Source organism: Sinohyriopsis cumingii, chromosome 13 (assembly GCF_028554795.1).
Source record: "Sinohyriopsis cumingii isolate HCF-2022 chromosome 13, ASM2855479v2, whole genome shotgun sequence".
NCBI classification, from domain to species: domain Eukaryota; kingdom Metazoa; phylum Mollusca; class Bivalvia; order Unionida; family Unionidae; genus Sinohyriopsis; species Sinohyriopsis cumingii.
In genome coordinates this window covers 15,704,331-15,848,509 of record NC_142973.1, presented here as the reverse complement: position 1 = coordinate 15,848,509, position 144,179 = coordinate 15,704,331, and the positions used below count along the sequence as shown (strand labels likewise).

At 36.5% G+C, this 144,179-nt stretch overlaps 1 protein-coding gene across 7 annotated transcripts; it reads right to left on the bottom strand.

The window, feature by feature from the left end:
- Nucleotides 1-37,649: 37,649 nt before the first annotated feature.
- On the bottom strand, nucleotides 37,650-104,695 carry LOC149784983 (protein YIPF3-like). 7 transcript variants are annotated; one of them, XM_089978653.1, is made up of 13 exons: nucleotides 104,608-104,646; nucleotides 102,495-102,762; nucleotides 98,682-98,769; nucleotides 93,292-93,386; nucleotides 81,199-81,305; nucleotides 73,458-73,503; nucleotides 71,332-71,428; nucleotides 70,756-70,883; nucleotides 61,816-61,938; nucleotides 56,162-56,285; nucleotides 53,263-53,394; nucleotides 47,354-47,525; nucleotides 37,650-40,351 (listed from the first exon to the last, which is right to left on the bottom strand). In XM_089978653.1, exons 2-12 carry the CDS (start codon nucleotides 102,495-102,497, stop codon nucleotides 47,365-47,367), a joined length of 1,104 nt encoding a protein of 367 aa, XP_089834779.1. In that variant the 5' UTR covers nucleotides 102,498-102,762; nucleotides 104,608-104,646; the 3' UTR covers nucleotides 37,650-40,351; nucleotides 47,354-47,364. The 7 variants fall into 7 exon arrangements, with proteins under 7 accessions (XP_089834779.1, XP_089834778.1, XP_089834780.1 ...); XM_089978652.1 differs by lacking the exon at nucleotides 102,495-102,762 and having other exon boundaries at nucleotides 104,608-104,695; XM_089978654.1 differs by lacking the exon at nucleotides 102,495-102,762 and having other exon boundaries at nucleotides 104,577-104,643.
- Between the last annotated feature and the right edge of the window lie 39,484 nt (nucleotides 104,696-144,179).

Here is a 144,179-nt window from a genome sequence, read left to right as displayed (position 1 = left end):
ACGTGTACAGGACAGGCCCTGCGTCTTGGCACGAGTGGTGAAACAAGTGGGTACGAAATCGCAAATACTCGGGCGTCGTAGGTTTCAAATCGACGAGTAAATAGGCGTGTGGAGTTTGAGTGGCATCGTCGTACGCCTGAGTCAGCCAAGGCGTTCCTAACTGTTGGGCTAAGACTTGCACTTGCGATTTATCTCGAGGGCTTTTAAACAAGACCACGTAATGCGCATTGAGACTGATGGTGCGATGGGCTTTACTTTGTTGAAACAAATTTTGGGTGATGTAAACGACACTGGTATTACTTTGATGCCCTTTGCGCGTGAACCACAGTTTAATTTCTTCTTCGTCTTCTCCTAACATGTCGTCAAAAATGACCAAATGGGTTTGACGGGAGTCAGAGACGATGCCGTCGTCTTCTTTAGGAATGACTTCCACAAACACGATGGAATCGCCTTGACTTTCTCGCAAGAGGCTGTACGCCGATTTCCACTCTTTGTAACACCACACGATTCGTTGAGGGAGTCGATCGATCAAATGATGTTTATGTTCGATCAAACGTTTGACGAATTCGGTTTTGCCTGAACCGCTAGGTCCAGCAATGAGCATGTTAAAGGGATGGCGAAGATACAAAGCCTCCCAACTGGCACGATCTAAGTGTTCGTCGATGACTTTGACAGTAGAGGAAGAGGGAGCAGAGCCAGCAGAGGTAGCCATAGTGTGAGAAATGTCACTTGTGTCACGAAAACAAACAAGACAAGATTTTATATACTTTTTTTCAGAACACGTTTATTGAATGTTTTTTTTCAAACATGAATACGAAAGACAAAAATACATAAAAGCCAAAGGCTTAAGTACAAGAATAAAAGGCACATGATAACCATGAACGTGGAATAAAAACAAGTGTCTGTACAACAACCACATGTTTTGGGTAAAGTTCTAACCAGTTCTATAGTAGGGGGTAAGGTCACACAAGTGTCCTCCCGAAAGGGTCTTTCAGGCCTGTCCACGACAGTCCTGTCCTGGGTGACGGGATCTTCTGGCACCGTCACTAACACAGGTTGAAAAGTAACTTTTTTCCTTGAATAACTCTCGTGCATACTGGTCTACCTCTTGTGTCCAAGCCTCAAAACCCTGGTCTCGGTGATGTCCAACATTTGACTCCTAACCAATCTGGTTTCTTCTTCGTCAACGACATGGTAAGTTACTTCAATGAACAATGAACTATCGATCTTGCCTAGGGTTCCTTTTTATATACAGACCAATACCGACGTGACCGTACGGCAACGTAAAGTGATTGGGAAGTCGCACTCGCTTCTGGTATACAATTTGATAGACTTTTTCCAAGGGTCGACTGACGATGTGGTGAGTGGGTAAACGTACAATCTTGTTCGGTTGATAGGTGGTCACTTTAAAGTTTCCATCCTCTCCGGATTGCAAGGCTTCTTTCAATACCCCAAAGTTGACCACTCGACTGGTACGATAATTCAGAGTCAGTCCTTTCACTTTGCACGTCGTGTGCACTTCTCCTTGTTTGTCCCGGTATTCGTAGCCGTAATTTTTGGGGCCGCCACTGACGAAACTTAGAATCTTGTCGTCGGGATGCTCGTCTGTCCAGGCTCCTAAACGGTCTCCTTCGATGTCAGGGTGCTGTTGACTCGGGTGATGGATGTAAATGCAACTGTCCGTGTCAAAGTACAGGACGCGTTCTTCTAACAGTTCTAAAGCTTCGTACAATTTTAAGCGAGCATGAGCTGTCACGTAAGCCGCAATGATGACATTTCCAAAAGGGTCGTCTTGTACAAAGTCCAGATCTTCTTCGTAATTGACCAAGATCAAATCCTCTCGAACGACGTCCACGTGTTTCATGTATTTGGTTTTGTCGTGAATCATCTGGAAGTAGCGGGAAGATTGTGTCAAATATTCCGTCTTGGGTAAACACGGTCGTTGTGCCATTTTACCCCACAAGCAATTTAACATCACTTTGGCAAACGATCGCCTGCCTTCGTTTTTTTCGATGTGGTCTAAAGAGATGCCTTCTTGTTCGTAGTATTTCTCTTTGAATTTTTTTTGGTCTTCGGGAGTGTGACACCAGGAAGGATAGCCACTGGCTTCTTGTTTCAGTTTCAAAAAGGCATCCACGTAGTCGGCGAAAATGCCTTTCTGAGTAGGGTCACCCTTGTGGTACTGTTGTGTCTTGGGAAAGTGGCAAATTTCGTACACTTCTAACAGTTGGTATCCCATGTCCAGAGCTTTGAACAATTCTATGCTGACCCAGGTTCCCGTCAAGGTCCGTTCTTCCTGGGTGTGCTGACAAGGCTGATCTTGGTTGCACGTTTCGGCACAAGTACGGCACAATGGAAACATCAGTTTGCCTTCACAATGGTGAGGTAAGACGGGATGGTATAGGTTCGTGGGAGGCAAAACTTTACACTTGATCAAGCCTTCGTATTGTCGAATGTTTTTCAGGTCGATGTGTTCCGTTAACAATTGCAGGTGCCCTACAGGAAAGCGACAATATTTGCACACGTAGGGATACAGCGAACACACGTCCAAGTATTTGATTTCTTCTCCTTTCTCTTCGTCGGCTTGGTACAGCAAACAGGTGGCATTGGTCCTTCCTCCGTACAAACTATCCCTCGGGTTCAGCGGGTCCATGAACTGGTAACCTTCCACGAGGCGTTTAAACTCGGGATCGGTTTTCATACGGTGATCGTACTCGTGTTCCCACATTTCCACCACTTGGTATCCTTCCTGTTCTAACTTTAGGCGCCGTTGACAAGTGTCCTGGTACAAGTCTTCCATGGTTCGTTGCAAAAACTGATTTTTAGTGCCACGGTCAGGGTAACAGATGGGACATCCGTGAAATAAGCAACCGTTAAACTCGTACACGATCTTGGGGTTTTCTAAGTCCCAGCCATCGACCGAATACGTTCCGATGGTCTTTTCGCCCCCTCCGTTGCGGGCATGCTGAATCCACTTGTCTTCCTTGTCGCACAAGTAATGTAACCAACGTAGGGCTTTGACCGAGTATTGACGTTTGACAAAGTGGGTCGTTTGAGGACTGATGACAGCCACAGTGTTTTCAGGCATGAATCGTTGTCGATACACTAAGGAACACGCTTTGGCAATGGTGCAAGCTTCTTTCAAAGGATCGACCCCTCCGTGTTCCAGGAACAGTTCTCGAAATTTTCCACAGCAACGCCGTAAAATGTCCACGTCGGAACGACAATACTTTAACATTTCTTCCTGAAAGTCGAAAGGGTCCGAGGCGTGAGCTTGGTACCAAGCGTAGAAAGCTTCTCATTGTTCGGTACGCATGTTGTCGGGGTCGTAATAGTGAGCCTCAGGTAAATGGGGTAGAACGGCATGTTGATTGGCTTCCTTATTGAAAAAGTGAGGAAAGTACCCTTTAGCCATTTCTGTCATTCCAAACGTTTTAGGCATTCGACTCAAAGGCATGGCCAAGTAACTCATCGAATCTTTAAACTGCACTTGTCCCACTTGCATGAAAATGATTTTGGCTCCGTTCAAAGTCACTTTAGGACGCTCGGTGCCTTGTTCCGTATAGTATCTGAGAAGAAACTGTCCATCGTATCCGGAGAAATTGTGAGCCATCACTGTGGCATGACGATGACAATCTCCGTAACGTTCGATGTCCTCTTGGCTCCACGTCTTGTCGATGGGATCTAAGACCCATTGGGCAAAATCGGCTAACGTGTTCGGTCCTCGAAAGATTTTTTCACGCCCTCCAGGAATCTTGCTGCAGTGAGGGCAATGACTGAAGATAGGTTCTTGAACGCACTTCTCGTACGCTCGATGAGCCACGCAGAAATTAGGAATGTGAATGCCGGTCTCTTGCATGCATTCCAAATCGAAAAAGATGAAATTGCTTTTCTTCTTGTGACCGTCCTCTTTCTCTGGTGGGGGTTGGTATTTTTGCACGTAGCATTGGTGTTCCAAGTCGACGATGTGTTGACAAATGTGACATTTTTTCTTTCCTCGACATACGTGTGCCTTGGTACTGTTGGTACGTATGCCTTGTCTACACGTAGGGCACAATCTCATGAGTTGACAAGCACATTTCTTCTGTGAACCTTGTGTTTTCAAATGTTGTTGGTAACAGGTAGGGCTGACAAACGTGCACAGACAAGTCGAAGAAGGCACTGGTTCTTCGCTCAGACAGGGTGGAGAGGCCAAACATCCTGGGCATTTCCATCCACAATGCTTGTGTTGCTCTCGATTGTTATAACCATAATCACATTTCTCACAGTAATATCTGTATCCCAGGAATCCGGTGATAGTGGTAATGGTATCGAAATGGTCATCATGATAATAAACATGAATGTATTTTCCGTCCTTAAAGTCTTGGCCTCGAAACAACAGAGGTCCGCGCATTTCTTGAGGGTGCACTTTCAAGGTGTAGCGTGGAGCTAGGGCATCTTGCAATTTTTGCATCTCAGGAATGCCACAGGGTGAGTCTTTGGACAGACCAGCTTATTGCAACAGGAGTTCTGCTTCGTTTCATTGTTTGGCTCGGTCCGATTGTCGAATAGTTTTCCAGGCTCTTTTCCATTCTACCGTGTCGTTCTTGTTGGCATAGGTTCGTCCCACCACGATGGCTCGAGCTAAACACATCTGGTCTTGAGGGTTGTTAATTCGGACGAGACTTGTTTTGGTGTTGCGAAGGTCGTCCACCAATAACATCTTTTTGCGTCCAGTCCCTTGAGGAGGAGAGACGTGGGCCATTTTCAGTGTGGCTTTACCATCGGTGATGTCAAACTGGTCATTAGATTGTTGTACGTGTTGAATCTTGTCCATGACTTTGGAAGGGGTTAGTTCTGTGGGTCTGCTAAACTCGATCCAAACAGGGGATTTCAAACCGTCGTGATCTATGGATAGTGTCAAGTGATCGTCTTCTTTGGGTTGACATTGTCGCTTGAGTACGGTGAGCAAAGAATCCCACATCTCGGTGATAAACCCTTCTGCTTTCTCCAATGGTACGTCGGCCTTGAAATCTTTAAACTTCACTGTGTAGGTTTAAGACGTGGTTCTAAATTTTCTAGAGGAGCGCTTTTCCGTCTCTCGAATGGAATAGTACTTTTCAGGGTTGACTAAGGGTGGTGAACTTGGTTTAGAGGGTTCGGATTCTGGTTCACTCATGTCCTCTTCAAAATCACTGGCATGAATTTGTGCCAAGATTTCAGCCCTGGTACGAGGCGATAGATCACGTTTCTGCCTCTTACTTTCTTCTTCTTCTTTCTTCTCGAATGAATAGGATCGTTTCATCATGAGTGCAAAACGTCAAATGACTAAAGTTTAAACACCAACGACTAATTTATAGTCATGACAAACCAGCGTATATAAAAGGGTGTGTGTCTTGTCCTTTCACTATTCATTTCACTCTCAAACCGAGCACAACGATGGAAGAGACTACCCAGATGGAACGTTTCGTCAGAGCTTTGCGAGGGGTCATTAGAAAATTCTCTTCAGACCAGCCTACGGACTACTCTCCTTCCTTTCGAGATAAAAGTCAGGATACTTGCTATATCTGTCAGAAGAAAGGGCATTGGTCTTCAGAGTGTCCAGACCGTCAAAAAAAAAAAAAACAGGGGCTAAAAAAGACAAAAGTCAATATACCTGTTATTATTGTAAAGAAAAAGGACATTGGTCTCCAGATTGCCCAAAAAAGAAACAAGAGGAGTCAGAAGAATGGAAGGATTCTTCAGAAGAAGAGAGGGATTCTTCGGAAGAAGAGAGGGATTCTTCGAAAGAAGAGAGGGATTCTTCAGAGGAAGAAGAGGAAGAAAGAAGACAATTCTATTTACAAGAGGCAAAGAAACAGGAGAAGAAAAGAAGAAGGGAAGAAAATGAGGAAAAAACGGTGAAGAAATTCAAAAAACAGAGAGACTAAACAAGGAGAAAGAAGAAGTCAATGAACTTTTAATTAAAGTGTTCTGTTGTGAATTGTGAATTGGATTCTAACTATGGAGAAAAGAATACATTAATGATATAAGGTAAGTGTCTTTGAGTTTTGATTTTAAAATAAGAAGCTACACTCACGTACTCATACACAGACACGTACTATAAGGGTAAAATGGGTGGGGTTTATTTTTGAGTTATTGGCAAATTGAAATTGTATTTCTTTTCGAGAAATGTGGGTGGCCCTGAAAAGGGCCTTTTTTATTTATGGTGTAGGAGTGAGTTTAACCAATCAACTTTAACTGCCTTAAGCCTTTGCCACGGCCAAGGCCTACTTCTGATGATTGGGTTGAAATCACTAAGGGTGGTACGATAGGCTTAGTCACAGGGTTGGCGTGTTTAGCTCGGGAAGGTCGTATTCTCTTCGGTCGTGATAAAGAAGTCCGATACATTTGTTTCAGACTTCTTAACTCCGCTAAAATGTCCAACAGTACCGTAGCCGTTTGATTTTAACCCTCTTGTTTCTTTGCTGCTACTTCTTCTTGCTGTTGTTGCTGTTGTTTTTTTCTTACCTCTTCTTGTTGCTGTTGCTGTTGCTGTAGGAGAAAAGCTTGTTCCGCTTCCTTTTGTCGTTGCATAAATTTCTCCAATTCTTCTTTCTGTCTCTGTCTAAAATTCTCCACTTGCGGTAATGAAGAATGAGACGAAGGTTCCGGAACAAATTCTTGCGAGGTAAGAAAATCCACAAAATCCCAATGTACCTCTTCTGAAAGTAAGTCCGGGTTCCCTTGGGTGGTCTCCCCTGCTGGTGCACCCCAATGGATCGTTTTCTGAATTTCCGTCATGTTGAATCACTGTCGCATAGATTGACTGCACACAAGCGCTAGCGAATCTATATAGACCAACTGACGTCACAGACTAATCTCTTCGGATTGGATGCGGGCTGACTGAATTTTGTAACGCGTGTTTGGATTGGTGAATGAACTCAATCCGTTTCAATCCTACCTCTACCTATAAATAAGCGCAGTTCAGTGCATTGATTCACTTGTTCTCGTCGCTTCAAGATGTGGACCGATGTGCAATCTTCTACGCTTGTGTCTTCCATGATGTTCCGGACGGACATACCCATGTATGTCCGATCCAAATGGACCGTTGTCCACAGGACAAACACCAGTCTGTGGATACGTAGGATCTACGTAGAAAGACAATGATGCCTCAAAAGAGTTCTGATTTACGGTCCTACAGTGAAACGCTGCCTAAGGACAAGAAGAAGACTAATGCGGTGCCCTTTATGTTAATAGATACATTAACATAAACCCAAAGGCCCTTTTCAGGGCCAGCCATATTTCTCGAAAAGAGAATGACTTTATTCAATTGCCTACCCCTTTTTAAAATTTAAATTTAAATTTAAATTTTAAAAAAATTAAAAAAAAATCCCATATTCAATTCCCCTTGAGGCTAGAGTGGCCCAGGGTTTTTTCTCCATGTTCAATTCCCCTTGAGGCTAGAGTAGCCCAAGACTATTTCCCATGTTAAATTCCCCTTGAGGCTAGAGTGGCCCACGATTTTTCTCCATGTTAATTTTCCATTGAGGCTAGAGTGGCCCAGGGGTCTCTGTAATGCTAATTCCCATTGAGGCTAGGGTGGCCCCATTCACTACTCAGGAATTTGTTGATACAGCCTGAAAAGAACTCCTTAGTTGGAGTCCTCGTCGTTTTTGAATTACTCTGTGGCAGGAAAGTGCCAACAGTATTATAAGTGCTATCAGCAGTCGAGACCATGAAACAATTCGACTCTCGCCCACGTTCCTGTCGATATTCGTTCTAGATTAAATTAGCGACAAAGTTGGTTTTGATTACACGTTTCAGCATACGCACGGCATAAAAGTAGCATTGCTGTTCCGTGGCAATCGTGAGGTAAACTAGTTTGGTGTAAGATCGTCGGTGTTAACACTTTGATCCAACCCTCATATATAATTGACGAAGGTGTTTCACGTAAATGTGTTCTATCAACATTTCAGGGAGAATTCAGCATATTAGTATTCACACACTCAAAATACAATTAACCCATATCGATGTTTTTGATTTGTCCTCCTTGAGATTCGTCCACTTCGTACAGTGAGTGTTGGTTCGACCTCCAGACAAACTCACGTGCGGATTTAAAGGCTAAATGTTCACCACATCGTAATCTACGATGATGCTTTGAAATTCTGTATTGATATTAAAAAGTCGATTATACTCGTATTCTCACATGTTTATATCAATTGGTAACCTTGACATTCAAAACTCAGTCGTCGTTGACATGTTTGCTCAAACAGCTCTTTTCCATGGTGAATTCTGAGAAAGAACTTCTCAGGTCCCATTAAGGAAATCAGGTAGGGCATCCGCGCAATAAGCATCCTCGAAATTTGAAGACCATCTGCGGCGTTTCAAAATTGTACCCAACCACGGAAAGGCATCTATTTGTCTTTCCATCACCGTGTCTAGCATTTTGTATCCACTTGTCTTCAGTTTAACACAAGGAAAATAGTGGGGGCAGAGCTTTGGTTGAATATTTACGGCTAAAAGAGAGTTAAAATTGAGGTGGTGTGATATTTAGTTTGTTCTCGAGCATAAACTTTAGTTGGTACACTAATCCACACGCTTTGGCAATGATAGAAGCTTATTTCAAGGGATTGATACTTCCTCGTTCCAGAGTTTTTTGTCGAAATTTTCCACAACACTGTCGTAAAATATCACAATCTGATCAACAATATTTCAACATTTCTTCTCGGAAATCAAAAGTGTCTGACGAGTGAGTTTAGTATCAGGCGTCAGAAGCTTCTTACCGTTCAGTGTAGATATCGTCAGGGTCGTAGTAGCAAACTTCAAGCAAAAGCTGGAGCACAAAGCGTTCATAAACTTCGGTAAAGGTCTGGAAAAAAGACTTAGCCATTTGTGTAATTTCAAACGTTTTCAACATTTTGCTCACAGACCTAGCATAATAAATAACTCATGGAATCTTCAAACCATATGTTTCCCACTTTGATGGGAATGTGTTTGGCTCTGTCCATGAATGTTAGAAATTCAGCTTTGTTCTGAATTAACATTCCAAAAGGAACTGTCCGTCGTACAATTCCCGTAGCGCTGAATTTCCTCTTCGCTCAAAGTTTCGTCAATGGGGTTTCAAAGTGTCGTCAGTGGGGTTTCATAATGTCGTCCATGGGGTTTCATAGTGTCGTCAATGGGGTTTCATTGTGTCGTCAATGGGGTTTCATTGTGTCGTCAATGGGGTTTCATTGTGTCGTCAATGGGGTTTCATAGTGTCGTCAATTGGGTTTTAAAGTGTCGTCCATAGGGTTTCATAGTGTCGTCAATGGGGTTTCAAAATTGTTGTCAATGTTGTTTCAAAGTGTCGTCAATGTTGTTTCAAAGTGTCGTCAGCTGGGTTTTAAAGTGTCGTCAGTGGGGTTTCAAGTCGGCAAAATCTGCCAGAGCACTAGAACGTCTTTTACCGTCCTCCTGTAATCCTACTACAATTTGGACAGTGAAAGATTTTCTCTAATCCTCCTGTAATCTAACTACAATTTAGACAGTGAGAGATTTTTTTCTCGTTCTCCTGTAATCTTACTACAATTTTGACAGTGATAAAATAAAGGTTATTCTGCACACTTGTCTCAAGCACGATGAGCTACACAAACATTAGATTTGTGAATTTCAGTTCCTTGTGAACATTCGAAGTTAGTAAAAGATAAAATCAATTTGTTTCTTTTTCATCATGGTCGTTGTCGTCATAGTCGTGTCATCATCATCATCATGATCATCATCTTATTATTATTATTATTATTGCTTCTGCTGCTGATGTTGTACTGATTGTTATTTAATAATTCGTCGAGTTCAGTGTCACATCTTTGAACGTAACGTTGATGATTGAAGCCAACAACTTGATCTAAAAAAGACATCTTTTCTTTTCTGCACAAAGAGTGACTTTTGATTATTTGTTCAAACAAAAGCTCCACACGTGGAGCACACTTTAAATAATTCGCAATCAATTTTCTGTCATTGTTGTTTTGATTTTTCCATGCGATATTATATGTGACAACTTGGACTGAAAAATGCTCGGTTGCAAGTAGAGCAATGAATTCTATATTTTTAGTTAGAAACGCAAGGTCAGGAAACTAAACAACCTTGACACGTGTCTCCACACACAATGAATAAGTTGATTCATTTGACTAATAACTTGGTCACATTTCTCACAATAGTGTTCGTATCCAAGAAATCCTGTGCTGATTGTAATGGTATCGAAATAATCTAGGTTATAAAATAATGTAAACGTATTTTCCATTTGAGAAATCTGGTCCTTGAAAAACACGAGAGCTCCGGGAACAGCTTTAGGGTATACTTTGAACGTATAACGAATTACCGATACACCGTGAAGTTTTTGCATGTCAACAGGTCACACACGGATCCGTTCAAAGTATCTGCTTATTGAATAAGACTGCTTCTCTTGGATGCTACGTTCTGTCTTATATTCTGATTTATTTCCACGATCGCTTCCATTCCTCGTTATTGCTTTTCTCGGCATGAGTTCGACACACCACGATGAAACGGGCTAAACATATCTCATCTTGGTGCTTCTTGATTTTTACAATACTTTGTTTGGCACTGCGAAGTTTATCCACCATAAAAACTTTACGTCGTCCACCGCCTCTTAGACTGAAACGTGGGGGATGGGATGAGTGGCTTTTCCATTGGTCATGTAAAATTTATCGTTTGATTATTGGACGTGTTTAATTTTGTCGATAATATTAGAAGATGTTAATTCTGCCCGTATACTAAACTCGATCCAAACGGAGGCCTTTCGACTGTCTGATTGATAGAGATTCTCAAACGATTATCAGCTTTAGGTTGGCACTGTTTAATAATGATTCCCATAAATCTTTAATGAAACCCGTTGTTTTCACTCGTGAATTATGAGATTTGTCATCTTTATTTTTCACCATGTATTTGTCGTTTGAAATTTTCTGGAAGTTACTTTTTGGGTCTCTCTAATGGGAAATAATCTTCGGGACCTACCGAACGACTTTTTTTTTTTCTTGGCTGATCTTAGCTCTGTCTTGTAATGGTGGTAGATAATGTTGACGCAGGCTCATTCGTGTGCTCTTAAAACTCGCTAGCACGAACTTGCTGATACTTCATTTAAGGTATGATGTGACACCGAAAGTAATTATCATGTCTTTGGTTTTTTTTGGTTTCTTCTCAGCATGGTGTGATCGTTTCAAAATTGACTAGCGTCAGTATGTGAAGATTGAAGAGTCACAACAAATAGCACTTATCGATAGAGATGTACAGACAGTCATTCGAAAGTATACTTCTTACAAGACTTCTGTCTGCTCCAAGCGAACTGCAAGCCAAGATACATGCTATTTCTATCAAGAAAAAGGACGTTGGGGTCCAGAATACGTAAGTCAGCTTTACTCGGCATCTCCTCATCTCATAACCTACAACTAATGGGAGGCTTATAAACTAAGACCTAGTTTGAACTTCAGTAGTGGAAATATGTAACTTTAATCTAACCAACATAGAAAACCATAGTCGGGGCGCTAAATCCATTGCTAAGTTTTGTCCGCTGTTTGTTTAACAAGCAAGTTGAAACACCTTAAATGAAAGTAAGTGGAACTAAGCACTCTCCAGACAGCGAGATTGCAAAAAACAGGAACTAGCTATTTATTAATACTTGTTTTGTAATATTTAATTACCTGTATCAGTGGTTGATCGATCTGTTTGTACCCGTGAGTTATTTAAGCTGACAGCATCGGCATATATTTTTTATAACTGTACCTCACTACTGTAGTTATGGTTGGGTTAATGACTTGTATAATCATGTGTTATATATTTACATATAGCTTCCTTTTCAAGCACCTAGTGATTTGCGCGGCAATGTTTTTTCCGGCAATCATGACAATTTACCTGAGCTTTTGTTTTTAATTGTTTGAATTAGTCTTTTGTCGTTAGATACTGCCTGTACGACTCCTTTTTAGTTTGCACACTAATTGGTTATGTACTTGTAATTGTTGTTGGTTGTTTTAGGTTTAACGCCAAGCACCAGGGGGACTGAACAGACCAAAATATTCGGTCAAAATAAGGTTTATAACAAAGTTGGCCATCCACGGCCGGGGTGGGGTGGGGGTGGGTGAGCGTGTGAGGCTGAACAGGCCAAACATTCGAGATCTTATTTCGTGAAAAAAAAGTTTATAACAAAGTGTGTGTGTGTGTGTGTGTGTGTGTGTGTGTGTGTGTGCGCGGAGACAACTTTCCTATCGGGTTGCAAAAGTGTTCGCGAAAAAATGTCACAAAAAATTGGGGTGAATCAACGTCTTAACGATTTTAAAAAACAGAACTTCTCACTGTGGTAAGAAAAATATCCGCGGCGGTGACATGTGTTATAATTAAATCTTTGTTATAACAATAACAATGAGTGAATCTGCGCTAACTGTGAAATATCGTACAGCTAAACTAGCTCACAACGACTAGATGCAATTAAGAAATATCTCCCAATCCTTGATTCTGTCAAACAACAGCTACAACATCAGAAGGCCAAAAAGATTGTTAGAGCCACTGAAGCAACACAAAAAAACCTCTTGAGACATTACCTGCTGATATTGCTGGTCGTCATCGACCCGCTCGACCACCACTCCGGCAACCTCCTCAGACACAATCTGAAGTTCAACCACAAACTGATGTTCAACCACAATCTGAAGTTCAACCACAAACTGATGTTCAACCGCAGTCTGAAGTTCAACCACAACAAAACAATTCCTGCACGATTTGTAATACTATTATGTCATAGCAATATTCTCCTAATGACCCATAAGAATTTACTGTGGGCCATACACTTGTGAATGTGATGATAACCTGCCTTGAATGTAACAGACGTATGGGCGCTAGTGCCCTGATTTGCTAGCGAATCCATGCTGGGGGTAACTGTGTATCTTCAGGAATTACTTGTAATTGTTCACTGATAAATCCGCGTTGATGAGCCGTCGAATCTAATCTATAGATCGCAGACCTACCCGTAGATGTAATCACACTGCAAATTGTATGTGTTGTTACGCTCCAGATGGCATCAGTTGCTCTTTTTTATCACCTTCAACTTCACAGACTCATATAAATACCTGACCGTCACGTTACCGTGTAATGGTTTCTGTGAGGGAGAGTCGCTTGAATGTGCTTCTTCGCGATCTTATCGATGGGTTTCATAGAAATCCCACGCGTGACTTCGTTGTTTAATGCAGCTATTAAGCTTTTTAAAATTGCAACCCATTTTCGAGATCTCGTCGTTGTGGAATTTTCATGAGCATTACTGATATCCAAACAATCGCCTAGCATGTGTTCAATTATATTGCTCAATGATTTCCTGATCGGATGTCTTGCGGTGTGTCCATTTCTGATTTTGACATTATGTTGTTTCATCAGCGATGATACTGAACCAAGAAATTCTTTGCCGGGATCAGCCTGCAGCAGTCGTAGCCATCGTAAAGGTCCACGTTGATAAATTCGTTCAAACGCTGCTGAAACTTCATTTGCTGTTTTAGGTGATAATGGTTCCGCTTCTTTGCATCTACTCGCAACGTCGACAACCATCAAGGCGTATTTGTATGTGCGTCCTTGTCTTTCGCGTTTACGTGCTGAACCAGTTACAACAGTGTCATGTTGTAAAAAACAAAATATCTTCCAGATGAACTTCGTTGGGAATGCTTACATCCAACAGTCGGTACTGAATGGTTTTAGGTGGCGGCAGATAAATTTGCCATATTGCTTGTCTGGGCAACCAGTCCGCTGATACCTTACGCTTGACGCCTGCTGTATCAGCCAGTTTGCTAATCGCCGCTCTGCCTCGGCCGAGTCATACCAAAGACATACAAAAATGGTACTAACAGCTACCTCTCTTGGCGCTCAGCATTAAGAGGTTAGTGTTGGGAATGGTCGGCCCGGTGTCAGGATAATGTGACTGGGTGGGACATCGAGCCACATGTCTGCGGCATGATGCCCCTGTGCTAGACATCACTATAATTTGCCACACTGCAGACGTCGTAGCGATATGACTGAAAAATTGTTAAAAGCTACGTTAAAAATCCAAATCACACACACACACACACACACATCGCCGCTCTGTCCTTCCAGTATCGTCTTGGACTATAATAAATCTATTCCATTATTATAATTATCTGACAATTAATTCCCCGCCCCCACCGCTAGTTTACCACTCATCGTCGTTCTTATCAACCATTTGGCCAGTGACTCCTTTATATCTTTTTTATTTTTATAGACTTTAGCGTGTGAATCAACTTGACACTGGCAATATGTCGTTGTTGCAGATCTTGATTTTTACACGCATTCACTGGAAATTCACCAGGTCTTGGTTGATTTGTTTCGTCAACCTTAATATCAAGTCGGGTTCCAGGGCCACAATAATTATGTCCCGTAATTTGTTTCTCACCAGGATATTTACCCACAGAGTTCCTGGCCATTTTTCGAGTGTCGCGGCGATATCATCACCTACTGACGTCTCGCGAAATGCCACAAATTTGTGGGGGGGGGGGGGTGTTGTTTTGACGCACTTCAAGCACATACCTGTATGTACCCGTCGACGATTCTTTGTCGTTATTATTTTTAATAAACTGGTATCAGTGACATTTTTTTTTTACATCTAACACAATATAAACGTATCTACTTATCATATTTGTACAACATGAATATGAGTGACTATGCTCATCAACGCGAGAACAGGAGCCAGTCAAGCATCATCCGGCATTGCCAACTCTATCCGCACCATTATCAATGGCCCATCTGGGCCTGGTAAAACTCAGTTGTTACTTAACCTAATAATGAGATGGCTCAAGTTGGACAAACTTTATTTAGTGGCACCATCCATTGATGACAAACGATGCTATAACATTCTTAAGGAATTCAATGAAAACGCAAAAGATTTGGATAACAACAACGACGGTGATGGTGACGATGATGTCATCGAATTTATCACTGACATCGATGATACACCATCTGTCAAACAAACAAACAAAAAAACAGCCAGACTATTCTCACGAGATACACATAAAAACACAGACGTCATTTACGTCACGAAACGATACGTTCAGATCCCTAAAGTGGTCAGAGATGACTGTAATCTTTCGGTTGTCTTTATTGGCGTTGATTAAACATAAGATGCGAAATTTTCATTAGACTTGGTGTCCCGGTCACATAGACGTGATTAGGTTTAAAAATATATTTGCTAATGCTCAGAAAACCCAGATTAGATTATTACAATACATTTTTACACGACCCAGAACACGATATCGCATTGGTCTTGATAAAATCTTCGGTGCATCCTGTCACAACCGCGGATACTTTTCTTAACCCAGTGAGAAACTTCGGTTTTTAAAATCGTTAAAACGTCGATTCACCGCTAATATTTGGAACGACATTTTTCGCAAGCACTATCGCAACCCTACAGCGAAGTTGTCTCCGCATCCCCACCCCCCATTTTATTATAAGCTTTATGTTCACGAATAAAAGGTCTCGAATGTTTGGCCTGTTCAATCTCCTCCACCCCCACCCCCACCCCATCCTGCCCAACCGTCCGCCCCCTCCCCATGCCTTGTATGGCCAACTTTGTTATAAACTTTATTTTAACCGAATAGTTTGATCTCTTAAGCCCCCCCCCCCCCCCCGCTGCTAGCTATTTTCAGCACATGATAGGGTTATACATGGCGGCCAGTATATTTGGTGGAGGAAGAACCCGGAAAAATCCAGGGAGAATCACCAACTGCCTACCTACTACACCCTTCCTTCTGTCATCTTGCTAAATTTCCTCAAAGCTATGCCCATCTGTTTATTTCTGTTGTGCGGTCCCTATCCTAACAACAAAGAAGTGATAATTGCATAACTGATTAGAATGTTTCTGAATAGTTTTTCTTCTACTAAGTAGTTTATGCTTTTTGTGTAGTTGGCGTACTTTTGTTTGGAAAGGTGTATCAAAGAGATTGGCTTAAAGACGTCGATGGATTTTTTTCGGTTTCCGCAAAACTGGTTTCTTAGTTTATTCAGCTGCACGCCAATCGGGTTGTTTTCAGGACCACACAGTTCTAGTCCAAAGAGTGATTTCGTTGCTCAGAATGAAAACCTTATGTAAATATAAGAATTGATGAGGCAAATATTATGTTGTGTTTCTTGATTTATATTAGCAGGTTTCTTGTATGGGTGTCGACTTTTTGAATAGTCACAGGCCAAAGATCGTATTATGCTGAGCTATTTTGGAATTTTCTGACTAAATTTATGCGCTGGTAGTAGTGCCATAAATTATATTGTTAAATGGCGCACTAGTCAGATAATATGCTTCCAAACGCTGTTTAACTGTGGTATGACCACTCCTGAAGCTGCCTTATTAGGCTTCTTAGTTTTGGATCCGTCTGTGCAAATCCGGGTGCAGGTAGGTAAGTACTTAAATGTAGGTAAGTACTTGAACTCTGAGGAAGGACTGTACTTTTATTTCCTAGTTGTTTGATTGTACTTTTGGTTGGGACAGATCCGTGGTGGGCTTTGGAAATATTTTATTTTTTTATGGTTTATTTCTGGGATATCTAATTTGTTTGTTTGTTGTTGTTGTATTTTTGGGGATGGGGGTGGACGGTTTTTTTTATATGTCGGCCATGATCTTTCCGCTATGTATTTTTTATCGTTCACAATTTTTTTGCGGAAAGGTTTGTTGCACTTTATAATGACTTGTCATGTAAGGTGGTTTTCTCGATTTATTGCAATGCTTGTGAAATACTTAGCTACTTTTCCATATGCCTTTATGACAGTGCTGGGTTGCCTTGATATGACAAGGATTTACTCGTTAAAAATGCTTTTAAGTACTCCAGTGCATGCGTGAAGAGCTTTGCTGGATTATGTTCAGTTGTCGGAATACCGAGGCACTCGCTGATCCGAACACTTCACATCTGTAGTCAACTTTAGCCGTGATCAGTGCTCAATACAGAGTTAAAGCGTATTTCCAAACCTAACCCCAGTTAGTACCCTTATGATTACGAATCAGGGTGATATGTCGATTGCATCTGAGTTTTTTTCCCCCTATGCTAGTCCTTTAATGAAAATCGTAAGTAAGAAGACAGCTTGTTTTTCAAATTGTATTTGTATTCCATTTAGTAATAGCTTTTGTGGGTGGTGGGGTCTCACCCTTCTGTGCGGAAGACTGTCTCTATTGTTTTGTTTTTTTTTAGTTTGTTTTTTTTTTTTAAATGGTGATAGCTTAAAGCTCCATTTAGCGGCCCATTTCCCTATTTCATTGAAACCTTTATGTAGAGTTCCTATTATTCTCTGGTTCGTAGGGCTTCTAGTTTTCCACACGCCACGTGGATATCGTCCCCGAATTGGGATAGGTTTAGTTCGTTTGGATTAGGTTCCTACGTCGTTAATCATTATGTGAAGAAAAAGAAAATGTTATGCTAATGACACTTCCTTGTGGCGTTCCATTTTCCAATCTGTATTGATCGGACTAGTCTTTTCCGGTGCGGACCTGGATTTTCTCTCAGCTTAGCCTTCATATTTGTAGATTAGCCCTTTTGTCCATATGAGGCCGCATTCTTTCTGTAAGTCAAGGACTATAGCTGTTACATATCGTAATTTTGTTTCTCCTAAGGAAAGCCAGTCTGATTCCAATTTGATTAGTTGTCTATAGTGCAACGGTTGTTACGAAATCCGCGTCATGGTTTCACATTAAGCTCTGACATTCCGGAAAGTATTTTAACCTATTCTTTATCATGGTTTCTATTGGCTTATATGATGCTATGCCTTCGTGTTTCCTCCTTGGTTTGGGAATAGATATAAATACCTCTTTTTCCGTTTTTTTTTTTTTTTTGTACTGTTCCTGTGTCACAGACCTTGTTGATTAGGTCTAATATAACTGTAGTTAACTCATTAGGGAATGTGTTTATATATATATATATATATATATATATATATATATATATATATATATATATATATACTCTCAAGGGGATATACTGTTTATTTTTTTGCCTTGCTTTTTGTTTTGTAGTTATTACATTTTTTTTGGAGGCGGGGGTGGGGGGTTATTTGGCAGCTTAAGGCCGTGGTGTAGTCTTTTTTTTTTCTTTAATACTAAGGTAGTTAATTCCTTCAAAGTCTTTGTTATGTGTTTGTTTTAAAATTTGTCACTTAGGTTTGTGTCTCTACTCGTGCTGGAGAAAATCATGCATATGCTCTGGCTTTGAATTTGTTATTTCCAGGTATACTGAGAATGAACTAGTTGTTTATTTTCTTGACTTTGCCATACTTGTTTAATATTGTCCTTTTAGTTCTATTGTTGACCAGTAATTTCTCCAGGGTTTTTCTTACCTGCTGACAGTATATTTTGGCAGCATTTTCTTTTTCTATATAAGTTATGAAGTCCATGGCGTTGTTTGTTTTTAAATGGAGTCTATTTTGGGCCATTTTACCCTTAATTGCTGTTTTACATTCTTCGTTCCGTTGTTGGAATAATACTCAAGGGGGATTTAAATGCCAAATATAATGGATTTTCCAATTATTGGTGTTCACGTTACAATAGCCAATTGCTGACAAACTGTATTGATAAATAAAAGCTGAGTGCCCCTAAACAAAACAATCCTGATCAAAGGACTAAGTTACAATTTTGAGCCTTTTAGAGGACTATATTCTTGCTGGCAAAAGTTAGCATCAGTACGTAAATGACCGTGAGGTCTTTCAGGATATATGCTATGGGTCATATCATCGTGTATTGTACAACAACCTCTCTGTCCCAGGTGTTAGGTATGCCGATCCATTCTATAAAGCTTCCCCTTCATGGCACAAAGTTGACACAGGACGGCTTATATCCTACCACCTAGAGGCTGAAAAAAGATTAAACTAATTATTTAATATACGATATTCTATTAACTCCAAACGCCATGTTTAATTCCCATAGACTTCGCATGCTTCAAAAATAATGTTAAATACCATAACCTCCACAGTGGCACAAAGGTAATGTTAAATCCCACAATATACCCTTATGCTACTTCCTATGTTTATGGGATGAAACCTCCACAGTGGCACAAAAGTAATGTTAAATCCCACAATATACCCTTATGCTACTTCCTATGTTTATGGGATGAAACCTCCACAGTGGCACAAAGGTAATGTTAAATCCCATAATATACCCTTATGCTACTTCCTATGTTTATGGGATGAAACCTCTAGTGGGCTTCGGGGCGGGGGTCGTGGAATCTCTTGCACTCTATGTGTTTTTATGACGTCATTTTAACAATACAACTCTAAAGAAAACTTACGATCTAAAACGTTCTGGTTATTCGAGCTCTTTTTCGGGGGAGGGAAGGGTGACAGATACGCACGCATCCCACCACCAGACCCTGACGGAGGTGGTGTATGTACGTAGATGACACCCGTCCTCCCCCGAAAATCACAATAACGTGTGTGTGTGTGGGGGGGGACAAGGGTTGATTTTGAATTTGTATAACGTCCTTAAAATAAACCACATTGTATCCTAATACAATGACTGGACAACTTTATTTTGTGTAAAAGATTCTTCATGATACATATCAACGTACTTATCGTTCTTCCTAACTGGAATTGATATCAGGTGTCGCCTCATCAAGGAAATCACATAACGGGACAGGAACACCACCCTCTCAGAAAATGAAAGGATAACAAACTCGTCTTTTAGTTAATAATATGACAAGAGGTGTAAAATGAGGTTTTATTTACTACCCACCTGCATTGACTATTGTAGATGAAAAAAAGAGTCTGAAGCCAAACAATATTTCTGGACTATATTGCTTTCACTCTACATTTTATGCTAAATATGATGTCGTCAGAACGATATTGTCATTATTATTGACTTTATTTGTTTCAATTGAATGTATCCTTAAGACTATTCTTTGAAGTGTTTTCTTTTTTCGTGACAGAACTGGGACTAAAATCTATAGCTTTTTGACATAATGGAATTGGAGCTCGAGGTCTGATACTGTTTGTGATTGATTCATACAAGAAAACACACACACACACACAGATACACACACACACACACACACATACATACATATATATATATATATATATATATATATATATATATATATATATATATATATATATATATATATATATATATATATATATATATGTGTGTGTGTGTGTGTGTGTGTGTTTGTGTAAGAGACCGCCGTAAACCTGAGAGGCTTTGGCTTTCCACCAGACTCACTATTCATAAGCAAATCTATGAAGCCGCTAAGAAGAATGTCACAAATATAGTCCATGCAACGAAATCAGCCCACTATACTACTAAGATCATGGAAAGTTCCAGCTGCAAAGAGCTCTTCCAGATTCCTAACAAGCTAATGTCAAGGAACAAATCTACACCGCTTCCAAACTACCTTCTCTCCAGTCGACCTTCCGGACTTGTTTGCAAATTTCTTCCGTGACAACGTACAAACCATTAGAGGTAAGCTTGATACCACAATTTCAATTGACTCGTCGTCACCATACTGTTGGGATACATAATTTGAGCGGCAAACATTAGCAGCATTTGAACCTGTCTCTATGGATTTTGTATGTACAATCCTGATGAAGAGTGCACCAAAGTCATGTGAACTTGATCCAATTCCAACATCACTGCTGCTTGAGTGCTTAGATCCAGTATTGCCTTCACCAACTGATGTTATTAATACCTCTCTATCATCCGGGGAATTTCTATCATTTTTCAAAACTGCCATTGTAAAGCCTGTGCTGAAGAAACCAACACTAGACCATAACGATTTAAAGAACTACCGCCCAGTTTCTAATCTCCCATTCATATAAAAAATCTTACAAAAGGTTGTTCTATCCCAGCTTTTATCTCATCTAAATTCAAACAGTCTTTTTAGCAATGTACAGTCTGCATATCGCCCATGCCACAGTACTGAAACTACTGTTCTAAAAGTAGTTAATGACATTCTCTCTGCGTTGGATAGCGGAAAGATTACAGTTCTCACCCTTTTTGATTTGTCTGCAGCATTTGACACAATAGACCATGATATATTACTTCACCGTCTCCAGCATGTATTTGGCATTCATGATACAGCCTTATTGTGGTTCAAGTCCTACTTGGTCAACAGGACACAGATTGTATCTGCAAATGGAAAACACTCCAGCCCAGTTGATATATGTTGTGGTGTTCCACAGGGGTCTGTTCTTGGACCTGTTCTCTTAATTCTGTACACTCAGCCGCTCTCAAGTGTCATAGATCATCATCCAGTGTCTCACCAATTGTACGCTGATGACACCCAAATATACAAATCTAGCAACCCAACTGAAGTTGATGCTACCATCCAAGGTGTAGAGAGGTGCATTTCTGATGTGAAATCATGGATGACATGTAACAAGCTGCAGATGAATGATGATAAAACTGAGGCCATTCTGATCACAACACAAAGAATTTCTCATTCACATCCTTTACCTCAAACAATAAATATCAGCAACACCAACATTAAATTCACACAATCAGTACGAAACCTAGGTGTTACTCTGGACAGTACTCTCATATTGCACCAACATATCATGAACATATGCAAGGCTGCAATTCTTGAGCTGAGACGCATCAGCTCAATTCGCAAATATCTTTCAGTTGATACCACTAAAACAATTGTGTGTTCATTAGTACTTTCAAAACTGGATTATTGTAATTCAATTCTGTCTGATTCATCTCAATATCTGCTCCAGAAACTTCAGAAAGTTCAAAACGCAGCTACTCGGATCATACTTAGAGCACCACGATCAGAGCACACCTCCCCGCTGCTCTGCACCCTACACTGGCTATCTATTCGATCCAGAATCAAACACAAAATTTGTTCTCTGTGCCACGTTTCACTGTCGGACTCTAGTCCAACATACCTATCCGACCTCACCCATGTGTATACATCAGCAGGATACTTACGCCTTTCTTCTGCCAATCGTATACTCGTTATTCCAAGTATGAAAACAAAGTCATATGGACAGCGTTCTTTTGCATACCAGGGCCCAGCAACGTGGAATGAATTGCCCACTGAACTTAGACACAAAGACACAGTGATCCCATTCAAGAAGGCTCTTAAAACTCACTTGTTTCGACTGCAAGAACAAACTTAAAGACCTAATAATGTTTCCTACCTTAAATATTCTCAGCATGTTTTTAATTTTTTCTAATTTCATGGTGTTTGTTTTTGTAATCATTACATTATGTTTTTTATCTTATAGGTGTTGTATAATGTTGTAAAGCGCTTAGAGCTTCTAAAGATTAGGCGCTATACAAAGTCCTCATTATTATTATTATTATTATTATATGGCATCGATCACCACCAATGGGCATCACAAGCTGCTGACCGTGAAAGCTGGCGACCTATGTTCACCGGGCCACTGCCAGTTTTGAACACAACAGATGGACACGCTTGGAGGAAAAACGATGGCGAAGAAAAAACCGGGAACCATCGACAGCACCCAACACAAGCCAGACATTTTCCTGCAGCATCTGGATTGATGTGTATATCGCGTATTGGGCTCTTCAGCCACCAGCGCGCGTGCAATAGACGTGGACATCCCCCTTCCTAAAATCTTCGCAAGCGAAGTCAAGCCAGCACATATATTATAGTATTTCATATACAAATACAGTCAGTCATTAATACACGATACACCTGATATATTATTTTGCAACAGTCTACATCTGGAACGGTATAATTATTTATTCCGAATGTTTCAGGTCAGATGAGTGCTGCTTTGTCGTTGTGTTTTTTTTACCGTATTCAGATCATGAAGTATCAATTTGTTCCCTCGAAATGAGACTACATTATGAGAAGCAAAGTAACATGTTCATCTTACAATAACGGGGGAGGGAGGGGGGCAATAAACCACTTTCTTTACAACCCTACTAAGTAGGTACATACATGGTCTAATAAACTGCCATACTCTTGAAAGTGGATTCAAATAGATTATTGACTATAAAATGCCCACTCAGTTTATAAATCGCTGATTAGTTGTACAGCACACAGTGATACATAAATAGATCCATTATCTATTCCTTTTCGTTGATCAAAAGATAATGAATAATAACCCCTGGAAAAACTGTCAAACTCGCCTGATTTATTACAGACGATGATTTTTTTAGACCCTTTCTTACACACACACACACACACTTAATACATAGTATCAACATACAGACAAATAAAACGCACAGCTATAAAACTTAAAATATCTTTTATGATGTTAAAATCTTAGAGATCCATTAACACTACGATTTTGATTGTACACTAGTATGTTTTGATTGTACAGTATTATCTTTTGATTGTACAGTCATGGCCGGCGCTACCATATAGGCAAACTAGGCAGCCGCCTAGGGCGCTGATTTCAGTGGGCGCATTTTTTTAAAAACATTATTATTTATAAATTTTGAAATTAATGTTTTCCGGGGGGAGGGGGGGGGGCGCCAGAATCTATTGGGCGCCAGATAGTCTGGCCGAGTCTGGCGCCGGCCCTGTGTACAGTAGTATCTTCCCATACCTGTGTTTGTATGAAATACATGCAGTCATCTGGACATAACAAGTACCGATGAGGGAAATTCGCTGTCAGAGCGCAGTCTGGATCAGAATAAGAAGAATACATATATCACCTGATAAAGCTTACAATACATGTGGAGACGAATGCATTGCAACTATGAATAATGTCTAGATAATGCGAAATGGCAAAAGTAAAGTTTAAAGAGTGAACACACATCACATTTGGCTAATAACATGTTTGCATTTAAAAGGCAAAGATCAAGCTGCGTGAGTACTATACGCGAATGACAAAATTAATTGATTATTTATTTATTTATTTGGAGTAATGCACGTCAGAACTGCGTCACTGTACAAAGGTCTTACTTCTATCGTTCGAGATACCATTTGATTCTTCAACAAAACCCCTGTACGTGGCACGGGACCAAGGCAGATGTATGATTTAAGTTGATCTTGAGACACAGCTGTTCTTCCAGAGAGCTAAAATAAACTGCATCACGAGTTACTGAGGTCGTAACAGTCACACCTTGGTTTGTTATACGTCAATACTTCCGTTCGTGGATTCCATTATTTCAGGCTAATGAGACTTGCTCTAGCCACACACTATGATGTGAATAAGCGGACAAAAACTAGGTCAAGGGCTGTTGGTTCCACTTACCTGATTTGTTTGGATCTGTTTTTTATTATTATTTAGTAATTAGTTCGTTGTGCATATTTGGCATTTTCATGATGTAGTGCTATACAGGCATCATGTAATCATGTACGGCCACGATGCAATCATGATATCACAGCTGTATAGGCATGATGCAATCACGATATTACTGTTTGGTAGGGCTAGATTGAGGTTAGTGCTTAAATTACCTGCATGATCATTGATTCATAATTTGTCAGTTTTACATCCGTTCAACCTACGTGTTGGTATCAAAATCCATAATAACATATTTGCGTTCATCTGAAAGCGTACTACTACTATCTAAAGCAGCAAATAAGCAATGCGGAATCAAATTGTTCAGGAATTGTCTTAAATTATTCGTTGCTTTTGTATTTTAATATTTTTATTTTTTATTTTAAAAGAAGAGAAATTAACAGCCACAAATGAGATACCGCTCCGGTGGTCTAGTGGTTAGAGCGTCTGCCTCGGATGCGGGAGGTCGTGGGTTCGATCCCTGGCCGAGTCATACCAAAGACTTACAAAAATGGTACTAACAGCTGCCTCGCTTGGCGTTCAGCATTAAGAGGTTAGTGTTAGGACTGGTCGGCCTGGTGTCAGGATAATGTGACTGGGTGGGACATCATGCTACATGTCTGCGGTATGATGTCCCAGTGCTTGACATGACTATAAATTGCCACACTGCAGACGTCGTAGCGATATGACTGAAATATTGTTAAAGCTACGTTAAAAATCCAAAACACATCACATCACACGCCACACGTGAGGAGTGTAAGACTGCACTATGGGCACGGGAATTTATATTTATGACGTCTTCTTGACAATATGGCACTATAGGAACAAGGGGAAATTAATATTCAAATTGTCCGTAGGATTAACACTGTGCACTATTTTGAGCACATAGGGAATTTAACATTCTGAGCCACTCTAATATTTGAAACGTCCATAGGTTTATTGTGTGTTGGTATGTGGGGAAAGGGAAATTTAATGTTTGAAACGTCTATAGATTTAACACTGTTGGCAACTCTGGGCACAAAGGAAATTTAACAGTGTGTGCCACTCTGCGCACAAGGCGAATTTTTAAATCGTCAGCCAATCGGAGCATGAGGAGAATTTAAGATTATGCCGCCATCGTGGATTAAGTCAGGATAAAGTTCTATTGAAATTTCATGATATAAACATCCACAGTGTACTATGAGAAGGGGTCTCCTTGCCTAGCAAATCCAACAATTACATGAATTCTCCATGGTCACTTATTTTACCCTTATTTCCAAGAACTTCTCGACAGTAAGCATTGTCTATTTGATGTTCTCTAATAACGCGCTTAGACTGTCAATTATTTTCCCACTAATCATTGAATGAACACAAGATATCCCAGCTTCAAACCTGTATCATAACTTTACAATTACATGGCAACCTCACAACTGCATGGTTCCTCCTTGTTAGATTTCCGCAGCGTAGCGACAGTATTTAAATATTATAAAATACAAATCAAACTCCAAATACAGGGAATTATTTTTCTACTCTATCATGAGTCAGTCGAACCATGATTTTAAGCCTCATTTCACATGTATCCCTCCGCCATATTTACCTTCATAGCAATAATAAAAGGCGTCTCCAAATAATGGAACAATCCCTTTTAAATTCTTCTATTGTACAAATAATTCCAAGCTGTATAATCTATAACCCATCAATCATACACCAAAATAAAGGGAATTAAAAGATGTTTTAACATGACCTAAGAATTACAACGTCTGTTTTAAACAACCAGAATATCCAATGAGGAAAACCTGTTATATTCTTTAACTTTGAAAATCAAACCCGATGAAAAGTGTGAAAATATAGAGCGCAAGCTATATTATAATAGTTTGCGTACATGCGCTTAAAAATAAATGCAAAAAAAAAAAAAAATGAAAAACAAAAATATCCTCCCTAAAAGACCGAATTAAGCGGGAACTAACCAAAACCCGACTATTATAATCAAAATGATACATACTGACAGTAATACTACAATTACGAAACAGACACGGAGTTTAGCGGAGTCAAAAATACCCCAGAAAAACCAAACAAAAAATTTTAAACAAAATAGCCGATACTAAATATAATAATAAATTCAGAAAATGACAGAGAATATAGCAGAGATTATATAAAGTCCAGGCTGTTATATGAAAATATTGCCTGGACTAAATCTAATACTAAAATTACGAAACTGACACGGGCCTTAGCATAGATTGAAAAGAATGTGTGTGTGTGTGTGTGTGTGTGTGTGTGTGTGATTTGGATTTTTAACATAGCTTTAACAATTCTTCAGTCATATTGCTACGATGTCTGCAGTGTGAAAGTCCGGATTGTCTTATTAAATTTGATTGGACTGTAAACAGCACCAATTTTTTATGAAACTGACATAGAATTTAGTGCAGTCAAAAACAAATTCCAGAAAAGATTAAAAATTGTAGCAGAATTTTAAAACTATTCCAAAGTAATTTTTAAAAATCCCATGTAAATAAAAAAATATTTTTTAAACAAATTGTATAAAAAATTAAAACTTAAAATGAAAATGTTCAACAATTACTGTAGAATAATCAAATAGAAACATTTTAAAAATTGCAAATAAAAAATTTAGAAACATGATCCTTTAAATAACACATTTTTAAAATAAAAAAATTAGATTATTAACATCAGCATATTTAAAAATAACAAGAATATGTTTTATTTGAAAAAGGTGCAGTCAGCAACAAAACAGACTGAAAAAATATAAAACGGGGGTTGAGGAGAAGGGTACTAACAACTCATGCATATAAGCATGCCATTACACACATGCAAGAGTAAGCAGGATTCTCAACAGAGTTTTGGAATGAAGATGATCTGGGTTAATTCCTTATGACTAAAAGATGATAGTTGCAAGTTAGTATTTCCATTTGGAATGGAAGGAGTTTGCTTTCCAGCAGTCCTACACCACTCACAAACTAGTTTTAATGCACAATCTGATTTGGGGGTGTCGCCCCTTTTAGCCGAGCGTATTTTGTCTGGTTAGGCGTTAACTGCAGGAGAACTTCACAAGTACCGGTGGGTTTTTTTCTTCTTTTAAACCTAACACTTCTATTTAGACATTATGTAATTGCAAACCACAAGCAATATTTACTTACCACCGCAACTAAAGAGCTTAAAAACATGCAAAACTACGCATCTCCGAAAATGACGATCTGACAGCGGAAGTGCTTCAATAACATCTGCAATTTTGCGCTTTGCAAAAATACGTATTAATGCACATTATTATAAAGAATTGTGCTTATTTTAAAATTACTTTCAAGAGATTTATTTTAGTGACTGCATTCAGTTATGAAAATTACCAAACTTATGGGGTCACGTGTTTGGACCTAATTAGTTACTCTTAATATACAGACGTGACCTTAGAGTTGGTCGGCGTAGGGATAATATCCAAGACTGGATAGTAAAACGCCATACAACAAGAGTCGCGTATAACAAGATTTTTAAGATCGCGAATTTGGCGGCCACATTGGATGCCCGAGTAGCACAATTTATATTTAAACCGAATAAGATCATGGAATGCATGTGTGTGTGTGTGTGTGTAAAGAATCCCAACAATATAATGGAATGTATGTGTGCGTATGTAAAGGATTCCAACAAGATCATGGAATGTGTGTATGTAACCCTCCAAGTATGTTTAGATAAAGTAGCGATCACAAACATGTGCTAACGTACGTACAGACAACGGACCACAGACGATGGAGGACAGGTCAGGTGCTGTACAATGAAATCTAGGCAAACAACAGGCACTGCATGATCCCTGTACTAAAACAATGTGACAAATGAGTATTTATTCGCGTTGTATAAATTCTAGACAGCTGATAGGTTCTGAAAAGAATAACTGATTTGAAAAGAGTGACTGAACATCACAGCAAGAAAGTAAATTTCCAGTCAATTATGCTTCTCCATGAATGCTTACTCAATCACATTAACATATGGAAAAATAAGCACGCTACCTCTCCAATCCACCTTACCAAAACGACGAAAATCGTCTTTTCCGTCTATACAAAGAGTAGTAACTCTTACCCATTACCTATCCTTGCCACTAGATGTCGCTAGTTTAAAGCTGAGCGGTATTTCAACAAGGATGCTCGCAAGACAACGAAAGCATTTAACTATGTCCTTGGAGGCTGTGCTGACGTCAGATGAGTTAGTGGTCATCTGGGCAACTGCCACTGGATCCACCAAATTAAAATCTTGTCTTGGCGAAGCTAAATCTCTGTTGTAAAAACTCGAAACGGTTTACCGTACATGCCAGTCTCAGAACGAAATGCTGCACGAGGCTCGGAAGGATCGCCTTAATTTCCTACTGAAACCTTCATGGGGCGACTACGACTTTATGAGACTTCAGAGTATGCCAAGTGTATAACCCACTTCATCCACGATACTGGGGCTTGAGGTGTAATATTCTCTTTCCCGACATTCTCCAGGAGAAATATCCGTTTTCTAGTACCACGACGTTTCTCCGAGTGTTTCAAGTAACGCTCGAGGGCACATTCAGGATCTTGCATGATCGTTTCACTCAAAGTACCTATCTATCTGAGAGAGAGAGAGAGAGAGAGAGAGAGAGAGAATGCTGACCGTCTGATTCTACGATGTGTGTGATTTAGATTTTTAACGTATCTTTAACATTCTGTCATATCACAATGATGTCTGCAGAGTGGCAGTTTATAGTGATGTACTGGGGGCATCATCCCGCAGACATGCAGCATCATGTCCCACCCAGTCACGTTATCCTTACACCAGGCCGATCGGTCCTAACATTAACCTCTTAATGCTCAGCGCCAAGCGAGGTAGCTGTTAGTACCATTTTTATGTCTGGTATTAATCTGCCGGGGTTCGGACCCGCGACCTCCCGCATGATTCCACGATGACAGCAGCATATTCTTGGCTACAAATTTTGGTTGCATCATTAGGATCACAGAACCATCCGTTTTCAATTGGAGAGTTCACTTCCATTAAAAGGGTATGCATCATTAGAATCACAGAACCATCCGTTTTCAATTGGAGAGTTCACTTTCATTAAAAGGGTATGCATCATTAGGATCACAGAACCACCCGTTTTCAATTGGAGAGTTCACTTCCATTAAAAGGGTATGCATCATTAGGATCACAGAACCATCCGTTTTCAATTGGAGAGTTCACTTCCATTAAAAGGGTATGCATCATTAGGATCACAGAACCATCCGTTTTCAATTGGAGAGTTCACTTCCATTAAAAGGGTATGCATCATTAGGATCACAGAACCATCCGTTTTCAATTGGCGAGTTCACTTCCATTAAAAGGGTATGCATCATTAGGATCACAGAACCATCCGTTTTCAATTGGCGAGTTCACTTCCATTAAAAGGGTATGCATCATTAGGATCACAGAACCATCCGTTTTCAATTGGAGAGTTCACTTCCATTAAAAGGGTACGTAACTCACTCATCCTGTGTGCTGAAGTTAGCGCAATCACGAAACATATTTTGCTTCTGGAGGATTTTGTTCACATATGCCGCCGTCACTGTGAATGAAGTTAGCCGGAACATGGTATCGAAGCAGTTCATACTTTTTGTAAACGTCCAAGGATTGATGTTTCGTTTAATAGGGACTTGAAAGTGTAATGGTGCACATTTTGGTAGACATTTTTCGCAATAAACATTAAGCTAGCAGAGGCAGTTAGAGTGATGTGTTGCTATGCTTATGATTTCCGTAATTCATTACGTTGACTGCCAGGCATACTATTTACCCGATTGTTCGGCAAGCCTGAAAATCGCTAACTATGCTAAGTCAGCCATAGATGACGTCGCAACTATAACAGTGTAACAGTTTCAATGTTGCGTAAAAACATTTTTGTTAACGTTATAGAAAAATAATTGAAACTGCATTAGTCGGTAAATGTAACGGAAATCTACGCTGGACAGAAAGCAACTGTGTAACCATGCTGATCTGCGTTTATTTCTGCAAAACACTGTATCGAGAACTACTTAATACTAACTTCTTTGAATAGAGACACGTGCAATGGAGAACTACTTTTTACCAAATTCTATAAAAAGTGCCACGTGCAAAGAAACCAATGTAAGGGCTGAAAGAGAAAGCATACGCAATGCATGTTTCAATAACGAAATGAAAATGTTAGTGGAGTTTATTTTCTTCTGAAAACTGAATAAACCGATTTCGACAGAATCAAATAATCTTTATAAAACAATTCTGAAAACAATTTTTTAAAACTATATTTGATATAAATCTGTAACAAATGTTGCAATTACGCTAGTAAAAGGTCGTCTGTATTCTGCATGCAATTGCTGTGTACGATATGGAAGAATTATGAACATTTTCGTCAAATTTGCCATATCAGATAACTTTCATACAAGGAGAAACAGAACAACCCACCCATCTGATGTGCTGTCTGAAGTAGGCAATATTTCATCCGCTGAAATATCAATCATTCCGTATAAACCAACTAAACTTTAGTCTCTTGCTATTGGAACAGCAAGATGACCTCAAACCAAAACTGTTTAAATATCTCAAACAGGTACGATGACCAGAAACCAAAACTATTTAACTCTCTAAAAGAGTAAGATCTCTATTGAAGACCAGTGTCTCCAAGTTAGGAAACTTAAAACGTACGAAGAACATTGGGACTACATCACTTTTACTGGATCTCGTTACAAATGATCTTAAAACTATAGGTAAATGGATATATGGATTGGAGGGAGGGTGAGTCCTGAGATTAACATTATAGTACTTTGGTCCAGTCATACAATGTACGCTGACCATGATAGTTAGGATGGGGGTGGAGTGATAGATTCCGCCCCTCTCACATAGTTATTGCTAAGGTCGATGTCTTACTTTGTACGACTATTGGAACTCTTATCACTGTAACCATTTACTGATAGTCTTAACTTACTTTGTAAAGAGCACCTGAAGTTAGCTTAGCCTGTTAATAAACACAAAAATAGGTTTAAAAGGAAAGAAATTGGTTACGCAAGAGTCTGGACAATTATGAATCGGCGAAATCGCGTTGAGCTCAATCCGGTAAATCAAAAGCAACAAATCTGAGTTGATACAGATGGACGGTTTGTGGGTATGATGTCAATTGTTCATTAAAATGTGTACTGTTGATGCATACAAATCTATCAGAACACATCCGCGTACAGTTTAGACACTTGCTGGTATATGGTAAGAGTCGCCTGTAGCAACTAAATTGGCCACACGACTTAGGCTTGTTTTATTCCATGTGGTTTTACATGTCAAACATAGCATTTGCTCCAGAAACATTCAGTACGCATCAGCAAAGGGACCCTTCGATCGACGATAGCTCATGAGAGGCAAGAATGACCGGTGTCTAAAATGTACTATATTATTACGGACATATATTTGTCTGCATTCCTCGATTTTATGAATAGGAAATATCGGACCCGCAAATAGTTCATCTATATCAACACAGATTTTGGGGTTTTAGTTATCGGACTAAACGATTCAAATCCTAGAGTCATTTTATGTCCAAGAAACATGACATCCATTGAATTGGATATTGAGAATACGTGTGCCCATTTAGACGAAATATTAAGACCATGGTGCGGAATGCTCAAAACCTTAGACCACCTACAGTTGGTGGAATTACTTTTTTTAGGTTGACGCAGCTTTTTTATTGTTGATTTAGAATCCCCTGTTCTATAAATGGCTACGTATCAGCAGCCCTCAACAAGTATTCGCACGCTGAAATAAGACTATAAAACAGATCCAAAAAATATTTGTACCAAAACAAAAAATAATGGAATTTACTGTGTTATATGGCAACTGACAGCTGCTACCACGATAAATGCAGAAAAAACATACAAATTATTTATAGGAGCGGCCATGTTAACAGCCGCAAAAGTCGGAGAAGAATGGCTTAGAATTATCCTGATCGCATCTCTTGTTGGACAGACGGTTTGCAGTTTCTTAAAATTTTTAACAACCGCAGAAGAAGGAAGAATGGCCTCCTCTCTTCCTGGTCTAAGTCTGCCGAAACCTTGACCGTATAGGCCGAGAGGCGGAGGGTTTGGAGGGCATTTCGAAACCGGCAACACCCAGTAATTTTCTTCCATCGCTGCCTTCAAACTTAAGTCAGTTCTCTCCATCGACGGATTGAGTATGCTAGACGTTCAGGCTTATCCTCATACTCTCGCTCCATCTCAACTTCAACGGTAATTTATCTGGGTCCAGCTCAATTTCAATGTCCGTGTAAAACATGCCCGGTGGCACGGACGATGTATTTCCCTCGTCCCTGAATGTGTCACGGTATTACCTCCAAGAATACGCAGTGAAAACGGGGCTAGCCGGATCCGTAGGACGAATTCTATTACCGGTACGGACGGCTGGCTAGCTGGTTTACTGGTCAGTACTTGTGTTGAAAGTGTGGATGGTGGTACGGGCGGCTCTGGCACCTGCATTCGCATTTGTGATGAAACGGCCGGATCTACCAGTAAGATACTCATAAGTGTCCACATTCAACGGCCCCATCCACTTTTATGTGCTACGATTTCCCGACGTGACCGAACCACGGTCGCTAAGCACTAGGTACGAATGACCGGATGACTGTACGGGCAGGTTGGCAGCCGGGACTGCATTGTATGGTGTTACATTATGTTATAATGGATCATTAAATTCAGGTAAAAACAAGCCATGCACCCCGTCTTGCAGACCGGAAAGCTATGCTCAGACATGAGGGGCGACTTATGCCCACTAGAAATCGGAGGGAGGGGGGACCACTCCCTCATGCCGTCAAAATTTTCCACAGTGTGACACAGACGTATGGGCAAAAACTACCGAATTTACTGACTGAGTCATAGCCTCCTTCATCAGAATGCAAATCTGTAGCTCTAATAATGGCACAGAAGACCGAGATGAGGACACAGCTACAGTCTTCTTCCTCCAATTCTGCTGAGGTAGTGGTAGCATGTGGGGTAGTACGTCTCAATTTCGCTATTTGAATGTGTATAAGTGGGGCAAGGGCAACACAGTTTCTCACTAAACTCGCAACGGGTCCGTCCCTGGATGGATACTCTAAAGTCTGACATCATAGTGAGAGATTCAAAAAAAAAAAAAAAAAAAAAAAACCCACTCTGCAGAGTAGTCGACGAAATATCCTCTGACCAAATCCACATACACCGCATGTTCGAGACAAAGTTCATTTTGTGCATCAAGTCACGCATGTCCTCGATTTCTTGAACGTTTACATTGTGGACATTTTGTAGTCACTACCGAACTGATAAGACAAATGCAACTAAACTATAACAAACTTAACTCCAACGTATTAATAAATTAAGCAAAACTCACTTAGTGGGCGCGAAAACATGAACAAACGTCAGCAATACTTTGAGCATATGGTTACAGTAATGAATTCCAAGTAAAAACTGGTCAAAATATACGTACCACCTATAGTAGGTTTCTAGCTACACACTATAAAACCCAAATTCCTGATGTATGGTTAAAAAACACAGAGACAACACAAGATTTTCGGGCGATGCAGAAAAATGTTACTTGCACTGTAGTGAAAGGTTAAAACAGTCGACAATCGGCGCTGCAAAGGGAGTTAATGGACACGAGTTATTGATCTTCTTCTTTACGATACTTACGGAAAAGACATCACTCTTGCTTGTCGGCTGGACTTGGGAAGTAGCAAACTAATTTTCCTAACGTTAATATCATCTGGGAACCTATTTCAAGGCGAAACAATATTTGAAACTACTTTTTGAACGATTATATGAACAACCTATATCATTATGCATGGACCGTACCAATAAGGGGAGAAAAAAACGTTTTGACTCTTACAAAAGATATAGGATGTCTATAGATATTTTCTTCACCTCTGGGTCAAGTGTGAGGATAGGCTTATTTTGTGATCTCCCTCTATTTGTTTTTTGGCACGTCTACATGAATGCTTCTCAAAGTGCGGAAGGGAACTTACCTTTAAGCATGGGTACTGAAGCATTCCAAATTTTAATTAATGTCAAATATTCAACACTGCTAGTTCCCATTACTCCATTAGTGGATAATCCTGCAATCCTAGTCATAAAGCAAGAAAACTAGGTCAAACTTACTAATTTATGCCATGAAGAATATCAGAGCTCATGTAAATGCACTCCAGCTTCTCCAGTATTCCACCATACCCATGATGGAAACAAGCTCTAACAAAAATAAATCCCATAACTCTTCTGACAATAGTGCGAGTAAAATGATTTATGGCAAATAAGTTCGCCATCTCATGGATTGCGCTGAAAAAAGGGATCATCACAGGCTGTACCATCTCCGTTTGACTATGTGTCATGAGCATGAAACTCACAAAGCAACAGAACGTGAGACAAGAGGGCCAAAAACATTGTCAGAGATATGCATAGGTACCTGGTGGTAAGAAACTGTCAGGTCACCTCTCTGTTTGTAGTGAAGATCCAGGATGATGAGATCGCATGTATTCTGGATATTCCAGTCAAGTGCCTTGGCAAGTGGTCTGATGTGAGGACCAAAGACAATCTTCATCAAACGGCTAAAGAACCAGGTAGAAGAAAGGATGTGGAAGATTGACAGATCAGGACTTCCCCCGAAATTCAAGGCATGATTTTGACAGAAAGGACTATTGATGAGATTGAGACTGCAACAAAAACTGTGGAGAGCTAAGAGAGAACAATCAGCAAGTATCTGCGCTGATGGCTCCTAGTCCAAACAACATTCAGAGGAGCTGGGCTATACGACAAGTCTATAATGCTCCATCTACCATTGACATCAGTGGTGAAAGCATGTCTGGCCACTTATTGCTTCTAGGCAGCCTGAACTACAAAACCTTGTCAGTGAAGACCAAGATATACAGCTGGAAATGGTTAGATGAGTTGAGATAGGAAGAAGGGAGAGTGTGGAAGATGAACCGTAATTCTGCCTTGGAAGAGTCTGATGAAGACTTGGAGAACAACTTAAATGATGCACTGAAGGGTAATGTTGAAATAAGGATCTAATCCCTTTCTATAATCACTTGTATCACAGAAAAGGAGATATTGGTGTCCATAAAACAAGATCCAAATCATCAGCCCCTAGAAAACAAGCTGAGTTAAATGAATGGTAGGAGCTTCTGGCATTGAGATGACAGTAAAGGGACCCTACACAAGAAGTGATGGTGGCATCACAGCATGTGTTGGTCCTCATAGAAAGGCTGCTTAACATTAAGAGCGGTATGGCCATCAGGAATGTAGCCGAGTGCAAGCAAATGAGTTTCTGAAACAAACCCATTCTGACTCTCATAGAAAAGATGATATGGATGAGTGTCCAAGACTCCTACCAATGGAGACAATATTTTGTGCCCTAGAAACAGGGGAGCCTGCAGGTAAAGAAGTGTGTGGTTATAAGGAAAGCTAGGCCTCGCTCGACCCCAGGACTTTTCCCTACAAGGTGTACAAGATGTGCCTTAAGTTAATTAGATGTCTGTGGGAATTGATGTGAGTGATATGGAGATAAGGAAGAATCCTAGCACGTTGGCAGGATGATGAAAACTGCTTTCTACCAAAAGAGGGCTCCAAAGATATTTCAGTTCCAGACAATATTGCTATTTTTGCATTGAATATATTCTTCTTATACTTGGAAAAGAAGACTTCTTAGACTTGGAAAAAAGAAATTACTAGACTTTGAAAAGAGGACAACCAAATACATGATCAACAACAAGTTTATTGATAAACTGGTACAGACGGAGGAGTCCCAGTATTTTCATGGTGTATTAACACACAAATGCCACAAGTCAGCTCATCAGAAAAGCCATGATTCAAGATGTCAATTTGAAAACTGTCTGGTTGGATCTTGATAATACCTTAGAAACTGAATGTTGGCCATTACCATATATTCCAGAGAGTGTACAGAATTTAATCAGGAGGTATTAAAGCTACAGTAAGGTAGAGTGTATGGCAACATCAAGGTACAGTGTATGGCAACATCAAGGTACAGTGTATGACAACTTCAAGGTACAGTGTATGGCAACATCAAGGTACAGTGTATGACAACATCAAGGTAGAGTGTATAGCAACATCAATGTAGAGTGTATAGCAACATCAAGGTACAGTGTATGGCAACATCAAGGTAGTGTATGGCAACATCAAGGTAGAGTGTATGGCAACATCAATGTACAGTGTATGGCAACATCAATGTACAGTGTATGGCAACATTGTTACAGTGTATGGCAGCATCAAGGTAGAGTGTATGACAACATCATGGTAGAGTGTATGACAACATCAAGGTACAGTGTATGGCAACATCAAGGTACAGTGTATGGCAACATCAATGTACAGTGTATGGCAACATTGTTACAGTAAGTGAAAAAACATCAAGGTACAGTGTATGACAACATCAAGGTAGAGTGTATGGCAACATCAAGGTAGAGTGTATGGCAACATCAATGTACAGTGTATGGCAACATCATTACAGTGTATGACAACATCAAGGTAGAGTGTATGGCAACATCAATGTACAGTGTATGGCAATATTGTTTTAGTGTATGGCAACATCAAGGTACAGTGTATGACAACATCAAGGTACGGTATATGACAACATCAAGGTACAGTGTATGACAACATCAAGGTACAGGGTATGACGACATCAAGGTAGAGGGTATGACAACATCAAGGAAGAGTGTATGGCAACATCAAGGTAGAGGGTATGACAACATCAAGGTAGAGTGTATGACAACATCAAGGTACAGTGTATGGCAACATCAAGGTAGAGTGTATGACAACATCAAGGTAGAGTGTATGGCAACATCAAGGTAGAGTGTATGGCAACATCAATGTACAGTGTATGGCAACATCATTACAGTGTATGACAACATCAAGGTAGAGTGTATGACATCATCAAGGTAGAGTGTATGGCAACATCAATGTACAGTGTATGGCAACATTGTTTTAGTGTATGGCAACATCAAGGTACAGTGTATGACAACATCAAGGTACGGTATATGACAACATCAAGGTACAGTGTATGACAACATCAAGGTACAGGGTATGACGACATCAAGGTAGAGGGTATGACAACATCAAGGAAGAGTGTATGGCAACATCAAGGTAGAGGGTATGACAACATCAAGGTAGAGTGTATGACAACATCAAGGTACAGTGTATGGCAACATCAAGGTAGAGTGTATGGCAACATCAGTGTACAGTGTATGGCAACATTGTTACAGTGTATGACAACATCAACATACAGTGTATGGCAACATCAAGATACAGTGTATGGCAACATCAAGGTGCAGTGTATGGCAAAGAAGTTCACCACTTTATGGATTGCTGTATATCCTTGTTTTTATTAGAAAGTTTAGTAGCGATTGGAACAGAACTGGTTACACCAGTACAGTAATTGCTGAAAATGAGATCTTCATAGGAGACAAGTATTTTGATAAACTCGGCTTACATTTTCTTGCTAGAGCTAAGTATTTATAGATCTAATTATGCAACAAAGAATCCGGAATTTATTGCTTGTAAGTACTGTGTACAAATGCTCTAAAATATGTCAAAAAATCACAAAGAGATGGTAACATGGGAAGGAGAGAGAGATTGAAAGAAAAAGACATGTAGGTTCTCATTTCGTTCTTAGACATTTAATTATCTATACTATATACATATTATTCTCTCTGTGAAATCAAAGAAATTTGCACCTTAGCAATCTGTACATGTGGGTGTGGGTGTGTATACAATGTAAACATTTTCATATGTGTGTACAGTGTAATGAACAGGTTAGTAATTAAAAGAGAAGATAACTCTAAACACTATGTCAGATGTACAAATAAATCTGAAAGGTCCACTCAAGTTCAGTCAGTAACACAATTGAATATTGCAAAAAGGTACAGACAGGATCACCTTTTCTTTTTTAATGCATTTTACTTGAAAATAAAAACAATTCCTTCACAATATGCATTTGTGAATACAGAAACAAAAGAAAATTATCACAAAAGATCCATCTTTTACCCAATGCTACAAAATTCTTACTTTAATACGATTTTGGAAAGAATTATGAAACATCCTGATTTGTGCTTGAAAGACAACTATGCATCCATGGTCAGTCCAAAAAAGATCACCAATTTAGTAAAAGTAACAAAAAAAGTTAAAGTTAAAAATGTGTGAAAAGCAAAAGAAATAGAAGAATTGCTGTCATTACTTGAAAACTGAATTAGGTCATGCAAATAATACAAATATGCCAACCAAATTTCATTTGTCTATAATGGGTAGATTAGGGGTCTATAATGGGTAGATTAGGGGTCTATAATGAGTAGATTAGGGGTCTATAATGAGTGGATTTGGGGTCGATCTTGATAAACAAGCTTCATTTTTCAGCACATGATCAGCTGCTATACATGACAGCCAGTATAACTGGCTGAGGAAGAACCCAGGAAAACCCAGGTAAGAACCACTGATCCACAGGAAGCTATTGGCAAACCCAAAACTCGAACCCATGTGGACAGAGATGCATAACATCTTGGACTTGTATGCAACAGACTGTAATTTCTGAGATGATGAGATGTTTTAATATTATGCAATATTGGAAAATTATTACACTGCTTTATTAATAAAAAAACAAAATAGTGATAAAACATTGTACAAAATGTGTTTTACCCTTTACAGAAGGGGAGAAACTTCAAGAGAGTCATATAGGTTTAGATTTTGGCCTGCTAATTTGTCTGTCATTCATAATTTGAATGCCTAGTCCCCACTGAAAATGTGGCTTTGCATGAGGAAGTATAAAACTTCACTTTCTGGCACATCAATAGCTATTCTTTCAAAAAGGTATCATGTTGACACATCATGGCTACTCATTCAAAAGGTATCATGTTGACACATGGCTATTCATTCAAAATGCATCATGCTGACACATGGTTATTCATTCAAAATGTATCATGTTGACATATCATGATGTTGGATAAATCATGAGTTATTCATTATCATGAGTTATCAATTAACAAGATGTATAAATCATGAGTAATGCATTATGAATTAATTAACTGGGTATCACGATTGATAAATCATGAGTTATTCATTATCATGAGTTATTCATTAACAAAGATGATAAATCATGAGTAATTCATTATCACGAGTTATTCATTAACAAGGTATCATGTTTGATAAATCATGAGTTATTCACTGACAAGGTATCATGTTGGATAAATCATGAGTTATTCATTCAAACAAATAGTTCACTGTATATATGTTAACCAAAATACCGATTTAGCTTTGAAAAATTGGAAATAGTGCTAGTCAAGTAAAACTTAATGTTACCTGCACTGGATTTTATAACAAATATGATGAAAAAAATATACATTTATGTAAAACAGCATGAAAATTTGTGGGTTGTATACAAGCAAACCATTCAGTAATATTTCTAGCCCTGCTATGGCACAACAAGATCCTCCATCTCTCCAATTTGACCATAAAATAAATTTATCGATATGGTCTTGTAAATCTAACAAACAAATTCTACTGATTTATGCAAACATGTAACTATAAAACTTATGTCTCTCCCCTTTTAGCACAAAAATACACAAAACATTTCTTAGAAGAAAATATTACAAATTATTTATCGTTAGTGCTGGAATTCTCTCAAACTCATTCCTGGACCACATTATGTTAAAAACATCTAATTATATTAGTAATTTCAAACTTTAACTTACTGAATCTAATAGCAACACAAATATTCATTCTGATAAAACCTATCTATCACAGGCAATGCTCACAGGAATTTCTTTCTTAAATGTTCTTAATTTTACATTGATCATGGAGGAAATCTGAGATTCTGATGGGATCCAATGACTCTGCCTGTTCTGGAACCTGGGATAAAACCTTGATCTGCAGATGGGATGAACTGCCATTTTGGAATGATATGGATCTACATGAAGCTGTTCCGGTTCAAAATGATAATAGTTTGGGATTTAAGTTTTGCCCATAGATTTGCCTATGGAAATGTGTCAAAATTAGGTGTACTTCAAAGATGAGAACATACTCCTTCCCTGGAAACAGTCGCAGACATGGAAATGAGTATCTACTGCATAGTTTCAAGCTGATGTGTCCATATGTAGCACTCAAATCCACTACTCTAGGTTCCATCCTTCTGTGTCTAAAAGCCATCAGATGACGATTTCTTTTTTTTTAAAACTATCCTGGAAAAAATAAAATAGATTGTCAGTTATTAATTTGGTCTGTTGTATGTTTTATAGCACAATAGAACTTTAAAGGTCAGATTGTACTAAGGCAAGTAAAGGGTCTTGCCTAAGAACACAAATGATAGCCAGTCTGGATAAGAACACAAATGATAGCCAGTCTGGATAAGAACACAAATAATAGCCAGTCTGGATAAGAACACACATGATAGCCAGTCTGGATTGATCCAATAATCAGACTCAAAGCCACACCCATCTTGACACAAATCCAATGGCTTAATCAATGAACCACCTTGGCACTAAGTTACAAAATATTTGATACAAATACCTTAAAAAAGAAATAGTCAAAAATTTATCTGCAAAAAAACAATACTAGACATATGTTTATGGAAAATGTAATGCAGTGACCTAAATGTAAAACTTCAGCAAAAATTTGGACTGATAGGAAGTATATATATATATATATATATATATATATATATATATATATATATATATATATATATACAACATTTATGATATCTACAAGCTGTCTTGTGCCATTATCAAATAATTCATATCAGTTATGGAGTCTTTTATCTATTTGTATAAAAATTGTTTCAAGTGTCTATTTAGTCTGAATACTCATTAACATGTCTAGTCTATCACAAATCTTAAGTTTAAACTCAATTAAAAAATGTACAAAGTAATACTTTACTTCAGATTCCATAACATTATCTAGAGTACCATGAATGGAAACATCATGTGACCACCAAGTATTTAACAGCTGTCAAGCTTGCATTCTTTAACAAAATTTACTGTGTATAAAGTGCTATTTTCTTACTATACATACCATAACTGTGACCCATGACTTTTAGAACTCAGAATCTATGAGTTTCTTGATCACTTAGTTACCCTAAGAGCAAGACATCCACAATGTTTGGTCAAGGAACTCACTCCTGAAACATTCTTCAAAACCTAGTTTTCTTTGAGCCATAATGACCTTTAACTTTGACCCCAATATCAATAAGCTTCTTTTATGCCCAACATTTAAGCTATCCACAAATTATGGTGATGATACAGTCCCAATCACATTTTAAAACAGGTCCAAATAAACCTCAGAAATATACTTCTTTCATTTTTTGTGCACAAGGTGACAAGTTGTCTCAATAGGCTCAAAATGTGATTTTCTTTGGTGCATACATCTTGAATCTGAAGGTTCCATTTTAGATTAATGGCAATTGTTACTCCTAAATATTTCATCTGGCTGAGTAACACATACTGATTTCATGAGATTTATTTATCTTTCATTTGCATTACACTGCAATTTTTGGGAATCTTATGCCCCATTTTCATGCTTGCTGCCCTAGTTTACTAATTTCATTGTGTAGCATCTTGGTATCCTGCAGGGTTTGGAGTGATCTGTAGCCTGCAGCCACTTGCAAAAATACAAATCATGATGTAATTAGTGTCCAAGGAGAAAATCACAGGCCCAGTACTACACCCTGGGGTACTTCAGACGCTACTGTGAACCATTTAGAGCTGGAGCCATTTAACACCACATATTGTTGTCAAACACGTAAAGAGTCTATCCAGAACAGAGTTTTTCCATCTTGTCCATAATGAAATAATATACTCTTTAACAAATTCATGGAGGACAGTGTTAAAAAATGTTCTAGTACCAAAATACCTAATTGGTCAGCTCCTAATAAATGTTTAGATCAATCAACAATAAGACAATGCGGTTGTGTTTCACAACTGCAAAATTTCCTGAAAGCAAGATGTTTTACAAATATAATAGAACAATTATCTAGGTATTTCATGATGTTATAAGAGGAAATATGATCAAAGACTTTACAAAAAACGCTGGTGAGAGAAACTGGATGGTAATTACTAGTCATTGCACCTGTTTTGAACAGCAGCCATATATTTCCAAAGACCACTTCTTTAGGATGTTGCAAAATGTCTAAAGACTGTTCAAACAGGTGTGTAACCACTGGTGCCAATTCTGAAGGTAGTTCCTTAACCTCTGCCTGCATGGGTTCGAGTCTCGGGCTCAGCCAATGTGGGTTATGTGAGAAAGCTTGCTGGTAGCTTCTCGTGGGTTGGTGGTTCTTTCCAGGGCTTTCCCGGGTTCTTCCTCCACCATTAATACTGGCTGCTACATATATATATATAGCCTATCTTGTGCTGAAAAACGGTGTTAAAACCTACAACTACAACAATAACAACAGATATCACACTCTGCTGTACAGTCAAGGCAATACCAATTACTGTTGTCTGTTATTAACTTTTCACACTCTGCTGTACAGTCTGGACAATACCAATCACTGTTGTCTGTTATTGACTTTTCACACTCTGCTGTACAGTCTGGACAATACCAATCACTGTTGTCTGTTATTGACTTTTCACACTCTGCTGTACATTCTGGACAATACCAATCACTGCTGTCTGTTATTAACTTTTCAAACTCCTTTTTCTTGATATAAATACTCACAGGAATTCATCGAAACAATGACAGGCTCTAAATGGGGAGTCTTAAGAAAACGTAAATTGATTCTGAGGGGCTATCACCAGAACTTTTAAGTGCACTTCAAGCCAAAATGTTGTATAGCTCAGCAATTTTAGGTTTTATCCTCACTGAAAATGTCAGACATAGATTCATACTTATGTTGATACTCTATGTCATCTGATATAGTCAATTTTCAGTTAATTAACAAATATAATTACTGTCTTTTGCCATATTTTTTCTTCATTTTAGCACCTTTTTATCACTTTTGTGCCTATTTTCTGCCAGATCATATAACTATCAAACTAAAGCAAAACTAACATTGTTAAAAATGTGTTTCTTTTCCTGACAGCTGTTTTAAAGGAAAACAGTAGTATTTACTTATTCATGGTTCATACGGCCCTGGAGAGTTTCTTTTCATGGAGTTTATAAAGAATTCCAAGGTGCTTAAATGGCATTTCATGGAGTTTTCATGGAGTTTATAAAAAATTCCAAGGTGCTTAAGTGGCATTTCATGGAGTTTTCATGGAGTTTATAAAGAATTCCAAGGTGCTTAAGTGGCATTTCATGGAGTTTTCATGGAGTTTATAAAGAATTCCAAGGTGCTTAAGTGGCATTTCATGGAGTTTTCATGGAGTTTATAAAGAATTCCAAGGTGCTTAAGTGGCATTTCATGGAGTTTTCATGGAGTTTATAAAGAATTCCAAGGTGCTTAAGTGGCATTTCATGGAGTTTTCATGGAGTTTATAAAGAATTCCAAGGTGCTTAAGTGGCATTTCATGGAGTTTTCATGGAGTTTATAAAGAATTCCAAGGTGTTTAAGTGGCATTTCATGGAGTTTTCATGGAGTTTATAAAGAATTCCAAGGTGTTTAAGTGGCATTTCACCTTATTCCATCTTACTGAAACTGAACATCCTCCATAGCTGCCAGTGTTAGATGTAATTTAATCCAAAAAGTTTCAGCTCATTTTTTTTATTCATTATTTACAAAATAAACAAAAAAATCTCAATTGAAAAAATGGTATATATGAATAATTTTTGGCGGTTTATAAAATAAAATAAAAAAAATAAAAGAGTTCTTGGCAAAATTCAAGGAGTGTTTTCAAGAAATTTAAGGCCTTTTCTTGAGGGATTTTCAAGGCATCCTATCCATGGAGTTTTCTGGGTTGTTGCTGTTGTTATTGTGGGTTTAACGCCATTTATCAGCACACATCGGCCAGTATATCTTGTGGAGAAACAATCCACAAAACCTGGAGAAAAACCACCTACCCACAGGAAGCTACTGGCAAACTTTCTCACATAAAAATGTTGGCTGAGCCAGAGACTCAAATCCATGTGTACAGATGAGAGATGTCGGTGTTCTGTAAAGGAAAGCACCTTTGACCACTCAGTCACCAACAGCCCCCAGATTTCAAGGCTGTATAAACCATGTATTTTTCACGCAAACCAAATTAGACAGCAACAGAAACATCAGCTGTGTATTTACAACCATTTATCAGAAATAAAATCTGTGTTAATCCTGAAAATCTAAAATGCCACTAACAGTTAATGACAGCAACCTGACAAGTTTTGCTTGTGTTTTTCAACTGTCAAATGAAAATTTTGTTTGGTTTATATCAATTTTTGACCACCTTGTACCACCCCTTCCCCATCCGACACTATTTATTCATACTTTCATTTGTGGACTTGGGAAGGACTTATGTTCTTCACAGTTTGTTGAACCTTTATGTTTGTGGACTGTAGAAACCAAATATTCTATGAAAATTGGGACCCTATAGATAAAAGATTCAAAATTTCAATCTCTATCTCTAAACAAATAAAGTTTTTGTCCCCTTTTAAGTACTAAAGTGAAAGTATCAAACAGATGTAACTGTTAGAAGATTTTCAAAAGATTTATACTTTTTTTTAAAGATTTGTTTGAAGAAAAGAGACAGTTCTGGTGTATAATAATGGATCAGGGAAACAAATAGAAACAAGGAAATTGCACAACTTTTTCTCACTGCATATCATCCAATAGTTTCATTGTCTTATAAAGGAGAGAATTTGTCAAAACAAGAGTCCCCTGATGGGACTGATGCTCTAATGGCCAAAAAGAATTTTTGGAATTCAAGATAAGACCTTTTCTTCTTTTTAACTCATGAGTGCTAAAACCATCTCTGATACTTTTGAGCTATGACACTGACATGATTTTCTAAATTAACTTGTGTGGTAGCCATATTGCATGAAAGATTAGCACCAATTTTATTTGGGACCAATTAGACATCATTACACATCACATAAACTTCATGTGACTATGATTATCCATTTAGGAAGAGTAAGGACAGCAACATTTTCAGATGGCTGCCATGGTGGCAATATTGGATATTTGATTAAAGCCCTACTAAACATCGTAAAATGTCATATCATGAAAACCCATTGTCAATATGAACCATCCATTCTGGAGGAATAGCCATAACATCATTTACAAAATGACCACTGAGACATTAGAAATCAGATCAGCATAACCTTCAGTCAGGTCCAACTAGACATCATAATAAGTCTTTTGGTGAAAACCCATGTCAATATGACCATCCATCAAGAGTAATAACAATTTTCAAGATTGGAGGTCACATCAGCATAATTTTCATCTTGAATCAACTAGACATCATAAGAAGTTGCCTGCTGAATAGCCATGTTGATATGACTCTGTCTTCAGGAACGGCTGCAATAACAAGATTTTCAATATGGCTGCCATGGTGGCCATGTTTGAAGTCATTATTTACAACTAACAAGACATCATATGAAGTTATTTAGCAAAAATCCTATTTTGATATGACCATGCATTCAGGAGGGGTAGCAATAAAAATATTTTTTTTCAAGAGGCTGTCACAGTGGTCATATTATATGTCAGATCAGCAAAATTCTTATTTAGGACTAGCTAGATAGACATCCTTCTGTTGAAAACCCCATGTTGGTATAACTTTCCTGTCAGAAGGATTAGTGATAACAATAATTGATGGCTGCAATGATGGCGGCCATACTGGATCAGATCAACACCAATTTTATATCGAACTAGACTTAACAAGAAGAGCTGTGCTGAAAATCCCATACTGATATGACCAATCTTCAGGAGTAGCCATAGATTTTCAAGCTGGTCATTGTGGTGGCAATGTTGAATGTCCAAGCAGTACCATTTGCATTAGGATCAACTAGACCATGGGATGAATGTGTGTTTAATGTTGCATACAATCCTCCAAGTAGTTTAAAAGGAAACTTGTGCTGACAGATGAATGGATGACAGGCAGCCTTGAAAAACACTGCAAAAGCCAAGTAATGTAAATTTCTTGTCTTGGAGTCAATACCTACACCGTGTATTTATCTCACCCATTTGCTCACCATTTTTAAACAACAATCCCTCTATTTGACTGACATTCTAAAGGGTAAATAGAATATTCAGGAATTAAATAGTAGCACAATTTTCATTTGAGACCAATTAGACAACATAAGAAGTTATTTCGTATAAATCCCGTGTTAATACAATTGTCCATTCAGAAGAGTGACGATAACAAGATTCTCTAAATGGCAACAGTGGCTTTCATACTGGATGTGTGAGCAGCATCATTTTCATTCTGAACCAACCTGACATCATAACAAGTCTTCTGGTGAAAATTCCATGTCAATGTGAGGTTTTGTTTAGGAAGAGTATCAGTAACAAGATTTCAAAGATGGTTGCTATGGTAACCATATTGAACATCAAATTGGTGCTATTGTCAACAAGACAGCATAAGGAGTCTTTCAGTGAAAACCCCATGTTGATATGAATATCCATTCAGGAGCAGTAATTACATTTTTATGATGGCTGCTGTGGTGGCCATACTGGATGTCTAATTGGCAACATTCTCATTCAGTTTAAAACAGACCATTGGATGATGTGTGCAATTTCATGGCAATGCTCCATGTAGTTTAGGCAATAACAAACCTGTACAAGAAGACTGCACAAATCTTGAAGGCTCTTCTGTCACACAGATGAGAAAATGTGGTCATGTACTATGTATGGTTAATATACATTGTAGAACATTTAATTATAAAGGAAAATATTAAAATTATTCTATAACAAAAAAACAACGTATGTTGTATTTTCTATTTACTCACTTGGTGAAAGTACATTCAATGTTTCTCCTCTAGGCAGGAATGGTATAAAATCTAGGGCAGTGATCGTAAGAACTCACTGTACTGGTGAAAATTTCATTAGCATAAATTAGCTATCAGATGATCAGAAAGTTAATTAATTCCTGCCATTTATGCTTGTCCATAGATATCATTGGGATATCTGTCATTGTTATTGTTGCTGATGATGCTGGTGGTTATGTTATTATTGTTGTTATTATTATTATCAACAACATAAATAACAGAATCTATTAAGATCAGACATTAAAAGCAAGGAAGTGAATAATACAGGAAAAGGTATGCAACAATAGCATGGAGAACAAGTACAAGAAAAGGCATCCCAAACCACAGTTATGAAGTAATCAAACCTTGTTGACTTTTAGGATTTAACAACAGTTTTGCCAGCTTGCTGGATTTTGTCAAGCAATCCGCCTCTCCTCATTGTAATAGCCACTGTGTCGTTGATATATTTTAGTGAACTTTCCACAACTGAAGAATTGGCTATCTTTTTGCCATTATCGATCACAGCATTTATTGTTTCTGCAAAAAAGCAGAATTCCTAGATGTAGTTTTGATGATTGGAGAAGTCCATACATATAGACATGAGTGTGTCTGAGATCACTCAACTGGCCTAAATTAACCTCACAGCCAATTGTACATGTAATATCAGCTGGCCAGGTATGTTAGTGGTCCGATTTGCAACATTTTCATTCAGAGCCATTTAAATACGGCAATAAGTATTTCAGTGAAAACATTATATAAAGGCTATCATTCATGCATGAGAAGTAATGATAACAAACTTTTCAAGATGGCCCCTATGGTGCCACATTGGAGGTCTGATAAACACCATTTTCATTTCAAACAAGCTATGTATTACCGTATATATTGGGACATCATAAAATAATTTTTGTTCCTGTCCAAGAACTTATGGTGAAACTTTTTTTCCATCTCAGTAATATGTCTCAAGACTTAAGAAACTAAATAAATTTGTGTTGACTTTGCACTCCCCCCCAACTACACTCTGCAATAAAATAGGTGAACAAATTGCTCCTTTGATTTTAAAATGAAAGAAACTAACCTTGTATTGTTATCATTTATTCTTTTTTTCATTATGAACATTAAAGAATAAAATATATCCATGAACTCCATATATGTAGCATAGGCATCCATACTGTAGCATGTATCGCTTATGTCCGAAATAAAAATCATTATTTGAAAATACATTCACTTAAGTGCAAGTGACACACTTTTTGCTAGCATGGATTAAAAAATATATCATTAAAGCAAGTTACTGCTGTATGTACTATTTACCTGCAGACATCAGCGCACATTTGTATTAATTATAACTACAGATGCCAAGCAAATAGAAGCCTGGCTGTTGAATAAACATAACTGGCAGAGAGCAGTAAATCCATTGCTTTAACTACCAACAGGACATCAAAGACAAAGGTTATTTTTATTACAAAGCAAGCCAACCTCGGAAGCATACTTTGTGTACTTTTAAGCCAATTTTTAAAAAGGATATCAATACAAAAGTTATTTTATTACAAAGCAAGATGACCTCGGATGCCAACTCTGGATACTTTTAAGTGTACTGATTTATTTTTTGGAATATACAAAGTTGGCCAATATATGGAAGCTAACTTTGGTTCCTTTTCACCAGTATTCACGGGAATTTTGAAAATAAACTGAAACAATGGAACAATTTTTAAAGTGACACAATATAGTGCTTCATGCATTGACATTGATGACCCTGCATTGCCCAGAAGATTTGGAGAAAATAAAATCATTGGATGAATTTGTGAAGGCCAGAAGAGAAGATGATGATTTTACAGACAATATGATCATTAACATTGATGAAATTCTAGTGTACTTTGATCTCATTCCTGGACGGACTGATGATAAGATGGGGGGGGGGGGGGGGTAAAAGTGAGAATTGGCATGACTGGTGCAGATTTGTAAGAATCTGGCTTTAGTCACTGCAGTTTCCACTTCAGGATAATATTTCACAGCATTAGAAAGCTAAAAAAAAGACTCATGCACTGAAAGAATAGATTGTACATATACAGGAGAAGGGTTGTCTTGATGAGATGCTGCTGCTGTGGATTAAAGTTTTATTTCTGGTGCACAGTTTTATATTATTTAAAATAAAATTTCAGTTGGAGTCCATTTTCTGTCATGTAATTTTTGAATGATTTAAAAAAGCGTCCCACAACTTATGACTCGAAAAAAATGATGTGTCCCAGAACAAACAGTGCATACAAAAAATTACTTTAACAATTAATTTATTGTGTCCCAACCAATATGGTGTCCCAGTAAATATGGTACATATTGCTATATCAATGTTTAATGAAGGCTGTTGTTGAGGTGATATCCAAGCAGTAGCCATATAAAGATTAAGGACCAAGCAGACGTCACAAGAAGTCTTTAAGTGAAAACATCCAATCCACTAAATAAAAGTAGAAATAACATGGTGTTAAAATGGCCACCAATGCAGACACATTGGACATCACAGTAGTACTATTTTCAGTTAGGAGCAACTATGAAAAATTATGAACATCCATTCAGGTGAAGCAGCTTAAAATTTTTTTTTAGATGTCCACTGTAGTAGCCATAATGGACGGCCATATGACACTTTTCATTTAAGACCAACCAGACCTTGGGATGAATGTGTGTATAAAGTTTTATGACAACCTAACAATTAGATATGGAGAAGCAGTTATAACAAAGTTGTATTATTTCAGATAAGTAATGGGTGGGTGGGTGACAGAGTGATAGTGGATGACAGACAACATACAATCCCACAAATCCTTCTGGTCATGAATGTGATGGCCTGCATGCCAAACCAACTCAAAACTTTAACACTGCAACCATGACCTTAAAGTCAAAAGGGTAAATATGTGTCTCACAGAATGAAATGTCTTAGTTTTATGATTATTCCTTACAAGTCTGAAGAGAATCTATCTAGGGATTAATGAAATACATGTAAAATGAAATACATGTAAAATGAAATACATGTAAAAACATGTAAAATGAAATACATGTAAAAACATGTAAAATGAAATACATGTAAAATGAAAAATCTGAAGCAAAACCTTAAACTGACATCATACAAAATTACAGCAAAATTTCAACAGTTATAATGCCCCAGGAACTCAGACTATGTTCAAGTGAATGAGATTTAATATAATACACATTTTCTTGGGTTTTAAAACAAGTTCAAACACTCGAGGTTCCTTGTGTTGTGTTTCAGCCATCATAAATGAAAGCCTCTGGTTAAAATAATTTGAGTATTTTAGCATATCCTGAGCCCACAACATGGCCAATGACAAATACATCTGTAAACTGTTCAATTCTTAAGGCTGACAACAACATTTCCAAATGCAGAAACAAGAACAAATATAGAAAATGTCAATTAACAAATTAAAATTTAGGACTGATTAGGTTTAGTACACCAATCATCAAGCTTTACATATATCAACCAATTATACATAGGAGTGGTCATAGAAGACTTCCCCAGGTATGAATTTGGCATCCTCATCCCAAATTTTAATGTATGTTCCATTTGGCCTTGCATATATATATATATATATATATATATATATATATATATATATATATATATATATATATATATATATATATATAAGGGGCATATAAATAGCTAGCTTAGCTAGCTGGAACAAATTTGGAAATTTCTTTTTGGTTGTTATGTACAATTTTCCATAGCTCACATGTCTTTTGGATACTTCTGCTTCCAAATAAGATTTTTCACGAACATAAGCTCTGCTTAAGTTTCACTGTCTCAAATCAGTGCTTTATTGACTACTGTGCCAGAATTATTATCTGTTCCAATATGATGTATTAGGGTTTTAGATCCAACAATGACATATTCGTTCAGACAGAGGTATTTTTGATCAAATAAATATCTATATTTCCTAATTTCGTTTTTCGATTCTCATTTATTAAATTTGTCTGAACCCTTATAAGGCTATATGTAGCATTGCTCAAAGTATTTTGAATAATGCATTTTTTAAGGAAAACTGTTAACTTTTTTGGCTTGACTGGGGTCTTATTATTAAATATTTATAATCCTTTTTCACTCATAAACCCTGAGATATTACACAAGGAGCTGATTAAAAATTGAAAATGAAAAATAGCATGTAGTCAAAATTTCTGGAATATAGAGACCAGCAGTATTCTACTCATCAAAATAGAATTTGTCAAAATTGTATACACTTTAGATTGTACCTTACACTAAAGAAAATGACACTGAAAACATGTATCCCCATGTTTTTTCTATCTAGGATAATTAAGCAGTAAATTGTCTCTGACATTGTTCACCTTCTGCTGATTTACTCCGAAATAAAAACATAATCCAGGTGAATCATAGAATATAAATTAGTGTCACTATTCATCATTTCAACTGCACATATTCTTGCACCTGAACATTCAGTAGTAAATTAAAATTTGAGACAATACTTAACAATACACCTCAAGAATACCAAGTGGTTAATCCATGTTTATAAGTCCATAAGTTGGTGCTAATAATTGTTAAATGAACAGTCCAGAAGTTTACACCTCTAAAGCTGGTGATCAGACCTATTAAAATTACATGTCTAGTGTTTAAAAGTTATGATTTTTTTATACGTTGTGCCAAGTTTGGTCAAAGAGTTTTCGAGCCTTCAAAATGAGGTCATTAGCTATATGTGTGACTTCAGTCATGCTGGCAATACATCTTCCGGTTCTGAAAACTCAATTTCAGGCAAGGCGCATCAGCTAAAATGATCACTTTTAAAACTTTCCCTGCTCCGATAATCTGATATACTTCATAACTTTAAAAATTAATTGCCATCATCACTATCATCAGCCTGTACTTGCCAAACAAAAGTGTCACCTAAAAATGAACCACACTGGGATTCAACCATTTTGGGTTTTCTAGGAAGCCTGTGTTTTAAAGAAGCATTTGTAAAACTTCCTCGATGCATGGTTCAAACTATGACAGAATACCCCATGACCCAAAGTGTGAATTAGACCAAGTAAAGTGAATGAGTGTGCATGCACTAATGACGTCATGTGAAAGGTGGAATTGCTAGCATATGATGGAAAATCAAACTGTACTTCTGATCATCATATAATATAAAATAAATCACTTGCAAGTAGAATTTTCGATGATATTTTATTTTTAAATAAAATCTAAAATGACTTTTAATGAACATTGTGAAATATCAATGACTTTTAAGGCCTTGAATTGAGGTGTTAATGTCTCGATGGCTTTCAATTACCTTTAATAACCAAACAAACCCTGTATGTTACACCAGTTCTCAATGTTATATTTTGACAGTTTCCTGAGTAAATCTGTGGAAAACTTCTTGTGAATCTTGTGAAAACTTGTACAGTTTACTTTACATCATAGTTCTCAATGTTACATTATGACAAATAGAGATTCCTTACTAAACTTGTACAGTTTACATCATAGTTCTCAATGTTACATTACGACAAACAGAGATTCCTTACTAAACTTGTACAGTTTACATCATAGTTCTCAATGTTACATTATGACAAATAGAGATTCCTTACTAAACTTGTACACTTTACTTTACATCATAGTTCTCAATGTTACATTATGACAAATAGAGATTCCTTGCTAAACTTGGACAGTTTACTTTATATCATAGTTCTCAATGTTACATTATGACAAATAGAGATTCCTTACTAAACTTGTACAGTTTACATCATAGTTCTCAATGTTAAATTATGACAAACAGAGATTCCTTACTAAACTTGTACAGTTTACTTTATATCATAGTTTTCAATGTTACATTATGACATAGTTTCCTTACTAAAATAGTACAGTTTACTTTACATTGTAGTTCTCAATGTTACATTATGACAAATAGAGTTTCCTTACTAAACTTGTACAGTTTACTTTACATCATAGTTCTCAATGTTACATTATGACAGAGTTTCCTTACTAAATTTCTGGTGGGTTCGAGTCTCAGATTCGGCCAATGTGGGTATGTGAGAAAGCTTGCCAGTAGCTTCTCGTGGGTCAGTGGTTCTTTCCGGGGTTTTCCCGGGTTCTTCCTCCACCATTAATACTGGCCGCCATGTATAGCCTATTGTGTGCTGAAAATGGCGTTAAACCTAACAACAACAACAACAACTAAATTTTACTTTCTGAATATGGACACGTGGTGAAAAAAGTTTGAAATATTAATAATGTACAAGATGCAGGAAATGGGTCTATATACTTAGCTATGCTATTGGTACTGACTTCTGACAACATGCTGGACAGAATAATTGCCCTGATCTGCTCCTTCCCCAATTCCTTCATTTATAGTTTGTTGCAAAGACTGCGGTGCTGGATGGTTGATGGCAGGCATATGGTCAAACACTTGTGACAGATCTGTAATAGAAGAAATAGGGCAGTTAACCATTTATTGCAAGCAACGATCAAACTAGAACTGAAACAACATATCTATCTACCTACCTACCACAGTTGTTCTAACAAATGCCCTGGGGTCAGTGCAATTTCCGGAGGTGGGTGGCGATGGCAATGAATACATCAATTTTTGACAGAAAACATTTGTAAAGTAGCTTGTTTTGATTTTTCTAACAGTCATTTGATTACTCATGTACTGTTTCAATTACCTGGACATACCATAATGAATAAATACGGATTTATAAACCAGAATAATGTAGGAATTTCATGTTTGTGTGGGAAAAAGGGCGGAGTGCTTACTAGCAGGGGGCTTCTATTAGAATAACTACAGTACATACATTTATTTTCAACCAAAACAGCCACATAAAATGTTATCTTATGAAAACACACACAAATCAGGGATCCTGAAACATGTTGATGGATTTCATAGACACATAAATCTGCTGCTTGTAATATATATTCATTAAAATAGAAGTTTGACCCCTACGCAGGTCTCATCAGGTTATGGCAGCAAAACATAAATTGATCCATATGATTTTGCTCCATTTTTTTTTAATTAAAAAAAACCAAATATATTTTTACATGACGTTGCCACAAGTGCTACAGTAATCCACTCCAAGTTCGTCCATTTGGTGAAAGCATTCTCTTTCTTTTGCTGATAAAGGTGTAGATTTTGATTTTCTTTGCACTTCCTGACTGCTGGTATTGGATCAAAGTCTTTTATATTAAAATCAATACGATTTATTTGCACAAGTTCAAGAGTGTCCAGACTCAACCTGCAATACTGCTTTATTCTGATAACATTTGGCACAAAACTCTGCACTCAAACTCCATACTTGACACTGAAGTGCTGGTGAAATTTCTATGAAACGAATACCCTTTGGGTACTGTCCTTTCATTGAAACTACGTCAGCTGCCGACAGTCTTCTACAAATGTTGTACACAACGTATTTTCATCACTGTTCTCTCTTTGTTGACTATACTAAGCCATCAAAGTGTCAATGTCATCGTGTGATCATTACTAAACTGTGGCGTGTCAGTAACATTGCCAGGAAAAGTGTTAGGCTCAAACACAGTGAATGATAGTAACATCTTACAGCTGATCTGTATCATTTGTATAAATCTGAAGGTCCTTGATGCCAGGATACTGTATATCACATATGACTTAATTATGTTGAGAAGAATTCATTTGAAGGTTTTCATATTTTTACTTACTTCGGCAATATCTGGTAGCATGTCAATATCATTTTAAGAAATGTAAAAGCCATTCAAGAAAGGATGATTTTTGTCAAATTTGATCAAATTCTATTTAAGCAATTCTTGAGAAGAAGTTGCATTAAAACTTGTTCTACTTTTTTTGTAACAGCAGCCAAATCTGATGGCAGATTGGTAATATTTCTACAAAATCTCTTTATGCCAGAATGATTTCTGTCAAGTTTGATCAAATTCTGTTGAATGGTTTTTGAGAAGTATTTTCTAATGGAGCATCATCATTTGTAGAAATCTGAATGCCCTAAATATCATAAAGTTGTCAAATTTAGTCAGGTTCTGTTGAGTGTTTTTCAGAAGTCAGAAGATTTTTTTTTGTTTTTAGTAATAGTGGCCATGTTTGATGGTGGATCAGCATCATCTACAGAGAGACTAACAACAGAGTGCTACATGTGAAATCTGGCTGAATTCTACTGCATAGCTTAGACTGAATTCTACTGTATAACTTAGGCTGAATTCTACTGCATAGCTTAGGCTGAATTCTACTGTATAACTTAGGCTGAATTCTATTTTATAAATCTGGCTGAATTCTACTGCATAGCTTAGACTGAATTCTACTGTATAACTTAGGCTGAATTCTACTGTATAACTTAAGCTTAATTCTATTTTATAAATCTGGCTGAATTCTACTGCATAGCTTAGACTGAATTCTACTGTATAACTTAGGCTGAATTCTACTGTATAACTTAAGCTTAATTCTATTTTATAAATCTGGCTGAATTCTACTGCATAGCTTAGGCTGAATTCTACTGTATAACTTAGGCTGAATTCTATTTTATAAATCTGGCTGAATTCTACTGCATAGCTTAGACTGAATTCTTCTGTATAACTTAGGCTGAATTCTACTGTATAACTTAAGCTTAATTCTATTTTATAAATCTGGCTGAATTCTACTGCATAACTTTGGTTGAATTCTACTGTATAACTGAATTCTATTTTATAAATCTGGTTGAATTCTACTACGTAATATTGACTGAATTCTACTGTACAATTCTGGCTAATTCTACTGAATAAATCGAGTTGAATTATTCTGTACAATTTGAGCTGAATTCTACTGCACTATTTTGCCTGAATTCTACTGTACAATTTTGGTGAAGATGAAAGATTTGACAGACAAAGGACCATAGTACCTTAAGCCTACTTGGTCTTACCGCAAAGTGAGCTAAAAACTAAACTCTGTCAGTGATGTTAGCCTATCAAACATATGACTGATTACCAATCTGAATTGAGGTCACTTTCGTTTTTCCAATAATATCATTATTATGATTCACAATCATACAAATATTGTATCCCCATAAACTTCTATGTATACTTATCAAAATGTTTATTTCTCCGACAGATTAATTGATGATTTTTCTTGTGATAGACTTTGTCAAATAAAAGAGAGCTGACTTTACAGTGAGGTACTGAAAGAGAGCTGACTTTACAGTGAGGTACTGAAATGAAGGTGCAGATAACCCACCTTCCACAACTTGGTGATAAGCAAAATGCAGGTACAGTAGGAAGAGAAGATGTAATGCTGCAATGGCACCACAGATGATCATCCTCTGTGTTTGTCCGTGTGTTCGGGATATCACTATACATACCTGTCAAAAAGATAAATATTTTAAGATATTTAAAATCACACACAGATACACTTAAGCCTCTAATACTTTCCTTGGCTGGATGACCATCTAGCTGTGATACAGTGCAAAGACTGTCATTCTTTAAAATGTCACATTCAAGTGATATTACCGTGATAGAAAGTCTAGTTCAAATGTATGTTATTTTAGATGCTCAAAATAACAAAGTCAATTTGAGAGTTTGTCCACGATAAAGGTCTTTGCATGAGAAGTCTTGTAAGAATAATTTGTATATATAGTTCTGTTTATGAGAGTTCATGACTGATCCCATAAGTATAATGTGTATATAAATGTTTGTTTACTAGAGTTTATGGGTGGTTACATTAGTATAATGTGTGTGTGTGTGTGTGTGTGTGCGTATATATATAGATTTTCAAGATAGTAGCCATGGCATCCATACTACATGTCAGATCAGGACCATACAGAAATAACAAGAACTCTCAAGGTGAAAACCCTATGTCTATATGATCATTCATCCAGGAGAATCAAAGATAAGATTTTCAAGATAAAACTGTGGCAGCCATATTGAAGATGAGACTGGCACCATTTTTATTTTGGGACCAACTAGACATTATAATAAGTATTCTGGTTAAACTTCAAGTTGATATGACTTCCTGTTTAGAGTAGCAATAAGAATTTTCAAGACAGCTGCTGCAATGACACAATGGATTCAAACCTCCACAAACTGCATTTAGGAACAAGTAGAGATCATAAGAAATCTTTGAGTGAAGAATTCATGTTGTATGACTTCTATTCAGGAGGAGTAGCAACAATAAGATTTCCAAGATGTCTGCCAAGCTAGCCATATTGGACATCTGATGGGCACCATGTTTTTATTTTAAGGACCAACTAGGCATCAAAAGAAGTCTTTTATTTTTAAGTACATGTTTATGTGACTATCCATTCAGGAGGAGTAACAATAATAAGATTTTTTTGGTGAAAATCCCATGTCATACTGGACATTGTCTTCATTCCGGACCAATCAGACATCACATATAATTTAACCCCATGATGAATCGACCATACATTCAGGTGGAATAAAGATAACAAGATTTATAAGAAGACCACTCTGGTGAAATGGCTCAAGTGTCCATACAGTTAACTCCAAGAAAACCCATTTTTATGGGGATCAACTAGACTATGTGATGAATGTGTGTTTATGGCAATCGTCCAAGTACTTTAGGAGGAGTAGCAATAACCTTGACTTAATGGCCAGATAAATGACAGACAATGAACAATGGATAACAGGCCTTCCCATAAGCTCTTCTGGTCTATGACTGGTTGAGTTAACTATTGTGAAAGCACTGTGATTGTTGCTATGCACATCTATTTACCAACTTTCCTGCCAATCCATCAAACACTGTGCATTAAAGAGACTGTCATAAAATGCATTAAGATACAAGACTGAATAGGCAGCACCATATATACTTGCCCATAAGATGAATAAAACTGCAAACTGGACAGACCCAGATCTGTTGTCGCATGTGTCGGCAGATCTGGGTCTGTGAAGTTTGTTAAGAGTAATCAGTAGAACAAACAACACAGACTCTGATCTGCAGGCGAATTATGCTATGGCAGATCAGGATCTTTGTTTTCTGACATTTGACAGGACTTTTAAACGGTAAAAATTGTACAAGCAAACCAACTGCTCATTATAAACATCTTCAGAAAATAACCAATAACTGCATCCGTTGATAAATGTAGGAAAGATTTCCACTGGTCAAAACATAATCATGTGATCTGACCCAATTGCATTTCTGTATAGACTGTACAGAGAACAGCTTTATACTTCTATAAACAGAATCACATGCAAAATAACTAATGTAAACAATGAATCGGAAGGAATACAAACTGCAAGCCTTTAAAATGAATAAAAATAGTGGGTTTATTTTTTTAAATAGAAAATACTGTATATACTCGCATATAAGCCCATTCGCATATAAGCCAACCCCCAAAGTGAACAGGTATAAAGACTAAAAAGTGCATGACCCATGTAAAAGCTGAGCTACAACTCTAAGATATCTCAAGATGCACGAGGTAATTTCTAAATGCATTTATTTAGGCAAACTATCTTTAAATTTTTTTACATGTATACTTATCTCGAGGTTGGCGTGCATGATTATTAAAAAGAAATGGTATAAAAGTAATGTAGTTAATTTTCTGTTTTCTTATTGTTTCTGCTTGATGCTGATGTAGCTATTACATTGCAGATGGAGAATCCCCTGTTCTATAAATAGCTATGAAACAGATGCCCTCATCAAGAATTTGTACACTTAAATAAGACTCTAAAACTGATAGGAAACATCTTAAAAATCAAAATAACAATAAAAAATAAATAATGTGATAAAGAGTTACAATATTAAGGGTTTAATGTTGTTTTTTCTGAGTTTATCGTGGTATAAACTGTCAGTTGCCAACTTACACAGCTTACATCTTACATAACGTCCTTTGGGCATTATTTGCTGTGTAATTCGGCAACTGACAGTTTATACCATGATAAACCCTGAAAAAACAACATTAAACTCTTAACACTTGCATTGTTTTGGTCAATTATATTTCTCTAATAATACTTACCTGAACATATTATATTAAGATAACTTTCTCTGATAAATCAGATTCCATCCTGCCCAGAAAAGATAAAGTGTTATTGTCTATACATTATATAGACCAAGGGAAGCAGCTCTTATAATCAAACTCCCCTGTCTATCTGCAAGATGGCCACCATTTTACCTGAATGTACCAGAAAGACTTAGACAAAACCTAAAAGGATGCTCCCATTACGGGTGAAGGGTGGGGAAATTATTTTGTAATGTTATCAGGCAAGTATTATTGGAGAAAAATAATTTATTTTAAAAATTTGTATTTTTCATTAAATACATTAACTGATCACATTCACATCTGGAGGACGGGTAAGAGTTCGAGGAAATGCCGAGCAGACTAATTCTACCGGTGTCACCCAGCAGGAACGTGATTGCTCTAATAATAGAATCAAGTTGTCCTAATGTTAGCTGAGAAAACAAGAGACAGTTTGATAAACATCTGTGCTGGCGATCCTTGTGTCTGACTATCAAGTTTCCTATGTGAATCCAGAGAAAGTGGCAAATTCTTGTCTGGGTCCAAGGTTGTGCTTTCATGAACAGAGAGTGGTCACTGTGTGCAGCTACCATTAACTTAACTAGACTGAGTTCTCTCCTTAGCATGGCCATGTCATACAAATGGAAACTAGAGATTGCAGACCAGTCAGCTGACTTAACTAGGTCCCAAATGAGACATCATGTGCAAGACCAGGCTTATGTAAGTCACTCATATTTTGTGAGCTGAAATATTCATTAGTATACCTGATATTATAGGAATAGCCTTTTACAGCTGAATCAGATGCAGATATTGTCTGTGCATCTAAAGTATCGTCTGAGGGTATGTACAGGGCCCTGCAGATTTTCGTCTCTTGATGGATTAAGGAGAGGGACAAATACTTATTGTTGGTTGACTAGTGACTACAAGCTGTACTTAGGATGGAAACAAGTTGTGTCATTAGAAGGACTTAACTGTCAGAACAGAAGTGCACGTAGTTTGGATCCACATATATTGTATGTAGCCCAATCATTCTGCATACTGAAGTTAGCATTATCATAAACTGCAGGTCATGTATGATAGTTGTTTGAGTTGGGGTGGGGTGGGTGGGGGAAATGGTAGTTCAAACTTGGGCGAGTTTTGACTATGCCAAAACCATTGAAAATAAAAGGATTTGATATTTAAGTATATGATTTAATGATTCTAAAGAGAACAACTTTACAACATGAGAACAAAAGTAAAAACTGGTACATCTGGGTATAACTGGCCACCTAGTGGTTTAGAAAGGGGAGTTAACCCACGAGTTTCTTCCCTTTGACATACAATTAATAGATTGAACATTTTTCATCTTTCCAGGAGGGTTAGTTTCAAAGGAAGCAGAGAAAATTATACTAATGTAATGTGATCAGGGTAATGCATTTGACAAAGAAATGCATGACTAGTTTCTTTACAAAGATTTTGTCAAACAGTGCATTCAGCCAGCCAAAACAGGGCAATAACTCATAAAAATTGTAGAAACAAAGTAATCTGTCAACTATGTGCATGGCAAGTTTTATGTCATTCCATTAGGAATAACAAGACCATGTACCAGACTGTAGGATGGATGAATGGATAGACAGACATAAAGATTCTATAGAGGTACAGTGTAACAAGGATTCTGCCAATGTGGAATATAACAAGGATTCAATCAAAGTGGAGTATACTAAGGACTCTATCAAGATGGAGTATAACAAGGATTCTATCAAGGTGGAGTATAACAAGGATTCTGCTGAGATGGAATATAACAAGGCTTCTATCAAGGTGGAGTATAACAAGGATTCTATTGAGGTGAAGTATAAAAAGGATTCTATCGAGGTGGAGTATAACAAAGATTCTATCAAGGTGAGGTATAATGAGGATTATATCGAGGTGGAATATAACAAGGATTCAACCAAGGTGGAGTACAATAATTCTATCTAGATGGAGTATAACAAGGATTCTAGTGAGGTGGAGTATAACAAGGATTGTATTGAGGTGGAATATAACAAGCATTCTATAAAGGTGGAGTATAACAAAGATTCTATAGAAGTGGAATATAACAAGGATTCTATTGAGGTGGAGTATAACAAGGATTCTATTGAGGTGGAGTATAACAAGGATTCTATCAAGGTGGAGTATAACAAGGATTATATCAAGGTGGAGTATAACAAGGATTCTATAAAGGTGGAGTATAACAAGGATTCTATAGAAGTGGAATATAACAAGGATTCTATTGAGGTGAAGTATAACAAGGATTCTATAGAGGTAGAGCATAACAAGGATTCTACTGAGGTGGAGTATAACAAGGATTCTATTGAGGTGGAGTATAACAAGGATTCTATCAAGGTGGAGTATAATAAGGATTCTAATGTGGTGGAGTATAACAAGGATTCTATTGAGGTGGAGTATAACAAGGATTGTATTGAGGTGGAGTATAACAAGGATTCTATAGAGGTAGAGCAAAACAAGGATTCTACTGAGGTGGAGTATAACAAGGATTCTACTGAGATGGAGTATAACAAGGATTCTATCAAGGTGGAGTATAACAAGGATTCTATCAAGGTGGAGTATAACAAGGACTCTAATGTGGTGGAGTATAACAAGGATTCTATAGATGTGGAATAGAACAAGAGAATCCTGTTTAGTCCAACCTGCTTTTTATTTTGCTAGAATGAAAACAAAACTATGATAAATCTAAAAAAATCAATCTAGGGTGTGGACAGTGGTATAAATGTTCATATTTACTTACTCACATGAACATTTATACCAAAGTGATTACTATACTGGGTTTCTGCCAAGGCAGGTTGACAATTCATCACAGCCCCTGTGGTACCAGTTCTTATATATTTACTATTTTTCTGAACTCTTAACACTTGAGAAGATTATAAACTGAATAGTTTCTTGCCATTCTAAGTGTTGATATTCCACCAAACACAGCCCACAGTATGTAGAAGAAGAGATGATCATGTGATGTATGGATGATCGTTCCCAAGAAGATGACGATACAATGTCCAAAAAGTCCATAACCCTGAAAATAAAAACAAAAAAACATGACCAATATCACTTGGTCAGAGATAGGATATGAAATCATGCTAAATACAGTACTATACCGATATTGTTCATGAATTTTTGCTATCTGAAAAGTTTTTTTTACATGCAACATTGTTAAAAAACTAACACATCTGTGGCTGCAATCTTAATAATACAAACATCCCTTTATGCTGCATTGCCTTTTCTGTTTTGTTCATCTACTAGAATTCAATATTTTTGTCCATAAGGATATTACAAATAAGGAATGGAGTACAATGAAGAATTTAGTACACACTGGACACAGTCCTGTCGGTACAGAAATAATGTTTCACCTAATTTACTTGCATTAATATTTGGCACAGCCATGTATTTACAAGAGAAAAACAAGGAATACTTGTACCATGTAACAGTATGACATCTGTGTATAATGATGAAGTCTTCTGCTCACAAAGACAAGATGTGAAACTCTACAGTATATTTGGCTGTAGGTACATAGACAAGACATGAACATCTATAGAATGTTTGGCTGTAGGTACATAGACAAGATATGAAACTCTGTAGTATATTTGGCTGTAGGTACATAGACAAGATATGAAACTCTATAGTATATGTGGCTGTAGGCACAGAGACAAGATATGAAACTCTACAGTATATTTTGCTGTAGGTACAAAGACCAGATATGAAACTCTATAGTATATTTGGCTGTAGGCACACAGACAAGTCATGAAACTCTACAGTATATTTGGCTGTAGGTACACAGACAAGACATGAAACTCTAAAGTATATTTGGCTGTAGACACACAGACAAGACAAAAAACTCTGTAGTATATTTGGCTGTAGGTACACAGACAAGACATGAAACTACATTATATTTGTCTGTAGGCACACAGACAAGACAAAAACTCTGTAGTATATTTGGCTGTAGGCACAGATACAAGACATGAAACTCTATAGTATATTTGGCTGTAGGCACACAGACAAGATAAAAAACTCTACAGTATATTTGGCTGTAGGTACACAGACAAGACATGAAACTCTACAGTATATTTGGCTGTAGGCACATAGACAAGACAAAACACTCTGTAGTATATTTGGCTGTAGGCACAGAGATAAGACATGAAACTCTATAGTATATTTAGCTGTAGGCACACAGACAAAACAAAAAACTCTACAGTATATTTGGCTGTAGGTACACAGACAAGACATGAAACTCTGTAGTATATTTGGCTTTAGGCACACAGACAAGACAAAAAACTCTAGTACATTAGGCCATAGGCATATAGTCAAGACATGAAAACTGTGTGTGCACCTGTAATCGACCCCATGCCTTCCAAGGGGCTTGCTATCACTACAAGTTCAAATGTGGACAGATAGATGGCACTGATCAGGGTTTTATCTCTTCTTCTGTGACAACTGTCTATCCGCTGAGGCTGAGTTTGATGTGGGCAAAACCCAGAAGGTGGGGTCAAGATGAGCTGAAGAGACATTTCCATACTTCCTATATGCAACCAATGAACAGCAATGAGCGCTAAAACTTAATGTTCACAGAAACATTGGAGGGTGATACTTAAGTAAGGATGAGCTGAAGAAGTGTACTACACTGAACTTGCATAATGCCATTGGTGTACTGGCCATGGTGTAATGGCCATTGGTGTACTGGCCATGGTGTAATGGCCATTGGTGCACTGGCCATGGTGTGGTGCAATGCTCTGTTAATTACCTTAGGGATGATTCAAATTAATTCCCAGACATGAATATTACCTGATTTTCCAGTAAGTCAAAAGGTCGCTAGAAGTCACTTGGAAAAAATGTGGTCGCTCTTACAGAACAGTAGGGTGGACATGTTCACCACCACAATATCCTTGTTAAGATTAAGGTCCTCTACATTATAGACATTCATGTACGTATGAAACAATCACATAGTCATTCATGTAAGTATGATACCAAACACATAGGCATTCATGTAAGTATGAAATGATCACATTGTCATTCATGTAAGTATGATACCAATCACATAGGCATTCATGTAAGCATGATACCAATCACATAGGCATTCATGTAAGTATGACACCAATCACATAGTCATTCATGTAAGTATGATACCAATCACATAGGCATTCATGTAAGTATGATACCAATCACATAGGCATTCATGTAAGTATGATACCAATCACATAGGCATTCATGTAAGTATGATACCAATCACAAAGGCATTCATGTAAGTATGATACCAATCACATAGGCATTCATGTAAGTATGATACCAATCACACAGGCATTCATGTAAGTATGACACCAATCACACAGGCATTCATGTAAGTATGATACCAATCACACAGGCATTCATGCAAGTATGATACCAATCACATAGGCATTCATGTAAGTATGATACCAATCACTGTAAGTATGATACCAATCACATAGGCATTCATGTAAGTATGATACCAATCACATAGGCATTCATGTAAGTATGACACCAATCACATTGTCATTCATGTAAGTATGATACCAATCACATAGTCATTCATGTAAGTATGATACCAATCACATAGTCATTCATGTAAGTATGATACCAATCACATAGACATTCATGTAAGTATGATACCAATCACATAGTCATTCATGTAAGTATGACACCAATCACACAGGCATTCATGTAAGTATGATACCAATCACAGTCATTCATGTAAGTATGATATCAATCACTGTAAGTATGATACCAATCACATAGGCATTCATGTAAGTATGATACCAATCACATAGGCATTCATGTAAGTATGATACCAATCACACAGGCATTCATATAAGTATGATACCAATCACATTGTCATTCATGTAAGTATGATACCAATCACATAGTCATTCATGTAAGTATGATACCAATCACATAGTCATTCATGTAAGTATGATACCAATCACATAGGCATTCATGTAAGTATGATACCAATCACATAGGCATTCATGTAAGTATGATACCAATCACACAGGCATTCATGTAAGTATGATACCAATCACACAGGCATTCATGTAAGTATGATACCAATCACATAGGCATTCATGTAAGTATGATACCAATCACATAGGCATTCATGTAAGTATGATACCAACCACATAGGCATTCATGTAAGTATGATACCAATCACATAGGCATTCATGTAAGTATGACACCAATCACACAGGCATTCATGTAAGTATGACACCAATCACATTGTCATTCATGTAAGTATGATCCCAATCACATAGGCATTCATGTAAGTATGATACCAATCACATAGGCATTCATGTAAGTATGATACCAATCACACAGGCATTCATGTAAGTATGATACCAATCACACAGGCATTCATGTAAGTATGACACCAATCACATTGTCATTCATGTAAGTATGATACCAATCACATAGTCATTCATGTAAGTATGATACCAATCACATAGGCATTCATGTAAGTATGATACCAATCACATAGGCATTCATGTAAGTATGATACCAATCACATAGTCATTCATGTAAGTATGACACCAATCACATTGTCATTCATGTAAGTATGATACCAATCACATAAGCATTCATGTAAGTATGACACCAATCACACAGGCATTCATGTAAGTATGATACCAATCACATAGGCATTCATGTAAGTATGATACCAATCACAAAGGCATTCATGTAAGTATGACACCAATCACATTGTCATTCATGTAAGTATGATACCAATCACATAGTCATTCATGTAAGTATGATACCAATCACATAGGCATTCATGTAAGTATGATACCAATCACATAGGCATTCATGTAAGTATGATACCAATCACATAGGCACTCATGTAAGTATGATACCAATCACACAGGCATTCATGTAAGTATGATACCAATCACATAGGCATTCATGTAAGTATGATACCAATCACATAGGCATTCATGTAAGTATGATACCAATCACATAGGCATTCATGTAAGTATGACACCAATCACACAGGCATTCATGTAAGTATGATACCAATCACACAGGCATTCATGTAAGTGTGATACCAATCACAAAGGCATTCATGTAAGTATGACACCAATCACATTGTCATTCATGTAAGTATGATACCAATCACAGTCATTCATGTAAGTATGATACCAATCACATAGTCATTCATGTAAGTATGATACCATCCACATAGGCATTCATGTAAGTTGTTGTTGTTGTGGGGTTTAATGCCATTTTTCAGCAGGATAGGCTATACATGGCGGCCAGTATTAATGGTGGAGGAAGAACCCGGAAAACCCCGGAAAGAACCACCGACCCAGGAGAAGCTACTGGCAAGCTTTCTCACATGCCCACATTGGCTGAATCTTCATGTAAGTATGATACCAATCACACAGGCATTCATGTAAGTATGACACCAATCACACTGTCATTCATGTAAGTATGATACCAATCACAGTCATTCATGTAAGTATGATACCAATCACATAGTCATTCATGTAAGTATGATACCAATCACATAGTCATTCATGTAAGTATGATACCAATCACATAGTCATTCATGTATGTATGATACCAATCACATAGTCATTCATGTAAGTATGATACCAATCACATAGGCATTCATGTAAGTATGATACAAATCACATAGTCATTCATGTAAGTATGATACCAATCACATAGGCATTCATGTATGTATGAAATAATCACATAGGCATTCATGTAAGTATGATACCGATCACAAAGGCATTCATGTAAGTATGACACCAATCACATTGTCATTCATGTAAGTATGATACCAATCACATAGTCATTCATGTAAGTATGATACCAATCACATAGGCATTCATGTAAGTTGTTGTTGTTGTGGGGTTTAACGCCATTTTTCAGCACGATAGGCTATACATGGCGGCCAGTATTAATGGTGGAGGAAGAACCCGGAAAACCCCGGAAAGAACCACCGACCCAGGAGAAGCTACTGGCAAGCTTTCTCACATGCCCACATTGGCTGAATCTTCATGTAAGTATGATACCAATCACATAGGCATTCATGTAAGTATGACACCAATCACACTGTCATTCATGTAAGTATGATACCAATCACGTAGTCATTCATGTAAGCATGATACCAATCACGTAGTCATTCATGTAAGTATGATACCAATCACATAGTCATTCATGTAAGTATGATACCAATCACATAGTCATTCATGTAAGTATGATACCAATCACATAGTCATTCATGTAAGTATGATACCAATCACATAGGCATTCATGTAAGTATGATACCAATCACATAGGCATTCATGTAAGTATGATACCAATCACAAAGGCATTCATGTAAGTATGATACCAATCACATAGGCATTCATGTAAGTATGATACCAATCACATAGGCATTCATGTAAGTATGATACCAATCACATAGGCATTCATGTAAGTATGATACCAATCACATAGGCATTCATGTAAGTATGATACCAATCACAAAGGCATTCATGTAAGTATGATACCAATCACATAGGCATTCATGTAAGTATGATACCAATCACACAGGCATTCATGTAAGTATGACACCAATCACACAGGCATTCATGTAAGTATGATACCAATCACATAGGCATTCATGTAAGTATGATACCAATCACATAGGCATTCATGTAAGTATGATACCAATCACATAGGCATTCATGTAAGTATGATACCAATCACATAGGCATTCATGTAAGCATGATACCAATCACTAGAGTGAATAAGCAGGTCATGGTTATTTTGCACTTCCAGTTGGAAAAGATGCAGGATTATTTACGTGTGTATCCTGTTACTAGCAGAAAACTCTGGCTAGGTTGGTGGAAACAAGTGTCCATCCAAAGGATTGACACTCTACTGGCTGATAAGAAGGTCCAGGAATTAAATATGTTTGTTTCTTCTTATGAAACACTGAGTATTAAAACCACCTCTGATATTCCTGATAAACTCAAAGAAACCAAATTTGGTACCAAATTATTTTCTAATGTTTGTACTAGCATGTTTACAAGATACCTGTACATGTAGTACAAAATTCTTTATCATGGCATCTGACCATGAAACAGATATCATCGATCAAAGATTAATCACTGAATTTGTCTCAATGTCAACATATGTCCACATATTAAGTTTGATTAAACAAGACATGTTCAACTTACTCCAGGGCACTGGCAAGATAGAAATTCTCCTTCTTTGGCTTGCACAAAGACAACAGGAAATCTGAGTGGGGAGGATGGAAGGAATTTTAATAATAGCAAACATGTATTACCTAGTTAAATTTATTTAACCATACCCCCCCACCTCCCTGAACCACTTTTCAAGAACTGTACTACATTATCTGCTATCTCAAAAGACAACATCAGTGATGAAAACATTGAAATCACAAGAGAAAATTGTACAAACTCACAAAAAGAGAAGGAAGATATTCCAAATATCAGAAGTTGACCAAGGTGTCAGACTGGGATTGTACTTTTTTATTCTGGATCTCCAATTACAATTGGAGGTGGGAATAATCTCTTTGGAACTGAGGCCATCAACAGAAAAAGCAACACAATAATAGCAGGTATTGTACTATTGACGCTGAAATGGACAGTTCATCATGCTGTCTCTATAGTGGGGAGATAACATGAGAGCTTACCTCTTGCTCTATAGTATCTACCATAGCAAACGATCTTACCATCAAGAAATCTGTTATCTTCCGTTTCAACATTCATAATAATTGTTGAGAGTGGCATAACCATAATTATTGCTAATTATGGCCAAAATGTGTAATCAGAGCATAAAAAGTGTAATCTATTAAATGCCATAATTACAGTACACTGTACAATAAAAATGTAAATTTTCACTACAAACCAGGTTCTGAAGCTAGTCAAAATTCTTGTCACAAATGGGAAAAATCCATGTGGATTAGAACCAACTACAAGCACAAAAACATACTGACAAATTATTTATATTCAACACTCACTTTAACCAGTCTACTCATCTAACTTTGCTGAATGATTGTGAAGTTCACAAATTCTGCAATGGGCACAATGATGTGTACAGTCTGAGTACTGTATTTCATCAGTATCATATTCTTCTTTTCAAATTTGAAAAATGGTGTTAATGCATCCTTTTTCTAATCTGACATGTTTTAAGTTTGAAAAGATCCATCTGCTCTTATATTTTTCAGGCACAGAACATCCACAAGTCACACTCACACCATTAATACTGGTTTTGCTTAGCATCTGATGCCATTGTCTTTAAAACTAGACTGGTCCACTAACATACTAAATTATCAATATAATGAATATGTCAGGTAATATTTCAAATTGAAGAAACCCATCTGCTTTCTTGGAAATGTGTCAGATACAGTTGCTATGACTAGAAAATAAGGAAAGCTTCCATTACATATCAAATGGACTCACGCTATTCTTACACAGGTCTTCTTTTTTCAAAAATATTCTCAAATTTATATTATGAATGAGATTTAAGAGATGATGACAAAAATGACAAACACAACTTTTATTGCTTTATTTTCATTTAAATTCTTAATATACCAGAAAAAACATAGGCCATATACAAGCAAGCGAAAGATGTAATTAGTTGAAAAAAGTGTAATGATTATGCCAAAAGTGTAATGGTTGGCACATATGCTTGTGATGCTCTATAAATTTCTCTTATGGATGATCAATGGATCAATCTGTTATAGTCCTCCCAGAGGCAATTAAATCAGAAAGCCTGGATAGCTTCTGCAAAAAACTGAAGCAGATCACAATCATACAGATACATGTATTCAAACATTAAATCTAACTTAGTATAGCCTGAATGAGATCATGGGCAAAATGGATGACCAAGACTTAATTTCTCAAACCTTTATTTTGAACTTTTTTGTTAAAAAATAAACAGCACGCATTCATACAATAAATTGCAGGAACTACAAATAATCTGTGACCTTTCCCTCACTGGTTTTGAGAAGTTGTGTGACTAGCGATCATTGTTGCAAGAAATCCATGATCCTACAGCCTGGCAGCATTTCTGTTATTGATGGACAACAGACCATGCCATTAATTTTGGTCAAATGACCAGCAGAGCTAAATATGACCAATTCATGTAACAAACCACAAATAAAATAAAATATAAAGAAAGTGCCTGCTATATAAAATGTTATAATGGTATGCAAATGTAAAAGTACAAATGGCATGGTTATTGAGCAAGTCTACAATGATGGAAAAATACTTGTATAAACATTGCTCTTACAATTATCAATTTTCAGCAAGGAAAAGATAATGCAACAATACCAACTCTGTAGGCTCACAGCAGAAAATTCCTGAGGAATCCAATGGATTTCAGGAGATATAATGGTATAATGTTCCTAGTACCAAACAGAATCTAAAACTGAAGAACATCCGGCACACATGTAGCCTGCTAGTGGTGATAAAGCAGGGTAATCATAAAAGCACCTTGGAAGAGTTACACCCCATAGGTACTATTTTTACCTTACATATTTTATAAAAATATTTTGTCTTTCTGGCAGGGCTAGATTCTGGAGGTAGTGGAAGTTCAATCCTAACAGTAACATGAGTAATTTACTGACAGAGAAATGGAACTTTTTAATTCCCATTAGCCATGGCCTATTGTACTGACCCAGAATATAAATTTCAATAATTTTAACACAAGATCTTGATGTACGTGCAGCAGGTAAATTACCATACCATCAGTGTAGTATTAGCTACATTTTGTCCATGCAAGTGAAAATTTCTTTTAAACTGTGTTGTTGCCCTACTGGAAAAGTGACTGATGCATATGTGTTATCTAAGCTTGTAAGACGACTTACCATCATGGACAGTATTTGCAGCATAGTCATGTGACAGTTACATACATAGCACAGGAACCAGACAAATGATGAGGCCCCAATCCAGTAACTGAAACACACACCAAATGCTGTCCCCATTAGAGTTCCTTCTTCCTATAATGGGAAGAACAAAAAACCATTGCTTTTGTTTAAATTGGCAGTGAATACACCTTGGTTCTATATCTTCAAACATATTAGCAAAAGTTATTTTGAAGATAAACAACTATCTATAATCGCACAAAAACTGACACTGAATGATATCAGAAAATAAAACAATTCCATTAGCAGACTGAAAAACAAATGGATATATTGACTCTGGCAAAATAGTTTTGCATAAATAAATATTCAAGAATCAGTCAACTCAGCATATTAGCAACATATAACAAATAACCAATCTGTAAAAAAGTTAACACATACTTTGTCAAAAAATATCTGTGATTTACAGTGGACTAAACACACACACACACACACTTATAATACTTTAAAATCGAAATTCATGTAAAAATCCTTGATCTCATTTTCCAGTGATATCAATTCTATTTTTGTTTTGTACAATACTTGCCACTTTGTGATCAGCTGTTTTCATCTGCAATAGTAGAAGGGCTATCATTGTGAAGATCACCATCAGAGGGCCATACAGTTCCCTTGGCACTCTCTGTAAGAAACAAACAGTGGTGGCAATATATAGAATGCAAAGCACTCCATGGCAAACATGATTATATAAAAAAACTTTAACATAACATAACATAACATAACATAACATAATATAATATAATATAATATTATATTATATAATATAATAAATTATATAACACGTTCATTGACCCAGTCAGACATATGACACTGCACGATAGTGTGTCAGCATTCCTTATCAGGATGTTTGGCTAATGAAAGACATCAGTGCAGGGTGGGAGGAGACCATCTAATAGTGAGAGGAAAGTATATATACAATCAAATCTGTCCTAATGGTCACCTTTACTCAGTGGTCACCTGTTCAAACAGCCATTGTAATTCCCCACTCAGTGAATTTCCTATGTAAATGAAATGTCCTGTATGCAACAGTCACTTGCCTTCTGTAGTCAGTGGTATGGTGTTTTCTATCCAAGCAATGGTTTCTCCCCACTTGAAGTGGTCATTAGAGCAGACTTATAAATTGCTATTTAGAGTATCAGTAATCAAGCAGAATGGTTTATAAATTGCTATTTATAGTATCAGTAGTCAAGCAGAATGGCTTATAAATTGCTATTTATAGTATCAGTATCACATCTGCAAGCAGAATGGCTTATAAATTGCTATTTATAGTATCAGTAGTCACATCTGCAAGCAGAATGGCTTCATCTTTAGCAATGTGAAAGCCTTTCATGCCAGAATCCTTAGTCGAATTTGGTCAAAATTGGTTCAGATGGTTTTAAGAAGTTTAAAATAGCAGTTGTTGATAAACAACACATGACTCACAACAAAGTATGGATATAGGGCCACACCATAAGCTCACTTTACTTTATAACCAAGTGAGCCAAATATAAAAAAGGCCAAAAAAAAAAGAGGAAAGGTGGGTCAAAGTAATTTACTTTCCAGTATAAAGTATATTTTTTTGCAAAGAATGAACACATCAAATTTGACAACTGAACATGCTGTAGAAAGGAGGCATGATAGCTCAGGTGGTAGAGCAATGCACTTGTAATCCAAGGTTGTGGGTTTGATACTCACCCAGGCAATGTGTATATGCAGTAGCATTTTAGAGCACATCAGCACAAAAGATGCTATGTAGAGTAACAAAAAGGTTAAATAAAAAAAGGTAAAAATGAAATGCACAAATTTTAGTAAGATAAAGTATTCCAATAAAATTTAAAATAAAGTACAAGATCAATACAAAGCATAAAGATATTAAAATTTTATAAATGCATATGAACAAAATATAAATATAACACATACAAAATACTTAAAACATGAATAAAATTTGTTGCATAAACTGCATTTCCTTAAAAAGTCTAAGATTTTCTAAGGTGATATGTCTCATACAGTTTCTTCAAACAGTTGGCATCAAAATATGCCTGTCTAAACAAGGTGGAAGTGAACACACTTAAGAAGAAAGTTCTCCACTATCAGGGTCAAGGTTCATCTTCCTGGACGTAAGTGTGAATCAGTTATGAGTGTATCCAATACCACCTCATCTCACTGATTTAGTTTATACAAGGATGACACTATACAATGGTGGGTTTGATGTTCATGAGTTTGTGGTGTTTTCATACCACATATTTTGCCAAGGATGATGAACAAACCAGGCAAGCGAAGGACAGCTGCCTCACTGTGTCTTTGGGAAGGCACTTAGCTTCCATTCCTCAACATAATACAGCCAGAAGTGTGGTGAAAATGCCATTTAAACAAAACATGCAAGCAAGTACATATAACAGTATCTGAGAAATGTTAAAAAAAGGCAAAACAATCAATGGCTCTGTAATAAAAAATTACTACAGCTTACTTTTATACAAACGTGTGATATTCCTCACGATAAATGTACATATCCAGTTCAATTCAGAACACACAACACCATTGGTAAAATGGAGAAATATGCAATGAAACATAACAAAAGTACCTGTATTAAAGTGAAAGACCATAACAGCACTATATCTGTCAGAAAAGTGATAACTATGAAATTCAGTACAAGCAGAAATCAGCTTCCATACCTGCCTGTGATCTGTTGGTTTCTGTGGAAACAATGAGTACAGCAGCCTAAAAAAGAAGAAAAAAAACAAATTATTTCACAGAACTTAAGTCGTGTAAAAGAATGGGCTTGTGGCAGAAATGAGCAAGGGAAGATGAGCTCTTAAAATAACATTATGAAATTGTAAAAATAAATAGCTGTGCCAATGAAATACAATCACAATAATTGATTTAATGTGAAAAACTGACAAATAAATCAAAGTATTGATGATCCTGATGTGGGTTGAGCAGTGAGGAGATGTGATGCTCTACACAATTAAATCTGGAAGTGTTTCAGGAGGAAAGCATATTATGTATATTTCCATTTTATTATTACAAGCCAACATACAAACTACAGTGAAACCCCACTATAACATGATGGCTGGGATCCACAAAATGCCATCATACTATTTGATGTACCATGCAATATCAAAGCAAGTAAGTTACCTGAATATAATATTCCAAGTGTATCTTTGTGTCTATACAAGATGGGGAGCTGAAAAGGCATCACAAAACTCACTTCAGTGATGCATTTACCAACTCTGAAATGATTTACATTAAACAATACTTAAAACAGTGACTGCACTGGGGAGTGCAGTGTCCAGTTCCTTCCATGTTACCAACTGGGTGAGGTAGGGAGGTGTTCTTTGCCGTTGTTATTTAATATATACACATAACAGTTAAATTACAAGCAGCGTCAATCTCATGTTGGGATACATTTGACACCAAATGTGTCATTTCTTAATTTTAGTTTTGCTGACGATGTCATAGATAAGACCTTTTCTCTCAGGTTTAAGGAAATTATTCAAGATATGTGAACACTGTGCATTTGACAATGATATCATCTATAATACACACAAAAATAGGCATGCATCGTCTTTTGGTCAGTTTTTTTCAAATTACCATCTCCTCCCTCTGTACTTCTTAACAGCCATGCCTTACAAATGTAAACAGTTGTTTGTATTTGGGTCAAATTTTTAAATCCAATCAGTCAGATGATGAAGATATGATGAGACATTACAGATTTTTTGTGCACTCGAACAAACTGGCTATTACATAATTTTAGAAATTGTTCTTTGAATATCAAAATTAAGTTACTGTAGTATCACTTATTTTCATTGGGATCAATTTTCGTGGTTTTGCCTGTCAAAGTCTGCATGTTAGTAGGTATTTAATTTCATGGTTTAACCTCTACAAATACCCAAAATAAAGAATACAAAAGAATAAAACTATGCCGATGCAAACGGCAGTCACTTTAATGTTTAAAACAATACTACCACCTGTATGAGTACAAATCAACGACCTGGCAAGTTCAATACTTACACCGTGTTTTCAACCAAGTGAATAACATCAGTCAAAGCCAATGCAGCCAACAACACTACGCCAATCGGTTATTAAAGTACATATAAATGATCTCTTACTTTAACCACTGTCCATCAAGTTGCACCATCAGTACTTTCTGACGATCATGGCGTTAACACAGTGACTTAAGAGTGGTAAACTTCGACTTAGACCCCCCATCAGTTCCTGGACTTCCTAACCCATCAGAAGCTGCAAACACAGTGCAGGCGCTTGCTTACCAGGCAGCTAATGTTTGTGCCTGCCTCTTGTACAGACCGACTTCAGCCACTAGACTTGACAGTAAATAAAGAGTACAAAAAAGAATTAAAGTCACATTTCCACGAGTGGTATGCTAAACAGGTCATGGACACCATTACGGAAAAAGATGTTACTGGTGACGATCAGTGCAGAGTATTAGTAAACCTTGCAACCTCATTAATCAAGTCAGTTCACGCTGAATGGATAATTGCAGCTCACGCGACAATGAGTGAAAGATTGGACCTTTTTATCAGTGGTTTTGAGAAAGCTGGACTTGTTTAGTTCAGCAATTTGGGGATTATTTACCTGAGAAGCATTTGTGAGTACCATAAGACTCGATTGACACGATGTTGATACAGTGGCTTTGTCCAAAAATCTGTTTAGTGTGAGATTTAATACTCTGCTGTAATTAGTGTATGTACATAGTGTTTCGTTAATAATAGTGTTTCAAGAAATAGTTATACTGTAGTATTTTACAGGATTGTTGTTCTTTTGCATTAAAAATGATTGGATAAAATGAAATGTGCTGTCAGAAGGATTTAAACATTCAACAAGTTGTACTCGAATGAAGGATCGATCTGAATAAGTATTAAATTTAATTTTCATATACTGTTATTCTGTATTATTTTTTTCTTTCATTTTCAGTATTACTATAGTTTGAATACCTTATGCTTTTTCTCTATTTTCTCTCTATCCTTACTTACCTCGCGATTTAAGGAATTGAGTCTAAAATTAGTTATCGGATACCTTATCGAATGTGTGCATTGAAATAACATAAAATTATTTATAATTCTTGTTTCAAATGAATAAAATAAAAAATAAAACAAATACACGGATATTTAATTACCAGATTACAGTATTGACCTTGATTTATCAAATACTAGTAGCTGTGTTAATCTCTAGGAAAGAAACACTATAAAAAAAACGGGGAGTGGGGGGTCATTGTCCAATGTGGCTCATTTTTCTTTGGGGATTTAAATTCATGGTTCGGGGCTTCAACGAAAACCACAAAAATTGGTTCCCCATGAAAACTGATGATATTACAGTATTCAAATCTGCTGAATGTACTGATGCACTCCTCTGAAGAGAAACTTTAGTGAATGTATCAAAAGAAAACTGGATATTAGTTATAATAATAGTCTTTGTTTTCTATGAACCTTTCCAAGATGGAACAGTAGCTCTATCAAGTTTGTAAACTACATCAGCTTGATCTGAAGCCAAGATCTGTATATTTTACTTTATTTTAGGAGTTAAAAAAAAAAAGAACCGAGTCAGAATGAAAGCACACAGCGATATAATGATTTTAAAAATTTCATGAAAGATGTAATGTGGGATATATTTATTTTTATGGAGTTAACCTTTAGAAGTAAGATGAAGGGGTGGGAGTTGTGGGAAGGACTTAATATTTATGCTAGCTAAAGAGCTATCACTCAGTTAGTAATTTTGCCAATGGATAACTTATACCCCAGCCATCAATGATCTGTTGATGCAGTAAAACTTTCCACCAGTTGTATTGTAACAGTTATGAATTGGCTGTGGGCTACTATTTCTTTAAATGGTTAATTGATTTGAATATAATGTTAACAGAGTATCTACCAACATGATAAGGTACAATAAATGTTTGTGGTGCAATGGACTGGTGTGAAACCATTCATACACTCATTAAGTAAATGACCATGATAGTTGTCAAAACAATCTACATGCACATGGAAATAGCCTGGTGTACTGCCATCACACACTGATTTCATTACCAATGATAACAAAAATATTTAGGGTATCAGACTGCTACTGACCAATTGAAAAAGGTCACATTTATGGAATGAATAATCCAGAATTTTACTAAACAATGTATGTTAAAATTTAGATCATTGCTGAAAAATACATTTTATGGACTGTGTGGTGACAATTTCAGACATATGGAGGTATTTGCATGGTGTGATTAAAAATATAATTAAGAGTAGAGAGTAAGAAATGCTGAGGAAATTGATCACAAACGGCTAAAGTATGATCCAGATGAGGTTGTGATAGTCAGCACTTTCTGTACTGAATATTCAGTGAAATACAAAAGTGCACAAGGAAATTGATTTATGAGTCTTTTTGGTGAAATGAGCTAATTTATAACAATTTTAAAACAGAAACCTAACTGGATTCTGTTTGATTTTAGCAGGATCAGTCAAATTTTAGGCAGGAACTGTAGAACAATTATTTTGGTCATCCTGTGGGTTAGTGAAAAAATAAATCCTAATTTTGAGCCCTGGTTTGGGAGTACAAATACTGCTATTTACTAATGTCAGACAACAGTCATATAAATTTCTGGACATCTGCAGTAAATTTATACACATAATATTTCATTCCACTTTTTACGGGATAAATACTGATGGCAGAGTTTACTGTTTACTAAAGACCTGATTGATTTACAGACACCATTCAATTGATCATGTGACAGCTGACTGAATACTTCTAAGCCACATGTGCATGAAGGCTGTTTTTGAAGCTTGATGAGGGATGTATGTCAACGACCTACAATTACTTATTAGATACATAATTTAATTTACTGATTCAGTTGATAAATCCATTTCAACAGTCACATTGCTTGGTGCAAGGATGTGTATATGCCAGTTGACTGTTCAGGCAGTTTGTGGTCAACATTTTCCATGGATTGAACAACAATTTACCAAATGCATATAAGTCACACACAAAGAACAATTGCTGATGATTGTTCAGTACAAATGGGATGAACAATTACTGGTACCAGGGTTTTTTATGAGTGCTAACAACACAGTGCAGTTACAGAATATTGACATAATTGCAGTGAACATTTATAAATAGAAAATTTTAATATATTTATTGTTTAAAAGACAGACAGGCCTTTTTCTTCAAGAATATAACACAACTCACCAGATTAAGGAATCAGAATGTCATTTACATTGGAATAAAACTTTGCAGTAAATCAAAACTTGATTAGGAGAAATTATCGAAGAGGTTATACAAATTTCTGAGCCATGTCATATCTTGTTCTATCCGAATCTGTGTTCACTGAATACATTTTAAATATTCTGTGAGTAATGGAGGCGAACTTGAAATACCGTAGAATAATGCAAATTACATGTGATAACAGACATATAATTGTTGCAGGTACTTTAATATTGCAATATTAGCAACTGTCAAACTCCATTTAACCAAGCACATTAAACTTTATTCAAAACATTAAAAAAAATTGTGATACATTTTCAGCAATAATCTCTGCAAACAATTACAGCTTTTACAATATCTTCTCAAAGCAAAATTTTTTTTCTGGCATATAATTAAATGTGTCAAGAAAACTCTCATTCTTAAATAGCTAAACTGTTCTGCACAGAAACTACATAGTATTAATAGTTTATTCCCCAATTAATTATATTATCAAATTATTATCAATTTAAGAGTGTTGTATGTTATAATTAGATTTTATTTTTCATCAGTTTATATTACAAATCATTCATTATAATCAATGGGTCCTGGATGGCTGAGTGGTCTAAGGCACTTGTCTTCACAGATCACTCACAATTCACCCCATATATGTGGTTTAAAAAAAAAATATCTCAGCTCAACCAATGTGGGTTAGAGAGAAAGCTTGCCAGTAGCTTCACATGGGTTGGTGGTTCATCCCATGTTCTACCTCTACCAAATATACTGGCTGCTAAGTGAAGTCAGTCATGTGCTTAAAAATGGCATTAAACCCATAAAACCAATGACTTTAAACCCTAACATGTAATTTTTTGTGTGCAGCTTGCCATAGTGACACTTATTTGATCTGTATTTTAAAAATTATTATTAAAAATTTATTTGTATCTTTTCTGCAATGGATGATGTATGTATGTATGTATGTATGTATGTATGTATGTATGTATGTATGTATATGTATGTATGTATGTATGTATGTATGTATGTATGTATGTATATGTATGTATGTATGTATGTATGTATGTATGTATGTATGTATGTATGTATATGTATGTATGCATGTATGTATGTATGTATGTATGTATGTATGTATATGTATGTATGTATGTATGTATGTATGTATGTATGTATGTATGTATGTATATGTATGTATGTATGTATGTATGTATGTATGTATGTATGTAGTAATGTTATCTGGCATCTCAGCTCAATAGTGACTATGTGGTGCCAAGGGAAGGGAAGACTGAAATGCTGCAAAATCGAACTGCACAAAGATATAGAAAATAAAGCATTCCAAACAAAAGGTAAACACAAGTATCCCAAGATAAAATATAAAATGTAAAGATGTTAAAATTCTGATGAATGTATATAAAATAAACATAGGGAACTCTGCATAACCCCAAATGTATGATTCTAAATACACGCAGTCCTTCATAAGCCATCATCGATAACCCCAAGCCTGTGATTCTAAATACACGCAGTCCTTCATAAGCCATCATCGATAACCCCAAGCCTGTGATTCTAACAAAATACACGTAGTCCTTCATAAGCCATCATTGATAACCCCAAGCCTGTGATTCTAAATACATGCAGTCCTTCATAAGCCATCATCGATAACCCCAAGCCTGTGATTCTAAATACATGCAGTCCTTCATAAGCCATCATCTGTAACCCCATACCTATGATTCTAAATACATGCAGTCCTTTTCATTATCTATCATCCATAACCCCAAACATGTGATTCTTAATACATCCAGTCCTTTTCATAACTATCATCCATAACCCCAAACCAATGATTCTAAATACATGTAGTCCTTTTCATAAGTCACCTTCCATAACTCCAAACATGTGATTCTAAATACATGTAGTCCTTTTCATAAGTCACCTTCCATAACTCCAAACATGTGATTCTAAATACATGTAGTCCTTTTCATAAGTCACCTTCCATAACTCCAAACATGTGATTCTAAATACCTGCAGTCCTTTTTATAAGTCACCTTCCTTGCTTTCAAATCAAAATTTGGCAAGTAAGTATGCATACTGTACTATATGCACACATGGTTTCAATATTAAATTATTATAATTAAATCTTGTGATATTCCGCATGATCTACAAACACCAATCTCATTAAATCTGATAAAAATCTGATCAGAAACAATGCCTTTAGAGTGGTAATAAGCTCAGTCAAACTTTATTAATATACATGGACGCAAAATCTAATTCATCTGAGATTTTGATAATTTAAGTTTAAATAGTAATTATGATCAAAACTTAAGCTCAGTAATCAAAGCCATTTCAAAGATGTCACACCCAATGGAATTCATCCGAGATCTTGATCAAGCTTACCAGGTCTGATAAAATCAGAAATATAGCCTTTAATGTGTTCACTGGCCCAACCACTCAGATGCAACATCACTTCAATGATATTATGGTTGCTATCCATAAGAGAACTCATCCGAGATCCTGATGATACAAACTTACATTCAAAATCCAATCGAAGTCTGATCAGAAATAAAGCCTCTAAAGAATTCACTACACAGTTAGCTATGAAAACACCTACTCGTCCTATGTATGAATTAGTGGCTCTAGGTAAATATGGAATATATATTTACTAATGAATGAATACAAAGGCCAGAATTAAACCATTTAGAAACAAAATAAATTAATTAAAGACAAAACAAAAATACTTAATTCACTGACAACAAACTGAGATCAACTCCATACACTAAGGGTATAAAAGTCCTGGACCACAATGAACAGATGAAACACTCGATTGAGTTTTAATAATGGTAACATTAAAAATAAAATCAACAAACAATATGAACCTTTTAAAATGACAAATTGAATCTGATAATCTCTTTTTAAAAACAAAGGCAAAGACCTCATTCACCCCAGGCATTATGGATTGACTTCAGAGAGAAACAATATACTCATCCGCTACAATGAAGCCCTTTCAAAATTGCTACTATATATATATATATATATATATATATATATATATATATATATATATATATATATATACACACACACACACACACACACACACACATATGCTACATCTGACAAGTGCAGAAGGATTCATCAATCAAATTTGTTAAATTCTGCCTTATGTCTAAAACAATTAAAATATTCAGCATGACAATCTTTATACAGTATCAATTAAAATAATGTATGTGTCACCTTGAGCGCACTTCATGAGGTTCCACATTGAAGTATGGCCGAAGAATGTCAATGTTGCCGTAGACGCCCCAGGCTTTCTTAGCTTGCTGGCTCCCTGCCTGCCACACCTAAAGGATAAATGGGTATCATTGTAGTTAATTTCAGGGAATCGGAGAAAGATATGACAAGACACAAACAAATCTCAATAAGCGAAAAATCATGCTTTTATATTACAGCAAAAAGTATAACAAGACAATATAATATTTACTGAAAAATTTCACAGAATCTCTTTGGAAAGAACTATCAATGGTGAAAATTATTTGTTGATCACTGAATTACATTTGTTCACTAAGTCTGTCAGCCTTCAATTTAAAAAGTGTGACTCACACACTTATAATTACACAATTTAGACAACTGTTAATTAAATTTCTGTTGTTGTTGTTGTACAAAACCACATACAGCTATCCCCCATTATAATGCACATCGTAATAACACAATCCCAAATGATGGATACCCATAATCAAAAACATGTTTTTACAGTCACAGTTTGACTGTAATATGTCACTGCTGCATTCGGGCAATGTAAGATGAATTCCTAATAGGCTATTGCACACCTGAAATTATCCATGTCTCTAATACGCCATACATGTCATTGATCTGTGTAAACTATTGTACTTGGCTTAAGTCTACATGCCATTCGAATTTGTCTTTAGCACTAAAGACATCCCAGAGATCAGTGACTTAATCTCTGTAACACAGCTCACAGATTATACAGAAGACCAGTTTATTGTTGACAGTTGTTTACTGACACCTGAATGGCAACATATTAGCAGTGGTATTTCTTTTGAACTTGAAATGAGACAGATGCTTCTTGGCATTATGTAGCTACAAATAAGGTCTATTCAAACAATTAAGACTCACTTTTTAGTGAAACTGCATTTAAAAGCAAGTTCAGTATTAAGAATATTTATCAGTGAATTAAGGCAATTAATTTTTACAATGGAGACTTCCAGGAAAGGATTGTGATTTTGAGGGACTCATGGAGAAGGATATTGAAGAAGCTAAAGTTGTGCGATTGGGACATTTTTCTTATTTGACAATGTTCAGCACTGGATCAAAATTATGAGGACTGACAACCCCACTATCAAATGTAAAACTAATGCTGACAACATCCAGATCCTCATGAGGGCCAGAAAAGAAAACTTTGATCCTGATCAACAGGAAGCAGGATCTGCCATTAACAGTGACCAGGAAGACCCGCAGGAAATACCCCAAGCTGTTTCCAAGGCCATATTTGCGTTCAAGAAATAGATAATGTGGCTAGAAAGTTAGGGCATTAAACCTTTGAAAATTATGCAGCTAAAAATATCAAGGACTTTGCTAAATAAAACAAACAAAAAAAACCCCAAGGACAATCCAGTCTCCAACAACCTAATATCAACCATCACAAACAACCTAATATCAACCATCACAAACAACCTAATATCAACTGTCTCCAACAACCTAATATCAACCATCTCAAATAACCTAATATCAACCATCTCAAACAACCTAATATCAACCATTTCAAACTACCTAATATCAGTTGTCTCAAACAACCTAATACCAACTGTCTCAAACAACCTAATATCAACCATCTCAAACAACTTAATATCAACCATCTCAAACAACCTAATATCAACCATCTCAAACTATCTAATATCAATCGTCTCAAACAACCTAATATCAACCATCTCAAAAACCTAATATCAACCATCTCAAACAACCTAATATTATGTAATAATTCCAGAACCAAATACACATTATGTGAATGAACATTGTGTATTCTAACTGGATGTACACAAATGTGTATTCTAATTGGATGTGAACAAATGTGTATTCTAACTGGATGTAAACAAATGTGTATTCTAAATGAATGTAAACAAATGTGTATTCAAATTGGATGTAAATAAATGTGTATCCTAATTTGGATGTACACAAATGTGTATTCTCATTGGATGTTAACAAATGTGTCTTGTAACTGGATGAACACAAATGTGTATTCTAACTGGATGTATACAAATGTGTATTCTAATTGGATGATTACAAATGTGCTTTCTAGATGGATGTAAACAAATGTGCTTTCTAACTGGATGTATACAAACGTGTATTCTCATTGGAAGTACACAAATGTGTATTCTAATTGGATGCGTGTGTATGTGTGTGTGATTTTGATTTTTAACACAGCTTTCATAACTTTTCAGTCACATCGCTACAATGTCTGCAGTGTGACAGTTTATAGTGATGTCTAGCACTGGGGCATTATGCCACAGACATGTAGCATGATGTCCCACCCAGTCACATTATCCTGACACCAGGCTGACCAGTCCTAACACTAACCTCTTAATGCTGAGTGCCAAGTGAGGCAGCTGTTAGTACCATTTTTGTAAGACTTTGGTATGACTCGGCCAGGGATCGAACCCATGACCTCCTGCATCTGAGGCAGACGCTCTAACCACTAGGCCACTGAAGCGGTCTAATTGGATGTAAACAAACGTGTATTCTAATTGGTTGAACACAAATGTGTATTCTAATTGGATGTAAACAAATGTGTATTCTAAATGGATGTAAAAAAATGTGTATTCTAATTGGATGTAAACAAATGTGTATTCTAAATGGATGCAAATAAATGTGTCTTGGGCATAACTGGGTTTTAAATGGATTACATACACATATGTAAGTTTATTATTTTATTTTTTTTAAAAATGTTATTCAGTGTTTTGGAATTACTAAAAACATGCTGCACATGATGTTTATGGTCGATAATCATATGTAACCGATATCTTGAACTGATGATACATTTTACTGATAGAAAAATGACATTACTCAGTGCACTTGTTAGAGATAGACGTTCACTAATTTAAATACTAAATGGGTGTAAAATTGGTAAATATGCAAATGTAAACTCTTAATTAAATATGAATGTAGCTTTCAGCATTTGGATTCATTGGCTAAAGTGCAACCTAAATTTAATCCTCTTTTTAGCAAGTGATATTTTTTTCGTATTTTAAACTTAATGCAGCAGTCAAAAAATAATTATAACTGGCAAGAAGTATATTTATTAAAATGAGTTGTTTACATTGTTTCTTTAATGTTATTCATGATCTCATCTATGACAATATGAGTTGAAAGAAACAACCTAAAGCTTGCCATTATATTTTGTATTTACTTTTTACAATATTCATATCAGGCACAATTAAATATATAAATACCATGCAGTGATAAAAAAGTACCTAAAAGGTACATAAACTAACAGTGTACTGCTATCTGTTTGACAAGCTTATTTGACTGGCATGTTGTTTGCCACACATGTACAATCATAAATTTCGATTATTTTCGCAATACTGCTGTTTGGTACATAGCAAGTTGGCAGTTATGGACAATGACTACCACATTAAAACAAGGGAAAGCTGTATATCTATACTGGCATGTTCAACTTGCAAACATTATCACTGCGTACAGAAAAACTGCATACAACAAGAATAATACTGACCTAATTGACATATACATTGAATAATTTTGCATAAAATCATAGCTATCATGAGTTATGAACAATTATATGAACAAATCATTATTAAAATTATATTTCCTTCAAACTCCAAGGCAAGAGGCTTAATTAGTCCCAATATCACTCATCCAGCTGGTGATGGCTTGTAAGGGAAATAAAAGTATATGCTTGTTGCTATGGTGAAATGTACCATATATACTCATGTATAAGCCCATTCGCATGTATAAGCCCATTCGCATATAAGCCGACCTCCCAAACTGAATAGGTATAAACACTAAAAAGTGCATGACCCATGTATAAGCAGACCCACAACTTCGTGACATCATAAGATGCATGTGGTAAGTTCTAAATGCATTTATTTTGGCAAAATATATTAACATAAATTATACATATACTGCTCTTGGGTTGGCATCTATGATTATTTTAAAAAATGGTATAAACTTGTTTGAAAAGTAATTATTTAATTTTGTGTTTTCTTATTGTTTCTGTCTAAGTTAGATTTGTGTATAACTTGATTGAACGATGACAAGAATTGAGCATTCGCGAGTTGCTGTAACACTACCACTCCCTTTTGACTCAATTATTGTTTGTTTATGAATTAATGCATTGGACAGTGTATATCAGTGCACCAGTAATTATGTTTTTATTTTGCCTTGAAACTGTAAATACCCAACTCATTAAAATGTGATCCCAGTATGACAACACAACAAACAAAAAACGGTTTGATTCAATGATCTCATTTAATCTTCGGAATGTATTTATATAATGGTGCCACCACATGTACATTGTAGGTTTAAACATGCACTGAATGAAGTACATTCTGATGAATTAAGTACATCCCTTGGAGTCGAATTATGGTCACCACTGCACTAAACTTGAATGATATCTCCAAAATACAATAATGAAGTTTCAGAAATAATGCTTCAAAAATTACGCTAATGTTGTAAAATCTGAGAACTGTAGTTTGCTTTCATGTAAGCAACCTTACACCACACCTGTCAACTCTCACACCGGGAGGAAAAAAAATCCTGATTCTTAGGGTCGTTCTGTGCCAACCTCCTGATTTCATGAGATCTCCCGATTTTTGCAGAGAACTCCTGATTATTACATTATGTCTTCGATGTTCATTTATCCTTAAAAAGAAAAGTCCTACATTAATATATATATCATATGCAATCCATGGAAGCCATTTTCTGTTGTATCACCTGTGAATATTGTGATGAAATAATTACTTTACTAGAAAGAATTTGCTTCTTCCATAAATACCTCTACAAGAATACAAAGGTCAGAAAATAAACCAGAACAAAAACTAAACCACAGCAATAAAATTGTCGACAATTAATTTCAATCCCAAAAATGATCACTACAAAATTCATGCTGTAACTTCATATGCTATAGCGCCATTCCCACGGGTGAACATCTGGCATTTTTATACTGTATATATGAATGTTAATTACCATCGTTTAATTAAAAGAAATGAATGAAAATACATAACATGCACCATGTGTCCTCAAAAACTAATTCAGAATACATCTGTTTAACAGTAAACAATACTAAATGCCTTATGAGTTCACAATAAGGATATAAGGTCGGATATAAGAGGGGAAAATAGTTGCCATATGTACGGTAACTTAAGGCTGCCTATTTAGGTACCTTTAGTTCAACAAAATTGGTAATCTTTTATCTGCAAATCAATTGCTGGTGCTGCATAATGCACAATAGTGTAGAACATGGTTTCTTTGAATTATCACGGAGGGTCAGTCATTTTCACAAAATAGTTGCACTGATAAGCAGGATTAACTTCTAATTAGTCGCGCTGGATTTCTTGCTTGTTTATTTGAGACTAAGCTTTAGCAACAGTATAGTCTGGCCACAGCTGACCAGAATATGAAAATGGGGCATGTCTTGGGGGAAAATAAAGAGTGTAACAGGGAAAAACAGCGTGTCCTTTGCGAATTTCACGCATATTGGACCCGGACGATCGGTCAATATTTAGTGAAACCAATGTTTTAAAAATGCTAGGAAAAACCTCCTGATTTTAGGTACCAATTTTCCTATTCTTTTATTCAGCCTCCCAACTTGTATTCTGAAAAGTTTACAGGTATGCCTTACATTCTGTTTTACAAAACTAAGGTGTGTGTGATTTGGATTTTTAACGAAGCTTTAAAAATTTTTCAGTTATATCGCTACGATGTCTGTAGTGTGGCAGTTTATAGTGATGTCTAGCACTGGGGCATCATGCCGCAGACATGTAGCATGATGTCCCACCCAGTCACATTATCCTGACACCAGGCCGACCAGTCCTAACACTAACCTCTTAATGTTGAGTGCCAAGCAAGGCAGCTGTTAGTACCATTTTTAAAAGTCTTTGGTATGACTTGGCCAGGGATCAAACCCACAACCTCCTGCATCTGAGGTGGATGCTCTAACCACTAGGCCACTAGAGTAGTGCCAAAACTTAGGTAAGCATGCTAATATTATAGAATGAAAGGCAATTACACATCAATGTACTGGTATAGTTGCCAGTCAAAATTCCCTCTTTACACAAGCCAGCTTCAGGGTTTTAATGATTAAATGATCTGTATTGCTGTCGGAAAACAAAAGATAAATCAAGCCAACTATCAACAAAGGAGATGCCAAAACATCAAGCTTTCCAATGCGTGGAAAGTTATGGTGTTGTTCAGCCAAAATGCAAAACTAAAGTAGATTGATGATGATCTAAGTTGATTATAATGAGAATTTTAGCCTTTATTATTACCACTCTTCGTGAACATGTAAATTATGTTGGTTATGTGCCTTGTACAATTAAACGTGCATACCTTTTCATAAATATGACCTCAGTTTGTAAGATCGCTTTTATCATTGAAAATGAGTAACTTGTGAGCACATGATTCAACGTAAATGAAACAGCTGTTAAGGACTAGCTGAAATGTTATCTGAAAGAATGCAATTTGGTCAAAACAATGAATAAAGCAAAATCTTCATCTAATATGTTTGGGAATAGATAAGGATTTAAGTGACACTATGCACACTTTGCACTGTGTAAGTACTGTACATCACAGCTCTGCCTGGTCTCACAGGTAAACTCAACTAGCCCTTGAATTATGAGGTCTGCATTTACCTTTATTTAATTTCGTGTTGGAGAAATCAGAAAATATACACATGCAAAATAATAACAAAATCAATCATAGTACTTTATAACAGTGAAATAAGTGTCGGGACACTGAAAATGATTTTTTACATGCATATGTCTTAGGACAGAAAAAAAATTATTTTTTCGTTTCCCATGATTTACAGCCATTACAGAAGTCAACAAAAAGACTTAAAAACTGTCAAGTTAAGACAATGGCCCGCAGATAAGCTGACCCCCCCCTTCCTCCAGGGCTTTATTTTTTCCTAAATTATTCAGCTTATATACGAGTATATATGGTAGTTTTAATTATGTAATGCTTATTACACCACTTTGTTACACCACTTTATCACACCACTTTCACCTTTTCTGGTACCCAGTCCATGGTCTATTCACTCCATGGAACAAAAATAAACACTGAGTCCCAGTCCAAGTTTGATGTCATAGTCATTTCTGTCATTTGGAATATCATCCTCTTTGACTCTGACAGTGACTGAAAGGACACCACAAACTTGTACTAACTTCTGCAATTCACAACAGCTGAGTGTGGAAGCAGCAGAGGACTGAGCACTCAAAAGCCTACTCCAAAAATTGTGAAGAGGATATAGGTGTCAGAAGACCATAGGTTTTCAAACAGATCTGTTACTTCATTACCAAACACCATACTTTTTCGTCTTCTGTTGCCTGACCACTATATTAGGGCACATATGGAGACACAAGAAGGAAGAATGAACTGATGCAATTAATGCCTTTTCAAACTCACTCATGTTCACTAGAATGGAGAGTTTATATCATCCTCTGTTGGGGTGAGACAGGACTATCTGTTTCCTTCTCTCACCTTGGAGAAAGGGACTGGTGTTTCCCTCTAAATGCAAAGGAAAGGAGTTGTGACCTCTCTTCATCCTTTATAACTGATATGAAGTCAGAGGAGGATATGGGGAAGGCATATGACCTGCCCCATCTGCCAACCAATGGGGCCCGGGGAAAAACTCATCCATAGTGCCATGGTGAGAAAAGGATGGATTCCAAACTCATCGCCACACAGTGGGAATCCCCAAGTCCGCTAGGGATTATATCAAAACAAAGGGATATGAGAAGTGTGAACCTGATCCCTCCGACAGATACAGTAGGTTGCCTCCTGCTTCTAGATAGGAAATGCCAACATTGCAAAGGACTTCATTTCCAACATCTTAATCAAACACTGTTTGTGTCTGGGACTACAGCCTCCACCACTGCCTAGTGATTGGCTGATGCATGGTCCCAGTATCAAGACATATCAGGTTCAGCAAGGACTGACCATTAAGCCCAGTGATCTGCCCAGTGGCTAGTACTAGATGTCCAGTGACCAGAATTCATAACCATGCTCAGTGCTGACCAGTCAAACACCTAAAAAACTACGCTCTCCTCTACGAGTCCCTATCCACTTAACTTGATTCATCTGACAAGCTAAACCCCTCTGACTTAGGATCAGGTCTACCATAGCAAGATGAAAATGATTGTACCTTCCTTGCACCAGAAAGGTGGAACAAACTAGTGTGTTCTGGTAATTTTTGTGAACTAGAATTGACACTGATGCCTCCCAGGATCAAAGGAAGGGTCCACTGTAGAAAATACTCCTTTCTTCCTGCCACAGAATCATTAAGAAAATGGATGTGTTAACTAGGGCACTAACCCATGGTGGTGGCAGGTTGCTCACTAGTTCCAGTTAGAGAACAATGATAATGCTAGGGAATTTGTGCCTAAAATCTCAGTCAGACTGGCAAAAAATCTGATTCTGGGGCTGCAGCTTCAACCAACTGTCCCTAACTCGTTGACGCATAGTCCCTGGAGAAAGTCATGTAAAGCTTGACATGGATCGCATTCTGCCAAACACAGATACATAGACTAAGACCATTGACTGGTGCCCGATACTAGATGACCAGTGATCAGAACCCAGTCACATAACATGTATTTTTGTTGTCCTGCAATGTGCTGGGTGCCTAGACCCAGAGCCCAGTCAATGACCAATCAGGTGATGACTTCCTCAAGGAGTCCATATCCAAGGACTTGACTCTTCTGTTGATCTAGACTCCTTCCACTCAGATGCAGGTCTAACTGACTCAGCTGAGGATGACCATGTGTTTCTTGCCCCTGAAAGGTGTGACTCACTTGAAGGTGCTGATGACTGCTGTGAACTGGAACAAAAGCAGGTCCATCAGAAATAAATAAGGACATGCCACACATTCTTCCAGCCACTACAAAAGAAGTGGTTCTCTGCTGGATCCCATATCATCTGTAACCATCTGCAATTTGGTACTGGAGGGGTAGCTGTCCCAAGAAGCCTTCTCATGACAGCACTTGCCAACTTCTTGTGGCAAGCTGAAGAAGAAAAAAAGAATAACAACTTGTCATGGAACAAATTTGTGGGGGAGGGGAACCTACCCTAACATCAGTATCAACAGAGGGATACAATTTATAGTATCATTGCTAGGAGATACAGAAAAACCTTCAAACTAGAGAAAAGTGGAAACATAAACATAATTAAATGCAAAGATAGGGAAGAAATGCTCAAATGTAATTCAGAAATGGATATGATTGAAGGTAAATATACCAAAAGACACCAGTGAAAATCATTTTAGCACCCAGAGAAACATGTAAACTGCATGGAGTCCAAGGAAAAGAAGAATGTTATTCCAAATGATGGAAATGACTGCGGCATCAGACTGGGACTATGTTTATTTTTGTTCTAGGCCTCCAATAGATATCTGGAGGGAATTTACCTTCGACAAAGGATTAATGAAACAAAAAAGTGAAAACAACATAATAATACCAGCATGGCTGATCAAATTTATTTTTCACTGATTTCTCCATGACAAGTAGTTTCAGAGAAATCATTTGTCCCACCTACATTTTCACTTGTGCCAAAATTTCTCTATCTTACCTAATTTAAATGAAATGTATGCATTTTAATCTATAGAATAAAAACAAAAATAATGTTGTTGTTGTTGTTATTGTAGGGTTTAACGCCATTTTTCAGCACAAGATAGGCTATATATGGCGGCCAGTATTAATGGTGGAGGAAGAACCCGAGAAAACCCCGGAAAGAACCACCGACCCATGACAAGCTACTGGCAAGCTTTCTCACATACCCACATTGGCTGAATCTGAGACTCAAACCCACAAAGACAGAGGTGAGATGGCAGTGATCCATAACAGAGAGCGCGTTAGACCACTCGGCCACTCGGGGCCCTTCAAAAATAATGTATAACAGATTTATTTCTTCAATGGGCTTAACTTTTTACTGCCAAGGTATACTCTATGTCTTGCTCCATTATGGTAGAATCCATACTCCCATCAGCAAGAATAGAAATCAATTTACTGACATTCAGACTTTCCCTAACTGCATATCTCGAGACTTAATCAACTTCTTGGGGGATGAAAGTATCTTGCCCCTGGTCTGTTCTTATAATTAGCACCAGGTTTACAACTATTCTTCTCTTGGTTATTGTTGTTTTTGTTGTGGGGTTTAACACCATTTTTCAGCACACGATAGGCTATACATGGCGGCCAGTATTAATGGTAGAGAAAGAACCCTGGAAAAGCCTGGAAAGAACCACCAACCCACAAGAAGCTACTGGCAAGCTTTCTCACATACCCACGTTGGCTGAATTCTAGACTCGAACTGATGCAGACAGAGGTGAGATGGCAGTGATCCATAACGGAGAGCGCTTTAGACCACTCGGCCACTCTAGGCCCTTTCTTCTCTTGGAGTGCACACATCATTTCTATATCAGAAAATGGTTTTGCTTACAGGGCTAAGGTGAGCTCTCATTTTATTTTTATTTTTCATTTCATTCTCATTTAATTTCAAATTGACCATTCCTAGTGGAGTGTTAGCAACTCCAACTTCAGGGATTTTCTGAGTATGCTGGCTAGTGTCATGCATATACTGTGTGGCTTTATGAGGTCCAAAACTATCACAAGCTGAGATTAATTAAATCCTGAATTTGTCAGTTCTAATGACAAATACACTGGCTGAATATCCAACAAATGCCAGCTTAATGTATTCTTTGCACTTCAGTAATGACAAATACATTGGTTTAATATCCAACAAATGCCAGCTTAATGTATTCTTTGCACTTCAGTAATGACAAATACATTGGTTTAATATCCAACAAATGCCAGCTTAATGTATTCTTTGCACTTCAGTAATGACAAATACATTGGTTTAATATCCAACAAATGCCAGCTTAATGTATTCTTTGCACTTCAGTAATGACAAATACACTGGTTTAATATCCAACAAATGCCAGCTTAATGTATTCTTTGCACTTCAGTAATGACAAATACACTGGTTTAATATCCAACAAATGCCAGCTTAATTTATTCTTTGCACTTCAGAGTCAGTAATTTCAAGCCATGTATTATTATCAACCCAATGTGCCTCAAATTTCTTAGTCTCTTAGGAATGTCATATTTGTTATTTTTTGGCTGCAAAGACTGGCTTATGTCTCTTTGGAGAAATAGTTACCTTAGACTGAACAGATCCTTACATTTTGTCTCTCTACTTTTCCATAAATTTTCCTTCTCTGACTTTTCCATATGTCCATCATTTCAAAAATAATTGAGCCAACTCATTTTATCCACAATAAAAAAGACAACTATATCTTCTAAAGTATCATAATGTACATTTTATTGTTTAAATGCAAACACCAACTGCTCCTTAATTAGTGTAATCCTTTCAAGCACAATATCACACATTTAAGTTGATAATCTGTATAATCAATTAAAAAATTAAAGACTCCTTACTGACATTTAAACAGTTCATAAAAGATATGGACACTTACGTCAGTAAAATGCCTTTCAATAACTTCATTGCACTGACTCAATGGATTGAAATCAAAGGGGGATCTGCTCACATGTATCCGGGTTGATTAAACACAAGGTTGTTTAAAACAATCCTGAATTATTCATGCCGAATTTATTTCATGTGAAGTGTTTTGACTGGTTGATAATTTGGATGCTTCGCTGAAAATACAGTCAAGTATTAACTGAATGCACATAAGACACTTATCAATCACCGCTTACTGTGGTATCACAGGATGTGAATGAATCAATTCAAGCATTTAGTATGCCCAGAAAGCATGAAGGGCCAGATAAAGGCAATTCAAGCATTTAATATGCCCAGAAAGCATGAAGGGCCAGATAAAGGTAAGTAAAGTGATTAATGTACGAAAATTAGTGCTTGCCCTAATTGTTTTAAAATTAAAAAAAGCACTTGTCCTGGATGAGTACTTTGGAAACTTTTTACCTGACTTTGAAAATGAAAAGTCTGGAATATCGGGCAATGGGATCTGATCATCCCTGACCATTTATAAAACAAACATACACATTTAAATGGTGTTAAGTTAATCTAGCTTTTGACAAAATGTTTATTCCAACAAGAATGAACACTAACCATCGATGTGACATTGTCCTGAAATCTTTTTTTCACGTCTTCCATGTAACCTCCTTCCTTACTCTTCTGTTGGGACTTCTGTGGCAGTTTTGAATCTGTAATCAACCAGTAAGAACAAATATTGAGGGTCATATACGAGATAGAGAGACGGATAGGCAAATTAACAACAAAAAACTTAGATCTTTGATATCTGATAGTACTTTTTAAAGAGGCATTATGGGTAATTGCATTTTTATGAGTGACAGCAAAGTTTGCACTTATTTCTAACAAACTGTCTTGAAAATTATACTAAATGCATGAAATGTATGCAATGTACATATAATGTCAAGCTATTCCTTTGAATTTTCTTTAAATCTCTCCTATGTTAAAAAATTCTTTCTTTTCTCCAGTTGTGGTTGGAGTGGATTGCTCCCCCAATATTTTAGTTAAAGAAACAAACCCAAATGCTCAAAAACATTCTTTTTACACTGTCCATTCTTTTAGCTAAATACATGTCATGTATATAAGGAATTTTCCCTTAAAAAAAGATGATGACAAGATTTTTTTTGTTATTTTGTTTGGATTAATCTGCATATGCCTTTTATTCACATGCAAGCGGGAAAAAATGATAGAGGTCAACCAGGATGACCATTCAGTTTCAGATGACTATACCATTCAGTTTCAGATGACTATTCATAGGGGGCAAAGTCCACCAGACAAATAGGGTATTTCTGTGCATGCACAATATGGCAAATTCATATCGTATTTGTAAACCATGCAGCACTAAACCTATTTATGAGGTGGACCAGGCCTTACATATTCCAATCAAACATCAAATGAACTGGTCATGTTGGTCAGACCTTAGCACCAAATTGGGAAAATAAGTCCATTCCCTCTGACATGAAGCTTGTGACCCTCCCCCCAAATCGATAGAAATCTTAATTGCCAGTAAAACAAATTGCTTTATGACCCAACTAATAATAATTCAGTATTGTACTTAATCTTCACTGCTATTAAGTTACATTCCAAGTACTGTAAAAATGAAAGTATGTAGTTTTTTATTCAACATCTCAGAAAAGTTAACTTTGTCCTGCCATACTCTGGCATGTATTAATAATTTCTACACCAACCCATTTCCCCAAATGAACCTATTAATAATCTAACCGAAAATAGTAATCAGGCATGACATTCAGTAATAACACTAATGATTGCAGGCATAAAACAGTAAAACAATCAACTTCAATGCTGATATAGTAGCTTCTGAAGTGCTTAATTATGCAGAGTTACAATTTTTATTCAAATGATACAAATATAACACTCTTGAAAGCAGGTGAAAACTCATTTTTTCAAAAACACAATATATGTGATTCTACTCTCACCAAAAATAGTTTTAAAAGCTATCTACCACACGTGCCATTTATTAGTTAAAATTGAATGCTTTTGAAAATTAAAATATTTTAAAAAATTTAAAAAAAAACACCACACTATTTTTTCATGTTCTATCAACACATTAGAGCAACCAGCCAGAACCAGTCTACTGGGGACCAGAAATGTTCCAACAGTACAATGACTGATGTGATGATGCAGGGCAGTGCAACAGTACTGTAATTGTTAAGGAACAGCTGATATGTACACAACAATCTGTTATTTGATTACCTGGTAGTTTAAGGCCAAATGTTTTTTGAGGTGTAATAAGTTGTTGTTGTTCTAGGGTTTAACGCCATTTTTCAGCACAAGATAGGCTATACATGGCGGCCAGTATAACTGGTGGAGGAAGAACCCTGGAAAACCCAGGGAAGAACCACCAACCCACAAGAAGCTACTGGCAGACTTTCCCACATACCCACACTAGCTGAGCCCTGGACTCGAATCCACGCAGACAGAGGTGAGATGGCAGTGATCCGGAACGGTGTGGGCTTTAGACCACTCAGCCACTCTGGGCCCCAGTGTAATACGTTGTTGTTGTTGTTGTTGTGGGGTTTAACGCCATTTTTCAGCACGATAGGCTATACATGGCGGCCAGTATTAATGGTGGAGGAAGAACCCGGAAAACCCTGGAAAGAACCACCGACCCACGAGAAGCTACTGACAAGCTTTCTCACATGCCCACATTGGCTGAATCTTAGACTCGAACCGCCGCAGACAGAGGTGAGATGGCAGTGATCCGGAACGGTGTGGGCTTTAGACCACTCAGCCACTCTGGGCCCCAGTGTAATACGTAATAATGGAATAAAAGGTGGGCACCATGTTGTCTTCTGAGCCTTTGATGACAATCGGCCAACCTTTCATGGAGGGGAGATAAAGTGGAGAGACCATCCATATGGTTTCAGCAAATACTAGAGGAAGTAATTTGCTTTTTTTTGGTAATGTTTAATTGTTATTTTACTGTTCAAGATATTTTAATAGGAATATTTAAGGACACATATTACATATTTTATTAAGTTGATGGCAAAATACCAAAATGTATTGGTAAAAATGAAATATTTCAACAATTCTTGAATATAAGAATTTAAGAATGTGCAGCCAAGAAGCAAAAGATCCCGAGTTTGCATTGCATGTTTCAAAGGTAATTATATTTTGCATTTCATAAATAATTTGAAGTTTTCACACATATAAATTAAGTTCAATATCTAAATAAAATATATCAGTTAACAATATGTTAAAAGATAATTCATTTTAAGGTTGGGATAAATTGTTCATCACAGGGTCAATGTACCATGTATTTAGTCACTGTTTTTTCTTCTTCTTCAAGTCTAAATCAATCTTTGTTGTTTTATTAACAATGGTAAAGCCTGCCAAAAGATTTCTGGATATGAGCTATAAAGAAAATGAACCCCTTGAGGATGAGACTTAGGAATAAATCTTAAGTCCAGGTCAGGAACTTCCTCGGTGGGGTGAACATAACTCGAAGGACTATTGGAGAGCAGTTGACAATTTTACAAACCCAGCAACACTAAATAAACAGAAGCTAGAACTATTTTTTGGAAGGATGAGCGTAGTTGCCCTGTCATTACAAAATTGTATATGCTGATATAGGAAGGGCATTCTCCATTCTTTGCAAAATACAAAATAACTCAGGGTGAAATCTGGACCAGAAAACTAATTACAGCCTGTTAAGTATGAAGCTTAATAATCACAATAGATGTCAACAGTGGTCACCAGACATTGATCATGTGAAGGAAACTTAAAATGCTATTGGATATTATTAAAAATGTCTTTGCAGTGAACTGTAAGATAAACAACTCTTCCTCCCCCCCCCCCATTTCCACTGAAGAATATAAAATTTATGGCAATAAAAAGAGAGTCCCTTGAAGTGACTGGTTTTTACAGTATAAAAAGAATTTGCATGAATTCAAGACCTTTTTTTTAGCACAAAGATTAAACACTAAGATTTTCAAATTAGTCTCTTTGACAGCCATACCGGATGTAAGACATCTCAATATTTTCATTTAAGACAATCTAGACACCATCAGAAGACTTTTGGTGAAAACCCAATTATGGTATGACCAGCAATTCAGGAGAATTAGTGACAAGATTTTCAATATGTTCATTGTGGTATCTGTAGTCAGATTGGTGTTATTCAGTACTTACTAAAAATCATAATCAGTTTTCTGGTGAAAACGTTATGTCAAGATTACTTTCTATTTATAAGAAGTAGCAAAAACCAAATTTTCAAAATGGATGCCATGGTGGCCATACTGATATATCAGTACCATCCAACATGACATCATAAGAAATCTTCTGGTGTAAAACCCAATGTTGAAAAGACTTTCCATCTATAAGTAATTTTAAGATATTCAAGACACACCTGCAAAAAGTCTTTTAGTGAGAGCCTTGAGATATGACTACCCATTCTTGGAGTAGCAATAACAAGATTTTCAAGATGGCTTCTGTTTCACAATGAGTTTTTGGTGAAAACCAGTGGCATACAATATTACTGAATATTGATTGATATATTGTGGTATAAATGCAGCAATAGAAATATCACAGCAGTATTTTATATTACCAGTATTAGATAATATTCCGATCATATCTGAAAAATGTTCTTATGAAACAATTTTTTTTAAACATCAATCTTGGCACAGTTTCCTATCTGACACACTTTACAACTGACACAGGCCAAGTATGAAAATAGGGGACAGAGGATAATGTCTTAGTTTCCAGGCCCTGGTTTCAATACAATTTTCAAACTTTCTCCTCTAATTCAGATTCTACATTATTTAGATAATATAAGATACTTTTGTCAGAAGGCACCTAGCAGAAAGGACATAAATTCATTTTTTAGTTTTATTAAATTTTAATTCACCAAAACATTTAAATTCTTTAAAAAAAGATTTGAGGAATCATCAAATTCAAGGAAATTCTCAAAACTGTATTAGCGATAAAGCAAGATTTCATGAATGTATTTTAATTCCTGATGCCAGATGAGTATGCTATGAGAAAATCAATCAGTATGATAGATATTAAAAATCTCTGAGAAGGAAAATATGAGATGTATAGTGAAATTGTGGCCAGATCAATTCCTTGGAAAACTTCAAAATTTTTTGAGTCTTGCTCAGAGTAGATGTACAGGAAGTGCAGTGTACATATGTAGCCAAATTATACAGGCTTGTAATAATAATAATAATAATAGTAATAATAATAATAAAACATTCTGATCTCTTGCTACAAGACATGACAAAGGGAAATTTTTTATAGTTTTTCTAAGATTGAATTTTCTGATTGTATATCCATTCTGAACACTTCCTATACATCTACTTCTGGCAAGACTCACTAAAGTAATAAATTTTCTTAATGTGGTTTAGATTTTAGTGAGGATGACAGCATTATTTACCTGCCTGAAACCTCTGACATACCTGAAAAATTAGTCTCCTAGTCTGAATCATCTTTGTCAACAATTTCCATCTCCATGTCATCAAGTAGTGAGAATGACAGCATTATTTACCTGCCTGAAACCTCTGACATACCTGAAAAATTAGTCTCATAGTCTAAATCATCTTTGTCGACAATTTCCATCTCCATGTCATCAAGTAGTGAGAATGACAGCATTATTTACCTGCCTGAAACCTCTGACATACCTGAAAAATTAGTCTCCTAGTCTGAATCATCTTTGACGACAATTTCCATCTCCATGTCATCAAGTAGTGAGGATGACAGCATTATTTACCTGCCTGAAACCTCTGACATACCTGAAAAATTAGTCTCATAGTCTGAATCATCTTTGTCAACAATTTCCATCTCCATGTCATCAAGTAGTGAGAATGACAGCATTATTTACCTGCCTGAAACCTCTGACATACCTGAAAAATTAGTCTCCTAGTCTGAATCATCTTTGTCAACAATTTCCATCTCCATGTCATCAAGTAGTGAGGATGACAGCATTATTTACCTGCCTGAAACCTCTGACATACCTGAAAAATTAGTCTCATAGTCTGAATCATCTTTGTCAACAATTTCCATCTCCATGTCATCAAGATCCACAACAGCTGGGTGTTGACTCTGTAATAAATTGTAACAATGTTCCACTTACAAATAGTAAATTTAAGAGGCTTGTTTACTATCATAAAAATAAACCAACTGGTCTAAGTTGTAATATATTCACTTTTTATGTATTATATTCACTTTTTATGTATGAATCCAAGGCAATAATCATGGATGTCAGGACAGTGTTCTCTCCTTCCCTAAACTTCTCTCTAGCCTGACAGACCAGAGACTTTAAAAAGTTCCTGGTCTTCCAGATTTGCTTCCAGTATGCTTGTAACATTCTGAGCTGGGCACAAAAGTACTGCTACTTGTGTTTGATTGACAGAAAGGCATATGTAATAACTGGCATATACATGGCATATATATATATATGGCATATATATATAGAAAAATGGCATATCTGCTACTTCAGATTTGTGTTATGTTTTAGAAAGGCATTGGATCTGCAAGCAGATGCTAATTTTCAAGGTCAATCGAAGATATCTTTTTAATAAAATGTCTATTTCCTTTCTCATATGGTACACCTGGCCAAGAGTAATATTTTTATCTGTACATGTGTAACTGGTTAAGAATTGGTTTTCACGTTAGAATGCTGTCTGGTGCAGTTCTGATACAAACCACAATGGTCCACCCTTTTATACGCCTGCCGTTTTTATGGTGCATATTATGTCATGATGTGTTCTAATAGGTCAAGGGACAAGGTCACTGAGGAAAAATTGTTTCTGCACAGTAACATTAGTTCTATTTCACAGACCAGGACCAATCTTTGTGCATAGCACTTTGGTTCAAGAATATGCTTGTTGATTTTGTGGTCAAAAGCCACTAATTGAAAGAAGTGAAATGATTTCTGCATAATAACATTTGTTCTACATATCTGAACTAGACCAAATGTTGTAGATAGCTTGCCATTTGGATAAGGAATAAACTAATGATCTGGGGGGTCCAAAGGTCCTGGATGTTGTGACTGAAAGATAAATGATTTCTGAAAAAATATTCGTTACTAAATTTTGGACTGATTTAGGGTAATGGGGTCCCAAACTGATAAGCAAATCTGGTGTGTAGTTTGATATTGATGGGACCCTGAATGGGTTCAGTTTTCTGCATTCCAGTACTTTTATACGAGTTATTCACTCTGTTCTCATTATCGTTGGATTCTGCAGCACAATGCCACCAAGGAATGTTGAATTTCATCCAAATTTTGCATGTGCTTTATACTGATATGACACTGAATGAATTGATACAGAATTATATTTACAGGAGCTAGGCTCGCTTACTGCCCTTCTGACTTTGGTTTCTGCAGCATGTCTTTACCAAAGGTGTCTTGAATATTTATACCAGGTTTCATTTGTGGCCCCAGGTCCATGCTGGACACATATTTGGGTCACATTACCTCTTTCCTGCTAAAATATGGCAATCTTGGCAAAAAGAAAAAGTAGTGACTGTAGAAAGTTCAAAACTCAATATGTTCAAAATAGTCACTTTAAACTTCCGTTTTTGCATACTTTCTCAGATGATTAAAATAATGATGAAATAATATTAAAATTTTATAAAAATATTAAAACTCCTCTTATTTTGTAACAGTTGTATAATATGTCATTTTATCAAAGGCAAGTTCTAAAATGGGGTTCAGCCCAAAAATGGCAACTGTCTTCATAACATGTCTTACTGTATGTTCATAAGGTGAATTACTGGATAAAATTATATATTCAATTAGTAGTGGACCTGGTAACATAAACTGAGTTATAATTTGGTTCTTAATGGTCTTCATAAATCTTGGATGACATCAAGACAGGCTGATCTAGATGACCTGAGAAGGGTACCACAGAACAAGCAGTGACATCTGCTGTGGGCACATATATTAGCCGGATTGTAATGGAAGTTATGAAATCCAAAATCAGATTAAGCTGAAGTATGTTTCTTGAATGAAATGAATAAAAAATATAATAATACTGAAGAAAGTGTTTAGACAACTTCATGTCATTCAAGATACTTATCATACTTTTAACGGATTTCAGCATTCCTGGCTTCAATCATGTTCCAGTCGATTGAAATGTTGGCCATCAGAACTTCAAAGCACCTCCATTTGCTTGTATGAGAATTTGATTGTTGTTGTTGTTGGGTTTAATGCCATTTTTCAGCACACAATAGGCTATACATGGTGGCCAGTATTAATGGTGGAGGAAGAACCTGGGAAAACCCCAGAAAGAATCACCAACCCACAAGAAGCTACTGGCAAGCTTTCTCACATACCCACATTAGCCAAATCCGAGACTCGAACCCACGCAGACAGAGGTGAGATGGCAGTGATCCATAACGGAGAGCGCTTTAGACCACTCGGCCACTCGGGGTCCTGTGAGAATTTGAATTTATTAGAAAAAAAAAAAAATAAATAATTATATAAGTCGGACAAAAACATTAAGAATTTAACTGTACAAAATAGTCAATATGGGATGTCAAATGTGTGACATATTCCCGAAAATATGACTTCTTGTTCTAATGTTATCAGACATCGAACACGCCGTTAGTTACTCACTAAGACCCTGACCACCAAGAATAAAAATATTAGGGTCGATGTCTCGCATTGTAGGACTATAGACAGAATAACTGTTTTGTACTTTCTATCAGCAAAAACGATAAAAAGGATTATATTTTTTTGTTAATTTGTAATTACTGATGATCTGATCTTCACAGAAACACCTTATTTATGAACCTGAGATGAGATTTTAAAATTTGGTCCATTACACTTAGGTTGCAGGGGATATTTTTGTAAATTGGCCCCGGGCAAATTTCTTAACTTACGGCTATGGTGTGACTTTTTCAGGTATTATTGTTTACCAATTAAAGATATGGATATATTTGTGAACTAGGTGTTTCAGGCTTGTATTGTACTTGAAATTGATGTCAGGCATGTACACTTTCCATAGTTACCGTGCAGTATGTTGATAGTGAAATGCCAATAGTCGGCTATGAAGAAGAGCTAGCCTCCCAAAGCAGTAAATATGTGGGTTTGGGGCAAGTAGAATATCTGAAGAAAGGCCTGGATGACAACTATTTTCAATTGCATCAGCCTGTTTAGTAGACACTGTTTTGCATAACTGTCATCTAGGAAAAGGGCTTGTGTTTGCACTGTGAGCATCACATGGTGTCAAAAATGACTTTCGGCCATGATAATTGCAGGTATAAATTTGGGGTTGGGGTGCATAAACTTCTGCTATAAACTACTTTTCACTTCTCTGGTCAAGTGGATAATATTTTTATGCTTTGTTTTAATACAGGTATCCAAAAATATGGACTTTTTTGACCTCACTTGTGTATTTTATTTTGTATTTTTTTAATAATAGGCCGGCGATTGTGGCATTAAATTTGTGCATAAAAACTGTCCCCTGCCCAATCACTAGCATGAATCAACAAGGGACACAACTCCTACTGCACTAAAAAAGCAGCCTCACTTTCATGTCCACAATGGCTGGCCTCTCAGGGGTGTTCTATTATGCCATTTCTTACATTTTTTTCATTGGTTGTTTAAAATTAACATCCAATGTAAACTATTCATACATTAATCTCACAGTGCAGTCGCATTAAGTTCCAAAAACCTGCTGGAATCAAGGATTCCGATTGTTTTGAAAATTTCAGAAACTTGATTTCCATAGTACTAGCTTCTGCTCTGCTTTAATTTTATCATAGCTTTGAATCATAATTAATTAACAATACATATCTTCAAGGATTTTATGTGTAATTACCATAAAGTGTTTGAACTTAATTTGATTTCAATTGAAGGGTCATGTGTGTGCAAGCTGGAAGTTGATACTTAATATGCAAGTGAAATCCCACTGAATGGAATACTTTCCTCTCATTGTTTAAAAGAAAATGATGTCCTGCATTTGTTTATAACTTATCTTCAGTTGGGCATGAGAAGGCAGTATTCCATTCAGCATGTTGTTCTTGCATATTAAGCAGGTGCGATCATGGCCATATCGAGCATTAGCATGGGAAAATGGTCTGGCATTCCTTAAAGGTAAAATAGACAAACTTCGGATACACATACAAAGTCAAATGACTTAGCTAAACATCGGTACCAAATTTATTACGCTAAGCAAAATGTAGCCTGAAATATGGGCATTTATTCTTAAATATGTCACGCAGGAAAGGAGAGATGTGTCCTCCCTTGTAGTTATTATATAGTACATGTATGACAGGTAAATTGTAAGCAATGATATGAGCCATTGTGCTGTAGTGTAGACTACACAGCTTAGTGTCAAGTGCAGGTTGCAATCTAAAATTGTAAATATTTTTTAATGATGAATTAAAAATTTCACTGAACAAATTGGGTCAAGAAAAAAGAAAGTGGCTCTCAAACACCATTAGCTTGTTGTATCCATGCATTGTTAAGTACTAATATTGCGAATTTTGAAAAAATGGAAGTTCATATATTTTTTGTCATAATTTTCTCGTTCTCTGAATAAAGGCCCTGTAAATTAAAATGTTCCTTCACAAAAAGTCTATGTGAAGCAACATTTATGTGGTTATCTCTCCATATTAAAATTTTGTGTCTCTGGCTCATTTGTCCCAAAGTAACCAAAAAGGACATTAAAATTGCTATAATTATATTAAAAGAGCAAGAAAATCTATTTGTGGTCCAAATTAAAAAAAATAAATAGCATTTTATAAACAGCTAAATAATCTTTATGAATGTGCAAAATTTGGTTTTGATATCTCTACAAATAAAAAAACGCTGGGTATGGTACTAGTCCTACATGTAAGACCTTGATGCTGATATTTATGTTTTGGGCGTCAGGTACTGCCTAACTATCAGCACCGTGTAGTGTGTTTTGATGTCAACTAACATTGTAACAAAAGTCAAATTTTTAGGAATATCTCACACAACTGGCAACTAAAATAACAGCACTTTTCTACAAAGTAAAGTCATAATGTTTTAGTCAGACTTTACTTACTCTGATGTCTTTTCTCTAATACATTCAAATTCTCACAAAGAAATGAACCTGTTTTCAAGCTTTGCTGGCCTACATTTCAGTTGAATGGAAAGCGATGAAAGCCGGGAATGCTGAAATCGGATTAAGTTGAAATATTATCTTTAATGAAACAAATAAAAATATATTATGTCTATTGGAACTGTAAAGCAACGTTTCGTTTCGTTCAAAAAACATATCCGCCACATAAACCTACTTAAACATACTTTGGCATACCTCGACTACCATCGCATTGCAAAAAATTCAAATGTATGTATTCTGCCAGGATAAAGACATCTCAGTAAGTATAGTAATTACACATAAATTAGTGGAAGAGTGTTTATATATGCTGCCAAATGTGAGCTATTCCTGAAACTTTGACTACTCGTTCCGATGTCAACGACATCAGAACACGCTATGCAAGGCCATTATTTGGATAGTAAGACATAGCACTAAAACAAAACCAGCATGTGCTATGTCTTACACTGTAGGACTACAGTAGGTATGGTACCACTTTTTGGCACAAAAATAAGTCATTCTTAAACTGTATTAAATCGACATTGCTTGAAACAAATTCATAAAACATACAATTTCTTACATATTTTCATAAAATAAACTTTCGTATGCATCTTTCAAATAACATTACATGTGTGCAAATTTTGACTGAGTTATCTTTCAAATTAAAAAAATGACTGGTTCATGTTAATGTACCCTTACATTACTTCTCATCGAAAACAAAGTCGGCTTTCTCAACAGCAAACATTTACACTAATCACTTAACACTTTGTACTGATATACGTGAACGTTTATGGCAAGTTTATAACAAACTTAGAATACAGATATTATGTTTTTTACGTATAAACTAGCACCCAAAAGCTTTACACACTTCTTGATTACGCCAGGTTGACGTGTCAGCCATTTTTACTTTGACAGAGTTCTCTCCCATAACTTTATAAGGGCGAATATCTGGTAAGTTTTCCGATTCCGATCCCGATAACAACGAAAAAAAAAAAAATAAATAAACAAGAAAATGAAAAGAGAAAAATTGTGTGTCTGGAAAATAATCAGTGTGTGTGCAAAACTATCTTGAGTCTGTCTCGAGTGGAAGTTATAGGCAAATCACATCAATAGCCCGTGTCATATTAGCATGGTTTGGGATTTCTCTATTTTTACTTCTTTTTTATCGCATCGTTGTAGCTGTTCTTTACTTTCTTTTGTGACCTCAGTCATTCTCTTTTGTCAGTAAAAAAAGAAACTATTAGCAGCACACAATTCCCTTCTACAAATTAGGAAAAGGTGTGTGTGTGTGTGTGTGTGTGTGTGTGTGTGTGACAGAAAAAAGACAAACAACAGCGCAATACTGATGTGAGATAAGCACAAACACTTTGGAATCCATCGATTCCATTTTCAGTCTGTTTATCACTTTTCTTGTCATATCTATTATTTCACATACCAAAACGATCTTTTTTGACCCAGTGCTTTTGATGTTATGTCTATCTATACAGTGTTAGTAATTTCACTCCCTAATAGAGGATTGTGGAATAAATGCATAGCTGATTTTTTACACGATTCTAAGAAGTAAACAAGATGTTTACATGAATCCAGTACCTGTTCTTGTTCATGACTAAGAGAGGGTTTCCGTATGAAATCTATTACGTCGCAGGTCAAGTTTATTTGTGTATATATAGTTTGATTTGGAGAAGAAAAAATACTTATTCATTTATGTTTTATTATCAGTTTCTGGAATCATTTGTACTAGTGATCAGATATTATTCTAGAAGAATTATTTCAATTGTTCATTTTTATTACTGTGTGCCTATTAAATTTTGGCATTAAAACAATACTTTGGGATCATTTAGAATTCAGTGAAAGACATTCTAAACTATATCATTGTGGTACATCAGGACATTCAAGACTATTTGAGTTCATTCGAATCATTCTATACTTTGGTCTTATGACATGGCATTTAGGATTACACTGGACAACAAATTTTTACAAAAGTCATGTTACTGAAATAAAATTAGTCAATTCTTATCAATTTTTATGTGCTGAACACGAATATGACAGTCAAATTGCAAAATTGGCTCTAGTTTTTTTGTAATCTGCAAGAAATTAATGTTTACATAACGAAATGCATTCCAATAGTAAAAGGTCAACTGTAATAGCCTACCTATAAAAAATCAAGTCATTGACTACATCTTAGATTTCTTCGCCTGTCTCTTGTACAGCTGTTCGGGAGCATCTCTGAGGAGTGTCCAGCAGTAGTCAGCCAGCATTGTAGTGGACCATTTTCCCTGGTATCTTTGTTCCATTGTTGCGATATCTTGATGAAAACGTTCGCCGTGTTCATCACTAACAATACCACAGTTGCTAGGAAAGAAATCCAAATGGGAATGAAGGAAGTGAATCTTTAGAGACATATTGCAGCCAAGTTTCTTATACTTCATCAACATGTCTTCTACTAGTTCCTTATAGTTTTCTGCCCTAACATTTCCGAGGAAGTTTGTAGAAACTAGGCGAAAAGCATTCCATGCTTGTTTCGCGTCACCTTCCAGCAAGTTGTTGAACCGGTCATCTTTGAAAAGCTCTCGAATCTGAGGACCCACAAAAACTCCCTCTTTAATCTTTGCTTCGCTGAGTCGAGGGAATTTTTCATGCAGGTATCGGAATGCTGGCAAAGTCCGGTCAATGGCTTTCACGAAGTTCTTCATCAAACCTAGTTTGATGTGAAGGGGTGGTAGCAAGATTTTCTGAGCCTCAACCAGAGCTGGGTGTTGGATATTCTTCTCTCCAATGGCTACATTCTGCCTGTGAGTCCATTCCTTCCTCATGTAGTGCATTTCCCTTGCTCGGCTATCCCACTCGCATAAGAAACACATGTATTTTGTATATCCTTGCTGCAGTCCCATTAAAAGGGCAACTACCTTCAAATCACCACAGAGGTGCCAGCTGTACTTGTTATACTCAATGGAATTCAGTAGCTGCCTTAAGTTATCGTATGTCTCTTTCATGTGGACAGCATACGCTACTGGAATAGATGGAAGAATGTTTCCATTGTGCAAAAGCACAGCCTTGAGACTCAGTTTCGAAGAGTCCACAAATAGTCTCCATTCTTGTGGGTCATGAGTGATTTTTAAAGCATTCATGAGGCCCTCAATATCGGAACAGAATATCAGATTACTTTCCTTTCTGAAGAAAGGCTCCAATTGCTGGTGGCGCTTTCGATATGCAGTAATTGTGACATCTTCTTCTAGAAGATTCCATTGTTGGAGTCTTGATCCTAGCAATTCTGCCTTGTTCTTTGATAAGTCCAAATCACGAATCAGGTCATTTAGTTCTTCCTGTGTTATTCTGTGTGGGGTTGATGATGCACCACAGTGAAAATCTGGATCACTGCATGCTGATGGACCAGGAGAAGAACAGGTCGACTCACCTTTGTCTTCGTCAGATGAATCAAGAGAATATTCTGCTGGAGGTTCTGGAATAGGAAGTCCCTCACCATGTGGAACTGGTCTCAATGCAGACGGAATGTTTGGGTAGACTATTCTCGACTTCTTTCGCTTCGTTATTCCGCCGGAAAGAGGAGGAACCAAGCAGAAGTAACAGTCATTTAGGTGGTTGCTTGGCTCTCTCCACACCATTGGGACTGCAAACGGCATTGATGACCTTTTGCAATTCAACCACTGTGAAAGCTGTGTTGTACATGTAGCACAGCATATATGCGGAGCCCAAGGCTTGTCTTGGTCACCAACCTTGCATCCGAAGTAAAGATGATATGCCTTCTTCACTTGAGAATTGATACTTTTCTTCTGGTTGGCAAATGTCACTTCCCCACAAATATAGCAAAAATTGTCCGCGGTATTAACACACTTTCGAGGCATTACTGTTCTTTATTGTACGTAAATGGATAAAATAATAAGTTTTATGTAACAGTAGCTTGAACTGTCTCGCACAACGTCTAAAATATTTTAAATGCTGAACCTATCTGATTGGGCTTTATATAGTACACTGCTTACGTCAGCTTCAGCAGCCGCCTGGCATTAGTATAATAGGCCTACACATGTATAGTACACTGCTGACGTCAACTTACTTCAGCAGCCGCATGGCATTAGTATTGCATTGCATCAGAAAATGATGCAATCAACTGTGGATGATGTGAGCATGATGGTATTATGCAATGTTACATCATTATTCCGGATGTTGCTGCAGTCCTACTGGAGAAATTTACACAGTGAAACATAGAAAATGAGGTATATGAATATCTTCGAAACGAGAGCCAATACAAATTTTTCACGGTTATATTCGTGTTCGGCACACCAAAATACTACAGATTAGGGCCTTTTCAAGTCAGTAATGATTTCACTGTTGACCAGTGTTATTTGGGGTTTAATTCATAATAATGTATGTGTCATTTAACTTTCCACTAGAGAGACAAATTGTTTGCTGAATTTTACCTAAAGTGTTGGTTTCACTTCCTTTTTGTTATATATTTTAAGACCGAGATTCCTAACATTGAAATACATATTTGCTGTATGTTTTTAAAAATTATAAATTAAAAGTCACTAGACCGCTTATATTGTTTGAAAATATTTAGTGTTTTCGTATAAGTACTTAGACATTAAAATTAAAATGATAAAGTACTGGACCAGCAAGAAAAGGAAGCCAGTTTGTGAACACTAAATTGATTATTTTCTCCCTATAAAATATAAATAATGAAACAAACCTATCTTGTATTCAGCTGAGACACATTCCAACCTTAATATCTCGTAAAGTTTACAAGACCAATCTATGACGAGCTCGAGTTTATGAAAACAGGAAGGTTCTACTTAAAACAGCACACGGTAATTTTTGTGTATGAAGTAACTGCAGCAGTCAATCATATAAATGGCCAACAAAACTAAAGCACGAATCACAAACCATTTATATGTTTCAAGAAATGTTTCTAAATTATTAAATTTGTTACAAGCCAGGGGTCTTTACTTGACTGAGCGGTGTCAAACCCTGGCGCGATTCCCGCTAGAAGTCATAACCTTACCCCAAATTTCCAAAGACTTCCATACAACTTCAGCTGTAAATTAGAAAGCCCGACGTGTCCGTTCTATACATAAATTTTACTCTAACCAATGCAAGACTACAGATCTCACAACCTGCCAAGTATCTATCAACCGCACATCTGCATGGTTTCTCTACGTTAGGTTTCTGTACCGCCAATTCACGCCGTAGAAACTATATAACTGTCCCCTAATACAGGGAACTACTTCAGCTACGCCACCTTAGACCAGTCAACCTACGATTTCCAGGCACATTTCGCCAATACAACTGCATCACATTTGCCACCATGCTGACATAAACCGTATGTGCTAAGTCCCTTCCTGTTGATTCGATTGTGTAATTTACAGGTTTACTACCGTAAATACTGCAACTGCAGTCACACCACCAATGTACACCACTAGATTCTGGTAGGGACTTGATTGTTCATGGACACTCATTTGGTTTGGACCTGAATTCACTACTAGTGAACCATGGCATCATGGAAACTCTCTAATACCTCACTCCACGATGTTTGTTCCTAGTAATTGGCTAATTATTTCGGGCTAAGGAATATTTTCAATGCACTGAACTCCAATAATCAGACAAGTAATTACAAAGAATTCCTTAAAACGGGGCGCTATAACAAAATGCGCATACTCCAAATTTATTACTTTATAAAAGTACCTGTTATAGACGGCCGCCCTGTTGGATTGGTAATAAACAGAATATATCGGGCACAAATTAATTTATGGATATTTTGTTTGTTTTGCTTTGTTGTTCTTTGGGGTTTTTTTTGTTTTGTTTTTTATTTGTTTGGGGTTTTTTTTTTACTGGCTGACCTCAGAAATAGCGCATCCTCACCAAAGATGGACATTGAATGGGAAGATAAAGAATAGCGTTTAAGTTATTTTTACTAACGTCCTGAAAGTCCGATTTCTTACACGAATATTTAAAAAATCGTATGACTTATTTAAATGGGGGCAATAAGAAAATAAATTATAGCGCGTGGAAAGAATGGTTAATTGAATAGTATACTTACCATTGCAAGCAACACATATATTTCCACGTCAAAAGGGTTTCTGTCAGTCATGAAGATAATCAGTGGCAAGGAGACATTGTTTCACTGCAGTCATATGAACAGTACCAAGATGGATACTAATACAAGTAATAAATATGTGGCAGTTGGCGGTACCACACGATTTAACATTATGCTGTAGGTTTATATAAGGGTGGCGATATGAGGCACAAGGGGAAATGTCATGTTAAATTGTCCATATGTTTAACATTTGCATGACGGTTTAGGCCATAATAGATATTTAACATTACGCAGTAGATTTACATTTGAGGCTTTATAGGACGTTTCCATGTTAAAAGATGTATAGGACACGACGGGAATGGTAATGTTAAAATGTGTAATTATTGACCGTTTCCATGTTGAAATATTTATAGGGTACAAGGGGACATGTATTGTTAAAAAGTTTAACGGGGGGGGGGTAAATTTACGACATAAGAGGAATTGAACACTACGCCTTAAGTTTATATTTGAGTCCTTTATAGACTGCTTCTATCTTTAAAAAATATAACGCACCACGTAAATGTTAATGTAAAAATATTCTATTCAAGCCGGTTTCTATCTTAAAAATGTATAGGTCACTACGGGAAATGCAACGTCACAGTTTTTAAAAAAATTCTATCCAACTGCAAATTTTAGATTAGTATACAAAACAATCATTTTGTTACTATCTAGCACCTACTTTTGATTACTATTCAAGACACACTCTTGGTTACTATCCAGCACCATCTACTTTTTAATTACTATGTGAAATACACAACGTTTCATTCTTAAAGGAAATATATATCTATAATGTTCACAAAACCCATTTTCCATTGCATCATCGTTGCAAGAGTTTTTACGGTAAAAGCAAGTTAGTAAATGTCCTAAGGAAAATCAAAGACTTGCGTTGATAAAGAAGAAAAACATATACACAATAGTGTCCACACACTATGGAATTTGACCTTTGAACTGAATAGATACACAATTTCTTTTCCTAAAGTCGACGAGGTCGCGTTTCAGAGGAGGTAATCCATAAGAATCAAAGTATTCCACACTTCGGTCTTTGGTAAAGAGACGGACAACCAATGAGATCGTGGTCGACGGCTATCGTCTCTTTTGGTGTTATAGACCTTAACGTCATTTTGTTTTCGATGTGAAAGTTTTTCTTAGGCATACACATTTGGATTCCAAGAGGCTGTGAACTAATTGTAAGTCAGAAAGTAATAAAGCTACCAGGTATCATTCTTCTTTTTCCACTAGTAATGTTAATTCATCATTTCCCTCTTGATATTTTCCATTAAACTACCCGTCAAGTAAGTCAGTGAGCGAGAAGTCTCGTTATTCAGTTGCAAGGCAGCTTCGATCTGTTTCATCTAGAGAGAAATAAATGGAGGAATTAAATAGTCGCTCAGGTCTTTAAACTACAATTTCAGAATCTTCTCTCCTGAGATAAAGGTCTGTGGATCTTCCAGGTACTCTATCAACTTGTCTCCTGGACCGATCATCAAACATTTATTGTGTTATTTCTAAGAAGGCATGTCGTTCTTTCAGCTGTGACACGAGCAAAAAAACAGAAGACTAAGTGCTGTTCTTATTCTGGCAATCTTTATAGCACAACTATCTCTGTCTTCTTCACTCGTGTTCTGTGACTTTCATTGCTGTTCTGGATAGAAACAATTCTCTTCGCCTATCTACATAGGTTTGTGTTCCATCTTTTGTTTCTAAGGGTATAGGACCCCTACTCTCAAACTGATGATTTCCAGAGTATGGTTCAATTCTGCATACAAACCTACGTTCAGTTTGTTCGCCAGAGGTGCTGCAAACCGAATTACCACACGATGTTGGCATGATTTTATAGGGTGGAAAGGGATATTTTGTTACAGATTTTTTTCTGGAGTGAAAACAAAGCACCACAAAGCATATCATCCAGCATAATCGTCGTACGAAATACTGTGGCTATTGCTGGTACCCAACCGACCCTTGGCTTCAAGTAGGACTAAGTAAGATATCGATTAATTGTTGTGGGCAAAGTTCGGTTACACAACGTTTGGAGACTTCGGGTGACTCCAAAATTGGACACATTGGAAATCGAAAGGATTTTGATCGATAGCTGATGATGCCGATAAACAAACATTTTGGCAGATGACCATAGAAAACACGATCTTTGATGTTGGTTCTGAGTCCAGGGACAATGGAGAAGGTTTTGATTTCCACTCGTTCTGTTCAGAGTTTGACTGTTATCGTGTACCACTTCTACACGTCGCACGTAAAGTCAGGCTTACTCGATGACCGTTCTGTTATTGTTTATTCTGTAACCATCCAATGAAACACGGTACTGCTACGATACAGCCTCTTGCGTACATCCACTATTGACAACAAATACTTGTCTTGCAAATATACGTCCAAATGCAAAGGATCCATCATTTCAAAACTATGATTTTCTTTCGGAGGTCATTAAATCCAACATTGTGACAATCGTCATCAGCAGTCAACCATGTGTCGTGAAACATGTCCGACATGTCAAGTTTCCATACCACTGAAGCATCCTGTTGTGCTCTTGGCTTCCTTTTCATATGACAAGAGATTTTCCAGGTAAGCCCGACAAAGATAAATGTCCACGCATCTGCTGACTAGTTAGTAAAAATCCACTCCATTGAAAAGCGAACCTATAGAATTGTCGACGGGAGCTACCCTGTCACCGACGCTTATATTGCTGTTGTTCGTTTTTGAAAATCTTAACGTTTAAGTACAAGTAAGATCGAAATCATATTCAGTTTTCATTTGATTTTAAATTCTATGAAATTCTACCCATTGGGATTCTAACATCTTCATCATAGTCGGTGGCATGGCAAACATATCGAGTTCTGAATTGGAACATTCACAAGAATATCGGAGCATCATTTTCACTTAGTAATAAAACAGAAACGTAGAATTCCCTTACATGTATTCTTCTTTCCTTATTCTCTTTCTGAACGTGTGTCTGAATTCTGAATCGTTTTCGGCGCTCCTTTCTGCTTTGTAATTACTGCGGTATGGAGGAGGAAGCACTGTCACGGCAAGAAGTGTGAAGCGAATTTATACGAGCGTATCAGCACCATAGGAGTCCTTTGCCAGTTTAAAGCAGTCCATTTCTGCTTTCACGAACATTTTTCAGGATTACGTTTTGGAGAATTTCTTTTCCTTGCGTCTTTTAATGCTTGCAATCCACAAGTCACGTTGATTTTAGGATGGGTGCCGTGCGAAAAGCTGATTTTAGCATATCTCCTGAACCATGTCCCAGTTATCGAGCGACTCCTCCGTTGACAGGATACATATGTAAAAATTCATTTGAGAATCTTTTTCGACCTTGTACCCGACATCAAAATCCACAAACAGCAAATTCAGTCTTTGTTAGTTCAGTAGTTGAGAGAAAATACATGTACAATGACTCGTTTCTCGGTGAGGGTGGGAGTGGGAGGATTGGAGTGTCCGTTGTTCGTACCAACGATGGAGTTCCAGCCAGCGTTTGTAAGCAACTAAACTTAAATTGTGATATTCAGTAAATACAAGAGTACAAGTGTGATGTCTTTCCAGAAACGCGTTGTTGTTTCTATCTTCTTATCATCATCATCTCACCACTATTCCTAAAAGAGGTCCTAACAAATGAGCAGCCACTTTTAACAGTCATTCTATATACATGGGTAAAAAATCTTCCTTGTTGAACCAACATTTTGTTTTTCTTTGAGTGATGACACTTTTCTTTTTCATCATTTGGCGAAGGAGGTGTTGATATCGCTCTTGTCGCTATTTTTGTATCCTGATCAAAAGCACCGTTCCTTTCAAATAACATTCACACACAGTATTTATTTAATGAATTGTTTTCGATTCAGAGCATTGGATATGGTCAGTTCTGACAAAGCATTCTAATGATTAGCCAAACGAGGAGGCAGTCTTTTGTTTCCTATTTTTGGTGAAGGTTTGTTTTGACGTTGTCAGTGATGACTTTATGAATTATGTACATTTTTGTTGCAAGAAAAAACAAACTGACGTAAAAAAAATTTCAACACTTTTTCATTTTTACTCTGGAATTCGTCTCCATTTATTGTCTGGACTTCGTTCCAAGTTAACTTTGGACACCACTCGACAATGAGGTGTTTTCAATTTACTAAATCATGTCATTTCTTGTTTGGACAAATCCAGTTCACTTGTAACATATCTGTTCTGTCTTAGACTTTTATCTTATGAAAGAATACTTTTTTGCAGCAGCAGCAGCAGAGAGAGCAGTAAAAGAATAGAAGAAAACATTTCTTTAAAAATGAGTTTCCATTTCATTTTCGAATTATGAAGTACTGGACTTAAATAAGGTTCGGTCGGCATCATCGTAAAGATGTAGCAGGAGAAACTGTCACTGACCTGAGAGACGTTTTCATGAACATGTCCGCGTTTTAGTGACATTGCCTCATTCTTGCATTAGTTCTTTTTTTCCTTGGGTCCTTTCTTATAGTGTTAACTTGCAACGCTCTTAATTTTGTTCTGGTTTTTTTTTTTAATGTTCGGTCTGTTTAGCTCCGCCATTAGGATCCCACTTTTAAGGTGAACGAATATAGATCTACGAAAAGATGTGGGTAGCATTGGATTCCTAGACGGTCATTTTCAGCAGCTGTTTAATCCAAACTTCTTTGTAAATATCAAGCCATTATGGGTCATTACCAGAATCACATATGGTATCACGGTACCAATTGCTTCTCCATATACCTCAATGCTAATGTTTTGTGAAATAAATATACTTTCTGTCCTACTTGGGCATGCATGTCACACACTGTCATATAGAACAATGCTAGATTGTCAATTTGACAATGACATAACCAGGTACTCCATTGCATTTAAGAGAGATAACTCTACTGGAACTAGACAGGGGTAAGAGTTATCTAGTCACAACAAGCACATTTTCAGCCATGTGTACCATATTTTAAAAAAATCATAAAAAATACAAAATATGATCTAGATAGAAATTAACACAAACTCACATGTTGCCAAGAGGCTCAACATTTTTTTAAGCCAAACAGAAAGTACAACTCTTACGTAATGCACCAATCACAGCTAGTGTTGTTCTTTAATTCTGAATACAATGATCCATACACCTTAAGCTCCGCCCACCTGGACTTGCGCAATTGGTACCGTTATACCATATACAACTATATGGGAGAGACGACTCTATGTGAAGAGGCAAGGATACCTGAATAGTATCTTAGTCTACTGACTGGCATATATATTAGTATAAAGATAGCCATATGTGAAGGTCTGGAGCTGGATTTGGTTGTCAGAGGCTCTTTCAGGCGCAAGCCATTGGGGGATTTAAAAGGGAAGTGTGTGCTTATCTCCGACATCCGCCTCCGGCGATAACAGCCCTTGGAACCCAAGGCCTTCACGAGTGACAAAACCTGTTTAAACTGACTGGAGAAAGGATGAGAGGCGAGGTTCTGGCGCCTCAAAACCAGACTCTTCGGGCAGATGTGGCTAGTTAATCTTGGATGGTCGCCCATCTAGGAGAAGGTAAACTACGATTTCAAACCTTCACTTACTTAAGACCATACACTTTCATTGAAATAGCTAAGGGAGTAAACCCCAACAGAAAATCCTGAGAGGGAGTCCCTAAGACGACTTGTCATTGCTTTCAGTGTCATCTCGGCAACTCCTGCGACATAGCTGGCGCCATGACGTATCGGCTTGTCCTTTCCCTTGGATCCATCAGCTACGTGGAGAGGGGGAATTAGCTGCATGGGCAACAGCTGATTCTCCATATCACCCTGCCCAGGCTTGCGCCCTGAAAAGGACGCTTAAACTTCGCTAAACAGCGTCGACACAACACGGAATGCATCAGTTTACCGGTTATAAGTCGCCACAGGTCTCACTGGACAGGTACCACCCGCCTCAAGCTGAGCAGCCGCCGGACAATAAGGTGCCGTCCCGCCACAGTTCACCTGCCTTGCTGGGTGCGTAAGGCTTAAGGTACGCGAGTACCTGACAAGCGGACTGCAACTACTGCACTAAGAAATAACAAAAGAAAACCAACAAGGAAACCTTCAATCCTCAAACTAGGTACATGGAATGTCCAAACCATGCTGACTGGGCTCTCAGTTGGTCTCCAGGCAATCAGTGGTGTTCGAAAGACTTCAGTCATCAACGACGAACTTGGAAGACTCCCGGTCGATATCGCCTCACTAAAGGAGACATGAAGGTGAAGTTCCGGTTAACATAACGTAAGTAAATGCAATCCTGATTATTGTTCTATTGTATCTGGTTCTTATTCAGCACGTGGAAGCCGAGTTCAAATAATATACAGTTGTTTACCTGACGTCCTACCTGGCTCGCTGATGCACTTTAATCCGATTAAAATAATATATTATCTGATCAATTTAGAAAATCAAATATCTTCTATCACAATGCAGTTGGCAAATCGATCCGGACGACAGCTTAATCTTAACAACGAAAGTGTAACATATTACTTGCATCTGAGTTCTGTGAATTGATTTTATTATGGACTTCTGTAAAATTATGAAACAAAGAAAAATTGATCGAAGAAAGATTGTAGGTCGATTCTTCGGAAATATATTTAAAAAGATTGTTGAAGCGTTTCCGGTATTTCAAATAGAATTGCACCAATTGCCGTAGACGCGTGAAATGAATTTGCTACTGGGGCCGCATCTGCCGCAGGTACTGCAGTTGGACAAAAGATTGCTGATAAAATCAAAGATCAATCTGCAATGCAGATCGCATATATAAAACAAGTTATTTCAACGATTGCACCAACCGTAGATACAGCACGAGCTATAGTAGCAACAATAGCGAAATTGTTATCACCAAGAGAAGAAAATATTGTGCGGAAACTGGTAAATAAATCAAGACCTCAGATCAATACTCTATTGTTTTAGATCCCACACAAAAATTGTGTGTGACAATTATAGATAAAGAATGTCTATTAAAACTATCTTGACCTTAGTGACGAATTTGAAGTCTATAATTCAGCAAATGAATGTGTGTACGTTGAGTATCTTGATGAAAACTCAAACGAACCAAATAAATCTAGTCTTCGGACATTTAACACGCGAGACGAAGACATGTTTCTATTACCGCATAAGGCTGTACTTGAAGTACGTGGTAGTGTCGTTGCTATTCCACCAATCGCTGATCTACCTACTAATACAGAAATAACGGTAGCTAATAACGGCTGCAGCTTGTTCAGAAGTGCACGCTATCAACTTGCTATTCAAACAATAGAAGATATTTCTATCCACCTGTCAGATACAAGTAATATACTTAATCGTATTTCGTTTAGTGAAGATTATTCAAGATCAGTCGCTACAAATATGTTATGGTTTAAAGATACAGGATCAGGTTAAGCAGTATCTACAGAATTTGGTACATGTGGTGGTGTTGCTGGTGCTCATGACAATAATCTTACTGCAAATCCTGGTACTGCTGTAGCTGCTGAAATTGGCGATTTGATACGACTTTCCGCAACAAACTTGAGACAAGCAAGATACAGTGACGGTTATGCTAAACCAAAAGCTCTAACTAATGACGGAAGACAAGTAACAATCATGCTACCGCTAAGTACTATATTTGGAATTTCTCGCGACTACAACAAAGTATTTAATGGAACAAAATATACACTTATTCTATATCGTGCTGGTGATAACGATTGTCTGATGCGTCAGGGTGGTGTCGATGCAGTTTGCAATTACTAGACTTGCACTTTGAATTCTGGGTATTCTTAAGTTGATTGATAAAGTGATTGAACTTGAAATGATGTGAACGGCGTATACGAAAATGATTTATTTTGAACAAAATAAAATTTATCAAACATCAATTCTTATTTCAACTGATTATACCTGGCGTATTACAACCGCACCAAGCGAACAGTTACCAAGACGCGTGTTTATTGTGTTCCGGCAACAAGTTCTACGTAATAATCAAACACAACACAAATCTATATTTGATGTATCTGATGCTCTGGGAATATTTATTAGAATAAATTCGAAACAGTATCCAGAATGAGCAATAGAAAGTAACTTTGCCGATAATGAAAAGAAAAATCTATCGTAACTGTACCTGAAGGAAGCGATGCAAAAATATCAAGACGTTGATAGCGGAACTCAAATACCAATAGAAGAATTTAAAAGACTTTATCCGATCTTTTACTTTTATGTATAAAAACATTCGGAACAAGCTATCGGATCAGGAGCAGATATTGAAGTTACGTGGACACTAGGTGCAAGTCATGCTGTAAACTATTGTGCATATGCACTTGTTGTCTGTGACAGGTTCTTAACAATTGATGCAACTAAAGGTTTGATGACATTACAAGTGTGAACGAAATGTTGTCTGACAAATTAATGTGAAAAATGAAATACATTGCCCAAGAAATATATTTAACACAAGGGCAACTCTGAAAATTATATACCACGGTTTCTAAACGAGGCGCGGTTTCTTAGAAAAAAAATCTCAGCGCTGCGTCTATTGGAGCAACGCCAATTAAGCTGCTGTTACTGCAACAACAAATGACAAAAACATCGAAAGGAGAATCATTTGTACTTAATCTTTCAACGTCTCAAATAACAGCTATGGCAAGACAAAGTGAATTTCTATGTCCAGCACTGGCAACACTAACAAAAACTATATGACCAAAAATATTGCCTGTGCTCGGAACATTAGGATTAGCAGCCATGCCTGGTGCAATATCTGGAGCAGCAACGAAGGCGGTATCCGGAGCCGGTATAAACAAATCATCTAACATAAACTTTTTGTGTGACAACTACAGATAAAATATACCAGCCAAAAACAAAAATGAGAACGAAAAATCCAAAGGTGTTGCGCAAAACAATGCAGGACGGATTTACCGGTCCGCTCCAAGCATGAATAGCAGGAAGTCTTCTTCCGAATATGTTAGGGGTTGGCCTTGGAGCCAACGGTTGCGGAATAACAACAATAAAATGGAAAACAGCAAAGGGATTGATGTTACCAGGTACCAGACGCTGAACACGCACGAGTTAAGTAACCCTGAAATACTTGACAGACTTGCCTCGGTAAAACTATTTCTTTGAATATATTCTAAAGATGAATTGCCAACGCGCGCCAGCGACATCGCATGCGTTATTATCATTCCAAATTTAGCTGATGGGTCCGGAACGCACTGGGTTGCGGTTTACAAAAACAATTAGTTTGATCCATTTGGACATTCTCCAAGTGACGTTATCAAACAGTACATCAGAAGTAAGTGCACAAAAAAATTTTCTTCTAATCAACTACAACCGGTTAGAACTGCTGCTGTTAGATATTATTGTATTATGTTTATCAAACAAATGTCAACGCTTTTCTTAAGTTTATTTTACAATTTGATCAGCGTCCAAGTTTACACAACGACGAGATTGCAGTTTTATCTAGCAGCTAAATATAAAATGACAACATATTGCCTCAAATGTATGAGTAAAACAGAAAGCAACAGATAGGCGCTATACAGTATGTGTGCACGTTGCGGCAGAAAGATAAGCATGTTTTTGGTGTAGATATAATTCCGCTGACTTTGTCAGACACAGATAAATTGATTTTAGTAAATGATTAAGTGCAAGAATGATAGCTCAAAGTGAGACATGTAAAGATCAAATTGTAACTTATTGCAGGCGATGTAACAAACGTGAAGTAATTCGTTTTGGTATCGATATACACAAACTTATTGTCAAGTTACCGAAACCTAAAGGCGACTGGACTTTCCCAGGTCTTAAATATACAGGACCATATAATCCGCTAAATCTTAAAACGCCGTTGACGCAATAGAGATGCGTCATGGTATTTGTTATCGCGACAACGAGAGTGACAAACCAGTTGTGACAAGATTATATAAGATGAACTTAATCAAATGCAATCTAACAATGTGCGAGAACGCGTTGATCGAAAACTAGTTCAAGGTTTGATTGGAGCTACATATAAGTTCGGTCTCAGAGGACTGTATGACGATCTTGATTCTCAATCATATAAACCTAAAAATTGTTTCCTTGACGAAAGGTTGTAGCAAATGCAGTTGATGACATTTGATCAGTAGATCTTGCTGATATGTCTAACGTTGCTAGCGACAACAATAACAAGAAATATATTGATGTATTTAGCGAATACGTGTTTAGTGTACTTGTTGCTGATAAAATATGTACGTCAATAATTGATGCATTAAACAAATAATAGCAAGTACAGAAAGGCGAACGAATAAGATTTTGACAGGCCTTGGCTCCGATTTTTTAAACAAAATGTTTGAATAGTTTCTAAAACAAAATAATATAAGTAAATACAATAGAGGAAACGAGAGAAAGAGTGTTATTGTGGAACGATTTAATCGTACGCAAAAAGAAAAGATCTATAAACATTTTACAACAACAACAACAACAACAACAACAACAAAAACCCAGAAATATCAGAATATAATAATACAAAACAAAAATCACTTTCCGCTGGCGGCAGGACGATGTCACCGACTGATGCAATTTAAAAGTCCGATACTAGTAAATGAAAACATGTTCCGCTGACACAATATTAGAGTACACGATCGAGTTTGAGTTTCTTTAGTTAAAAACCATTTGAAAAAGGATTTTCCAGAAACTGGACAGTATAAATATTTGTTGTTGATTAAAAAAATTAATGACAATTCTAGTAACTTATAATCTGAATGATCTATCAAATGAAGAAGTAATCGGTAGCTTTTACGAACAGGAGTTACAGAAGACAGATAAAGACATATTTCTTATAGAACGAGTAATCAGCAAGCAAGGAAGTAAAAGTCAAGTTAAGTGGCGAGAATACAGCGACAATTTAAAGTATCAAATTATAAGATTTTTACAAGCGAACTCGTTGCAAATTTGTTCATATTGTTGAAGAACAGAATTACACTTTATTTGATTGCACACCGATATAAAATATCATTTTCTTTCAGATGCAGTAGACATCAGATTTAAGATCTTAATGAAAATAAAACCAAATTTTATATTTTTTGTCGACCTGGTATCGATAAGTTCATAAACGGCTTGAGCATTTACCAAAATACTTGATGCTCAGCAACATTAAAATCAAACTTCGCTATTTTTTATTTGCTAGATGATACTTCACATCATATCTTCCAGTTGGCGATCTTCCATAAATCTTTTTATCTACAACGGTAACTTCGTCGTATCTTACTACGAAATATAATTCGTTACACGGAAGCTTGTTCGTTGACCTGCCAGCGAAAATGAAAAGCCAAAAAATGTTGCAATAATTTCAAAAACACCGATGATAAATGTTTTCTCTGGGCTATTCTATCGGCGCGCTATCCACAAGACAGAAACGCAGATCGAGTTACCAAATATATTCCATATATTTCAATGTTAAACCTTTCTGGGATTGATTTTCCCGTTGCTCAAAATCAAATGCCAAAGTTTGCGCAGTCAAACGACATTTCAGTAAACGTATTTGGAGTTGATGAGCGCGATCGAATATATCCAAAAACAATTAATCTGTTTTTTTTAAAAGATCATTATATAAGGATTAATAATTATAACGGAATTAGTTTGAAAACAGTACAACAAACATAAAGAACAAAAACATTTTTGTTATAGATGCTTAAGAACGAAGAAACATTGGAGAAACCTTTGCAATAGTGCTCGGAAGTGCAGCAATTAACTATGCCTGAAAAGAGCAAAATTATATTTCAGTTTTTAACTATAACAATAAGATGAAAGGTCCATTTGTAATTTATGCTGATTTCGAGCGTCTGCTACAGCCTGTACTTGGTGTTAAAAATAAACATGATAGATCATCGACGAGGAAAACCCAAAACCATATTCCTTGTGGAGTTGCATGTAAGATGGTTTGTGCAGTTGATTCAAGTTTATCAAAAAAGATTAAGATTTATCGCAAATCCAAAGAAAATTAGCTAGATCCAGCAGATTGGTTTCTCAAGCAGCTTATCAACGAAGTTGATTTTATTTCAAATATATTAAAAAGAAATACGTCAATGAAACAATTAACTTAATAACAAGAAGAAGACGTTTATGCCTGCGTTGAGCTACGACCGAGAGAAAGATCACTGTCATTTATCTGGCAAATATCGCTGAGCGGCCCACGATAAATTTAACTTGCATTATAGCGCGCCTGAATTTATTCCAGTTGTCCTTCACAATTTCCGTGGATTTGATTCGCATATTATGGTTGAAGCTTTCGGTGATCCTGAAATCCGAGAACGTCTGCATTTAATAATAATATAAAATGTATTCCGAATAATTTCGAGAAGTATATGTCAGTACCTCTTGGTAAATTGAGATTTATTGATAGCCTACAGTTTATGGGAGCAAGTCTTGAACTTGTAAAAGGTTGCGATAGATTCGATAATTTGAAAAACCATTTCGGTGATAAATCAAGTTTGCTTACACAAAAAGGAATATTTCCTTACGAATATCTTGATGATTGGTCTAAGTTTAGCGAAAAACAATTACCAGATCGATTTGCTTTTTACTCTCAACTTAAAATTTAAAATATATCTGAATACGAAAATGATTTGGAATAAATTTGATTGTAACATTTATGGCGATTACCATGAGTTGTATTTGATTACTGATGTCTTATTACTCGCTGATGTATTTGAAAACTTTAGACAAGTCAGCTATAAAAATTATGGATTAGATCCTTGCTGATATTAGATCCTTGCTGATATTACTCTGCGCCTGGATTAAGTTGGGACGCACTTATAAAATTCAGTAACGTAAAACTAGAACTGTTAACTGACTGTTTAATTTTATTGAGCGAGGAGTCTGTGGCAGAATCAGTGTTATCACGAAAAAGTATGCGGCTGCCAATAATAAATATATTCCTAACTTTAATCCTGATCTTCCATAACAAAATATATTATTTACTTAAACACAAAGAATTTTTATGGTTATGCAATGTCAGAAGCGATGCCCTATGGTGGATTTCGATGGATTGGTCCTGATCAATTTCTACGAGAAACTGAAAAGCAATTCCTTCTGTTGTAAGCTATTTCGTTAAAGTCGATTTAGATTACCCGATTTCGTTACATAATCTTCATAATGATTATCCATTTTGCGCAGAATCAATTATTTTCGAATTTAATTTATTATCAGTTAATCAGCGAAGTGTCGCCTGCAACAGAAAAGATTCAACGGTTAGCAAGCTAGTTCCAAATCTCTTTGATAAACAGCGATATGTGATTCATCACAAGAACTTGAAGCAGGCAGTGGATGATGCACGTGTATTGCGTAAAGTTCGTCGCGTATAAACTCGTTGCTGACAATGATTTTGTTGGTATGAAAATATTTAATGAAAACCTTGTCGCGGTGCCACAAAGAAATGCAAATCTAAAATTAAATAAGTTGATTTACGTTGACGCTACCTTACTTGATCTATCGAAATGGTCAGATTACATTTTTCATTACAACTTTGTCTAACGGCAATGGACTAACGCTAAATTGTTGTTTAAAGATACTGTTTCGTTAATGTATGAAATAACGTGTGAAGAGATTTATCAGGAAATATACGATAACAGATCGCTGTTTGATCTATCAGATTATCCGCGCGACAGCGGATTTCAGGATAATACCAATACGAAAGTAATTAAAAATTCACAGATGAAACAAACTTCATTGTAATATCTTACTTGATTGGATTGCGAAGTAAAATGAACTGCCTGAAATTAGGAAACGAAAATTAAAGAAACGCGCAAAAAGAATACCTCGAGGATATGTTGAAAAACAAATGAATTTTGATGATTATCAATATGCACCTTACGGAAATGTTAGTCAAGTTAGAACAATGGCAATTCGTACAAATCATCACACAGTAGAAACTGACGTGATTGTAATAGGTGGTCTGTCAAGTTTTTATAGCAAACGGTTTTGCGAAAATGGAAGTGACGCTCTTGCACTTGGTCACTATCAAACACGTCGATGGGATATTCTATATATGTTTTTCCAACCGTACTAATAGGCATTGGAATTTTATCTAAACTATGTAAAATAATGCTTGAAACTTTGACAGTGACATATAGCAGCAACAGTTAAATTATAAATATTCCACTGGACAATAGGCCGTTGACAGGTATAATAAACAATAAAACTTCTGGAATATGTTTTAGTAAATTTTATAAACTTAAACTATCACTGATTCGATCTGCAGATTCTGAATATTTCAGATACCTGGAACAATTATGGGCAGTATTATCAACGCGGTGTAAGAACTTCCATGATCCGATCTGCCAACAAAAATAGACTAAAATAACAATAGATCTTGATCGGTCAAGAGTATATTCTCCTGATAGTAAATATCCGATTAACAGAATATCAATGAAATATTTATTTGACTATCGAAAGCGAGTAAGTGGACAACTAAAATTTCGTCTTTATCATTATGATGATGAAATATTTCTGATAGCTTCAGTTGAAACTTTTAAATCGGCGAAGAGGTTACATTTAAACAATAAGTAATATAAATTTTGTATTTGAACAAAAATAGAATTGCAATGATAGCAATTACAGTATGTGGGGGTTTCTGACGCAGTAACCCTATTTTTACTCCAAACAAATACATTCGCGATAATTACCATAATTATAGTCACGATTAAGGATCTCACCTATAAACCCTTTTACCGGGTATTGTCAGGGTGGTATCCTTAGGGTGGTAATAAATGGCAACTTTGTATTCGTTTGGAGCAAATATAGGGTTACTGCGTCAGAAACCCCACTATACCTTACTACTGCGTGTAACATGAAGGGTATTGAAGATATCAATATCGGCATGTTTCACCTGTTTGCCAATAGATATAGGTATCAAAATCGGCATGTTGCACCTGTTTATTATTTTATACACAGATTACATTATCATCTTTTCAGGTTCAACAGAAGGCCCTCAAACCGGGTGTCGTTAACACCTCATAAACTAAAGATGTTTTTTATTTTTTTATTTATAGAAAAGGTGGTAGTTAACCGGCAAATATAAGATTCACTTAGTGTGCACTCAAACTAGAAAATGTAAGTAAAGTTGCATTATTTGGACTTGTTATGCCGTCTAGTAGTTCCTTTTCTGAAACAGAGATAATTTTGACAGGCCAAGATATAACAGCTATAGTCGTACTTGAGAATCCATTTATGGATTTATACCCTTTAAAAACAAGCTATATCACGGATCTTTTGACAGACGTATCAAGCCTATCTTAAATTATTGTTGTCATGTTAGATGCTTTATTCATGCTAAATGCATTTCAAGACAGCACTCACATTTTGGCAACGAGATATTAGGTGTGAGGACGACAATACAAAATGATTTTATTTATGAGAAGTTAGGGCAAACGATACTCAGAGTAAATATATTTGATTACACTGTGAAGTATTCGTTTCAGATAGTAGGCACAATGAAGAACAAAAACACACACGCACGCGCGCGCGCGCGCGCTCGCATGCACGTTGTTATTTATATTTTATTTAATTTATATTTGATTTAATTTAATTGTTTTTTTTTGTTTTAATTTTTTTCCATTACATGTTATAGTAATTTAATTTTGTTCACTTGAAATTGACATTTTCCAGAAATTAGTTTGACCTGACTGTTTTTTCGTAAACACCTACTAATAGAACGTAGTATCTTTATGCTGACATAGTTCCTGACCTTGATTCAAAATTAGTAACATTTGAAATAAACAACTTCTTTTTTATTTTTTTATTCAGTCCTATTGTAGTATTTTTTATTGGATTCGAGGCTGTACAGGGTGTACGTGACGTTTTACATGTAATAGCCTCTATTTCGAAATTCTGGTTGTATCGGAATTGCGCAGTAATACTGATGTTTTGAAAAATAATCTCAGTTGGGCTTTCAAACACTTAGATAGCAATGTCATTTTTCTGCTGTGACCAGTTGGAGTTACATTTTAATTTTTCTTCAGATTCTTTGGATTCTAAGATATTAATTCTTTACCCTGGGAATATTTAAGTGCTCATACAGAATTCTTTGACAAACACATTTATTGAAATTTTATTCGGAATTCAAACACCGGAATATTATTTTGCTGTGGTTCAACGGAGAACAACAGACACATCAATCCTATACTGGCTACAGTATACATCATCGACTTCCATTTAGAATTTCGTCGGGACTCGAACTCAAATTCATTAGAACATTTTATTAATAGGACTTCTTATTTTTAATTTTTGGATTATTCTTGGATTATTTTTACTTTGTTTTTCTAGGGAAATAAATTATTTGTTAAATTTTACAAAGCTTGTTGTCTTCACTCTTTTCTTGTTACTGTTTATGAGAGCCTAAACACGTAACAAAGTATACACACGTGCACGTACACACACTTAAATAGGAATGACGCTACTCAAATACAAATACAACTCAAACGCCCTATACAGGGAACTATTTTCCTACTGTATCCCTGGGTCAGTCGAAACACGATTTTCAGCGTCACTTCACCTGTATCCATCCACTACATTTACCCTCATAACAACTATTAAATACTTCTCCAGATAATAGAACCGCATCTTCTCAATTGTTCCACTGTACAAAATATCAGTCCCTATCACATATATTTCACGTGGAAATACACAAATAATCAAAAAGTTTAGATTTAAATATGAACTACTTGGCTCATGCCCACTTATCCGGCTCTGACCTAAACTCAACTACAAAACGAATCCATGCCATTATAAACTCTCATAAATACTGCACTCTGTAACCTTTGCCATTGGAAACTGGCTAATTACTCGGGCGGAAAAATATTTCCCCAACACCGACTTCCCATCATCAAACAATTATTCGTTAAAATCTAAAAAATCAATAAAATGAAGACGTAAATATAACAGGCACATACCCTAGATTTATGACAAGATTTAATCTTGTCGGCCATACAGTAAGGTTCCACCACTCTAGTGGTTAGAGCGTCCGTCTCGAATGCGGGAGATCGCGAGTTCGAACCCCGGCCGAGTTATATCAAAGACTTATGCAAATGGTACTAGCAGCTGCCTCGCTTGGCGCTCAGCATTAGCAGGTTAATGTTAGGACTTGTCGGCCTGTTGTCAGGATAATGTGAATGGGTTGGACATTATGATATACGTCTGCGGTATGATGCCCCCAGTGCTAGACATCATTATAAACTGCCACACTGCAGACATCGTAGCGATACGACTAAAAAATGTTTGAACATACGTTAAAAAAATCCAATTCACACACACTCACAGAAAGGTTCCCACACCCACACATACTTAGTCAAGTCGGAGAGATCCTAAATCCTAATTAGTAAAATAATATAATAAAATAGGGACAAACAGTCATACATATAATTATATTGTTATAAATCATATACAATATATCAATTTCCTCAGCTAATTTAATTTTATTGTGATTTTTTCGTTTGGGACAAAATGCTAACCCTTTGCCTAGTAGTTTGTAGTCCTTATCAGTTACTCTTCTACGTGAAAGGTTTAACACTGTTACTTTGCCTCTCTTATTTTGTTTTCTTAGATGACATATGTATGATCTGGAACCATTCAACTGAAGAACTGGAAAAAATGAATTGATCGCCTAAATCATTTTCACCCGACGATTAAATTTACTTATACTGCATCTAGTACGCATGTTTCATTCTTAGATGTAAATGTAATTTTAAAAAAAAAATATTGATAACACTATCTCTACAAATATTCATATCAAGGAAACTAATATCCACCGATATGTGGAATATTCTTCATGTCATCCCATGTCATGTAATATACCATAAACCCGGGCTAAAGGATACCGACGCATTATTTCAAATGATTGTCAATTACAAAATTCGTTAACTAAATGACATATTTCCAAAATAGAACTTATCCAACAAATATAATTGATTCTGCTCTAAACAAAGCCCGTAATCTTACTCAACATGAGGCTTTAAACACAGCAGAATGTAAAATAGAGAAAAATATAATTCCTTTCACAATACAGTATAATCCTTCATTACCTAATATAGGTCTTATAATTAATAAATAGTATAGTCTCCTAAATTTATGAAATAAAACCAGCGTAAAATCACTTAACCAAAATAAACCAATTCTCGCTTATGGAAGACCCAAGAATTTGCAAGATTTTATAATTAGAAATGAACAGACTGAAAATAAAAAAAGACAGATTTCGTCATCTAAATGTAACAGACACCGGTGCTCTCAATGTGCAAGCATAAGAGAAATACTTCTTTCAGTGGCGCTAATACAAAAGAGGTATTTTCTCTACGTGATTACACTCACTGCATATCAATTAATGTGATTTGTTTGATAACCTGTAAAAAATTTAGCATGCAATATGTTGGACAAACACTTCAACAAGTTTCTAAGAGAATGAATAATCATCACTTTCATATAAAAATTACCGAGATCCTCAGTTTTCCACTAATATTTCAACACACTTTAACACTAATAATCACTTTCTAATCGATTTTTCTTTCATGCCAATAGATATAGTGCATGGTGACATGAATATACTCATAAAAGAAACTTATTTGATTCATAAGTTAGGTACTTTGTATCCCAATGGCCTTAATGACAATGCACGATATAAAATTGTATATTTTTTTAAATTTATTTTTAAATTGATATATTGTATATTCTTTAGAACACTATAATTATATGTATGACTGTTTGTCTTTATTTTATTTTGTTAGTTTACTGATTCAGGTTTCATTAGAGACTCGAATATATTTTAGAACCTAATTGTTATTTTTAAATAAAAGACGTCATCCGTTTGTTTTTTTGTCAAAACACTTCGTGCCTAAAGAAGCATAAATTAAATGCGAAACTAGTTGCACAGAATCTTCGGCGTTTGTGTTTTTTTTAAATCCCAATTCTAAATCATAATTAAAATTCTTTGCGCTGGAAAGAATTCAATAATGAATGACATTTGGACTTATTCTTCATCGAGAATAACTCTTCATTATCGGTGGAATGATGGTGGGCCGAATTAAAATCAAGTGCATTTTGTAATTATGAATATGTGATACCTATTCATTGTAAATAAAATCGATTGAATGGATAGTACAACTGCTTATACATTGTATAGTGCCCAATCTTTAGAAGCTCTAAGCGATTTACAACATTAGACAACACCTATAAGATCAAAAATATATATAATGATATGACTACAAAAACAAACACCATGAAATTAGAAAACATAAAAAACATGCTGAGAATATTTAAGGTAGGAAACATTATTAGATCTTTAAGTTTGTTCTTGCAGTCGAAATAAGTGAGTTTTGAGAGCACTCTTGAATTGGATCACTGTGTCTTTGTGTCTAAGTTCAGTGGGCAATTCATTCAACATTGCTGGGCCCTGGTATGCAAAAGAACACTGTCCATATGACTTTGTTTTCATAGTGGGAATAATGAGTATACGATTGGCAGAAGAAAGGCGTAAGTATCCTGCTGATGTATACACATGGGTGAGGTCGGATAGGTATGTTGGACTAGAGTCCGAAAGTGAAACGTAGGACAGAGAACACCTTTTGTGTTTGATCCTGGATTGAATGGATAGCCAATGTAGGGTACAGAGCAGTGGGGAGGTGTGCTCTGATCGTGGTACTCTAAGTATGATCCGAGCAGCTGTGTTTTGAACTTTTTGAAGTTTCTGGAGCAGATATTGAGATGAACCAGACAGAATTGAGTTACAATAGTCCAGTCTTGAAAGTACTAATGAACAGAGAAGTGTTTTAGTGGCATCAACTGAAATATATTTGCGAATGGAGCTGATGCGTCTCAGCTCAAGATATGCAGCCTTGCATATGTTCATGATATGTTGGTGCAATGTGAGAGTACTGTCCCGAGTGACACCTTGGTTTCGTACTGATTGTGTGAATGAATTTAATGTTGGTGTTGCTGATATTTATTGTTTGAGGTAAAGGATGTGAATGAGAAAGTCTTTGTGTTGTGATTAGAATGGCCTGTTTTATCATCATTCATCTGCAGCTTGTTACATGTCATCCATGATTTCACATCAGAAGTGTGCCTCTCTACACCTTGGACGGTAGCATCAACTTCAGTTGGGTCGCTAGATTTGTATATTTGGGTGTCATCAGCGTACAATTGGTGAGTGATGTGATGTGATGTGATGTGATTTGGATTTTTAACGTAGCTTTACCAATTTTTCAATCATATCGCTACGATGTCTGCAATGTGGCAGTTTATAGTGATGTCTAGCACTCGGGCATCATGCTGCAGACATGTAGCATGATGTCCCACCCAGTCACATTATCCTGACACCGGGCCGACCAGTCCTAACACTAACCTCTTAATGCTGAGCGCCAAGCGAGGCAGCTGTTAGTACCGTTTTTGTAAGTCATTGGTATGACTCGGTCGGGGGTCGAACCCGCGACCTCCCGCATCCGAGGCGGACGCTCTAACCACTAGGCCACCGGAGCGGTCCAATTGGTGAGACACTGGATGATGATCTATGACACTTGGAAGCGACTGAGTGTATATAATGAAGAGAACAGGTCCAAGAACAGACCCCTGTGGAACACCACAACATATATCAACTGGGCTGGAGTGTATTCCATTTGCAGATACAATCTGTGTCCTGTTGACGGTGAAGTAATATATCATGGTCTATTGTGTCAAATGCTGCAGACAAATCAAGGAGGGTGAGGACTGTAATCTTTCCGCTATCCAACGCAGAGAGAATGTCATTAACTACTTTTAGAACAGTAGTTTCAGTACTGTGGCAAGGGCGATTTGCAGATTGTACATTGCTAAAAAGACTGTTTGGATTCAGATGAGATACAAGCTGGGATAGAACAACCTTTTCTAAGATTTTTTATATGAATGGGAGATTAGAAACTAGGCGGTAGTTCTTTAAATCGTTATGGTCTAGTGTTGGTTTCTTCAGCAGAGGCTTTACAATGGCAGTTTTGAAAAATGATGGGAATTCCCCGGATGAGAGAGAGGGGTATTAATAACATCAGTTAGTGAAGGCAATACTGGATCTAAGCACTCAAGCAGCAGTGATGTTGGAATTGGATCAAGTTCACATGACTTTGGTGCACTCTTCATCAGGATTGTACGTACGAAATCCATAGAGACAGGTTCAAATGCTGCTAATGGTTGCCGCTCAAATTCTGTATACCAACTGTATGGCGACGACGAGTCAATTGAAATTGTGGTGTCAAGCTTATCTCTAATGGTTTATACTTTGTCACGGAAGAAATTTGCAAACATGTCCGGAAGGTCGACTGGAGAGAAGGTAGTTGGAAGTGGTGTAGATTTGTTCCTTGACATTAGCTTGTTAGTAATCTGGAAGAGCTCTTTGCAGCTGGAACTTTCCATGATCTTAGTACTGTAGTGGGCTGATTTCGCTGCATGGACTATATTTGTGACATTCTTCTTAGCGGCTTCATAGATTTGCTTATGAATAGTAAGTCTGGTGGAAAGCCAAAGCCTCTCAGCTTTACGGCGGCTTTACGGCGGTCTCTTTTATCAGCGCGAAGCTGGTCCCTAACACTGCTATACCATGGAGAACACTTTTGAATTGATACTCTGCACTTGGTAGCTGGGGCATGTTTGTCGAGCAGTGAACGCAGGCAGTTAGAGAGTTGTTCTGCTGTAGGAGGTAAGCAAGTTGTTATGTTTTCTTGGATGTCATGCATTAGTTTGGTTCTATTTATCAAACGGAGGTTTCTCTTAGTAGCAGATAAAGGTGGAGGGTTAGGGACTGATACATCAAGATGGCATATAATGCAGAGGTGATCTGATGCAAGGTCATGGGATACCAGGGAGGACCGTAGAATGTTATCATCAGGTCTATGAAGAATCCAGTCTAAAATGTGACCATGTTTATGGGTGGGTTGGTTGACTGACTGTTTGAGGTTGAAAACATTAATGGAATCTATGAGTTTTTATGTGTTTGGGTTTCCGGGACAGTCAAAGTGAAAGTTGAAATCTCCAAAAATAATCAGGTTGCCACCTATCGAACTTCCATACTCCAGAGAGATTCAGTAAGCTTCTTTTTTCTACCAGGAGGAGTGTGGTATAGGCAGAAAGATGGACTGACCTTTGCTCCAGTGTGAGTGTAGTTTGGACTAGTTCAAACGATGTGTGGTCGAAATTGAATGTTGTGGTGTGGTTAAGACGTTTGATCATGGAGTTCTTTGTGATGACAGCAATTCCACATCCGCGAGAGTTACGGGGGAACGACTTGATGGAGTAACCAGTGGGTGTTAGATCCGCACAATTGGGCTCATCGCCTGATGTTTTTAGCCATGTTTCTGTCAGGAAAAAGACGTCAATATTCTGGTCGTTGATAAAATTAACTATTTTTGTGCGCTTTTCTGGTGGTCCTACTGACTGGGCATTGGATACTGCAATACGCAGAGGTATCTCTTGGATAGTTGACAAAAAGGTTGACGAATTAATAGGGATTTGAATTAGGTTATTAGGTTATCTAAATTAACGGTCGAATTTGTTTTAAATTGTTGAGCCGAAATAAGAGAGCTTTCAGGAGCCATAACGACATCTGTTATTGTATGTAAATTTATCTAAGCGCAAATTATATCCCTGATATTTCATTGTCATAGTAGTCATAGGCTATTAACCAAATTAAGAGAATTATTTAAAAGAAAATGTGTCGGCTGCAAAAGTTTTTTTTTGTTTGTGCATGGTTGTCTTTTTCTAGCCTTCTTGGTTTAAACCGCTTGGTTTCAATGTTCTAAGGCGGCGTGTCCAGTAAGATTCCTTTTCTTTCCGTGTTTGGGAACTCCATTTGGGGTTGTGAGCAATTGCAATAAGTGTTATATCACTGAAAGTGTTGCCAAGGGAGGACAAGTGTTCTGCGACCGGGCTTCTGTATAGCTCAATTGTCATCCAATCAGATCTATGAAGGTTGATCCTTTTGTGTAGCAATTCGGTTTTTCCTACATACTGAAGGCTACAGATCTTACACGTGATGAGATAAATGACATAAATACTCTCGACAGTACTCTCAAATTGCACAAACATGTCATGAACATATGCAAGGCTGCAAATCTTGAGCTGAGACGCATCAGCTCCATTCGCAAATATATTTCAGTTGATGCCACTAAAACACTTCTCTGTTCATTAGTACTTTCAAAACTGGACTATTGTAACTCAGCTATGTCTGGTTCGTCTCAATATCTACTCCAGAAACTTCAAAAAGTTCAAAACACTACTCGGATCATCCTTAGAGTACCGCGATCAAAGCACACCTCCCCCATGCACTGTACCCAACACTGGCTATCCATTCGATCCAGAATCAAACACAGAATTTGTTCTCTGTGCTACGTTTCAATGACAGACTCCAGTCCAACATACCTATCCGACCTCACCCATGTGTACACACCAGCGAGATGCTTACGCTCCTCTTTTGACAATCGTATACTCATTATCCCCACTATGGAAACGAAGTCATATGGACAGCGTTCTTTTGCATACCACAAAGACACAGTGATCTATTTCGACTGCAAGAACAGACTTAAAGACCTAATAATGTTTCCTACCTTAAATATTTTCAGCGTGTTTTATGTTTTCTAATTTCATGGTGTTTGTTTCTTGTAATCATTTCATATTATGTTTTTCGTGTTTTAAATGTTTTCTAGTGTTGTAAAGCGCTTATAGCTTCTAGATATTAGGCGTTATACAAAGTCTTCATTATTATTATTATTATTATTATTATTATTATATAGAAGTCCATTTTACAATGGGGTTTCAGTTGCTATCTGTGAATTTCAATGATAACATACATTATCATTATTGGTAAAAAGAAAGTACTATAGGATGGATAGGAAAATTTTTTATGTAACGAACTTCGATGTTTGCAACTATAAACCAAGTTTGTAAAATCGTGTTGTGTACATCTTATTGGAAATCTCTCCGTTGCTGATGTCACGTGTCGTTTAGTCTGCAGCTGATCGGTTGATGGGTTCAAAGTTTGTTGGAGCAAGCTGTTTTTATCACAGATCAAGTTCATTCAAGAAATTCGATGAGTGTACGTCAGCAAAGCCTTCGGTATGAGTGTCATTGACCAGCCATTACAGTATAATTACTGCCTTCATAATATACGTGTGTATTATCCGCAAATAGCACATTTTGGTGTAAATTAGTAAATCATTTATCTAAGGAATAAATGGAGTATCGATGCTGATATTTACGAAGAGAAGGCGACATATGGCATCAAGCTGCACAAGGTAGTCTTCGCCTTGGAATCTATGTGTGGCAGATTGTCTTAGAGTCCTTCAACGATCACCTGAGTGTTTCAAACACGAGTGCATTTTAAACAGTATAATACTGATGCAACGCATGAAGTCGACCGGAAAGGTACTCAAAAAGGGGCAGATGGTCATTTTTGAGGATTACAAGTTTAAACTGAAGGAACCTGAAATCAGTTTTCTATTATGCCTGTCGGGAAAAATAATTTAATTACCCGGTAGGTGTTCTTCCCAATCATGATATAAACACTGAATATGTATGAATGCAGAAAAAAATAGATGGTACTCTTGTAACGGTAGCTTTTTATCGTCACAATGCTAAAATTACTGTTGGAACTATAAAATAAACAACAAAAATACCAATGCACCGGAATTTGAATATCGTGCTAACAGTAGGATAAATATCATTTCTAAATTATATTCATACCGGTGCAACAAAGATAAATACCGTTTCAGCGAGACGTAAGACCTTGTTCCTACTCTTTTCCGATTCAATGGCCTGGCTTTCTCATGTTTGACTAAATACTACCAAATGTGCTTTCTCAGGCGGGATGGTTATACTGATTAACTTGCAAGGGGACGTCATCACACAATACCACACACCACCATAGCAGCCACAGTTGGCCCGTATATATACCCAGGCGGAATTACGTGACCCAAAACTAAGACGCTATATGGCATTACAAAGCCCGCCAAACATTTAAAATCAAACATAAAATGGTGACTTGTTCATATACTACAACATAGATTATCGTGTAAGTCTTCTTATTCATTTCGTCATCATCGTAAAGTTTATCACATCATCCTTATCATTACAACAACAACAACAACAAGAACTACTACTATTACTAGTACTACCACCACCACTAGACCACATAATTTCAGCAATATTCAAATTTTCAACGGCTTGACGCATGTGATCCCAGATCACAATTAGCTCCCTTGAAGTTCACCAGGAAGATATTCCGAAAAGACTTAAATGTTGTGTTTCACAGTAAACTGATTTTGAAACTGTACGGGCTATGTGGACAATAACCTGATCGAGTTCAAACTTTACAAAAGTGCATTGAATGTTAACATTGCTTACTCTGCAATGAACACAATGATCGTCAAGCAGTGGTTTATCTAGGATATTTGGGCGGTCCCCTGAAATGTTAATAGTAATTTTGCGGGTCCAAAATTACTATAATTGATGGGTGTGTATTGCCTGTTCCTAGTTTATGCGATGTAAAAAAAAATTGTTTCGATATGTTATAATCTTCAACACACATTATAGTGTGCATGCATAGAAAACTCCTGCTTAATTAGATTAAAATCCTCAACATACAAAATAGAAAACTTATTTCAAGTTCTTTCTGGTGAAACTTTTAAACCGTAAAAAGTACCGTCTCCCCCTTCTGAGTATCTTTCCGGTCAACTTCATGTTTTGTATCAAATATTACACAGTATAAAAAGTTCTCATGCTTGGAACACTCGAGTGATCGATGAAGAACCCAAAGATAATCTGCCACACGTAGGTTCCAAGGTGATATCTACTTGATGCACTTTATTGCCATATGTCGTTATCATTTATGTAAATAGCAGTATTTTTACGCCTTCCTTTTCTACGAAAACAATCCATTAATTTACCAAACCCGTTACTATTTTGACCCTATTGACATCTGTTGTGGATATTACAAGCGTCCTGTATAAAGTCAGAAATGAGCAAAGGACTGAATGAAGTGCCTTGTCAATAACACTTATTTCGAATGATGTTCTGGCGCACACACATCGAATTTCTTGAATGAGCCTCATCTGTGATAAGATCAGCTTGTTCCAGTATACTTAAAACCCATCAACCCATCCTATGCTGACGAAAAAACACCAACACGTGATTTCGGCAATGGAGATTTCAAACATGTTATCGACAAGACGATTCACAAATTTTGTTTACAATTGCAAACAGCGCAGACAGTTGCATAAAATTGCGTCACCGTCCTATGCTTCAGTAAATTCTTTTTAACAACCATGATAATGTTATCATTAAAATCCACCAGTAGCACCAGAAACTTGATGATAAAATGGACTAGTCACACACACACACACACACACACACGTTGTTTAAGTTCAAAATGGCGGATAGCATATCAAGTATGTGAGTTCAGTCCTGATACTTGTAATCTTGTTGAGACCAGCGTATACGTATTTGTTTCATTCGCTGTCAGAAACTTTACCTGCAAGATGTTATTCATCTACAATACTGTCTGGTCAGGGATTGTGACTTTTGCTATTGAGTTTAATGCGCCAATCCCTTTTTCTGTACTCAGATGCAGTGATGCTGGACATGATGGCGATGATGACGGAGATTGTTAAGAGCTTCAATTTATTACAAAGAAATGAAAACTGTAAAGCACCGGTGGTAGATTGGCGGATGTGAGACGTTTTGAGCATGGGTCATTAACATTTTCCGTCATCTTTGAGATCCTACAGGTGTTTAATTCCGGGCAACGATTTGCAGATGAAAGCATATCTTCATTCAAAACCATCATGGTTTATACAAGTAAAACCGTTGAACATGTTTTTAAGGCAACAAACAAAAGGTAGCACTTATCGGGTACGTGTGCATAGGTTTAGGGCGCCTAGTATGGATCAGTGTTACTTACACGTCCTAGACAATATGAAAAATGAAACAAGACAACAAAACCAACCAAATCAATCTATTGTGTTTTAGCTATGTTCAAGCAGGCCAAATGGTTGTTTTATGCATTTTAATACAAGAAGCTGAAAAATAAATTCAGCAGTAAATCGAGACTGTTGATAACTGATACGAATTCTTTATGTTGCTATCTTTGGACGTAAAACGTTTACAGTGTTATAAGTATTAACGACAAGGTCTACGACACCGGTGACTATCTGACTGACAGCGGGCTCAACATACCACAGATGGATACGAAAGTTCCTGGTCATTTCGAATATAAGCTAGCCAGTGTGCTAATGAAGCCTGTAATTATTTGAAACGGACAGAGAGGAACGAGACGAATGTGAATGAATTAAAAAATATGGGATTAAAAATTAAGTTTAAATTCGAGATGTACGGAAAGTCCTCTCCAACATGAAGAAAATTATTTAAAGATACACTTCTTCAGAAAGTATAACCATCAGACATTCGGCATCAAAATGAACAATGTAGCACTGAGATCTTACTATGTTAGACGCCATATAGCGAATATCGTAAATCTTGATCTGATCACACGTCAGTACCTTGTAAGAAAGCGAAAAAAGTCTCGTTGAAAGTTTTTGTAAAATAATTTTAACCCAAACAAGAACGGTTAATAAAATGTGATCAGAAAAGAAAATTAAAAAATTAAAAATTAGAAAACAATAGCATTCTTCTGTTTCAATGTATCTGTAACATCTTGTTTCATTTCCTCCGGAATAACACGGTTTTCTTCCAACTGTTTCCATTGTCTTTCTTCCATCATAATGAAGACGACCAAGAAACACGTGTTTCTCCTAACTCGATTGATATTACTGATATTTTTCAACATGCCTACCATTCTTATGTTACATGTTTAGGCTCCAATAAACAGTAACACAAGAAAGAGTGAAAACAAAAAGCTTTGAAAAATATAACAAATAAGGTATTTCCCTGGAAAAAATTTGTAAAATGAAACAATATGAACTTACGGTTTCCAGAATCAAATCCAAAAATAATCCAAGAATAATCCACAAATAAAAAATGTTGAAGTCCTAATATCGAAATGTTCTAATAATTCCAAGTTCGAGTCCAGACGAAGAATCCAAGATGGAAGGCGATGGCGTATGCTGTAACCTGTACTGTGCTGAAGTTTACAGTTCCTTGTAGAAGCACAATAATTAATCCTCCGGTCTTGCAAATCCAATAAAATTTTCAGGAAAGGTCCCTGTTCTGTATGAATACAATAATATTTCCAAAAAACAAATTAATCTTTTAGAGTCCAAATAATCTGAAGAAAAATTAACAAATAACTCAAAAGCTCAAAAATTAATTACTGATCACAACAGAAGAAAACAACTTGACATCAAGTGTTTAAAAGCCAGGACACTCTAAGATCTCTCACTCTCTCTCTATCTCTCTAAACATCAGTAAATCTGTATCAGACTCTGACATAACAATGAAGGAATTAGAATTGAAATACAAGATGGAATTGGAGTTGAGGAAGTTGGAATTTCAGAAAGAAAAAGAAGAAAAGCAAATGCAGTTGCAATTGGAAAGAGAAAAAGAACAGATGGGATTGGAAAAAAGAAAAAGAACAAATGAATTTACAATTTGAGAAAGATGTGAGAGAGAGAGAGAGATAGGAAAGACAGAAAGAAAGACAAATGCAATTATATATAAAAAATGCAAATGCTAAGAGAGAAGGAAGAAAGGTAATGTCAATTTAGAATGAAAGAAATGGAACTGGCAAGTGAAAAGCACGTTCATACTTCAATTACAGATTTAAGTTTTGATCTTGCAAAGAATATTAGACTAGTTCCCCCATTCAGAGAAAAAGAAGTAGACAAATATTTTCTTTATTTTGAAAAAGTTGCTGAAAATTTTAAATGGCTTAGGGAGCATTGGACTAAGTTATTACAATGTGTATTCACTGGTAAAGCTAGTGATATTTACCGTTCACTGTCAGTTCAACAAAGTGGTGACTATGATACGGTTAAAGAATGCATCTTTAAGGGTTATGAGTTAGTCCCTGAAGCTTATCGGCAAAAAAAATCAGAAATTATAGAAAAGAAGCTGGACAAACTCATGTCGAATTTGCTAGCGAAAAAGAACAGTTCTTTGGTAGATGGTGTTTAGCCAAGAAAGTTGAACAAGATTATGAAAGTCTTAAACATCATATATTACTTGAAAAGTTCAAAAACTGTGTACATAGTGACATTAAGTATTATTTTGATGAGCATCAGATTGAAACCTTGGAAAATGTTGCTCGAGCTGCTGATGAGTATTCTTTAACTCATAAAGTCCTTTTGTAAATAAGACTCCTACTCAACAGTCTTCTGGCAGAAAAGTATTTCAGCCTAATACAGGCCCTTCTAAAACTCAAACTGGCACAACTTCTAAATATCAAGCTTCTGATAAGTTTGATTCAAGATCATTGTTTCATCCTACGTGTATCTATTACAATAAAAAAGACACGTTATTTCTAATTGCTATAAATAAAAAAAAAAGGCATCAGAATCATGACAGACCTATTCCATATGCTCTTATTTCTAAGAAGTCAAGGTCACGGTAATGTTTTGAAAGCAATACATTTCTTGGGTCTAATAAATACTGTAGTTTGTTTAGTTGCTTTCTTGCTTACGAACCTAATGGAGCATCAGTTACACACATTACATTGGTTTTTGTTTTGAAACATATCAACATAATTGAATTTTTTGATTGTTTTGAATATTCACCCGAGCAATAAATGCGAAGAAAATATACACTTTATGACCTCTGCGTTGTTTCTGTTGATTTAAAAGTGGACGCCTCGTTGTAGATTGGCAAATTTAAGATTGCATGATACCAATTTATTTTTGAGTACTTAGCCAGATACACTATTTTTCAATGCAAAAATTGTCAACATGAACGCTACAAATTTCTGTGTGCTTTTATTGTTCATGAAGGAAATACTCTGTAGCTTCTACAAGCCAGTTGGGAGGCCGAAAGAATTATGTTTGTAAGACCTTCTACACTTACCGATGTTTTCTTTCTTTTGCTGGCTTTTTTATATCATAGATAAATATCCTGTAAATTCATCCCGATAAAAAGTTTTGTCAAATCTGTATTAACTGATGTGTCGATGATTTTCTCCAGATTGATGTAGTCATAGATTATAACAATTCAATTTCTGTATTTATTTTTAACCATTTACGCAAATGATTCGGAGGAAATTATATCGTACTAGAAACAAATATTTTCCAGTATGCAGTCTTGGTTTCCATCTGCTACAACGTCAGCTGTCTTTTCAATTTTAATGTAAAACCTAAAATCCTGGAGTATAGCACATGACCACAGTGAACAATGTTCTGTTAGTATCTGAAAATTAAGTCAAGTTCTGAACTTCTTTCCCATATACCACAAACTGAACAGCTTCATTACCGGTGTTTTGCTCATTTTATGCCCTATACTTCAATGTTCTAAATTTTTCATTTAGTTTCCCTTGTTCAAGTCTGTTGTAATAATGAAATAATTAATGAGAAATCTTATTAAATCTTGAAAATGTTGCGGTCATCTAATTTATAAAGATCATTGCTTACTTATGACAGGGTGATTTGTATTACAAGCATTATATTCAATTCGTTTACCACTGTTTTCTAGCATCACCTTTCACTCTCAAAGCAAACATCTAACAGGTACACTCGATATCTTAGAGTCAGCATTGGTATTGCTCAATATACAGTTTACTCAGGCCTAGAGCTGTTTTAGATATGTATGGTAAAATAAAGTATTGGAATGATGCATTTACTTCTTTTTCTCTGGATTTTTGTGCTTGCTTCTCTTAACATTCTGTTATTTTTTACCAAACACTTTAGGAAACTTTATCGCAGACATAAACGTTTGCTTAAGCATTTAGCAATGTACGTATGGTTCTACATTTTTAGTACGATGTTAACAATCGTAAAACTACATGTACTATAAAGTAGTCGATCGTGAACTAATTGAAAATGGAAACATGGTAGACCAACTGACATATTAAACAGTTTCGATAACAGTATGTTGTAGGTAACTGAGAAAACAGATGTAAGTGTTGCCTGCTAAACAGAGTTAAAACCGCTTTTTATTTCATTAGATATTTTATTAATTTATTATCTGGAAAAAAATGAGTCAACAAGAGCGCAGATTGAAATGTCCATTAAATTATTTCTTGGGATTTATATTAATATACAGAGATGGTTGGACTGTATTATTGTGCGTTGGTTGATTGGTCATTGTCAAAGTCAGCTTCTTTAAGAGCATCATGCTGTAGACTTACAAGAAATCTTAACAACCTTCTGATGAAATGAATAAGATTGCACAAGCAATTACACCACCATCCTATCAAATATTAGAAAAAGCTATTTGATCTTGTTTCACTTCTTTTACCTTGTGCACTTTTAGAATTTATAACGTATTTAGTATTCGACATTTTACACTCTTTTCTTTCCTTACGCGTTGTGTTTTGTCTTGTTTTTAATTCCAGTAAACATTCTTTAGTTTGCCTAACGTGCTAAATGTTTCATGGATCTTTTTTATTGCCATTACCTTTCCTGATTCATCTCTTATCTTGCTACCATCTTACATTTTACCGTTTTACATTCCAATTTTGAGACAAGATTTTTTTTACAGCAATCAACATAAATATAAATCTGAAGAATTGTAAATTGCAGGTTGACTTACAATTTTATCGACTAACGGTGAAAATTAATTTGAAATCTAATTGGATACATAAAATAATGAATCCTAAGACATATCCAAAATGTGAAGAAGATAAAAATATACATAACTTTAACAAAAATACCTCTTACTGTGGACCTTGTCATAATGAATGCTGCAGAAAACAATCTAAATATAGAAGAATTAAAAAAGAGAACACTGTAACGAATACACGAAAATGTACAAGAGACAATGGTGACATGATAAAGAAACAGATAATTTAACATGAGAATTTATCAACATCAAGCAAAACATCAAAATTAAACATATTATTAATGCTACTTTTTTTAATTAAAATTAACCTTTATTGTAGCTGGCTAACCTTCCCCTAAGCTACATGTACCAGTGAGGATGATTATGACATAGATCGTGTCATCCCATGTGCCTCATTGATTTGTAAGATTTTCAACAACAGAGAAAATGTTTCTTCTGGACAAATACTAGATACATGACCAGCAACTTGGAAACATCGCATCGTAGAAACAGACGCTTGAAGCATTCAAAATGGTTGTCTCCATCATTGTGGAAATCTTGAACAATGCGGTCTAATCTGATTTTGACATTAATATGTTTGAAAGTTATCAACACGGCGGTCAATAAAAACAAAGGTAAATATAGTTTAATTGACACAACTTATTTGAAGTATTCAATGCCGTCGGTTGTTATGTAGTCACCATTCAGTTAATTTTGTGAACTGCCCAAAACTGTCGACTGTAAGATATTTGTTTATTATTGATGCCACAGTCTTAAATAGAATTGCTGAGAATGATTTGGAAATTTTAGCAGCTCTAGCATATACAAATATTTCAAACCTTTTCCTAATTTGTTTCTGTACATTTTTTCCAACATTTTTGAATGAGGCTTTACCAGTTAACTCTTCTACGTTTCACGTGCTACACTGTTCATTTCCTCAATGAACAGTTCGATTTATCTCAAAATGAGGTCTTTGGTATTACTGCTTAATTATTGTTTTTGTCTCCTATAAATCTCATACCCTTGTCGTGCTGTGACCTATCTATTAAATAGCTGAAGAAAATACCGAGAGTGGTAGATATATTTAGATAAATCAGTTTTGAAATCCCCAAAGATTACACTAAGCAATTTTTTTTGCAAAACGATTGTATCTAGCACAACCTAACGGCGCATATTACAAACACAGTTATATTTATTATTCTTTCATCATGTTTGACATGTGTCACGTATGCCAACCCAGTGACCAAATGAAAGGTGTGAAACATTTTCGGGCCCAATCCAATTTTCTGGAAAAAGGAGGATTTAAAAACAAAAGAAAACTAGAAAATGAGGTGTCATGTTGTAGATATTTACGTGTTCAGTATGTGTATTCCATTGCACGACTACAAATCATTCAACGATTGTCAGAAGCGCACTTATTCTCTGTCAGAACTTTGCTTAATTTCACAAGTGCACTAAATATTTCTCGTTTATTGATTAACTCTATTTTCTTTACTGTCCTTCTCTGATAAATATCAAAATTTCTTTATTATATCAGTAGTGTAGCTAGTAAATTGTAGGTTTCAGGATCATCACTGTCATTTTATTTTCAGCTAAAATATTTTCGTTTCTTTCATCTCAAGATAATTCTTTTCTTTCCAAATAATATCAGTGATATAATATGGTGTTATTTTGCTATAAATCTGAACATGCAAGCAAGATATTATTTTCCAGCTATCGACAGAAACTAAAAAAAAGTGTGAAAGTCCCCCTGCCCCAGAAAAATGAAGTGTTGTTCCGTAATATACTACAACTTTATGGTTTTAAAATAAGTAATAGGAAAGAGTGAGAAACAGCAAGCTTTGTAAAATTTAACAAATAATTTATTTCCCATGAATGCAAAATGAAAATATAAAAGAAAATAACTTACGGTATGGCGAACTAATCATAGAATTGCATTCACAAGCCCTAATGATTAAAGTTCTGAATAAACTCTACTAGAAATCCAAATTAAATCCAACGCTGAAATTGTTGATGTGTCTGTGGCGGTCTGTGTCTCGGCGAGGTTTCAACAGCCTTTTTTAAATCTCAATATTACAATAAAAAAATTAAACACTTTTTTTAAAAGTTTCACTATAAATTCAAGTCTATATTTCCAAGAATATGTTAGAAAAGTACTTTGTATTTTCGTAGAAGAATCACATTAATTAAATAATCTGAATAAGTAAATTTCTAACCCAAATGAACCAATTAACACAACAAGCATTCAACCGATTCTGCCTCAAGATCTAATAGCAATAATAAATAATTTTCCAATAACTGGATTATATAATTCTTTATCTAACCTGAAGTCACAATTAACATTTTCTATTTAAAAAAATATTACCTAATGGAAATCTTCATTCTGGAAGGCTTTAGTACATAAAATGTTCGTTATAATTAAAAGTCTGTTACTAAAATTATGACCGCTCCGATGGACTAGTGGTTAGAGCGTCCTCTTCTGATGCGGGAGGTCGCGGGTTTGATCCCCGGCTGAGTCATACTAAATACTCATAAAAATGGTACTAACATCTGCCTTACTTGGCGCTCAGCGTTAAGAGGTTAGTGTTAGGACTGGTAGACCTAGTGTCAGGATAATGTGACTGGGTGGGACATCGTGCTACGTGTCTGCGGCATGATGCCCCAGTGCTGGACATCACTATAAACTGCCACACTGCAGACATCATAGCGATATGATTGAAAAATTGTCAAAGCTACGTT

Excerpts from the sequence above, each read along its gene's own strand:
- LOC149784983 (XM_089978652.1), bottom strand. The coding sequence starts at position 104,667 with ATGGGAGAGAACTCTGTCAAAGTAAAAATGGCTGACACGTCAACCTGG. Across the intron at positions 70,884-71,331 it reads AGCTGATCACAAAGTGGCAA|AAGGAACTCTAATGGGGACA; the intron begins GTATTGTACAAA and ends CATTATAGGAAG. Across the intron at positions 47,526-53,262 it reads TGTCCAGCATGTTGTCAGAA|AAACAATAAATGCTGTGATC; the intron begins GTCAGTACCAAT and ends GCTTTTTTGCAG.